Here is a 125,612-nt window from a genome sequence, read left to right on the forward strand (position 1 = left end):
GCCTCTAACCTATGGGGGTGTGTCGGGGGCATGTGAGGGTTGTAGTTTGATGATGCCTTTAGCCGGGGGGGGGGGGAAATGTGTGGCAGGGGTGTGTCTTTTGACAATGCCTCTAACCTATGGGGGGGGGTGGCGGGAGGCGTGTCAGGGTTGTGGTTTGATGATGCCTTTAGCCTGGGGGGTGTGGTGGGGGAGTGCCAGGGGTGTGTCTTTTGACAATGCCGCTAACCTATGGGGGGGGTGGCGGGAGGCGTGTCAGGGTTGTGGTTTGATGATGCCTTTAGCCTGGGGGGTGTGGTGGGGGAGTGCCAGGGGTGTGTCTTTTGACAATGCCGCTAACCTATGGGGGTGTGGCAGGGGAATGTCAGAGGCATGTGAGGGTTGTAGTTCAACGATGCTTTTGGCCTGGGGGAGCTGTCAGGGGTGTGTCTTTTGACGATGCCTCTAACCTATGGGGGTGTGGCAGGGGCGTATGAGGGTTGTAGTTTGATGGCCTTAGCCTGGAGGATGTGTCAGGGGTGTGTCTTTTGACGATGCCTCTAACCTATGGGGGGGTGTGGTGGGGGGGCGTGTGAGGGTTTTAGTTTGATGATGCCTTTAGCCTGGGGGGCTGTCAGGGGGTGTCTTTTGACAATGCCTCTAACCTATGGGGGGGTGTGGCGGGGGCATCTTTTGACGATGCGTTTAACATATTGGGGTGTAGTGGGGCCATGTCAGGGTTGTGGTTCAACAATGTCTTTAGCCTGGGGGGGGGGCGCATGACAGGGGTGTGTCTTTTGATGATGCCTCTACCCTATGGGGGTGTGGCAGAGGTATGTCAGGGTTGTGGTTCGATGATGCTTCTAGTCTATGGGGTGTGTCAAGGACATGTCCTGAGGCTGTCTCAAGCCTATGGGGGCAGGAGTGTGTTTGGGGCATTGGTGGGGACATCATGTGTGTGTCCCCCAGCATTTCCAGGCTGCTTCAAGCTTGCAGGTTGCCTCGAGCCTATTGGCACATTGCAGGGTGTGTTTTGAGGCCGCATCAAGGCTATGGTGGTGTGGTAGGGGCATGCTTAGAGGCTGCATTGAGCAAAGGCTCATTCGGAGGCTGAGGTGTGGTCAATGCTGGCCTTTCATGAGCAGTAGCCAGTTCCTTTTGCCTACAGTCCAGTATCACGCCTCTTTGCGCATTGTCTGGGCCAAGCCTAGACACCTCTGTGGTATAGAAAGCTGACCTAGCTACCAGACCATGCCGCCACCAAGTCCTCTACCCACCTTGAGCATAAAACAAAAGCAAGGTCAGCACTCGGAAATCAAATGACTTCTTTAAATCCTTCTGTCTATCCCTCCTGTCTTTTTCCCCATACAGTTATTTTTAAAGAAAATTTAAACTTGGTTCCCATTAAACAAAATTAACACACCGTAAGTTTTTTGTCTTTTTTTGCAGTGTTCCAGTTGGTAAGATTTTTCTTTTAATTATTTTTAAACTGCCCCAATAAATTGTGCACGCTTAAGAGGAACTTCTCATTAACTTGAAATATTTTGATCTCTCAGGATCATCTCTTTTTAAAGAGGTAATGATATATTTGAAATTGGGTCAGCTGGAAATTTTTCATTTCTCCCCCCCCCATCCAAATGCTAGAGAGGCACATGTCTTTTTAAAACGGATTCATCCCTCACACCTGACAGTGGGAGCAAGGAATCAGGAGCAGCGTTCTGGTGTGGGGGAGCGGCAGATCGTCTAGGAGAAGGGAAGGCAAATAAGAAACATACAGATGGTGTGAATAAAAGCTGCAGGCAAACTGATACCGATGCACTATATATAGCTGCCCAGCTGTTTCTTTCAGGTGTTGTAATACAAACATAGGATGATTAATTTTGAAAGTTGAAATGTATAGAGGATTTTGATTACATCTGAGTGTCTATAATTTAGCTACTTAGTAAAATTAACTCAATGTTTTTAAAGAGATGTGAGCACAATGAGAGTGAAGTGCAAGTTTGACTATATGCTGTTTTTCCTTTTGATTTGCAAAAAGTTTATTTTTAACTTTGTTTTTCCCATGTATTCCTATCAACTCAGCCCAATGAGTTTACTTCCCCCTGGTGTCAGCTAAAGACAGCAGCACTCTGTTTTTGTGCTTTCGCTTCCCTTTCTGGGCTAGATTTCCAAGTACTCTTGAAAATCTGGCCCCAATTTTAGGTGGAAAGAGCTTAGGTCCTATTGAGACACTTACAGAAAGGTCAAAGGTTTAGTTTTCCAAAACACCCAGGTGCCTTAAGAGCAAAACTCCCACTGAAAGTCACTGGTAAAAGAGAAACACCAATAGCTGCTGGGGTATAAGGGCTTTTACTATGAAATTATTTTGCTGCGGTTTCGTACATGAAATGTTGAGGAAATAAGGTGGCTCCAAAAGGCTCTCCAGGACAGGACAATCTGCAGATTTCCCTGGGGCCAAAGCATGTCTCATGACCTGCTCCAGAAGGTGCTGCTTAAGGCACAAGTCTCTGGGCACCTCTGTTCTCTTCTTGCACAATTTACAGATGGAGCATCTTCCTTTCACATGCCCCTTCAGCAGGCCCAATAAACACTAAGTGGGTAGTGGAGGGGAGTCATTATTGAGGACAGCTACCCCACATGATGGATAGTGTTTAAAACCTGGTGAGGCCATCCCACCAGGCTAAACTGTACATAATTACTACCTAACAAAAACCTAAGGATACTACAATAAATGAACTATAAACTACTATATAACAAAATCACAAACACAGACAGAAAAAGCATGAGGTCCAGTATCACAGGGAGTGCTCAGACTCAAGGAGCAGGTGTGAAGAAGGCACTGAGGGGGGTTGGGACAGTGCTGCCCTTAAATACCTGCAGGGAGGGGCTGCTGTACTAGAAGTGCTGCTCCTGCAGCTACTCCTAAGCAAAGTTCGCTGGGCACCCCCACGAACCCATGTATTCCACTCGGGTTTACGCTTGAAGAACTGTACTTCTAAGAGGCTTGTGTTATGTAATGCAGAGGTGGTTGGAACTGAATCTCTATCAACCACCTTCTCTGAGTGATTACTGAACACCAGAGGGGCAGGAACACTTCCATATTTCTTCAGAGAAAACAAGTGACCCAGCCAAAAATTGGGAAGACTTTGATCACAGGTGGTTTATGGTTAGATAGTCCTCCAAAAGCTCTGGAGTTGCAAACAAAATAAGGAACATGAACAGGTTTAACAAATGTCTGATTTTAATTCACATTTTCAGACCTACCATCAGATTCTAATTGCTACTTTAGAATGTTAGCTCAACATCAGGTAACTCTCAGCAAAATCCTTCATGCACATATTGACAATGCTTTAAAATACTGAAAGCTTCCCATAGTCCTAAATTCCAGTGATGCAAGGCAGACCTAAAGAAAAACTGTTAACCTGCTGCAAGTATTCACTGTAAAAGAAGTTTGGAGAAGGCTAACTACCTGGACTAAGTCTTTTAGGCACTAGGAAATATCGTACCACAGGAAGAAACAGAATGCATCTACTTTAAAAAAAAAAAAAAAATTATAGCATAAGAAAAACGTAGAAAAGTTCAGATGAGCCCATTTTAAACACTTTCTGCACTTTTCTCCAGTACCTGTTCATATAATAAATATTCAAAACCAATTTTACCCTATGTTAAATAAGTTATTTCCCAATAGTTTTGTCAAAGGGTGTCAGCTACTGAAGTGCCAAGCGAACCTTTTAAACCAACCAATATTAAGGCTTAAACTGTAAAGAAGCCTACACAATGATCACATGAAGGAACAGGCTTTATTAGTGGAACTTTCTCCTTCACAGAATCCTTTTCTTGTTGGTGTGTGAAGCTGCTTTTTGATTTTCAGCTGGCTGAACCTGGTAAGAAAAGCACTTATTAATAAATTTTATAGCACTTTAAACTCCCATAGGACTTTCCAAGTTCTAGAATAGCCCCCAAATTGACATATCTTACGCTCTAGGACCCTGATCTTGCAAAAGGACCATCTGCTAGCATGGGCTATTACTTCTGCATGAAGACCTGCTGAGTGTAATACAATTCCTTGTAGGAATAAGGATCCTTTTGCATGATCAGGTTCTCACCCAGGCAAGGTAGGGACAGCAACATAGTATCTAGATAAGAAAAAGCTTTGAGAAATCATTGGTGAGGGGGCTAACGGAGGAACGATTCATAAAAGATGAGAGTTGTAAAAGGATGGAGGGGAGTTGGTGGAGAAAGTGGAAAATGGTTTACAAGCAGGGGTGTCATTAAAGGGGTGTATGAATAAAAGAGTAGGACAGAGAGGGAAGTTAATATGCTATGGTCTCTAGGGTGTAAAGTCTAAATGTGCTTGAGGAAAATCAAATATGAAAGGATTGTTTGCAGTGTTTGTTGTAGCCAGGTCGGTCCCAGGATATTAGAGACACCAGGCAGCTGAGGTAATATTTTTTTATTGGACCAACTGCTGTTGGTAAGAGAGACAAGCTCTCAAGCTAGACAGAGCTCTTCTTCAGCTCTGGAAATACAAAAGGTGACCGTTTAGAACTCAAACTAATTTAAAAGATTGCATTAGCAAATGTCTGTTTGCAGAAGCTTTCCCCACTGGGTCTAGATTTTAAAAAACAAAGCCAACTATTAAGACATGTCGAAGGCAGCACAGAATAAGATTTTCTTCATGAGCTTGGGCAGAAGATACGATAGGGCATTGGAAGTGAGGTTACTGGACTGAAGCCTTGTGCTGACCGTGAACAACTGGATGAGGTGGGAAAGGATAGGACTACTAAGCTACGAAAGGCATAAGCAAGAAGACAGGGTTGAGCAAGTTATCTGGTAAACACCATAAGTAGGATTGGCAGAATTTGACTTTGGTTTTTTATTATTTTGACAAATGTTTGATAAATTATTTTAAAGCATTTTTTAAATTTTTAACTTGGGAATTCTTAGGGGGGGTTCATCAGTTATTTAATGACAGTAGATACTGAGACTCACAACATTAAAGCTTTATAACTATTAAACATACCATGTCAACATTTGCAAGGTAAATATCCTTAAAACAAATGCTAGTAAGTTCTCAAAGCAGCATTTTTCTTACCTTGCCTATCTGTAAATTTAGATTGATGGAAATAGTTTTCATCTGTTTGTATGTGTAAGACAAATTGACATTTACTGACAAAATCTAATCCTTTCAAGCCTATCATGTGCAATTTAAATTTTAACATTTAAACATTAAATATTAAGGAAAATTTATTAAATGAATGTAACCAACCTCTCGTGTTTACACCAGGCCAGTAGGAAATACAAACCAAACAACTGATAGTAATGCTGCAAAGTATATTACTAACATGGCAATTTATATTAAATGTACTTACAATAGGATAGTACTATGTACCACAGGGCACTTAATGGAAACAGATTTTACTTACTTCTAGGTTTCCTCTAGCCTTCTTTAAAACATCATGGGTTAAAGCCACTGCAAAGAGAGAATATAGATTAGAGACAATACTACTTAGCACTTACACTTCCTTCTTTGCATTTATTAGATGTGGTGTTAAAAAATAGTAAAAACACACACCAAAATCTACAAATTGGGCAAATGACCCCCCACCCATCCCATCCACCTTTTTTCCCCTAGCCATTTCAACCTAGTTATCAAAACCTAGGAGAACTGATACCCCTTGATGATATAAAGTGTTGTACAAACACTGAGTAAGCCTACAACAATCCTGGGATGTAGGTATAATTTCATGAACAGCTAAGTGACTTGCCCAAGACCAGATGGGCAGTCAGTAGCAATGCCAGATCTAGAATTCATGATTGCCTATTTCCCAGGCCTGTGCTCAGTCCACCTGACTATTCTGCCTGTCAGATATACAGAACAAAAGGGTGAGAGCTTTTAAAATACTCCTCCCGTAACTAGGACTAACCAAGTAATAACATGTATATTGTAACACTGTATTTAAAAGAGTTGTTGTTTTGCGCCATGGATGTGCATAGCCCTCTACAATACTGATCAAATGGATTCCCTGCCTCAAGAAGCTTATGTTGTAAGGGCTCAATGCAGCCCCCATGGAAGTCAAAGTCTATGGAAAGGGGAGATGAAGCATGACCCAATTAAAATCAGTTCTCTGAGACTGAGAGGGAAGATATTGGGGAGGGGGCGGGGGAGGAAAGACAGATGGTGAAATATGTACGCCAGCTTCTCCAGCATGAAGGAACTGGCAGTTCAAGGACACGACAGCCTATATACCCCCTGGAGAAATCATGCAAGAGTGACTTGTTCTGAAGGGTTCCAAGTTTTTATCTATTAATCTGGTTGGTTAGCTCCTGAGAGAGAAAAAGACCTAAGAATAGAGTGGGGGTTGTTTGTATAAAGAACTGATCTTTGAAATGCCAGGTTAAAAATGTGATTCTCTAAGCTCTCGGCTCAACTGCTCAAAAATACTGTTGAAGTAGAAATTTAATATTCCAGTCTTAAAAAACAAACAAACAATTTAGGCACAATAAAGATTTTTCATTACAATAATAAGAACCCACAAACTCCAAGGATATAGCTGACATGAGATAATTATAGCTCTGGCAGATTACAGCAATTTGGCTCTGCATTGTTACATGTTCAGATGAGGTTTATAAGCAGAGTTCTCTCATCCTAAGAATGTGCAAGAGAGACTCATAGCCATGAGAATGTGCCTCTAAACATATTTAGGAACACTCAAGCTAATAGTGCTAGGGGACTTGAAGGCGGACTGTAGACTTTTAAGGGTGCTACCCAGCTAGCAGGAATTTGGATTGTGGAGAATAAGATGGAAGGGAAGGTCACCCACTTTGATCCCTGTGATTTCTTGCTACTTGAAATAGGAACTTTAAGCATAAAGATACAATTTAGCAGCTTCCTTTGATTCACCTAGCTTCCTTTATGCATGGTCAGGAGTTTGTGGAGAGATGCACTTTAGAAACATTTCTGAAATTGCTCTAAAAGGCAACAGTAACCTGACATCCATAATTCCCCTAATCAATGAAACTTACAGAAAATTGTATCAAAGTCCCTTTGTGTAACACAGTGCTCTCCGCTCATAAAGAACTGTTAGTAAATTCATTTTACCTGACAAAACTAGATTTTTCCAAATCAAAAATATTAAGTTCCATACATGGACAGAATTTAGAGTATATGAAACTAATAGTTAGCTGCTACTAGCCAGGCATCATTTTGCATCAGGAGATTTTAGAACATGATGGCTTCATTTTATCAAGATCTAATTCAGAACAGGTTGTGAACTGTTTGGATGTGTTTGGGGTGGGGGGGCCTTGTGTGTGGTTGGGTTAGCCCCAAATCTACACTATTTTACACCCTGTGTAACTGCACTGAACTACCCTAGAGGTCTACACCGGGTGTAAGTCATTAGAACACAGGAACTGCCATCCCAGATAAGAAAGACTCCATCCCAAGGATATTTTTTAAACAGACAAAATAATATAACTCTAGAATTCTTTTTGAAATCATAAACTGAGCTATTTAACTTCCAAAAAATTGAACAAACCAGAAATTTGGATTGAATAAAACCAATTTTAATGTCATTTGTTACAATGACACTTCTGAAAAGACTGGGCTAAACACAGCCTATAAATACTAAGCTGCAGAAAAAAGATGCAGGTAATATTTTTTTTTAAACATTTGCAGTTTTGGAGCAGAACAACACTGAAATGAAATGTGGTTGCCAATGATTTGAGTAACTCATGGCATTGATGTAAGGCCATTTCAAACACATTTAGCGGATATTAGAGAACATTTTAAATTCTAGATTAATTACTCAAAAGAGCATATATGTCATGCTGGAAGAGACCTGTGAGCCATCGAGGCCATGATGCACCAAAATGTGCCATAATATAGCATGGGGAGAGGGGAGAAGTGGCTCCTTCCAGATCCCTGCTGGCGAATAGATGAGGTCCTGAAGCAGAAGGGTTGTATCCCATTGAATGTTCACCTTGCATTGTGCAGCTAGCAGATGCAATCTGACTATGCCAATGAAAGTGTGTCTTGGGACTAGACAGGTGTCTCACCAATCAGTTCATTGGTAGGTAACATCTACATTTCTTTGCTTTAACTTTCACAATTAAAAAAAAAATCCCATAAAATTGTTGTAAAGCCATAAGTGTGTGCACATGGGACTACAATTTCCTTAAGCCAAAAGTCTCCTTCCCCGCTTCCTTCCCTATTGCCTATTTGCTAATCAATGAGAGTTGTTAAATGAGAATCATTTAGTGGCTTGGGGATAGTGGGGCTTAAAGAACAAGTGGCAGAATGTAGGAGCCCCCCTACTGTCCAAGGAATGAGCAGAGTGAGACTGCCATCTTCTCTTGAAGGCTTGTTACTGCCAATACACTGAGAAAAGTGGGGAGGGAGCAGGTGGGAAGTGGCAGGCATAAAACAAAACACTGAAGACTGTAAGCCAGTAACCACTGGTGTAGTAGACGTTAGTTTGGGTGTTGAATGGCACACATGAGTTAAATAGGGCTGATTAAAGATTGTGCTTGATATAAATTGTTTAGTTGTTTTGTAGTGCATCTGCCATACCTATACATGTCCTGGTTTTGAATGTTTGAGTTGGCGTCTGTACTTGTGTAATAGTTAAGGTTCCTGAACGTTGTGATTTTGTGTTGGAACTGGACTGTTTGGTGTTTGATACAACTACAGAATATGCAGTTCTGACAAATTTTTGGAAGCTACATTAAAAGCAGGTGATTTAATTCATGTTTCTTAAGTCTCTGGACATGGCTGTTAAGAACGAAATTTCATTTTACAGCCTATCAGGACTGCCATGCTTAATAGTAAGCTCCCCATCCTCATGCTACCACGTCCTCTTCAATTCTTCTGCAATCCTCTAATACAGTCTAGAGAGTTGACATATCTTCCCAGGATGTTTCACATGGTCAGTTCTGCTGCTATGGCATCTCTCTTTGACTATCAACTCTATTCCCAGTTACTGTGATAGAGGTGCAACACAAAAACACACCAGAAAACTCTCAATAATTCTAGGTTTACTAGGACTCTGGTAGCATCACTATTTTGAGAGGGAAAGTGCCACAGAGATATAATGAACTAGAGAAAACATTGCTTCCCCTTAATAGACAGTCCTTGCAAGATAGGAAATTGGTACATTAAATGAAGTAACTCAACAGATTTGTTTTGACAATGAGGATCATACAACAATGGGTTATGGGTGAAATTTCACCCCATTACATCAGGCCTGCACAAGTCCCTACATGACACTTAAGTTAGCTCTATGTCCCATGTCACTCCCCTATGTGCCGACCTGCCTTATGCACTGGGATGAATTTCTTCCTCATGGAACAAAGCCTCAAGCTTTATATAGCATATACTTTGAAGTCCAGGAAGCATTTAACACTGGCTATTAAATATATTCAGCAGCACTTCAACAGGAGTGGTTTCACACTAAAAACAGTTTCTTCGTTCATTTCATTTCAGTTAGTTCACCATCTACAGAAATAAAATAGAAGAAACTGAGGAACTAATAATAGATCATTCACTAACACTGATCAATGATGACTTTCTCCATGTTTTCCTTCAGCTGGTTTGTAGAGTGCAAGCGTTTGACAGTAATATGTAGCTTCTTCTCCTGCTCAGACAATTTCTTATGGAGTCTAAGTATTTCTGTTTTCATTCCTTCATCCTAAATTGAAAGAAGAAAATAATGACTTCAGAATTCTTATATAAACTACAGCATATAGTTAACTGCTAAACAATTTAGTGAGAGAGCCTTGAAATGTCTTCATAGTATGGACTTAATGGAGTGTCTCATAGCCACCTCCCCTCCCAATCTCAACTGTACCATCTGTAATCACAAGACATCTAAGAGGCAACTAGCGCAACTCCTTACACAGAAAACTAATTTGAGGAAAGTATATGTGCATTTTTAGGTTTTTTTTTAATGCAATTAATGTTTTAACCTTTTGGGAAAAGGTTAACACCATTGTCTACTTCTTCTCTTTAATCTTCCATTCCCATCAGTTCTTTTGCTCTCCACTGGAAACTATACAGCAAGCCACTACCATGTGACCAGCAAGTGCTCAAAAGTCTACAAGTAGACCGTGGACCATTGTTTGGGAATCTGGTCTACTGTGTATTTCTACTTTCCATATATATAAATAAATAAATAAAATGGCTTTTAATCAGAGGATCTGAATGCATCATAACAGTGACAGGAGCAGTGTGATTGCAAGATTAGTTTACAATCTGTCCTGTTTATTTAAAGGCTTTACTTCCATCATCTTGGTGTGATTACTATCCTTTGGGACAGGGCTACTAAACAGAACACCAAGGTCACTTGCCAAGGTCACTGATCTGGATCCTTGCACAAACTCCAGCTCTAAGTACAAGCAATAATTGCTCTGTGTGTCACTTGTTGAACTTTGTTTTATGTTTTTTGGAATTCTCATCCAGCATTTTGCTCCTGAGTGGCACTGATCACTCACCACAGCTCCTACAGGATCACGTGAGGTATTGGGTGCTCCATGCCTTTTAGGATCAAACACAAAGGGTCAAACTTTCCAAAAGAGCTCATCTCCCATTTAGGCACCAAAGTAAGTGGCCAGATTTCCAAGAGAACTCGGCATGTTGCGTCTCTTGAAAATCTGGCCTCTATTCAGGTGCCCACCTGGAAGCTGAGCTCTCTTGAACTTATGGGGCCAGATTTTGAGCAGGCCTTGATCCTTATTGTCATGGTTTGGATGTGCATGCAAATGAAGTTTTTTCTGTATTTGGTGTATTTTGAGAGACAGTGGTGTATGTAGATAGTATGTGAATTTGTCTACACATGTGCAGAAATATACATGTATATTCAGATAAGTATGCGCATGTGTTGCAGTACAGGCTCATATGCTCATACACACACACACACACACACACACACAAAGAGAACGAACACATTTAAATACACATGGTACTAGCTGAATTACACACCCCTTCAAGGCTTTCTGATAGCGTCACCAACTACAGGATCACAACTCAAGTGATATACTGGAGAGCACAGTTTACTTTAGTTTATAATTTTTTTTAAAGATAGTGCAACCTTTTAACAAAAGAATGTTGTTAAAATAACCTTTGCCTTCCAACACATTTATTTTTAGTAATGTTCTGTCTCTCTCTCACGCACAAAACATCTCACGAGAAAAAAAATTAGATTTTAAAGCCAGTTTGATTTTTAGCTTGTAACAGTTCAACGTTGAGTGGTGATATTGTGACACCTATCTATGCATTCCGTTTACGTTAGTTCATTTCCATAGTGTAATCCTTTTCAGTTAAAAAAGTTATAAAAGTTGTTTTGGAGTTTTGTTGCACTTTAAAAAATTTTCTATTTTACAGATCAGATGTGACAGTGATGAAGGTGAAACATAGCACTCTGATTACATCAAAGCCATGAGATAGGATGCTTATCATTAACTGGAAAGGAGATTCTTACTGTGTTGCTGTAATATACAAGGACAGATTTCAGAGTAGCAGCCATGTTAGTCTGTATCCACAAAAAGAAGAACAGGAGGACTTGTGGCACTTTAGAGACTAACAAATTTATTAGAGCATAAGCTTTTGTGGGCTACAGCCCCAATAGTCTCTAAGGTGCCACAACTACTCCTAAAAAGAAAAGGAGTACTTGTGGCACCTTAGAGACTAACAAATTTATTAGAGCATAAGCTTTCGTGAGCTACAGCTCACTTCATCGGATGCATCCGATGAAGTGAGCTGTAGCTCACGAAAGCTTATGCTCTAATAAATTTGTTAGTCTCTAAGGTGCCACAAGTACTCCTTTTCTTTTTGCGAATACAGACTAACACGGCTGCTACTCTGAAACAACTACTCCTGTTCTTTTTGTAACATATAAATCAGACTGAGTATGGGCCGATAATGGGGTGGCCAAATTTTTTCCAGCTGCAAGTCCATTTGCCTAGAACCCAAGGATAACATGTGATTTGCATAAAATAGAGCAGATAGCCTCATGATCTGAGCCACCTCTGCTTAGATCAAAATGAAGTATTACACACTGTGGACTGTAGTCACCCCAAGGTGGAGATCCATAGTAAAGATGAAAGCTATCACACATTTGTTCTTAAAGTCTTCATAGGCTGCAGCTGCATATTAAAGGAGAATGTGACCACAGGCTGCAGGTTGGCCAGACCTGGTTTATAACCTTCAAAAGAACTTCATGATTCATATATGCCATCTTATGCAACTTTCAGAACAACCTCTGAATGGTTCTTGCTTTTGCCTTCACACTGAAACAACATCGTACCTGACTGCAGTGAGCAGTACTGTGTACAACTTTCATAGGAAGTGAAACTCTCCAGAGAAGTTTCAATAAACGTGCAGCCTCTTCTAAAATCTGCTGTACTGTGTGAATATTTGCAGAAAAGTTATTCAGTGATTCCTGGTCGGGAACCTGTATAGTAGGATTAGAAACATGATATATTTATCTTTAAAGGATTATGAAAATGTAGGTTTTAATTAAAGGTATAAATCCAGTAGCTATGAATTTCATGTCTAAGATGAGGAACAAAGCTAGTGTGTGCCAGGATAAACTAATTTAATAGTTGAGAGAGAGAGAGAGAGTGCTGAATTATACATTTTTCAAAAATGGGGGGGGGTTAATCCTAATCAATAATAGTGATTAATAATGGGTTACATTTAGTGTATTTGCTATAATGTGGAAAATACTTGGCATCTCTTTTCCTTCCCTATTTGCATTTCATGGCATGCTATTTGAAAGTCAAATGACTCCAGACATCAATTTAAGCAATAGAGATGTTTCTTCCTTAGCAGACCCTTTAAACTGTTCCATTTAATGCTAAAATAACTAACAGGGCACATTTAAAATGTTTTCCTCTGCTGACAGATGAGAAAACCAAATTGACGAAAACGCATAAACGTGAAATAAAGGGAAGAGAGGAGGGAAAGACTGCATGGGGAGCAAATGAATTACCAAAGTGATGGCAATGGGGGGGAAAGTAGGAGAAAACCATTTGTTCTGCCTTCCCACATCCAACATGCCATGTGAATGCTTATTTAGCATTATTATCTAACAACAAGCCTCCTGTCATGTAAAATATCCCATTTGCTAAGTAGTTTGAAACTTCAGAGATGTAAAGCTTGGTGGTAGACGGCAAATTGTGAAACTTATTGCTTTTATCTTTTCACCAACAAAACAAGTTACAATCATACTGGGAGAATACATCTTAACTAGGTCATCTGAAAATGTGAGATTCTTCAGAGAGTCTTAAGTGTCATGCAGACATGACATCGCTATAGTATATAAGCATACATACAATGCCTGAAAAAATGTTCAGAATTGTTATGGGCTCTACATTCAATGTCTTTGGTAATATGAAACTGGTAAAGAGAAGCACTGCAATTTTAACACGATATAATTATCCCCCCATTTTTTAAAGACCAGCAGGGATTTTTCTACAACCTTAACATAAGTAGTCTATTAACTGAATCTAGTAATGGATGTGCACAGGGTACAAGATTCTACATAGTCAATCAAGCACACTTTCTTCTTTTGAATAAAAGGGGAAGTGGTGAAAAACTCAATACAACATACTCCTCCTACAATACATCAAACCAAGCATTTTGCTTATTTAAGGAAAAAGCAGAATAGATTATTACATCTAGGAGTATAGCCCGTCCATGATAACTCTATATCAGTATGCTACAACTGGAAGCCTGATGAGTATCCAGTACAATGTGTCTTGAAAGCTGAAACTTGACCAGTTGGGAAATTCCCATGTTGTTAGACTAGCTGCTGATTTCCCACATAGACTCAACTGACACCAAAAAAAAAGGGGGGGGGAGGGGAATGAAAGATACTGTTTATTCAAAAAACAATTTAACTTAGTATGTGACAACCATCATTAATATGCATCAATCACAATTGCATGGTTATTTCGTGGAGGAGTCATTACAGGGCAGAGTTAAGGCACCCAATCAACTTTAATTTTGCATTTCTGTACTTTGACAAGTTTGGATTTCTTTTAAATTAACCTTAAATCTGAATTACCTGAGTTTTTAAACACTGTTTTGGAATAATTACAAAATCCCAGTGGGGAACCTAAACTTCCAAGGAGTCATGGTTGAGCCTGGTGTTTGAATTTCCACATTTGCCTTTTTTTTTTTTTTAATTTTCAAAACTAAACATTTCAGCTATTTCAAAACAAAACGTTCAGATTTTCCTCTCCCCGGGGATTTTGAAAATTCTACTTTTTGTTCTGAAATTTCCTGCGTAATGGAAAGTCTGACTTTCAACCAGTTCTACTTTCCACCTTAACTCCATTTTAACATAGTTTGTCTTCATGTTTTCATTATCTGATTATATTTCCCATGTAAGAAATCCTAACTTCTATTTTGAAGCAGTAGTTTCACCTGTGAGACACACAGGTAAAGCCACAGATAAAAATGTTCACTCAGGACTAGGAGGAGGTCACTTGTCCACATCATCATGCAGCTGATGGTCTGTGTTCAAAAGGGACCTAGGAGTAGAAGAGCCGGAGTAGTACAGGTCAAGGCTGAGGTGCTTTGGCAGAGTTGTTCAGGGAAGCTAATTTATCTGATCTACACGTTTTACACTAGGCAAATTCATTTCCCCCATTCATTCTCAATGTGTACCTTTACTCCAGGTTCCAGGTGTTTCATCCCAGTGCTTTCTCTAAGAGGAGCCTCCATTTCAGATACCAGCTTTTGCCCTTCTGAGATCTGCTTCCGTAGAGCATTATAATCCTCAATCAAGCCAAGGATATGGCGTCCATTTTTGTCTGCCCACATACGATGACCAGGAACAAGACGAGGGGTGCATGATGTGCCAGTGGAGGAGCTGCTACTGCACCGCGAAGAGCTGTCTAAATCTTCTTTAGATGCTAGTTGCATCTCTAAAGTGGGAAGAGGGAAGGGAATAAGTTTAACTTAATTTTTAAAGCCTGATCCTTTCAAAATGTGAAAGCAATTTATACCGTACTAAATCTCAAAAGGCAAATCTGGGATACAGAACATTTGCTTATTTATGATGTTCTTGTCCTTGGGTGTACCTGCTTTTGCTGGTAATGTGCCATGTCCACAGTTTTGTAATTCACATACATTACTGCCTGGAGCAGAGAATTTGTGACCAACATCTATACATCCAGAACAGAAAGAGAGTGCATCAGTAAGCAGTTAACATATTTTCAGTAGAAAGTTCTCATTGGTTCTCTCTCTACTCCCTAAATCTGAGTATTTCAGCAGCAGGAGTCCCCTTAAAGCAAAGCTCTCCAGTACTCAGGGCATGCATATATTTATTTCTCTAGCACATAATCTCTGGGTACCTCTCAAATCTAATCACTGGAAATGCATCAGTAAAATATTCTCATCCAATCAACAATTACAAACCTCTCATTGACACGCCACAAAAAATAAAGCACCCTGCCCAGTCATCATAAGATCTTACTGACATCATCCCCCGCAAACGCCTATGAGAAAAGACAGCCACTGGAGCATGGCCAGAAGAAATCCAGGCCTTCTCACAGAACCTTCAAAGACTACCCTGTCTGCACTCAAATAACCCACACCTGGATCCTTCCCTCCCAACCCTCCAGTCTCAGCTGCAGCAGTATGGCAGAAAGTAATGGTGTCTCAGATAAGCAGGTCTCTAATCATTCAGGCTGATGTGGGGAGGGATAGCTCGGTGGCTTGAGCTAAATCCAGGGTTCTGAGCTCAATCCTTGAGGGGGCCATTTAGGGATCTGGGGCAAATATTGGGGATTAGCCCTGCTTTGAGCAGGGGGTTGGACTAGATGACTTCCTGATATTCTATGATAAGACCAGCATCTAGGACTACACCTAGAAATGTATCTAGGACCAGTGCACTTATTGGCGTTATGGTCTCCCTGCACGACCTACAGTATTGGTCAGCAAGTGATCAGCAACATTTTGCACCCACTTAAGCTTCTGAGTGGCCACAAGTGGGCATGCCCATGTAGAAAATGTTACAATAGTCTAGGTGCTGATGGCACGGAAAACCCTGCACAGAATTAACATACTGGTTCTTCTGCATTCAGGGTCTTCCTCACCTGGGGGGGAATAAAATTTGCCATTGTCTTTTCTCATAGGTGTTTGAGGAAGTTGGGGGGATGATGTCCATAAGATCTTATTATGACTAGGCAGGGTGCTTTACCTTTTGTGGAGAGCCAATGAGAGGTTTTTGATTGTTGATTGGTTGAGAATCTGTGTATCTTATACAGATTACAAGAAAGATTGGGCTAGATAGGCACACATGGGTGCATGTGTGTGAAACTCTCCCAATCCCCTTGGGGCTGGTGAAACCTGCTCTCTGTAGTGCAGCAGGGTGTTTAGGCAGGCTAGTGTGAGGGAAGAGAGGTGGGTTCATTCCTCACCCCTTTATTGGGTGACTTGTGTCTGCAGGGCACTAGGAGGAAACAGTCTGTACTCTCCTGAGTGCAGGGTCCATGAGGGACACAGAGGAGACAGGATCCTTGTGCCTTCTGTACTCTCAGTGTAAAACACTTCACTATATTTTCCCCTGAATTCTGATTTGTTACAATGCTATCACTGAATACCAGTGCAAATAAAGATAAAATACTTCTCAAGGTATAAAGGGAACAGCGGATTTACCCAAAGACCAGCCAGTGCACTTACTGATCATTCTTGAGTAATGCACAGTCACCTCTAGCAAATGCTGTAGCGCTCTGCATTAAATAAAGAACCCCCAGGTAAGCAAAATTTATGGAAACAACCTCATCATCCTTCCATTCCAGAGACCATCCGCAAACCTTTTTCTGAATGAAAAGGAGCTGACAGTTAGAGGCGAACAAACAGTGTTGGTTTCACCTCTGAGTGCACTAATAACTCTAAAAGGAAAGAGATCTGGAAAGCTGAGGACAGCGCCCAAATAACATAGCTGATGTCATATGGGGCCTTAGGAGAGAGAGGCATCTTTGAAGAACAAGGCGCAGGTTTCTATACAGTGTTACAACAGCAAGTACTGAACAGTACCATTCATTCCCGTATAATGCTGTGAATCTCGTTTGAAAAGGTAGTTGATATTCACAGCTGACACTGAGGCCGCTTCTTCTCTCTTTTCTTTTGAAAGCTGCTCCCCCAATTTTTCATGCAACGTCTTGTTTGTCTCTATGCTTTTTTCAAGCTGCACTCGCAAACTCTGTATTTCAGTCAACAGTTCATGTAAATCAAGTGGATTATTTTGATCTTTTCGGAATTCTTCGTATCCAGGATCCAAGAGGTCTTTAAAAGAAACACTTAACATCATTAACAATTAAAATAATGTTGGACATTATCAAAATGCTTAGCAAGTAAATTATAGCCAGCTTTATTCTCAATCTTAAGAATTATCTACAAACAGTATTAAGATAATGGTTTGACCAAAAAAAGGAAATCTTAATTGCTTCTACCCTCAAACAATTTAATAAAAGCTGAAAATTATTTTTCACTTTGTCCATAAAAGCTAATATGTCGCACGCCAAAAGCAAGATGATGACTAATAAGAGACTAGAATGGAAAGGATTTATAAAATCTGAAGTGCATTAATACACAGTCAGGGGGAAGAAAAAAAAGGAACGGGTAATCTTGGCATGAGGAGAAGGGATAGAGTACCACTGACAAAGGGAATTGTGATCACCTGGCAACCAGAGGAACCAATCTGAAACTGACAAACTCTCAGGGCACTGTTCTTCCCTTTCATAGCAGGGGCAAAGCACAAAAAGGGCTTCCTGAGGTCCTGCACTCTAAGATCCAGAAAGGTTCTCCACTCATCAGGAAGGAGTTTGCAGCTGCATGAGGAGGAAGTTTGCTGAGATCCTCTAATTATGTGGATGTTGCAAGTTCTGCAGAAAAATTTAGTTCTATCCTTGAGATTTCTCCCTTTGTCCCTTTGCAACTGGGTTCTTCTGCTGCAGCTGGGCACTAAACCAAACTATAAAGGGGATTCAAGTTAACATAGCAAGGAACAGCATTAATTTCTGCAAAGATTTCTGTTGGATTTTGCAGAAAGCGTGCCATGAAAATGGGGGCTGTTCCACACCTCCACCAATGTGATGTTCATTCAGAAGGGTTTCTGCCCTCTTGCTCCTGGAAGGTGGAAGAAGCAGTCAGGTAGGTTTCATTTCCTTCCCCTACAGCTTTAATAACCACAAGTGGGCAGGGGTTCAATTTTACATACCATTCAAACAATAGTATCTCCAGCAGCACACTGTCCCAGACACAATGTAGGAGATGTTCTCTTAATACTAACTCTGAGGGAAGAGGGCCACTCGCTACTAAGGCTTTGTCTACACTGTCAATTGAATGACAAAACAACAAAACTTTTGCCGTTCACAGGTGCTTAAAAAAGCTCCCCCAACCCCAAAAGACAGAAGTTTTGCATGAGAAGTGGCAATGTAAATAGCTCGGTGTCAGCAGAGGCATTCTCCTGTCGACATCGCAAGCCCCGCTCATAGAGGGTGGAAGTATTGTCAGAAAAAGTGCCAACAAACAGCGTTTACCCTTCCTGACTTTTAGCCACACGGCCGTGTAGCTAAAAGCTGTGTAGTATAGACAAAGCCTAAACTACCAACAGGAGCTGACTGAGGAGATATCTGAGCCATTAGCGATTATCTTTGAGAAGTCATGGAAGACAGGAGAGATTCCAGAAGACTGGAAAAGGGCAAATATAGTGCTCATCTATAAAGAGGGAAATAAAGACAACCCAGGAAATTACAGACCAGTCATCTTAACTTCTGTACCCGGAAAGATAATGGAGCAAATAATTAAGCAATCAATTTGCAAACATCTAGAAGATAATAAGGTGATAAGTAAAAGTCCGCATGGATTTGTCAAAAACAATTGTGTCAAACCAACCTGATAGCTTTCTGACAGGGTTACAAGCCTTGTGGATAGGGAGAAAGCAGTAGATGTGGTATATCTTGACTTTAGTAAAGCTTTTGATACTGTCTCGCATGACCTTCTCATAAACAAACTAGGGAATATAACCTAGATGGAGCTACTATAAGGTGGGTGCAAAACTGGTTGGAAAATCGTTCCCAGAGAGTACTTATGAGTGGTTCGCAGTCATGCTGGAAGAGCATAACCAGTGGGGTCCTGCAGGAATCAGTTCTGGGTCCAGTTCTGCTCAATATCTTCAACAATGATTTAGATAATGGCATACAGAGTATACTTATAAAGTCTGTGGATGATACCAAGCTGGGAGGGGTTGCAAGTGCTTTGGAGGATAGGATTAAAATGATCTGGACAAACTGGAGAAATGGTCTGAAGTAAATAGGATGAAATTCAGTAAGGACAAATGCAAAGTACTCCACTTAGAAAGGAACAATCAGTTGCACACATACAAAATGGGAAATGACTGCCTAGGAAGGAGTACTGCAGAAAGGGAAATGGGGGTCATAGCAGACACAAGCTAAATATGAGTCAACAGTGTAACGCTGTTGCAAAAAAAGCGAACATAATTGTGGGATGTATTAGCAGGAGAGTTGTAAGAAAGACACAAAAAGTAATTCTTCCGCTCTACTCCACTCTGATTAGGCCTCAGCTGGCGTATTGTGTCCAGTTCTGGGTGCCACATTTCAAGAAGGATGTAGACAAATTGGAGAGAGTCCAGAGAAGAGCAACAAAAATGATTAAAGGTCTAGAAAACATGACCCATGAGGGAAGATAGAAAAAAATGGGTTTGTTTAGTCTGGAAAAGAGAAGACCGAGAGGGGACATGATAACAGTTTTCACGTATGTAAAAGGTTGAAAAATTGTTCTTCTTAACCTCTGAGGATAGCACAAGAAGAAATGGGCTTAAATTGCAGCAAGGGCGGTTTAGGTTGGATATTAGGAAAAACTTGCTAACTGTCAGGGTGGTTCATAAATAATTTGCCTAGGGAGGTTGAGGAATCTCCATCATTGGAGATTTTTAAGAGCAGATTAGATAAACACCTGTCAGGAATGGTCAAGATAATTAGTCTGCCACAAGTGCAGGGGACTGGACTAGATGACCTCTCGAGGGCCCTTCCAGTTCTATGATTCTATAATCACTTTCTGTAGCAGTAATGGAAATTTAACTAAAACCAAAGAAATACTGAATCGGCACAACTCCTGTCTTGTGTAATCTGACAAGATCACAGCCAGAGCTGGTATGGTTGCAATAACAAAGCAGAGACATGACAGTGCATTTTATACCTGTTCTCCTTGCTTCGTCCAACTTTTCATACACCTTTAGCTCAACTCGGAGTGACTGCAGTAATTTGTCATTCTCAGACAGCTGATGTTGCTTTACATTCATTTCTGTTTGCCACCTGTTAAGTTCCAATGTACTCATAAGTTAGAGGTGAATTTTGCTTATTCATTCCTTTAAAATCTAAAATTCCCCACCCCTCTAATTTTCTCCCCGCTCCTTGAATGTAATTATGCAGCTCTCATTAATGTTAATGGCCACTGCTAAACACATGCATGACACACTGTGTTCATTTGGAGGAGAAAATAGTCAAATAGAGACAGGATCAATACCTGTTTAATTCATTACGACTGCTGTAAATCTCGTGAGTCAAACATCTATTTTCATCCTCCTTTTTGCCAATTTGTTTTTGCAACTTTTCATTTTCTTTCTTGAAGCATTCATAATCCTTGTGAAGATGTTCAATGATTGCATTCTTCTTAGAGAGGGATTCTCTTAACTTTTCATTTTCCTTTTGTTTATCTGCAATAAGAAAAAATACAAGTTGGTTGCAATTCCCACAATGTACCCAAACAACACTATTCCACAAATTCAATTTGTTAAGCATTGGCAGAGTAATAATAGAAATAAGATGCTCTTGTGAGTTTTATGATTTTAGTACTCCAGTTTTCTAATGCATTTTTGGTAGACAAATGTGCCTTAATGGAGTGTAGCGTTTAACCCCTAGAACACTCATGGCCCAATTTTATGAGAGGCTGAGCACTACCTTACACATGTCGAACACCCTCCATCTGACAAAATCAGCAGGAAAAGGGCTGCTCAGTTACTTGCAGGATTAGGCTCCAACGGGGAGCGTATTCATCTTGAGTGCTCTTATTGAGTAGTAAACTTATCTTCTGTTGAAGGGGAGCAGGTATGAGTAAGGCCACTCCTACCTTTCTCGCTGTCCCACAATGAACCCTCCATCCCCTCCACTGAATGCTGAAATGCTCTTTCCCAACACTATCCACATGCATGCCATCAGAACCTTGCCAGTTTTCCCCTGCCTCTGACATGACCTGCCTCTCCCACATTGGCTTCTTAACTGAGAACTGTCAGTAGGGGCAGCTGGTCATGTTAGGAAGCCAGTGCTGGTAAGGAGAGAGGAAGTTCCCAGCAGGAGGTCAAGCAGGGAGAAATCGTTCCACGTCCCAGCCATTAGAAATCCTTCCTCCTCAACAGAGCAACCTAGCTGAGAGTTTATGAAAATGGAAGTTCCCAAGGGCTTTTAAATGCATGGGTTCCAATCCTCTTACCCCAGGATTTAAATACCTTCCATTGACTTCATTGAAAGTTACATTCTGCAGCAGGATACTAAGACCTCGGGGTAGTAGCTAGGGTCCAAAGGGTTAATATCACTGGAATCTACTATTCTAGTTTTATATTAAAATACTGGTATAATTCTAGCTCCCATACCTTTGCACAGAGCTATAAGCCAACTATGAATATATGCTAGCAAAACAACAGGGTGAAATAAAATACTGGAATTAGAAAAGGGGTCATTTTCAGCTGGCATGTGGGGATTCAGCCACATGATCCCCATTCATATTCACATGTATTGTGACTAAATCCTTTTACTTCACATTGAAAATAGAGTGCCTTGGTTCAGAAAAATCAGCAGGAGGTGCCCATATGACTTCATCTAATACCACAGGAGTAGACGTAAGGCTGAAACTGAACAGATATTAGGGACCAAAAAACTCTGCAGCAGGAGGTATTTATTCTCAAGATAAAAAGGGGAAGATGCCCACAAACCCGGGGGAAACTGACTCAGTACTAAAAATAAAAGGCAACATGGTGTGATGGTCATTACTTAGGGCCTATCTACACTTACAGCACTGCAGGGATGCAACTGCCCTGGTTCAGATGCGTCACTGTAGCACTTAGTGAAGATGCTACCTATGCTGACGGGAGAACTTCTCCCATCAACATACCGCTGTCTACACCAGAGTTCAGTCAGTATAACTGCGTCGCTCAGGGGTCTGGATTTTCCACACATAGTTAAGCGACATAGTTAAATCAGCATAAACGTTTGTAGTGTAGACCAGGACTTAGACATAATTCTTACAAAACTTAAGCCCTGACTTTAGAAACATATTGTCAAACAAAGCAACACTAGCTTATGCAGTATGAAAGATAAACCCTGAATAAACTGCTAAAGACTAAATGATTCTAGATCAGAAAACATGAAACTGGGGGAGAGTTCATGTGCTTCTTTTATGCAAAGGGTCCATACACCACTCTGCACACACAGAAAGGCATCTGACCCAAGGATTAGCTTTACATGCTTTAAAGAGTTTCTTGTTAAGGGGGCTGAATTAATTTTACTTTGTTGCTTAGAGCATATGTGGAGCTGAGGAGAGTTGAGAGCCAAGCTAAGAAGGTGCAAAGGGAAACTGATTATCAAAAATAATGGAATTGAGGTAAAGTGCTTGCAGAGGGAAACTGACTAGAACTATCCAGTTTTCCCTCTGCATCAGGCTCTAGAACCTGAAGGGAAATTAGTTTATTTCCCTTTGCAGCCATCTCTGCCTGAAAGGAGCTCCCTTCAGAATGAAACTGAATAATTTTAGCCAATTCCCTTTGGCAAGATCTTTAAACACAGAGCTTGGGAAAATGGGCAACAACAAAAAGGGGTGGAAGGAGAGAAAACAGCAGAAAGGGAAAGAGAAATGTACACACATGCAAAAAAGAGGGAGAGAGGAAATGAAAGAGGACACAAAAAGGGATAATGCTATGGGCAGAGAGAGAAGCAGCACAACTCCTCCACGCCTATTATCCAGCGTTGGAATACAAAGGCTGGTCATGCAATTTCACGAGTGGGGAGAGCTGTGGAGGCAATTTAATGAAAGAAATGTAAATGCTTTATTGTTTTCTGATTGGAATAAAAAATTCCAAATTGCAAGCTGCTCCTTTAAAGCAGAGTTTCATATTTTACCTCTAGATCCTTTTGCAAGCATTACATTCAGAACTTGATTTTGCTTCCTCAGGAAATGAATTTCAGAAGTCAGGGAATTATGTTGCTCTGAGCCATGGATAAAAATGTTTGCAGAACCTATAAATATATACATAAAAATGATTTATGAGTCATCTCTAGGTCAGTAAAGATTAAACTTTCCAGACAAGAACAATTTAAACAAAGCAGAAAACCATGTTATGAAAGATATTTATCCCCTATATATTTTGAAGGTTATCATTGCTGCAGACTGAAAGGCAATTCAAGTAAACTCTAAGTAAACCAAAGCTCTGCATCCTAAGTACCTTCAATCATTGTGCTAACATTACCAAAATTGCTAAATTATCTCGGGAAGATTTGATACTCAACCATCTTCGGGCACCAGCCAAAAAATGTAGCGCAACAAATTGCAAGAAGTCCTGTGAGACCATCACACACTTTTAAATTGAAGTATATTGTACTGAAATTTAACATGTGATAAATTCCAGTACATCTCCTGTGTTCAAACTGTATTACATTTAGCCATACCACCTCGGCTGAGAGCCATTCAGCTTTCACAAGCTAAGCAGAGTATGAGTGGGTTACAGTTGGCATAGGAGACCTTCAAGGAAAACCTAGGGTGGTGCAGGGAAGTAGTGGTATTGATGACCCTTCTGCTTCCAAGTTAATGCTGAATCATTGACCCAACACAGTGCTAAGTGAATGTGCTGCTGGAGTTGCTGTCCTTTGTCTATGATTAAAAACTGAGATTCTTCCTGGCCACTTGTAGTCACTAAAAATCCAATGGCATTTGAACGAGCAGAGGAGTTAACGTTGGTGTCCTGGACAAGCCTGGGGAATCATTCTACCTCCCTAAATGCCATGTGCAGTTTGAACTGGATATAACATTATTCATGTGCCCTGCATTGCTGTGCCATGTTCCACTCCTGGGGTGGCTACATTTCAATGAGGAATGAAGCAATAGTCCTGTGTAAAACGCATACATCTGTTTAGACTTGCAAAGCTCTTCAAGATCCACTGGGATTAATAGTGCTATTTAAAATATATTTTTATTGAATGGTTGACCCAAACGCTACTGCTTTAGCAAAGATCAAGACAACTAAATGGGTGCTAACTGCTCAGTTGGTAAATAGAGAAATAACCGTGTGGCAAAGAAATAGCTGAATGCAGGCAGTGGATGCCTTTCAGCTATAGCAATCCAATTTGACGTGCTGTAGTTTCTCTGACTAACCTCATTTTACTGCAATCCCAATTGAAGCTCTTAGCCACTACCTAACTGGGATGTAGTGTGCCATGAGACACACTTCTTGTCGTTACTGAAAGATTCAAAGGCTATAGGAGCCTGGCACTAATGGCATTTTACTATCTATATATTAGAATTAAGGTAGCTATGTGAACTCAAAAGATTTTTGCCTTTCAGATTTTAACAAAGCAATTCAACTTGAAGTGTCTGAACTTGATGATCTCATCTTGATCTCAATTTAATTTATTGCCTGTCACCTAGCTCTCATGTTAATTGACAAGTTACAGTGAAAGGCTCTAGAATCTATTAGTTCTCTTACGAAATAAAGGGGAAATGTAGCCCCAATGGTAATAAGGCCACGATCCTGCAATTAGACCCACTAGCACAGAATTCTGCACCTGTGCAGAGCCCCTAACTTCAGTGGGGCTCTGCACAGGTCAGGTGTCTGGGTCCAGCTAGTAGATGTGAGCATAAGATCAGGGCCTATGACTGCAGTTATGCTGAGGAGTTTTGGTTAAGTCATGTATCGCAACAGTGAACACAAAAAGATTTGTAGACCTTATAGATTTCCAAGGGAAGACTGACAGAGAGATGGGCACCATAGAAAACAGCAACAAAGATAAATAAATATTCCCTTCCCCCAGACAAAAAGTACTCTGAAGTTGCAATTGAAGCATGAGTGTACATATCAGTAACTTGAGGATAAAAAGCCTTACTGTTTTTACTATATTTAAAAATGCCGAAACAAGCATTAGAAACCTAGAAAATTCAGAATTAACCGTTAAACTTTTTTAAAGTCTAGCATTTGAAATGATGGAAATATTTTAGTCCTGATTTTAGTGAAAATTTCAGCTCAACTCTGGTTGACTATGGAGTCATTCCACCAGCTCCATGATTTATAAGGTGCTACTAACCCAGAGGTTTCCGAGTAATTAAGACAAAGTAAATATTACAAATAAAATGGCAACATGGCAAAACATGGCATACATATGTACATATATAAAATATTTATCAGAGAGACTAAAGTAATTCTTGGTATTAGAGTCTAGTGAATAAACAACTCGATATAAAATGAAATTAATAGGTTGCCTATCATTTAAGTATATCTTATAACTTGTTTGTTTTTTAAGGAAAACAAAATAAAGATATTAAATAAAAACATGTTTTAAACCATCTGTTTTAAAAAATATATATCACCAAGGCCTAAAACTAGTTCATGTTCAGCCATGAGTTTATTTTAATAGTCAAATTCAAAATTAAAACACAAAACAGTGTAAAAATCTTGAGCAAAGTGGCAATCATTATTATCTGAAGAGAGAACACACATCTCTATACCCAAAACACATCTTTAAAGCAAAAGAAAATGCTGAGAGAATAATGTAGAAAAGAGGGGCTTGTGGTAATAAATAGCTACTTTTCCCATTCCTCTCCAAATTTTCCCCCTATGTATTGGTAAATCTACTAAAGTAGCAAGAAGACAGATGGAAGGCATAAGACAGACAGTTTATAAAGAAAATATACTTTCACTGAATGAATGGATGCCCTTTCCAGCATCTTTATGAAGCTGTAAAACAGTTGGAACTGTTTCAGTGTGGTTATTTCATGAGAACAGTATGGCTTTCCAGCAGCATAAATACTTCATGAATGAAATGGATGCCTTTTATACACCTTTCCATCAGTGTAAATTATTCTTGAAAGCAAACTGCCATTTGTAGGTAGTATCCATTTAAATAACAACAGAAATGGATTATGGGGATGATGTAAACATAATGAATCTAATACTAGTATTAGTGAAACTGAGTACGAGGAAAGCATGCATGTACTTGTTGCCTGCTTCTGATATAAGTAATATTGCAGATTAATACATTGCTCTTGGGGGAAAGTGTGGGGAAGGAGAATCAGAACAAAGCTATGTGTAGAAAAATATGCCTTGTACTTACTATAAAAGCCTGCTTGGTTAAAGACTGGCTGATTCCTTGTGAAAAAACTTTAAAAATGAACAGTATGGTTTGCAAAGGTGCTGAGTACTCTCAGCATCTGTTGACTTACATATTTTCATACACTAACATTAGAGAAATCTGAATAAAAACTGACTTTTTAAAAAGTCCATCTGTTTCTGCTGCGTATTTCTCAGTTAAAGTCATAATGCTGTTTTGTTAGGAAAGTACTTCTCATTGCAAGCAATTCTAACGACAAGCTGCAGATAGTAGACCACGTTCTCCATTCCATGAAGGCCAGTTTGTGCTGCTATGCAGCACACAGTGGCCTTAAAACATCCAGAGATTTCTGTGGAGAATGCCCTCATCATGTAGGGGACTCTCCACTGACAGAGAACTAGTAGTGGTAGTGCAGCCACACCCTACGCTAACCACGCCCAGCACCCCTAGTATAAAAGGGAGGAGAGGGAGTAAAATGAGCTCTACGATACTCAAACCTCAAGGAGAGTAAGAGACCCTTACGCCATCAGTGGAAGCAACCAGGACTCCTCTTGCTCTAATTTACACCAGAGCTGGCCAGCCCTAAAATTAGGTAGCTGCAACTAACTCCCTGCCTCTGCCCCTCTCTGTGCTTGGATGCAATGAAGACTCAGAGCCAGTAACTCCAGAACTCCAGAAGGATTTATAAGGAGAAGGCACGTGAAACACAAAGAAGTCTGGTTTTATTCACATGTCAGCAATAAAAAACAGAAGACAAATCTAGAAAATCTAGGTTTTTACCTGACAACAGTGCTGTCTAAAAGGGCTTTTCAGCTCCCAGGATGAAATTCACCCAAGGTCTAGAGAGCTAGCACAAAGCCTTCCACAGCATTTAAACCCTGTTCTGGGAGAGTGTGTGAAGCTGTGGGTGGAATAGCCATACGGGACGCTTGTACACTATAGAAGGGATTTTTGCATCAGGATTGGATACCTCGTGCAATGGAGGAAGTCAAAGACAAGGGTCATGGGATCCATATTTATGCAAATAAACAAGCAGCGTGGTAGGGCTGCAGCTGCTAATCCAGTTCACTATGGAGTAGTGCCAATGGGGTGGTTGCATTGCACGCATATTGTACCCTAACTTTGGGTTTTACCCCTCAATCCACCCACATTCCTCCAGCAGAGTTCAATCACTCGGGCTTTAAGCAAAAGTGTATTTCACTCATGATAAAATAAGGTCTTACCTTGATTTAGTTCCATATCTGTTACTTGTCGTTCCAGCTGCAGCCTCAATCTCTCATTAGTTTTAATGGAGTCTTCTAAACGTTGCCTCAGAGATCGAATTTCTTGAAGATGCTCCATTAATAACTCTAAATAAATCAAGAGTTCTCTTTTCATTTTGATTAAATGATATTATTTTACAATGGGTACAGTACATAGAGCAGTGTGTGTGATGAGGTAAAAGAGCTAGTAAATCTTTTACAAAAATCAGTGAGAGAGGCTAAATGAATGGTATTCACAATGGGCTTTTTCGATAACTTACATGGTCTTACTGAATACGGTATTTTGTGATTTAGATTTCAACATTCCTTTCATGAACTCTTTATTCTATGTTCTCAAATAATCATAGGCACTAGTTTTAATCTTTTCTAAATGTCTATTTAAAAATAGTATGTGATTACACAATTTTCTAGTTAAACTGTTCTATTTATTTGGTAATGAATCTAAAGTTTACAATACAACTTCATTTCTAGACTTAGTATACCAATTGTATATGATTTCCCGTAACAGGATGATCACTAGAGTAACTCATGTATAAAATAAGTCATTGACATACACTATGTTTTATAGACTCCATGCTTTAACAAATAAGTCTATTCTATCTAGTTTCAGTACAGTACCTTTTCCTTTTTGCTTTGCCATTCGACAATTTCTCTTCCTCTGCTGTACGTTTCAGCAATAATCAGGAACGTATTGTTCTAATTGTGACTATCTTGTTTGTCAGTTTATCCATGTCATTTACTGCTGGTTTATTTTAAAAAAAAGTTTCCTGAACACCGCACTCTATTTCAGCTGTTAAACTTTCATCTCTGTCTACAGCAAACTACTTTAACCATCAGTTGCACTTACAGAAACTATCCAGGTCAAACATGACACCACTTATTAATTATGCAGCACTTACAATTCTCAAGGAAACACAAGACTGGGTTTTATAAAATTAGAAAATATGTCTTTTTTTTTTAATTTAATAATCTTTTGACAATGTCTGTTTTCCCTCATGACTTGTCTATTTAAGGACCGTCTAGAGTACTGTACAAGATGACAGTCCAAAACAACAAAGGCACGAAATATCATAGCTAATTTCGTTTCAAAGAGAAGATAGCTTCCATCGTTGTCATCTTGGTACGCATGATTACTGAAATTACAATGATTATGCAAGATACTGGAAAGATGAAACAGATATACATTCCACGTTATTTCTTAATTAGTTCCCTTTTGAATTTTTTAATTTATTTAATTTCCCCCAATATATAGTAAAACTTCAGTGGGGAAAAAATTACCTGGGGGAAACTTGTTTGACACAAGTGCCAGTTTGTCATGTTCTCCCTCCATTAGGTCTTGTTTATGTTCAGGTGATCCAATAGATGACTTTTCTGACATTTCAAAGTCAGACAAGGTACGAAAAGCAGATGGTATATGTGACTCATCCTTAAGTTGCTGGTACATTGTGGTGGTCTTCTCATTATCCCTTGTGTGTCAAGCAAAATATTTTTAAATGTATAATGATAATTATTGCTTTAGAAGCACAACGAATAGAGACTGGTGTCAAATTCACAGGATACATGTATAGTAGCAGATTTTTAAAGATACATAGTGATATACCTCTACATATCAGAGATAAGAATCTAGGGTGAAATCCAGGCCCTACTGAAGTCAATGGGAGTTTTGTCCCCAGTGGACTTCAGTGGAGCCAGGATCTCACCCTTAAAGTTCATTTTCAACAACTGATCTATTTTAAGTGCCTTTGGTGGCAAGGGGACTTGCAGCTAACTTAAAAAGGCAGCTGAGGATTGCTCCAGAACAAAATAATCCTGGGCTGGCATAAAACCAATTTAGGTAACGTCACAGCACCTGCTCTCCGCACCTCTAGTGTAAGATGTTTTGAGAATGAAGTCGAAGAGCAATGCATTTTGGGAATAAGAACTTAAGAACGGCCATACTGAGTCAGACCAATGATCCATCTAGCCCAGTATCCTGTATTCTGACAGTGGCAGGCACCAGAAGTTTCAGAGAAAATTAACAGAACTGGGCAATTAATCGAATGATCCATCCCCAGTCGTCCACTTCCAGCTTCTGGCAGTCAAAGGTTTAGGGCAGGGGTCGGCAACCTTCGGCACGCGGCCCATCAGGGTAATCCGCTGGCGGGTGGCAAGACGTTTTGTTTACGTTGACCGTCCACAGTCACGGCCCCCCACAGCTCCCAGTGGCCGCGGTTCACAGTTCTCAGCTAATGGAAGCTGCGGGAAGCAGTGGCCAGCATGCCCCCTGTGGCCCGCGCTGCACAGGGTTGCGTCTCTGACCATCTTGCCTAATAGCCACTGATGGGCCTATCCTTCATGAACTTATCTAATTCTCTTTTGAACACAGTTATACTTTTAGCCTTCACAATGTCCCAAGGCAACAAGTTCCTTAGCTAGTCCCTACAGTTCAATCCCAGCGTGAAGGGAAGCAGAAAGATAGCTTAAAGACACCCTTGCCAACCCTCTTCTCTCAGTTGTGCTGAGCATCCAACCTAAATATTTATGTTAATATGTCCTAGTATGTTATCCTAATTTTATTTATATTAGTAAAAGTAACAGAGTCTTAGTAACCTGACATCTCACTTTAGTGGCTCTGCTGTTAAACCTTTGCTGAAAAGCGGGGAGAGACGGCTTGTTTTCTATGAATATTTTATTAACAAAATGGATATTAATGGAACACGTGATATATAATCAACAGCCATCTCAAAGAGAAATAGAGCTGAAGTTGGGCTATAAAACATGTAGGCTCTTTATCATTTAAATACACAACAAGAAGTTTAATGCCAGTCTTCAATGATACTTTTACCTTTGTGCTAATTCATAAAGTTGGGCAACTTCTGCATCCAATGATTCTCCTGCACAATAAAAATATGTTTTTTAAAAGAAAGAAAAGTGTACTCAAAATAATACTAGTTATCTAATCTTTTTCTCTGCATTAACGTATTTGAATAACTTAAGTGCTAATTGAACAGTGACATGGAAAGCACAAATAGATACCAGCCTATATAAGAAACACACACTTGTTCACAATGCTAAGTCTCCATGTTATTAAGCACAACTGGCAGTTCTGGGTCAAGAAAGGCGCAGAACTTGAATGTCAGAGGTCTGTAGTGAAGGTCAGGATTGAAATGCACAGGCAGAAGGCTATTTATGCTATTGCTTTACAGTCAATTCTTAGTAAGCCGAATGTTCTTTATAATCCTATAGACCAGCGGTTCTCAAACTGTGGGCCAGGATCCCAAAGTGGGTCAGGACCCCATTTTAATGGGGTTGCTAGGACTGGCTTAGACTTGCTGGGGTTTGGGGTTGAAGCCCGAGCCCCACTGCCCCAGGCTGAAGCTGAAGCCTGAAGGATGGGGCTGACGCCTTTGGGCTTTGGCTTTAACCCCTTCCCCACCTAGGGCACTGGGGCTCAGACTTTGGCTTTGGCTCCCCCACCCGGGGCAGTGGGAATCAGGCGGACTTAGGCTTCAGTCCCCCGCTCCTGGGGTCGTGTAATAATTTTTGTTGTCAGAAGGGGGTCATGGTGCAATGAAGTTTGAGAACCCCTGGTATAGACATTTTATTTTAATGTGTGGTTCAGTACAATACCATTGTGTTAGATATATTGAACTGTCTTAGTTGTCAGTGACTTTTCATAGTATATAGGATACCATCTGCTGGTTGGGCGGGGGTTTAAAACATTTTAATGCTTATGCACTACAAAATCTTCTGATTTGTAATGCAAATATCCACTGAAATTACTGAATACACTCAATCTTTTGTTATGTTGGTATGACACACTAGTTATAGCATCTTTAGTATGAGTAATCAAAGTTACAACATGCTGCAGCTATTTTAAAGAAGGACAAGACAGGGAACATTGTTTGATTGCCTGCTGAATGTTTCAGAAGAAAGTCTTCTACAGGCAATTACATGAAGATGTTGGGGTCAGTGTCCCCATTTTAAAAGACTACCTCAAGTGTTTGCTTGAAGATAACTTTGCAGCTGACACCTGCAAAAATGTTGTCAGTTGACTGAGATATGTTGGGAAAGGCCTTCCTTGAGGAGCTAGGAAAAAGAGCTTTCTTGGTGGACTTTGCTCTCTTAGTATTCCTTTTTCTCTTTGCCATCACTTTGTCACTCAAACTTCCTCAGTAACAAAGAATGAAGATTATGATAATGGCTATGGCACACTTTTCCTTTGAGTGACAAATATCAATTCCAATGACTATTTTAGGGAACAGTATTGCATTTTAAATAGCTATGATTTAAGGTGTAAATCTGTCTTTTCTTCAGCATGCTGTTGCCATGCTTATGTCCCCAGGGACCCTTCTACAATAAGATTCTGGATCTCAACACACCTTCATGATTAAAATAGCTTACAAACATAAGGAACAATACACAAATGGCTGACAGCTTCTGAGAGCTCTACTGCTTGGATGTTCCAGGCACCTGCTCTGCAGCCTGCGTGCATGGAGACTGAGACTAGACTGAGAGAGATCTCAGAGCACCCAAAAAATATCTTCCCCCAAAAGACAGACACTTTTCAGAAGGTGTATAAACGCTCATTCTTCAGAGTGTAATCCAACCTTCTAACTGATGACGGTTAGGGAAGGACTTCCTCTACTGTCAGATCATTCCACAATTGTCCACTACAGGATTTCTTGCACCTTCTCAAAGCATCTGTACTGGCCACAGTCAAAGACTAGATGGCCCAGAGGTATGGCAATTCCTGTATTGCAATGGAAAAGCTCTATCTTATGTAATGCATTTTCCACATTTATAAATGACAGTCTGTGTTTATGATTTAATGTATGTATAACATTAAACAAAAAAGGCACCTTTTTCCATTATATTCTAAAACCTCTGAACTTTCTATGGGCCCAATCCAACTCCCACTGAAGTCAATGGAAAGATTCCTATGAATACTTCAATGGGAGCTGATCAGACACATAAGCATGATTCAAAAGGCCTATAAGTCAAAAGTATTGCATTGACTTATACTTGCATTAACCTTAATGGAAGCTGGACTGGGTCCTAGATTAAAAGATTCTGGAGTCCATTTATTGTTGAAACTGTCATTGGTTTTGCAGTACCCTGTGGCTTTAGTCCAAGTAGTTTTGATTGCTTGGTGTGTTTGTCTTGTGACACAGGAACAACTTGAGATGGAAGGACCCAATTGCAATAACAATTACAAAGTTAAAAATCAACCACTGCATGAGCACTAGAATTAAATCTGCCATGCAGTGGCAGGGACAGCAGCTGTCTGCATGCCATTCTGATTGAAAGAACTGTAGCAGGAAGGTCCCACTGTGAGTGACATGAGAACAAACATAAGAAAAATACATAGAAGTAGATATGCAAGGCAAAAATATTAAAATAAAAATTCTTCAGATTTCAATAAAATATTTATGTACCCTAGACAACAGGCTGGGAAATATAGCTACATACCATACAGAAACTTCTTTTCCAGCTTCTCAAAAAGTTGCACGCTTTGATTCAGCTGTTCACGGAAACCCTCAGCAACATAATAATCAACATCACTGGCTTGAAGCAGCTCCTCAAAAGCTTTAATAAGGCTGGTCAGATGTTGATGATAGGTAACACAGATGCTGTGGATCTCTTTAATTTGCTGGCGTTGAAAGGAGAGCTCTCGAGCTTGGGAATGAACTAATGAATCATATCTGTGAAAATGAAATTATCTTAGACCATAACTACCATTTAAAAAAAAACTAAAATGAATTACAATTCTAGAACAGAATATCATGTAAATCCAATTTCTCTAAAAATGCCCTACAGCAACAGTGACAAAGATGTCTTGCCCTTACTACTAGGCAGACAACTATTCATGCAGACAACTTGCAGGTTATTATGCATTATGTAACTGCTTAATTTATAAGATAGGCAGGAACTGAAATGATGAATTCGCTTGTAGGCCACCAAAATACCCAGTATTAACCTGATTCTTAGAATCTGACAAACAAGCGAGTCAGATGGCACCTGAAGGAGTTATAATGAAATAAATGGGAAAGAATGAGTAAAGAGGCTACAAATACACATTTCTACAATGGTTGTCTGTGACGGGCCAAGGGAATCAGATGGGGTCTACCTTCCTCTGAAACATTAAGTACTGTCGACTGCCAGATGCAGGATTCTGGACTTTGTGGACTAATGGTTTCATCCAGTATGACAAATTCTAGGTTACTATCTCCTATGTTTATTACTACAGATGTGATCATGACAACCAACTTACTGCCTAAATTCTTGTACGTCAATAGGTAGGATATAAATTTCAACTCAGAATAACTGAGTTTATACTGCATTTGTGGATATAGATGTCCACTTTATATTGCAATTGTCCCTGTCACTGATATGCTTCTTTCTACAGAAGCATGTACTTCGGGGGAGGAAAGGACTGAAAAAGGAAAAAAAACATGAACAAAATATGGGGCATAAACAAATCTATGACAGTGTGAGTTGCTATAACATTTTTATTTCTACTTGTTTAGGGAGAGATGTATAACTCATGAATGGCACTGCCACTTGTGAGTCATGCAGTCATACCAAATCCATGGCAATAAAAACTTTATAGCAGCCCATCCCATCCCATCCCATCCCATCCCTTAGATTATATTGTTAGATTCATATGTGTGAAGTGTATTTTCTAGGCATGCAAGTTCATATATTTTATGGAGCAGGTGGGTATTTTTCTAAGCTAACATTAAAGTGCCACATCAAGGGCTTGCAGGCATCATCAATCATGAATTATGGAGAAACCTAAAGGGTTGAAGACATTTTTGTGTTCCACCTGCTGCCATCAGGTATTCCCTAGGGGGAAAGAGTGTCTTGTTGCTAAACCACAGGATTGAGTATAAGGAGATCCAGATTCTAGGATGGAGAATGTCAGTCTGATTTGTGGATAAACTACTTAACTTTCTTTGCCTCAGTTTCTACATATATAAAATGATGATACTTCCAAGCCTTAAAAGGAGGATCCACTGGTTTAAGAATTTCTGCTGTAAGGCTTCATTCATTAATTTCAATGTATAGTGCTTTTAGATACTTGAATGGAAGGCACTACTGTATATAAGTGCAACATATTGTCATTGTAAGTGCTAGCATTACTATTGCGTACATAAATGTAGAGACACAGCTAAGAAGGTTCCCAGGAATTTGGCAGCCAATTGCCCATAGACGTGTTTCAGACTATTTCAGATCTGATGTAGAATTTCTTTACTCTTGCCACAAAAATTAGAACTTGAGTGCTTCAAAATTCCAGGAGCATTGATTGTGGCTTATAATCATAGACTTTAAGGTCAGAAGGGACCATCATGATCATCTAGTCTGACCTCCTGCACACTGCAGGCCACAGAATTTCACACACACCCTCCTCTAATAGACCAATAACCTCTGGCTGAGTTACTGAAGTCCTCAAATCATAAGAGCATATGAAAAACATATGAAAATAAGAATGGTCAAACTGGGTTAGACCAAAGGTCCAACTAGCTCACTATCCTGTCTTCCGACAATGACCAATGCCAGGTGCCCCAGAGGGAATGAACAGAACTGAACAGAACAGGTAAACATCAAGTGATCCATCCCCTGTTGCCCATTCCCAGCTTCTGGCAAACAGAGGCTAGGAACACCATCCCTACCCATCCTGGCTAATAGCCATTGATGGACCTATTCTCCATGAATTTATCTAGTTCTTTTTTGAATCCTGTTATAGTCTTGGCCTTCACAACATCCTCTGGCAAAGAGTTCCACAGGTTGACACTGCATTGCGTGAAAAAATACTTCCTTTTGTTTGTTTTAAACCTGCTGCCTATTAATTTCATTTGGTGATCCCTAGCTCTTGTGTTATGAGAAGGAGTAAATAACACTTCCTTATTTAGTTTTTCCACACCAGTCATGATTTTACAGACTTCAATCATATCCCTCATTAGTCGTCTCTTTTCCAAGCTGAAAAGTCCCAGTCTTATTAATCGCTCCTCATATGGAAGCTGTTCCATACCCCTGATCATTTTTGTTGCCCTTTTCTGAACCTTTTCCAATTCCAATGTATCTTTTTTGAGATGGGCTGCACTCATGATTTGAAGACTTCAAGTTACAGAGAATCCACCATTTACTCTAGTTTAAACCAGCAAGCAATTAGTGCCCCATGCTGCAGAGGAAGATGAAAAACACCCAGGGTCTCTGCCAATCTGACTTAAGTCATCCCCTGCCACAGAGAAACCTACAAAAGGGAGAACCTCACTTGAGAAATCACATAGGAGACAACATCCTGCAGGGAGCATTTGTATATGCCTCTGGAGAGAGAAGGGCATGTGGTATAAAAACCATCATGGGAGGATGATATGGATTTATTAGAAGCAGTTCTTTAATAGTAGAAATAATTTTTTTTTACTTATAAGGTAATTTCTAAGTAAAAATCTTTGACACTTTACATTAATGTTAACAAATTTTAGACTTTACCATTGCACTGTGGAGGTATGTATATATGAATATCTCTGGAATTACCTCTTACAGTACTGGTGCTTGCACTTACTCATAGGGGCTGAAAATGTGTTAGCATTACTCACTTGGATGGTGATATTTCTCTAAGTTTGTTTTGCAGACGATATACTTCATCGAGAAGATGCATATTTGCAATTTGCTCTCTTTCAAGTTCAGCCTCATTTTCTAATAATTGCTGCTTAAGATTTTGTGATGTTTGTTCATCAGGTGTTTCTGTAGACTGTGAATTCAGGTTTTCAATGTGGATTTCATAATCCACTTTCTGATGTACCGCAGAAAATGTTTTGGTCTCTTGTCCATCAGTATCTTGCATTTGTATAACATGTCTTTCCATGGGCAATTCAGCATCATTCAAAACTATATTAAAAATATCACTGGACAAAGAAGGGTTAGTAGGTTGCAAATGAAATATGAACATTTTGTACTTTTCAAGCTCAGACTTCATATCCTTAATTCTTTGTCTCAATTCTTCTAAGTCGTCTATGACTTCATAATCATCAAATGCATCTGTACTTGCTACACTAAGTTTGAGAGAAAGCAGACTCTTGGAACCTGAATATGTTGTAGCTGAGTCAATGTCCTGGTTATCCATGGAATAAAACTCTTTATTGGGCTCTTTCAATGAATGTAGAATATTCATGTCGCTAATGTTATGAGGAGTTTCTGTTTCTGAAAATAAAAGGATTGTATGTGAGCATTAATATTTATTTGACATTCAGCTCATAACAGCACTTGAACAAATCTCTTCACTTCCACAACAAGGGAATAAAATAAACTGCACTTAGTTTGCATCTTTGACCTCATTATCTGCACCCACTAATCCATCTTACACTTCTAACATTCAAACCTCCCATCAGTTTCCAAATACCAATTTCCAATACATAAAACCAGCTTTCTCCCCAAGTAGGGATTTAAAATTATACTTGTTATATTCCGTTCTAGACAAGTGACTATTGCTAAGTCCAATATCTTTCAACCCACCAAGGTGAGTCCCTAAACACAAGGCATTATAACACTGATTTACAAGCCAACCAAAATACTTTTTAGAAAAAACTTCTAAAAATTAATTTTATTTTCTCTCCAGCCCCAATATCCATATGCAGCCACGTGGAATTTAAAGTCCGAGGATTTTAAAAGATTGCTAATAAAAATAGTAAGTTGGAAAAAGAAGTTCTAATAAGTTCTTTTTAAAATATGGCCTAAATAAAATCCATAATACCATGTACTGTTAAAGGTTTTATTGATACTCATTTGGGATGCCCTAAACAATTCACATTTGGCTAAGCCACTCATGAGTAATGCCATTACCAGAGATTCAGGCCAGTAAAAACTGTATACTTCTATACATCATATATTCTACATTTAACGGGGGGGGGGGGGGAGTAAATATAAGTAGCCAGGGGACTGGAGTTTTCCTGTTACCAGGAAGCAGAGTTCTACTATCAGGCTAGCTCTGCAAAAAATCACCAATATTTGAGATTGTTTACCTCCCTCTTTCTGGAGCATCTTGAAGCAAGACCAGGGCCCCTTACATGTATAGTCTGGACAAGCATAGCATTCTGGTAAAGCCAAATTGTTCTAGAAGCAGGGCACCCAAAGCATAAATCCTATGATTTCAGTGGCAAACTGTCAGATGGAAAAGAAGAAAAAACTAAGCCTGGAAATTGCTGATAAAATAATGAAGGATTCTGAAGGACTAGTGACAGATCAGTTTTGTTTTCCTTAGATATGTGTATCTGGCCCTTTGGCTATAGAAGCCAACTACAGACAACATACTGTGAAGACCCTATAGTAATTCCATTTAGTGTGAGGAAGGCTGTCAACTGGCTATCAGAGTTTGTCTACTATCTTGAGGTGAGAACAAGGAGATTCAACAGGCTCCTTCACAGGGACTGGAAATAGGCAATACTGACAGGAGGAACAGCACTGTAAAATCCCAACATAAAATCCCACCAGTGGATACATTCAAAAATGATCCTTCATTCTAATTTGTTAATCCTGCAATGTGCTTAACACCATCAACCACACTGGCTTCACTGGGAGTTGAAGATGCTCAGCATCTCACAGGATTGAGCCTTAAGTCAATCCAAAGTCTCAATGGACTCCTAAAAAAAATGGAGTGGAATGGATATGGATGCCTGAGCCAAGAATGAGCACAAGGAAATAAAAATAACTCTGCAAGCTGAATCCAAGGTTGGGAAAGAAATTAGATGGTTACACTGCGTTATCTATCCCATGTGCACTGAAGGGCAGGATGATGTTACTTATGTTGTTCAACGTTCTAAATGCTATTCGCAAAAAGAAAAGCAGTACTTGTGGCACCTTAGAGACTAACAAATTTATTAGAGCATAAGCTTTCGTGAGCTACAGCTCACTTCATCGGATGCATGAAGTGAGCTGTAGCTCACAAAAGCTTATGCTCTAATAAATTTGTTAGTCTCTAAGGTGCCACAAGTACTGCTTTTCTTTTTGCGAATACAGACTAACACGGCTGCTACTCTGAAACCTGTCTAAATGCTATTGAGTCACAAGACAGCAATATGCTTGAGAAAACTTCATTGCACCAGAATTCATGGGCAGATCCCGAGCAGAAGAAAAAGATATGTTTCTTAAGAGTTCACTGGCTACTCCTACTTATTCTCCACCAGAAAGACCATCCTTTGTGACTTTGCAGTTGTTTGCTGTAATGATTAAGATGTCCCAAAAGATTGTGAATTCAGGTGAGGAACAAAGAGCGAAATCAGATGAATTCTTAAGATCAATAATCCTGCCTTCACATAAATGTCCTACATACTAAAGAATATGGGGGGTGGGGGGGGGACAGAAAAATTGGAAGTCATATTGTTTTTAATTAGAATGCTTGTTATGGTTTTTCATAAGGCATTATCTAAAGCAGAAACTGCTAGCACACTTTAATGTACCACACACAGGTAATAAATGTATATCTTGCAATCCCTTACTGACTGGCTTCAGGGAGACTACACCTGTGAGTAAAGTTAATGTGAGTAAGAGTTCCAGAAATAGTCTCCTACTCAGTACACTGTATGCAACTAGATAAAGAGGTGATTCAAGCCCTCTCAAAAAGACAAATGGTTTATGGAGAAGCACATGGTACATGGAATTAACCCCATTTACATTTTCATTCAATGATTCAGTTAGGTTTCAACTAAGCCAAATGCCTTCAAATCATTCAGATAAGCAGAATGCTATCATTCTATTGCTTCCTCCTTGCATTTCATAATAGTTTGGCAAGTGCACAGTAATGAACATATTTAATTCACCGAATGGATCAGAGGAACTGAGGAGGTTTGCAGTACAGTGTTAGGCACACAACTCATTATTTTTTATTGGAAACTGTGCTCATAAATCCGTATGACCCTTCTGAAAACATAACCCTTAAGACACTAACTTGGGGACCATTATTCTATACTAATTAAGTAAATAATATTTAAAACTGACAAGTAATGGTAAAAAGGGGCAATTATCTACAGTAGAGTCAGTTATCTATAATTATTTATAGAAAACAATAAGACAATATATTTTAAGATTAATAGCTTTCATAGTGCTGCTTTCTCATTATCACTTTGTGTTCATGCTCTACCTTGACTGTTTCTCTGATCCATGATCATCTTATTTTCATTCTTGTCACAAGTATCAAATCCAACAGCCTGTGAATCCACCTGGATCTCTTTGCAATCCAATCTGACCAATGATTCAGCTAGAGAAATATAAGGAAAAAAGTAAAGAAAAAACTTAGCTAAGTGACTTTAAAAATAAAGAAGTAGGATAGTAAAACAACTGATACTGCAACAATTCAGAATGGAAGTCATATAAAGAATTGCAGTAGTAAACATAAACACACAAATATGCAGATCATGTGAAATAGTCTAAGCACATATTTTTCTAATACATAAATTAACTATCAAGATAATTACTATAAATTTGAATGTCCAACGCTTTCTACCCCAGATGAAGATCTTACCACAAAATTCTGCATCACATGATGAACACATGCAAGCAGTCAGTACACTTATTATATACTCAATTGATTTTTAGTGTTTTATTTTTCTTTTTTGTGTACATTTACAATGAAGATAAATAATTTCACCAATTTAAGCAATGATTCTAACTTCATTCTCCACAACCTCTGAGAGCACCAGGTCTTGGGATTCCAGCAAGTGCAGAATGCTGCTACCCATACTGGCATACATGCAAAAATAATTGAGTATAGGGGACAAAAGGACTGCAGCCTTCCATTTCATTTCAGAATCCAATATTACGCTACTTTTATTCTTACAATTCCCCATGGAACTTTACTCCTGCCTACTTCACAGACCAGGGGCTAGATCCTGCTCCCTCTGAAGTTAATGAACAAACTCTCGTCAGTTTTAATGAAAATAAATAAATAATAAAGGAAAGCACTGTGTACATGGTATTACTGTGGCTTAGCTGACAGAGCACCGGACAGGGAATCAGGAGACCTGGGTTCTGCTCCTGGCCTACTGGTGACCTGGGGTAAGTAATTTCACTATCTATGCCTCAGTTTTCCCATCTGTAAAATGGGCATAATGATGCTTACCTCCTTTGTAAAGTGATTTGAGATCTATTGATGAAAAACACTAGATAAGAGCATAGTATTAGTATTATTAATAAGAGTGGGATAGGGTCCCTTGTTCTAATTCTACTCCCCAATATATTCACTTAAGCACTTGGGTCATCACTGTCCTTTTCCACAACATTATTACTGTTGGGGAGAGAGCCTTCTACTCCACAGCTGTTGCCTTGTAGAAAACACCGTACTTCATAACTGATTCTCTCTCATTTCACATCCTTAAAACTTCTCTCTTCCCCTCTAGCCATGCCTTTCCACCCTCCCAAGTTATTGATTTTACAGCTAAATGTACTTTTTCTGCATCTTTATATAACATATATTGTCAACTGTCTTATAATTTGTAATATTTTGCAAATATAGGTACTTTATTTATGATTAGATTTAAATTAATCTCACTAAACTGGAAAAAATCATTTGACACCTTGACAGACCAATGGTAAAATCAGGTATATTCACATATGCGACATGAACAAGTACAGCACATCTATACTTTCATCTCTCCATGTTTTCCATTAGGTTTGGAATCCTATAAAAGAATATTTAAGGTAACCCATATTTATATAAATGTGCTATGAGACTATCATGTATTATGTATTTTATGCCATATATATACCATGCACTTTCATAGCATACCAAGCTATATTATGTTTTGGCTGCAAAGACAAATCTAACTAAAAAAAAAACCAAAACACTAAATATTTTTAGGATATATATTTGTCCCCAAGCAAATTGTAAGATTAAGCAGTATTGTATATATGTAAAAGTGATTTTTTTTTCCTCTATAAGAAAAGAAGAAAATATTTCAAGCAGTACTAGATGTTATTTTATCTGCTCTTTAAATGCAAATGTTTATTTACCTCTCACCAATACTCTTTCTTGTTTGGGCTTCTCTTGCAGATTTTCAATTACAGATCCACTCAAAGATAACTCTTTGTGAAGTTGTCTGTTTTGTATTTTACATTCCTTCAGACCTTCATCAAGTGCCATGAGCCGGTGCTGCAGATGCATGTCTGGCTTCTGTGTACAGGAGGTTAAAGGAATGTTTCCTAATGATCTAGATGATTTTAATGGAATGGGTATACGGGATTTCTTGAATGGATAAATGAAATCGCTCTGAAAGATAGATGCAATAAAACATGGGGTTTGGCAATGGGTATGAGACACTTGGTAAGGGGGAATAAACAAGATCACCAGGAAAAAAATACTAGGAAAACTTTGTGCATACCAATTAAGAGCTATATTATGTAATTTTGGAAACAAGACAGCAATATCCTTGCAAAGAATTTGAGCAGTCCCAGGGAAATAAGATATCCTCCTGGCCCAGGCCCTTATAATTTTCTAAAGGTAAGTGCTGTTTATGAATCCAAAGCTGTGCCATGTGTCTTCTAGGGCATGGAACCAAGACGGCAGATTAACTGTCTACTGGTAAAGGCCTTTAATCTAAAAGTATATCTGTTAAGTCTACGCTGTGTGTGCCTGTGAGGAATATATTCTCATCTCATTTGTCTTCTCTAACCACTAGTCCCTTTTGGATCTCTGTGCCTTTCCCCTAACTCTGTTTCTTTCCACAGAGAATCCTCTCAACCCTCTACAACAGAGGTGGGCAAACTGCAGGCCGGAGGCCACATCCGGTCCTCCAGCGTGTTTAATCTGCTGGGGAGCGGGGTCTGGGGCTTGCTCTGCTCCCACACTCCAGCCGGGGAGCAGGGTCAAAGACCGCTCCGTGCGCGTGTGCCAAGGCTCACGGAAGCTGCAGCATGTTCCCCCTCCGCTGGCTCCTCCATTTAGGGGTAGCCAGGGCTCCACGCGCTGCCCTCATCCCAAGTGCCACCCCCCCACAGCTCCCATTGGCCGGGAACTGCGGCTAATGAGAACTCCAGGGGCAGCACCTGAGGACAGGGCAGCACGCAGAACTGCCTGGCCGCACCTCCACATAGGAGCCGGAGGAGGGATATGCCACTACTTCCAAGAGCAGCTTGAGGTAAGCACCACCCGGAGCCTGCACCCCGACCCCCTCCTGTGCCCCAACCCCCTGCCCCAGCCCAGAGCCCCCTCCTGTACCCTGAACTCCTCATTTCTGGCCCAACCCCAGAGCCCCAGCCAGAGTCCTCACCCCCTCCTGCACCCCAACCCCAATTTTGTGAGCATTCATGGCCCACCATACAATTTCCATACCCAGATGTGACCCTCAGGCCAAAAAGTTTGCCCACACCTGCTGTACAAAGTCCAGAAGGTATTTTCTTCATTTCCTCTTCTCTTCACCCCAACACTGGTGTGGTAGTGTCATTGGATGTTTTTTTAAGTCTTATAATAAATAATAATCTATTGTCACATTTTCATCCTGGCACCGTTTGTTTTTTCCCCTAAATGTGTCCTAGTTGTCCCAATTGGAGAAACGAAACAGTGAGATCTCAGAATTGAGAACTCTCACACTATGCTGATGAATGCTACAGAATTGTATGCAATAATAATAAAAATCAATAATAATATTTTCAAATACATCTGATTTACTCCTTTTGTTATGTAACTGCTCCACCCGCATCATGAGTGCTGTAATTTCTTTTATTATTTGGTATTCTGCAATATTTTTCCACATTCATTTCCTAGCAATTATAGTCTTTACACAATTTAAAATAATAAAAAGCAAGTTCTGTTTTCCTAATGATATACTCAATGCGTTTGATACATATGAACACAGTATCATTTGGAGGTTGGAAAATAAATCCAATGCTGATCGCTTCCTCATTTTTTTTATTAAATTGTGTTAATGACCCTGAATTTCTTTCAGATCCATGTTAGGGCTTGATCCAGAAAAAAACAACAAGCTGCTCATACTGTTACCCCACAGAAACCTCTTAATCAATACAAACACACAGGCTACTCCCTATTCAGAATTACAAACTCTCTATTAGTAGCCCACAATACCAAAAGCTGTTCTTGTCTGTTGCCCAGGAGCTAAATCTTCAAAGTGGCCTCAGCACAGCTTCCAAAGTTGCTAATGCCCCTATACATGTATACATTTTTGTAGACACAGTTTTTCACACCACTATATACACAATTTTTGTAGCCATAAGCTATATGCATGTGCAGATCAGGCAGTTAGGTGTTCAACACCTGACTTACACATGCAAACGTAGTCTGCACTCGAAAATTAGAGTATTCACTGTTTTAGAGGCCAGTTTTGAAAATTTGACTGTACATGTCTAAGAATAAGAGGCAATGTAAAAAGTTCAATTAAACCAGAGGACTGGGACTCGGGACTGCTTGTTGTGAGATATTAGGCAAGTCTCTTTAATTCTCCAGGCCTAATTCTCTGCTTAGACTTAAAACAGTACCAACTCAGAACGGTATACTTTCACAAACACTTTACACATCGGGATGGCCAACCTGTGGCTCTGGAACCACATGCGGCTCTTCAGAAGTTAATATGCGGTTCCTTGTATAGGCACCAACTCCGGGGCTAGAGCTATAGGCGCCAACTTTCCAATGTGCCGGGAGGTGCTCACTGCTCAACCCCTGGCTCTGCCACATGCCCTGCCCCCACGCCACCCCTTCCTGCCTGAGCCTGCCGTTCCCTCGCTCCTCCCCCTCCCCCTCCGAGCCTCCTGCGTGCCATGATCGGGAGGGAGGGGGAGGCGCTGATCAGCGGGGCTGCCAGTGGATAGGAGGTGCTGGGAGCAGGTGGGGAGCCAATGGGGAGGGCTGCTGACGTATTACTGTGGCTCTTTGGCAGTGTACGCTGGTAAATTCAGGCTCCTTCTCAGGCTCAGGTTGGCCATCCCTGCTTTACAGTCTCATGAACAACTATACCAAGTAAAAAGGCAGTAGAAAATCAAGACCCACATGCCATAATTTATTCACCTGTAAAATTGATACAATATTTACTGGTATCCAGTCCTGGGAGATTTGAGGCTTAATTAATTAATACTTCTAAAGCACACTGAAGTATAGGATGAAAGGCACTGTACAGCAAGTACAATTATCTAAAATATATTTGCCCTTAACTGTTATAAAGGAAATCTCAAATAAACTTACTTTATTTGTTCTACTTGCAACAGAAAGTCTCTCATGCTGCTCATCCTTCTTATATACATTTTCTTGTTGAGGTTCTGCATTTAATCTTGAGTATTTTGTTTTTTCTTCTGAGGCACCTCTTTTGCCTTCATGTTTGAGTCTCATGACGTTACCCTCCATAGTCATTGTTTGTGTAGCTGTATCTTTCAATTCCACTTTTAACAATTCAATATCCTTATTAACCTGTGGAGCTGTATCTGGATAAAGCCTCTCTTTTCCATCAAAAGTTGATTTCAATTCTACTTGCTGCTTTAAGAACGTATTGACCTGCTTGAAATGTCTCAGTTCAACTCTTAGTTGAATAACCATTTGCCTAAGATCGTTTTCATCCTTATTCTCTATATCTTCACTGTAACATTCTTGCTCAGTTGTGCTCAGATGATCTAACAGTGCAATTACAATTTTCATTTGTTCTTGTCTGCTTTATCCAGGAAGAGAGAGAGAGAAAAAACCATGTGTTTTGCTTTTTTGTTTAAGGAAACAAGAACACCTCCTAAGGAACACTTTTGTAGAGCCATGATATACTGTATACTCCTAGGAGATTTCATTTTACTTTCCAGTAGATTTAGGGAAGAGCTTCTCAAACTTTTTCATAGAGAGATTCTCCTGTGGACATTTCCCCCTCCCATTTATAATCATGCAGATCACATCCCATCCTCCTATTTGTGATCACATAACAAACCTGTGGAAACCACAGCAATTGCTTACATAAAATAAAATCAGGAAGGTATGTAGGGCCAGATTTTCAAGATCTTACCCTCCCTTATAGGCATCTTAATGATGTGCCTACTGGAAACAAGGGAGCTGCTGGGTGCTGAGTTCTTTTCGAAAATCTGGGCCTTCATATATAGTCAGCTGTCTTTTAATAAAATGCAGAAGCTGGAAAAAAGCAGGAGCAGCCAGTAGAATGTGACAGCCTTGCCCTCCACAGACCATCAGCAAGTGTTCCACAGATAACCAGTGGACCAGGGGCCAAAGTTTGGAAAGCTAGATTTTAAGATGAAAGAGAAGCTACACAAGGGACATTAGATTATAAACAACCCTCAAATTCTACAGCTGATTTCATGTGTTCAATCAAGAACTGTTTGTGCCGCTAAACATATAAACAGGCATTTAAAAACAACTGCATTTATACAGCTGGCATTTGAAATGGAGGATGCTAACTATGCTTATGTCTTTTTTTCTGGTATCTAATATCATTAATGAGAATTAAGTTACCCAACAGCACAGGCTCATCATAGTCAATCTGGTAATTTATACTAGGACACAGAAAAGATTACACACAAGAGTGCTAAAGATGATTGTGAAAGAATTGCTCATTACCAGACTTTTAAGTAAGGTTAAGAAATAAAACAACATTATATATTCATCTTTTAAGACAGGAATATTGTCTCATCTGCCACTCAGTATTTTCTTGATGACTACAATCATTTATGTTTCTTGGCTGGCTTGAATAGTAATGTAGAAACATAGGACTGGTTGAGTAGACTCAACTGTAGAACTGATTTCAAATGCAGATTTCCAAAGACAGATTTGGGGCTTGTGTAGCTGCTTATAGGCAGTTTAATGCCTTGCCACATGATGGATCAGTGTTTGGGCTTTGAGCTCCTGGAGGTGGGACCACTGAGAACATTGCATGAAGAAGGTAGTTCACATCACTCTGCACAAACATTTCCTGGTTTCCTAAAGGAATGATGTTGATGACCTCTGAAAGAAATAATTGTTGTACAGCGTGTTTCACCCATGGGGGCTGGTTTTACTATACCTGTACAAAGCACAGCTTTGCCAGTATAGTTCCAACAGCAGGAGTGCTTTGTCCCATAAAGTGTTCCTAGTGCAGACATGGCCTTAGTTCCAACTCAGCTACTCACTGTGAATGAGTCATTTTCACCTCTTTCTGCCACAGTTTCTCCATCTGTAAAGTGGGGATAATAATCCTTACCTACTTCACAAGGATGCTGTGAACCTTTATCAATCAGTTGTATTGGTAAAGTGCTTTGAAATCTTTAGATGAAGTGAACATTATTATTAACATTGTATCTTTACTGCTCTTTTGGGGGTGCATGCTGAGGAACAGGCAATTATTTCTAGCAGTCTTTTCTCGGTAGATTTTCCTGTGTGACCAACTACAGTAAAAGGACAGCATGGAGAGTTCTATACACAACATTGTAAGATTGTGGAATGAATTCAAAGCTGTAACTCACTTGAGGGTCTCTATTTGAAGTGAACTGCACAAGGGCAGACTGAGTGACTCATGAAGTTCACCTCAGCTCTGAGAGTGAATGTAGCCAGAGAACCATTGGAGGACCATCTGCTCTTATTTAACGTTAAATTACATATATTTGAAAAAAATTCTATTTAAAAATACCCTCTTCTAAAACTCTTGCTTTTGGTGGCAGTTTTTTAAAAGAGATTTAATGTGTTGTTGAAAAAGCTAAAGGAATGATGCTGCTGTAAAACAGTCAGAGCCGTAAACTTCCTTTTCAGTGATGTCAGTAAAAACAAGTATTCTCACAAGCAAGCAAAACAAGCTCACCGATCAGTCGGCTATAGTGAAAGGTACTTGCAGTTAAAGGCATTATTTTATTTCCCACCAGACTCTAGGGCCACAGCTTCCAGCTTAAGGCCACAGGGGTTAAAGAAATTCCTATTGAAGGATGCAATGTTGTCTAGTGGCATATTTAAAAGCAGGGGACTAAGAATCAGAACTAAGGGATTATATAGGCTGCTCTATCATCCTTGAATAATCTTGGGCAAGTCACTTCTCCCCAGTTTCTCACACACAACTTTCTTACACCATTGCAGGGTTTGGGGTTTTTTTTTCCATTTAATTCACTGTGTGTAGAATGCTTTGAGATACTTGGATAAAAAAAAAAAAAGCACAAAGTATTATTATTTTAGCCCTTTAACACTACCAGTCCCATCAGTTCCCATACTAAGGCTCTATGAAGCAATACCTTTAGAGAAAATTTTCTTGTAATGGATTTTTCATAAGGATGTCTTCCTACTGATAGCATGTTTCGTAATTACTTAATTGTATGATAGACTGAAATGGCTCTGAAGGAGCCTTGCCAATCTCTCAGGTAAATTAGACAGTGCCATTATCTAAATTCACTTTAGCAAAATTACTTTATTCTCTCCTCAAATAGAAATACTGTCAAAAGCAGTGTCTATCCCTCAGGCTTACCTAGATTCAAGTACAGATGTTCCATTTTCATTTAAAAGAGATGTGAGCAGGCTCAACTCTTCTGCTTCATGTTCACTCATCTCTATTCTGCCGAAGTGTTTGCCAGCTATATCATGTTCAAACCGAGGCTTATTTGGATTCCTATAATGTCTATCTTTGCAGACACCATCTGAATAGTCTGAAGGAGTTATCTGCTGGGAAAAAAATTGCAAATGTTTTCTTATTAGGCAGGTATGCAGTTCTATTATGTTCAGGGCTGCAATCTTTTCATAATCAGGGTTTGTAATCTTTGATGGTCTTAATCTACATTATAAAGCAGTCACAGACATTCAACTTACTGTTTATTAATACAGGAACTAATGAACATCAATTTGATATGGTTAATTCATAGAGATCAGTTGTTTAGCGGTAAGTAGATTTCCCTGATGGTGTTTATCTATGAATGCTCTCCTGGCTAATGAAGCTGTTGGTATGTGGCCCCCACGTTGTAATTCATTCCAAGATTAGTTCACATTTGAATCACGTGTCTTTAAATATAAAATTCTGCCCTCAGATTCCCATGTGCAGGCCAGTTAGTATGAATGTCCAAGGGCAAAATGTCATCTGAAGTGTTTAGAATTACCATTCTTGTGTGTGTAAAATTGGGTTAGTTGCCTCTAAAACTCTCCATACATATTGCCATAGCATGAATCAGCTGTACAACTTATCTCAGAAGCCACAGAACTACCAAAAGCAGTAGAAACCATTAGAGGGTACAACAGTTAGCAACCCACACATTCCAAACTGCAGTAATAAAAGACTTCCCTGATCAACTTCCTTCAATACCTCTCCACCTTGATGAAATCTAAGTATAAGATTGTGAAGAAGTGGGAAATACAGAGGCCAGTGCAAATCTGCAGAGGCAATCTGGTTAAAGAACTCAGCAAAAAGGGAATGACTAAGGATCAGAGCTGGTTCTGTAACTACTCAGACCATGACAGTTAAGAAAGGCCATTTCATAACTATGGTTTGGAACATTCTGATGCACGCTCAAAAAAACTAAGCTTTTAGTGTTTTTAATAAAAAGAAAAGGAGTACTTGTTGCACCTTAGAGACTAACAAATTTATTAGAGCATAAGCTTTCGTGAGCTACAGTTCACTTCATCGGATGCATTTTCATGTAAAAATGCATCCGATGAAGTGAGCTGTAGCTCACGAAAGCTTATGCTCTAATAAATTTGTTAGTCTCTAAGGTGCCACAAGTACTCCTTTTCTTTTTGCGAATACAGACTAACACGGCTGCTACTCTGAAACCAGTGTTTTTAATGGTTCCAAAGGTTACAAAGCATGGCACATTTAATATCTGTAAAGACTATTTCATGAAGCAGAGCTATTTTTCTCCGAATTAGTAAGCTCCACAGATCCACACATGGAGCATGATGCAACTCTCATTTTCATCAGTGGGAGTCTTTCCATTTATTTCAATACAATTTAGATTGGGCCCATTCATGATGAACCCTGTTGACTTTGGAGCCATTAGCAATGAGAGATTTAATTATGTACCTACTACAAGGTTCTCCACACATAATGAGAGGCTATTTATATTGTATCATTTACCTGCATATCCAGATCAAGATGATGATCCAAAGGCAACTGAGGACATGCCTAGATAAGTAGGGATATGTAGAAGTTATAAATTTTGAGGCACATCACATTGTCTTTTTTTTTTTAAATATTACCATTTTGAACTGAACAGAAAACAGAGTATTTATCTTAGTTATGTGTTTTTCACGATATACGATATCTCGTTTGAATGCCAGTAAAAAAGGATGTCAGATTCTAGGACCCTGCACAGGAATGGAGGCTTTCTGTTGAGTCACCCTGACATCAGGTGTTTGAAACCTATACAAAGATGTACAGTAATTTTTGCTCAGTCATAACAGCAGGAAGATCTTACTAACTCCAGCCAAGCTCTGGGCCTGATTACACAGACCACTAAAGACAATCAAAAAACTTCCACTTACTTTAAGGGGCTTGGGATCAGGCCCTTTAAGAGAGGCCGAGTATCAGTCTGGATCAAAGGGAACTAGGGACTGGGACAGAGGAGATCCTGCAGGGAAAAACCTAGGAATAGACAAACTTTAGGCTGATGTTTATAATTTATTTATGCTAAGAAAAAAATCAAACAGGAAAAGGTGTTTGCATTATAACCAATGAGAGTATCCTCTGTTCAGAGCATGGAGGGGACTCTACCCGCTTACAGGGAATTGCAGAGACTAGACTTGTATACTCTAAACATACAGCAAAAAGAAATCCAGCTGTAATATATCAAGTTAAACAGCTGTAACTGTGCACCCAGAACATGTAACTCTCTGGTAAAACTATTATACAATGATATTGACACAATCCTACCTCACTGGTCCTCTCAGAACGTTGACAGCTCTCTGCATTCTTATTGTCAAAATCTCCAGCTTGAGTCATGGTTTCCTCTGTTCTTTCAAGAAACTATACAAAGTATGGAACGATGTGAAAATGTAGCACAAAAATAATGTGGTATGAAACATGCATAAATAAGTCAGTGACATGTCTTAAAAGAAAAATAAAAAATGCCTGTAATACAAAGTAACAATCATTAGATTAGATTTATCCAGTAAGATCAAAAGGGAGTTAATACAAAAAACAGAAATAATTCATACATAGTACACTGAAATCTGAATGTTTACATTCCCTCACTGCTGCACATCTTTCTGAACTGTACAAAAATGCTAACTTAGCCCCTTTCTGCAAACACCTTTCCCCCTCCCCAAGCCATATTTCCATTGTGCCTGCTGTATTTTTCAATTAAATGATTATTTTTATTTCCTACTATTTTATGATCTTTTCCTGCATTCATGAAAAAAAAAACAAAAAAACAAAAAAAATAACCCTCTTGCTAAGCAGGGCAGAACAATAAAAAGATTTACTATTACACTGTAGGCTAAAAGAAAAGGAGTACTTGTGGCACCTTAGAGACTAACAAATTTATTAGAGCATAAGCTTTCGTGAGCTACAGCTCACTTCATCGGATGCATTTGGTGGAAAAAACAGAGGAGAGATTTATATACACACACACAGAGAACATAAAACAATGGGTTTATCATACACACTGTAAGGAGAGTGATCACTTAAGATAAGCCATCACCAACAGCAGGGGGGGGAAGGAGGAAAACCTTTCATGGTGACAAGCAGGTAGGCTAATTCCAGCAGTTAACAAGAATATCAGAGGAACAGTGGGGGGGGGGGTGGGAGGGAGAAATACCATGGGGAAATAGTTTTACTTTGTGTTAAACTATTTCCCCATGGTATTTCTCCCTCCCACCCCACCCCCCACTGTTCCTCTGATATTCTTGTTAACTGCTGGAATTAGCCTACCTGCTTGTCACCATGAAAGGTTTTCCTCCTTCCCCCCCTGCTGTTGGTGATGGCTTATCTTAAGTGATCACTCTCCTTACAGTGTGTATGATAAACCCATTGTTTCATGTTCTCTGTGTGTGTGTATATAAATCTCTCCTCTGTTTTTTCCACCAAATGCATCCGATGAAGTGAGCTGTAGCTCACGAAAGCTTATGCTCTAATAAATTTGTTAGTCTCTAAGGTGCCACAAGTACTCCTTTTCTTTTTGCGAATACAGACTAACACGGCTGCTACTCTGAAAACTGTAGGCTAAATACTGCTTTGTCCTTCACTGATGTACCACGGGGAAGGAGTAGGGAAAATGAGGGTGCCAAGAACATCTTCTTTCCCCATGTCCTACCCCCATCAGCACCCAGTCAAAATGCTGCTACTAGCAGTCCATGAGTAGAGAGAACGGAGGAAAGCTACTGTCTAGCGTTACCCAGTAGCACTCCAAACCTCCAAGAGGGCTGGCCAGCCAACCTGGGAGCAAGGCCAGGAACCCCTTGCATTGTGCCTGTTAGAATTCAACAGCAGGAGTGACAGAGGCATGCAGGCAGAATGCTCCCCCTCCACAGCTCAGCTCCCCCAGCCAGTTTGCCTCAGGCAACAGACGTCAGAATTTAATCTTTTGTCGAAAGGCATCTAAAAAGGTTCCAATGACAACAATACTAATTTAAATATGATTAATCTGATTACATCAAAGGGCAATATTCTGGCAAGTCCCTGCAGGAAACCCTTACACAGCAACTGGAAAGCGAGGACGGAGTTTTCCACCGAAAACTTGGCTCCCCAGAAACTAAGCTGCAGTGAAGCCGTTCCACTATTCTGTGACCAGTGCCTCAGAGTAGAAGTCCAGGAGAGGCTTTGGCCCACGTTTTTGTTCATATACATCTAAGTTCAACAATGGTTTCAACGCACAAATCCTCATATTGTTAATTTACGTTCCTGATTAGAATGGCTTTCAGGCCAGGGAAGAGAGAGAGAACATTGGGCAGATTATAAATACCCAGTAATGCTGCTTTTGCAACATACACACCAAATGTTTAGGGCCTTTCAGCAGAATTAGCCCATACTGTGGTATTGATATAGTCTTATTCTACAGCAACACCTCTCAGTAATTTGATTAAGAGATTTTTGTAAAGGAACTTTGGTGCTGGAAGCTCATTAAGAAATGGAAATGAGACACAGGAGAATCTATTACCTGTAAGTAGCATTTTCTGAAGGTAGTATTGTCTGTCTAATCTACAGACAATACATAGTATTGGGAGAGTGGATTCATAGCTCTATTACACAAGGATTTTAGTCTCGGAGCAAGGCTATAACGTACATGCCTTAAAGGCAGTAATATCACACTAGCGTGTCTAACAGTCAGTTCCTTTCTGACCTAGACTAAAGAAAAATTACCCTAAGTTCAATAAAGACAAAAAGGCAGATTCTTAAGCATAGCCAGGGGAGCAGTTGTTCATTGAGCCCTTGGGCACACAGCATTTTAGAGGTACATTGGGAGGAAAGGAGCTGATGACCAAAAGTAGTGCATGTTGAATTTATAGCCTCGATGCATACACAGGGCAGTGCTAATGGTTATGATGTGAAGAGATAAACCTGCTTCCCTGACGTCACACACTGAAGACACAAGGCTCAAGGCACACGGATCCAGTCTCAGACTAAGAGAATTCTGCAGATGTAGTGGGGATGTGTGCACATCTTTTCTCTATGAGCAGTGGGGAGCATATAAGTGGGTTTCTTACTGTGACTTGCTTACCATGTATATATTTAGCAGTGAATGAGAAAAGCACTTTTGCCTTCTACCTCCCAGCAAAATAAGCCACACTACTTTTGTTTACGGATGAATTGTAAGTATTAATTTAAGAAACAAAATAATAGTGGGAGCTGGATGGTGCAGTATATTAGTAGTTCTCCCTTTATCTCTAGAGCCCTATATTCAACTCTTGCTTTGGGTCTCAGGTTTGAATTAATTTGGTATTTTCATCCAAATTCCCATTTTCAGCAGTCTCAGAACTGGAGTAGCAGGGATGCTACATATCAGGACTGTGATGTAGAGTCAAAGTTGTGCTTTGGAAAAGCTTGTAATTTGTCTGACTGTAGCCACTAACTTCAATGGACACTAAGCTTACTCACAGATTATTAAAAAATTGGAAAATATTAGCTAATTATAGCATCCAAAAATTTATAGCCAGGGTCTGATTTTCAAAATGAGGCTTTAGGACCAAGCTTATTTTTAAAGCTAGTTAATTCATTTATGCTCATACTTACCTGATTTATACAGCTTCCAACACAGAACAACTATCTTTTAGTAATCAGCATCATTTTCAGGGGTATATCCCCCTTGCCAGGCCAATATGCGAATCCATAAGTCATGCTGCTCACAATTAAACTATTAACATTTACACTAAACAGACTGTAGTATAGCATTACAGCAACTGGCTGCAATTTGAGTCTTTTGCTGCTAAAGTCTCAGTGATTGAAAAGAAACTTTCTGTACTCCAAGGAATACAATCTAATGTTCAACAAAATATTAAAAGAAAATAAGTGGCTTAACGCCAGAAGGAAATCTATTGAGAATAAGCTGCCTATTTAAAATATTTCCTTAGAGACTGAAAACCTTGAATGTTTTTCGTAAATGAACCATTGATATGCTTGGATTGCAAAGATCCCTGGAGCCCTGAAGGCTGGAGAAGCTGCTTCTCTCACAGAAAGCAGATGTTCAGAGGGCAGTGCAAAAACAGTCCTTTTATCTTTACATCACCACCACTTGGAACCAAGAAACAGACTACTCAGGGCTGACAGTCTTTTGAAAGACGCCTTGCAGAGGATCTAAGGTGCAGATTTATCTGGTCTGAACTCCAGTTTTGTTAAAGAAAAGAAAGGTTTGTACATTTTAAGAAGCACCCAAGAGGGCTATATCTTGTTACATCCTGCCAAATTTCATACGTAGGACAGACACTGACGTCTTCTTAGCAGTGCATGCTAACAGATACCAGTGCAGAATCCAGTATTTTTCTCATTTATTTTTAGTTTGTAAAAATGCACCAATCATGGCCCATAGCCCAGAATCATGAAGCTGGTCTTTTACTAACAGGACTGATTATATGGCCCATAAAAACCTTTAAAATGAAACACACTGGATTGCTGAGCCTTTAACTTTGGGATTCAATAGTACCTTAGTCACTCTGGCACTGGCTTGAATAGTATTTTTTACTTGCCTCCTGGCCTTTACCAGCATTTTATACACAGGTTATTTTACAAATTTCTCTCTTGTTTATTCTAAAGCTAGGTCCATGTATACAATTCTTTAGTGAATGGCCTTTCATGTTCCAATTGCACCAAGACAAGCACAGGAGGAACAATATTCTTGGCTCTGATATTCTCAGCGCATACCAGTGCTGCTACTGGCATCAAATGTAGAATCAGTGCGGGGGCAGTGCCCTCTACAGGACTGCTAAGCAAATTGCTGGAAATATGAATATATATGTACTAACCCCCATTTTTAAAATTTATATTTTACCCACTAGACTTTCAGTGCTAACCTAGTTAGTCTATAAATCTGCAAGTTAACTGTTTTTTTAAAATGGATGTTATCCCAAGAGTACCTAAAGCAGTACCTTTAATCTATAATTAAAAATACATTTAAATTAAAAGTAACCTGAGAGGCCTGACTTAAATGATAAAAAGAAAGGAAATTTAGTCTGAATTTTGATAATTGTCTTTACAATTCATCTGCAGCATACATGATAAACTCATCCTGTGTTGCCCAGGGATCTATGCAGCACCTAGGCAATACATGCCACACTGCCCTCAAATGAGTTCAATACCTAAATACAACTGAAACATATTATTTAAACATTGTATTTTCTGTTCTTTGGTTTAAACAGATTTAGAAATTCAAGATAGAACATGCTGGTCACACTCATTGTTCCTTTTGCTCTTGATCTCATTATCATTCAGCACGTAGTGCAAAGGAAAGAGAAATTAAAGAAGCAAAAGAAAGGTATTAGCAATAGCATTTAAAGCAAGAATAATCTATGACAAGCCATGGAAGTGAACTGGACATGTACACTATTTCCCTTATCTTCTTGTATAACACAACAAATATAGGGACCCAATATCCAGAATCTTTTCCATCGGACTGTGAAGCTGCTATGCATAGAGTACTTCAGCCCCGTTGCTGAAGCAGTCCTAATTAGTGAGCAAATAATTGATTTTTCAGTTTGATGGCAGAATAAAAAAAAATAAAATCTAGTTTTGAATGGAAACTAGATTGTGTATTTTCTTTACTCACAAACAAAAAACAGAACATTTTTGTTTGGGTTGAAATGACATTTCATTTAGAAAATGTCAGTTTGAAATTCCATCGTTTCAAAAATGTCAATTTGAAACAAAATAGCAAAATGAACCACTTCAACATTTCCAAAAAGTTTGTTTTCAGGGTTTTTTTCCAGCAGAAACTACTTGCTAAATTTGACACAAATTCACAAATAGTTTTGGCACCTTAAGAAATGCATTTTTTGGTAAATTTGCTATTTGCCGAATGTTCTCCTCCCCCCTGCCCCCAGTCCTACTCCTAATACACCCCAGCCACAGGCAAAAGAACAGAGGACCCAATGGTCATTCTCCTGCACATCTACCAGCCCAATCTTCTACAACTCTTCCTCCTTCTTTGTACACTGCTCTATGTTGCACCAGTCCCTGAAACACAAGTTCCTCTCCTCTGTGCATAGTGGAACCACCCCAATTTTGTTGCCAGAGAGACCTATGTGGCCTCAGAGATGGAGCAGATATGGTCTACACCCTAATAGGACTACACATTGAAGTGAGAACAGTTCTCAGATAGCTGAGGAATGCATAAAGCAACCACTGACTGATACCTAAATGTTATGGAGGTTGCAACTTTCTTCGAAAAATAAGATCAACCATTCCTACCTGCAAATTTATAAAATAAACAGACCATAGAGCCAATTAATATTTTAAAATATATGTTGTTTTTTGAAAAATCAATTGCAAATATTGCTGAACACTAAAAACACTTTGGGCCTGATACTCAGCTGCCCTGCACCTTGTACAATTATTTATATCATTTTAAAGTGGAGTATAAAATATTAGCAGTCTGATCTAGCAGTGTTTTACACCAGCTTTGCACTGATATAAGTGACCAAGCAAGGTGCAGCGCAACTGAAAATTAGGCATAATATTTTAATATAGAGATCCTACCTCATTCTGGTTTAATATTTTCAGTGTCTCTTTCTCCTGAGTCTCTGATCTGGAGAGTCCAAGTTGTTTTTTCTTCAGCTCTTGGTTAATTGAATGCAGGTCCTTAACCATCAAGATGAGTTCAGCAACCTAAATACACACAGGGAAACAATCAGAAACTATAAAGCTCTTCCTAATACATAAAAAAACAGAGAGATTTAAATTTCTTTAAACAACACTATACAATATGTTAAACTTCAGAATTAAAATGTTAGTTACTTCCAGTAAAGCGTAATGCTTCCATCTCTGCCCAAGGGACTGCATGCATTTGAACCAGGAACATTATACAAATATATTAGAAGCTAGTGTTCAAGGAATGCTAATTTGGAAGACTTCAATCGTGAAGCTCAGGTTTCAAAATTCACTAGCAAGAAAAAAGTTCAGATTCTATCATGCCTGCAGGTTGACTGGGGAAAAGGTTATTTTGATGCAAGTGAAAGTTGTGTTATAGGAACAAAGCAGCAGCATTCAGTGAAAAGCATTAAAAAATAAGGAGTCTGATTCTCCAATCTATTACCATTTCTATGCCAATATAACTTCATGGAGTTGCACTTATGTAAAAGTAGCAAACCAGAGTGGAGAATCAGGTCCCAAAACACTTTAGCAGACATTAACAACCTATATTCACCTAGTGTATCAAAGTCTTTTGTTAATAAGTACGCCCAAATTTAGAGCCATATATATACTTCAGAGATACAGGGGGCATGGTCTAATGGTCTGAGCATAGGACTGAGAGTCAATCTGGATTCTGCCACTGACTCTCTGTATGATCTTGGACAAATCACTTAATCTTTCTGTGTTTCAATTAAACAATCTTAATGGTAGATCTATTAATACTCAGCTATCTTTTCACTGGCCATGACTGATGTGAGATTTCATTAATATATATTTGCCAAGGACTTTGATATTAAGAACATAAGAATGGCCATAATAGGTCAGACCAAAGGTCCATCCAGCCCAGTATCCTGTCTGCTGACAGCGGCTTACACCAGGTGCCCCAGAGGAAGTGAACCTAACAGGCAATGATTAAGTGATCTCTCTCCTGCCATTCATCTCCACCCTCTGACAAAGAGAGGCTAGGGACCCCATTCCTTACCCATCCTGGCTAATAGCCATTAATGGACTTAACCTCCATGAATTTATCTAGTTCTCTTTTAAACCCTGTAATAGTCCTAGTCTTCACAACCTCCACAGGCAAGAAGTTCCACAGGTTGACTGTGCACTGTGTGAAGAAGAACTTCTTTTTATTTGTTTTAAACCTGCTACACATTAATTTCATTTGGTGGCCCTCAGTTCTTATATTATGGGAACGAATAAATAACTTTTCCTTATTCACTTTCTCAACACCACTCATGATTTTATATACCTCTATCATATCCCCCCTTAGTCTCCTCTTTTCCAAGCTGAAAAGTCCTAGCCTCTTTAATCTCTCCTCATATGGGACCCAATCCAAACCCCTAATCATTTTAGTTGCTCTTCTCTGAACCTTTTCTAATGCCAAAAGAAAAGGAGTACTTGTGGCATCTTAGAGACTAACAAATTTATTTGAGGATAAGCTTTTGTGAGCTACAGCTCACTTCATCGGATGCATTTGGTGGAAAATACAGTGGGGAGATTTATATACATACACAGAGAACATGAAACAATAGGTTTTATCATACACACTGTAAGGAGAGTGATCACTTAAGATGAGCCATCACCAGCAGCAGGGGGGGAAAGGACGAAAACCTTTCATGGTGACAAGCAAGGTAGGCTATTTCCAGCCGTTAACAAGAACGTCTGAGGAACACTGGGGGGTGGGGAGCAGGAGAATAAACATGGGGAAATAGTTTTACTTTGTGTAATGACTCATCCATTCCCAGTCTCTATTCAAACCTAAGTTAATTGTATCGTTTACAAATTAATTCCAATTCAGCAGTGTCTCGTTGGAGTCTGTTTTTGAAGTTTTTTTGTTGAAGGATAGCCACTCTCAGGTCTGTAATCGAGTGACCGGAGAGATTGAAGTGTTCTCCAACTGGTTTTTGAATGTTATAATTCTTGACGTCTGATTTGTGTCCATTTATTCTTTTACGTAGAGACTGTCCAGTTTGACTAATGTACATGGCAGAGAGGCATTGCTGGCACACGATGGCATATATCACATTAGTAGATGAGCAGGTGAATGAGCCTCTGATAGCGTGGCTGATGTGATTAGGCCCTATGATGGTGTCCCCTGAATAGGTATGTGGACAAAGTTGGCAACGGGCTTTGTTGCGAGGATAGGTTCCTGGGTTAGTGGTTCTGTTGTGTGGTGTGTGGTTGCTGGTGAGTATTTGCTTCAGGTTGGGGGGCAGCATTACACAAAGTAAAATTATTTCCCCATGTTATTTCTCCCCCCGCCATCCCCCACTGTTCCTCAGATGTTCTTGTTAACTGCTGGAAATAGCCTACCTTGCTTGTCACCATGAAAGGTTTTCGTCCTTCCCCCCCCCGCTGCTGGTGATGGCTCATCTCAAGTTATCACTCTCCTTACAGTGTGTATGATAAAACCCATTGTTTCATGTTCTCTATGTGTGTATATAAATCTCCCCACTGTATTTTCCACCAAATGCATCCGATGAAGTGAGCTGTAGCTCACAAAAGCTTATGCTCAAATAAATTTGTTAGTCTCTAAGGTGCCACAAGTACTCTTTTTCTTTTTGCGAATACAGACCAACACGGCTGCTACTCTGAAACCTTTTCTAATGCCAGTATATCTTTTTTGAGATGAGGAGACAACATCTGTAAGCAGTATTCAAGATGTGGGCGTACCATGGATTTATATAAGGGCAATAAGATACTCTCTGTCTTATTCTCTATCCCTTTTTTAATGATTCCTAACTTCCTGTTCGCTTTTTTGACTGCCTCTGGACACTGTGTGAATGTCTTCAGAGAACTATCCACAATGACTCCAAGATCTCTTTCCTGATTAGTTGTAGCTAAATTAGCCCCCATCATATTGTATGTATAGTTGGTTTTTTTTTTTCCAATGTGTGTTACTTTACATTTATCCACATTAAATTTCATTTGCCATTTTGTTGCCCAATCACTTAGTTTTGTAAGATCTTTTTGAAGTTCTTCACAGTCTGCTTAACAATCTTGAGCAGTTTAGTATCATCTGCAAATTTTGCCACTCCACTGTTTACCCCTTTCTCCAGATCTTTTATGAATAAGTTGAATAGGATTGGTCCTAGGACTGACCCTGGGGGAACACCACTAGTTACCCTCTCCATTCTGAAAATTTATCATTGATTCCTAACTTTGTTTCCTGACTTTTAACCAGTTCTCAATCCATCAAAGGATCTTCCCTCTTATCCCATGACAAGTTAATTTATGTAAGAGCCTTTGGTGAAGGACCTTGTCAAAGGCTTTCTTGAAATCTAAGTACACTATGCCCACTGGATCCCCCTTGTCCACATGTTTGTGCATTCTTTAGGATGAACCCGTGCATGGTTTAATGGTTAAAGCACAGGATGAGGAGAGAGGAAGGTATGGGTTCTGTACCCTGTCACAGCCTTGATGTGTCACCTTGCGCAAGTCACTTAATCTCTCTGTGTCTCACTTTCTCCTTCTACAGAATGCAGATAATAATTCTAGTCTACCTCACACGGATATTGGAAATCTTAATACATCAAATTTGTCAAAGCACTTTGAGATCCTTGAATGGAATGAGCTATAGAAGTGCAAATCATAACAATCATCACCATCACCTTTTATTATTATTAAGGAGGAATTTGTGAAACGTTCTGCTCTTGGAAGGCTTACAGATAAGAAAATGTATTTGAGGTTTATATAGAGCCATACAGTTTAAGGCCAGAAAGCACCACCAAATCATCTAGTCTGACCTCCTGTCACAGATGAGAATTTTTAAATACTTTCAGAATACCCCAACTGTACCTAAATGATCAAAATGGTTTTGTGTGTGAGAGAGACAGAAACAAACTATAAATGTAGGAGAGTTACGCCATTAAAAACAGTAAATAATAAAACAGATCTATACCTTTTTTTTAAGTTCTTCAAGAGACAGATGGTCTACCTGTAGGTTTAAATGATCGTGCTCTCCTAGGCAAATACTCATATAAGATGTTTGATCGCCACAAAAAGAAAAGGTTTCATCTGTCAAAATAACCAAGAGTGGGTATCATTTCAGATACATTACTCCTTTACATGAGGATACAACAAAGAAATGCAAAATAAGGACTTTTTAAAATAAGTGCATACTACTAAAACTGTAGGAACTATAGAGTTAAATGTTTCATTTCTAACACTAAGCTTTCTGTTTAATTGAAAGAACTTTCCCCTTACATTCCTTTGTGCCTCTGACATCTAGACATGCTGTATTTTCTATGGTTATCAGCATACACTGTGAATCCAATTCTGAATTATAATTTGCATATTTAGCATTACATTTAGAAGTAATTTTCAGTGAGGAAAAGTAAGGCATGAATAGTTATTCTGTTTTAGCCACAATTTTGTGAAAATGAACTGTAAATCCCAATAGTAAAAGCCAGCTTAAATAAAGTTAGTGAATTTTATATTGCCATTGGCTCAACAGACTGAATAGAAGATAGCTGCTTATTCCTTTCCTATACAATTGCGTTAAGTGATTTGTTTATGCAAACAATGAAACACCGGTTCATATCCAATACAGCTCAGAGTACACAGTAAAACTTTATTTATTTATTTATTTATGGAGGCTGTAGTCCAGTGGTTAGAGTAGGAAAGAGACAACTAAGTTCTGTTCCATTGGTTGACTGGTCAGTTTGCAACTCTGGTGTTCATAACTCTGAGGGTCTACTGTATTAAAAAGTACTATTATGCTTCAAGGAAATTCCAACATAATAGAACTGGCTATTTTTTTTTCTGCTTCTGAAAATGCACATCATGTTAGGAAGAATCATAGAATCATAGAATATCAAGGTTGGAAGGGACCTCAGGAGGTCATCTAGTCCAACCCCCTGCTCAAAGCAGGGCCAATCCCCAATTTTTGCCCCAGATCCCTAAATGGCCCCCTCAAGGATTGAACTCACAACCCTGGGTTTAGCAGGCTAATGCTCAAACCACTGAGCTATATCTCCCCTCTAATCTATCCATTTCTCTAAACAGAGGCTGTTTATCAAATATGGTGAAATAATTAGATTCCATCACCAGGAAATGATCCCATGCCCATGAAATTATCCAAAGCCAGGGATCCTTGACTTCCGCAGAGAACAGTAAATTCTGTGGATATGAAATTGTAGGCAGCTTGAAATGATCACTGCAGCAGAATTGCCACAGAATTACTAACACTGGCTGCAGGAGAAGATAAAAGCTGTCCCTATACCCTGAATGCTCAAGCCAGTCAGTTACAAATTTCCAAAATGATCATCAGTGTAAGAAAACGGACAAAAGATCTTTTTAAACCTTTATCTACTTTCAATGTTTTTACATAATCGCAACAAACTGAGTGTAATAAAAATGGTTCTCTTGTGTGCAAAAGATAAAGGACCGGGCCATGTTACCACACATAGACAAACCTCCTCTGTTTTTTGTGTCCTTAATTTGATCCTCCAGCACCTTCCGTAGATTCCGATTAGCTAAAATATCTTCCTCCAGTTGTTTTCGCAACAAAAAAATGTTGTTCAACTCTGTTTGCAAGCTGTTTATACTAAACAGAAGGAAGAAATGAGAAAGTTTTAAATATTTCTTTTAGGTTTCAATTCAAAACTTTTAAAATGTTTTGCTGTGTTACCTACCACAGCATCTTTTATACATCAGGCTTCCATAAAGACTCTATTCCACAGTAGCAATAATTGTTTTTCAACATACACTTATCTTAATGCATAAAATAAACAAATCCCTACATAGCAAGATGAAAATAAACCTTTATGTCTATGCCACCTCTCTAGCAGTTTTGAGAACTATTATTTGTAAGTCACTCTGAACAGGGTAGATATATTTTACAGGCCAACTTCTAAATAATTCTTTTTCAGGAAAATCAAAATCACTAGCTTATGAAAAGTATATCAAAAGGTATCACTAATGTGCTCTATTGATGGCTCTGTGTATTCCATCATACTTCAGTCATGGAAATTGTGGCAAAATCCACTCCTTGCCATAGAATTGTTCTATAGAATCTAAGATTTTGTTTTAAAAAACAAAACAAAACAGGTATCTAGCCTTTATGGTTATAAAGATTGAGACACCCTGGCACTCCCTTATTCACCACTGTTATATAATTAGGATACGTTTTGCACAAAGTATGCCTTGTGAGGTATCTTTCTAAAAGTCTTGCCCTGCTAGACATTCATATCTCATTGGATTGTATGTGCTATCATCATATGTGAAGTTATGAAGTTTGGCTAGGTATGTGTTACTGAACACATGTTGTGAGGTTGAAAACACCCATAAGGAGTCTTTCAGGTACAACAGTAAAAAGGCCAAACAATGTTAATGGCACACAAGCACAAGGATTACCCCAGGAACTGTGTACAATAGAAACCTCTCTGAGATAGCACTACACCATGGGAACTGTTTGACCCAGGTCATAGCAAAAGAGCTTTCCAGCAAGTGGGGAGAAGATATAAAGCGGGGGAAATGACATCATGATGGTACCTCACTCTCCCTACAACAACACACCTGGAAGCAGTTGAGGAATGAAGACTGAACTGGTGGAAGTGATGGTCCCAGGCTAAAGGGATTTCTAGCTTGTGTATGTAAACCTGGGAAACCCAAGCTGCAAAGCAAAGGCAGCTTGTGCCTTAAGAATCTGCCAGCCTGTTTATCACTCAGGGTGAGAATTTGCTAATTCATATCCTACCTATCTAGTATGTTAAACTCAGTTTGTAGTTTTGTTTATTTACTAGGTGATCTGATTTGATCTGTTTGCTATCACTTATAATCACTTAAAATCTATCCTTTTGTAGTTAATAAACTTATTTTATGTTTTAATCCAAACCAGTGTGCATTTGACTAAGGTGTCTGGGGAAAATCTCAGCTTGGTTATCACAAGTGTGCATGTTCCTCTTTACATTGAGGGAGAGGCGGACTGGGTGTTAAACCATATACTGGCCAGATTTGACCAGGGCAGGACGGTACTGCTCTGGGGTCCTAGGCTGGTGGCTAGAGCACCTGCAAGTAACTTCAACTGGATGTGTCCATACCTGTGTGAATGCTGGTGAAAGCGAAAGCTTGGAGAGCTTTGCAACTTGTCACAGCAGCACAGTGTGAGAGGGAGCTCAGGCTACTGGGTCAGAGGGCTCAGTGGTACCCCAGTTCCAGGTGGCACTCTGGGGAGAACCAGTCACAAAGATAATCTTGAAAATGTGAGCCAAATGTAGATTGAAGTGTTGTTTTTCCTCAGAAAAAATAGCTCTGAGAAGTATAAATTGTCTCATTTATCTCAATGGGGTGTTAACACCAAAACCTAAAGATGACAATTTAAGTGTCAACATTAACTAAATTAATTACAGAGCATTTTAGCAGGAACATCCCCCTAATGTGCTTATCCTAGACTCCCAAACTGCCTCCTGGATGTCAACAGACGCAGCTGTCCCCTATCTAGGTGACAAAAGCTTCAGTTTACTCCACCACACACCTCAACAATTTCAATAATACATTATGAACAGTCAATTAAAAAAACCTCACAGTATATTGAAAACGAAACCGCTTAAAATAATTTGAATTCGATATTAAAACAACAAGGTGCTACTGCACTGATTATATATTTATTTTCATATTTAATTCATGCAGAACCTCAATATTTTAATATAAATGAAGCTTTTGCAGAATTTCCAACCTACTGCACCAAAGCAGCTCAGAATCCAGGGACATTTCAACAGAATTTAGGTCCAGCTTGCTGAGGATTACACTGGGGCACATTACACTTGCGTGAGTGCAGTAGCATTGCATATAAATGCATAGTAAATAAAATTGTTTCAGCACAACTCATGCTATTAAGAACTTGTGTACAAAAAGATTTTCATTCCATCTTCCAACAAAATGACAAGCATGCTGCTGTCAGTATTTTTTCCACAATGATTGCTTTAACCGACTCTCCCTCACTCAAGAATATATTCTAAGAGAAAGGTCTCAATACTATTAAATGCTCAGCAAAAATAAAACACACTTCTAAAAGCTAAGTAAGCACACATCACCTCTTCACAGCTTAATGCTTTTACTGGAAAAAGCAACGATTCCCTACTGTGGGGAGACAAAAGAGATATAGTGGTCCTGTCTCTGTGAAAGGGAGTCTTCCAAAATGTAACCATTAAAGTGGTTTGGAATAAATAAAGCCTAAAAAAAGGACACATGTCAACCAAAACCAGGATATATTCTTTGTCTAAAACCCATTTTGTTAATGAAGGTTAGCACATGACTGTGGAAATTATCTGCAGGGCTTATCTAATAGCACACTGGACCTTCAGGTTCTGGCTTCAAACCCTACCTGAGGATTTAAGCGGCAAGATCCAATGTACACAGCATTGGATTGGGGTCAGAAGACCTGGCTATTATTCCCTGCCCTTCCACAGGCTCCCAGTGTGACCGTGAGCCAGTCACTTCCTCTCTCTGTGCTATACTTTCCCTATCTATATAACGGGCATGTTCCTGCTCCCATTGAAGTCAATAGCAAAACTCCCTTTGTCCTGAACAGTGCAGGATCGAGCCCAGTGATACTTCCTCAACTTTGTAAAGGGATTTGAGATCTATAGATGAAAAGTGCCACATCAAACCTAAGTACTGATTACTAGTATTACACCTAATCCCTGCAGTTTTTATACTAAAAAAGGGAGTTTCAGTGTTAGAAGTCATAATACAAGAACTAGGGGTCACCAAATGAAATTAATAGGCAGCAGGCGTAAAACAAATAAAAGGAAGTATTTCTTCACACAATGCACAGTCAACCTGTGGAAATCCTTGCCAGAGGATGTTGTGAAGGCCAAGACCATAACAGGGTTAAAAAAAAAGAACTAGATAAATTCATGGAGGATAGGTCCATCAATGGCTATTAGCCTGGACGGGCAGAAATGGTGTCCATAGCCTCTGTTTGCCAGAAGCTGGGAATGAGAGGCAGGGGATGGATCACTTGATGGTGACCTGTTCTTTTCATTCCCTCTGGGGCATCTGGCACTGGCCACTGTCAGAAGACAGGATACTTGGCTAGATGGACCCTTGGTCTGACCCAGTAGGGCCAGTCTGACATTCTTATGTTCTTCAAATGAGATATTAAACCAAACTCTCTTCTATATGTGTCAGCTGACTATTCAAAAAGAAAATCAATAATCCCATTACGTAGGGAATAATCCCTATTTTCTGACAACCAACTCCTCTCTCAACAAAACAGATGCTACTATCTAAGGGCATGTCTACACTAGCAAGCATACAGCAGTTCAGCGCTCATGTAGCCACTCTATGCTGATGGGAAAGAGCTCTCCCGTCAACATAATAAAACCACCTAAATAAGCGGCAGTAGCTGTGTCCAGCAGGAGAGTGTCTCCCACCAGACATAGCGCTGTGCACAGGAGCGCTTATGCTGGCAAAATCTATGTCGCTCACAGGCGGATGTTTTTCCCAGCTCAGAGTGACATACGTTTTGTTGACATAAAAGACATATAGACATGGCCTAAAGATGTATGAGACCTACTGTGAAATACATAAAGGCTATCATGCTTTGCTACACACTCATTCCACCGCCAAAATCTTATCTAACTCATGCTTTGTAACACACTTTGGAATACCTTAAAGAAAACACACACTATAAAAATACAATCATCTTGTTCTTTTTTAAACTTCCACAAAAATCTGCTTACCTCCTTTGCTATAAATTTAAAGTTAATGAAGTAATTTTCACACCCCAAATTGAGATAGGTAAGTATTAACTGTATTTTAAAGAAGGAGAAACTAAGGCACATTGGGCCAGATTTTCAAGAGGGCTCAGCACCCAGCAACTCACACTGTGATGGTTTTGGTCAGATTTTCAAAAGACCTGGCCCTTCAATAGGCTAGGTTCTTTTGAAAATCTAACCATTGATTTTGGTGCCCAAAGAGATTTTGGATACAATTTTCAAAAGTCTCTAAGTGATTGATTTCATGGAAGTTAAAAAGTGCTTGTGGGTTTAAAATCCCAGCAGTGCATCTTTAGGCATCTAAATACTTTTGACCATCTGGCCCTAAGGACTAAATAATTTTTGAAAATGTTACCCTAACAGACTTGCCCAGAGTCACACAGAAAATCTGTGGCAGAGCCAAGGATAGAACCCAGATCTCATGTCGCCCATGCCTAGGCTTTTGCCACTAAACAATGTGTCCTCTTATGATTTATTTATTTCATTTTATAGAAGTATTAAAAAGGCACATCAACATAATTTAGATGCCCTTCACATAAGTTGCAGGAATTGTATTTTTAATTTTACATAATGCACCACAAATCCCCCGGCCCCTTAAGCAATTCACAATCCCAATTGTTATAATTCTCCAAGTTTCAAACATTTGGGGGGAGAAAATGAGCCTTCAGACAAATCCTGAAAATCATCAGAGTTAAGCTATTTTGAACCATACAAACTATTCCATGCATCCCCCTCTTTTAAAGGAAACATTTGGAGCCAATTCCGGCCCAGTATAAATCCATGAAACTCCACTGATTTGACAGTGGAATTGCACCATCTTACCCAGCTGGTAGCACAGATGATGTTCAAGCAAAGAAGAAATAATATTTACCTGTCTGAGTCTTTCAGAGTCTTCACTAGAGTAGAATAAATGTGCTGTTCTTTTCTTAAAGCAAGAATCAACTCTTCATATTCAGATTCTTTTTTTTCCTGAGTTAAAAATAAATTCATCTTAATGCAAGAAAGTGATTTTAAGTGTGTGTGCATGCGTAAGAATATATAATATATATATAGATTCTTACGCATGCACACACACTAATATATACACACTCTCTAAAGATGACAATTATGTCAGTCTCTGCTTTTAAGAGAAGGCAAAAGAACAACTAGTGCTGGAGTAGCAGAATAGAATCAGAGTTGAATCTGAAAGCTATTCATGCTACTTAAAAACAATTGTTATTAAAGAAGGCTAATAGTGCTCTGTTACTTACTTACCATGAAACAGTCACATATCTAAGCAGTGGTTCATCATTTTTATCACAGTATACAAAATAAGCTTCCTACCCCCCTCCTATTTCCAGTCTCCTCACATCCAAGTTTATACACTAACAAACCAGGGAATGATCTGGCAGGCAGGTAATTTGAGGGTTTCATGCTCCACTTTAGCACAGGCACCAACTTTCTGATTTCCCCAGGGGCGCTCAACCCCCACTCTACCCCCATTCCACAGCACCCCTTCCCTCAAGGCCCACCCTCGCTCCATTTCTTCCCGCCGCATCTCTTCCCCCCTCCCCCCCTCGGTGCTTCCCGAACAGGGGGAGGAGCTGATTGGCGGGGCCCGATGGCAGGTGTTGAGCACCCACTAGATTTTTCCATGGGTGCTCAGCCCCGAAGCACCCACAAGGTCGGCATCTATGGCTCTAAGAGTACTTGCTATATTTTGGATAAAATTAACTTTCTATTGGCAGGGGATTCTGGCAAAAAACTTTGATCTATTATTTAAGAAAAGGGATTGTAAATGGCCAACAAAGGCTGAATATGTCGGATACACGCATCCATTGAGTCAACTTCCTGAACAATCAGCCTGATTACTACGAGTCAGATACTTTAATATATGTTCGAGAAAAACAAATGATTTACCTTTTGAGAGCAAGAATTGCAGGTATGCTGTTGTAAAACCACACCACTTAAAGGTCTATGTTTCCACTATGTGCCTCAGATAGATTTCTATGACTTTCGAGTTCTCAGCTGTCCCTTTCAGCAGGTGGCATAGCTGCTGGCAGCAACATTTACTTGCAGTTACCACATAAAAATATCTGAAATATCAGAGATTTCCCCATGCACAGAACAGGAAGTAACTGGAGTAGCTGTGCGATATCAGTTGGCAAATTTTGATTTTCTAATGGTAACCACTGTATTTTCTGCTCTTGTTGAGGGAGAACAACAACTCCTAGTGCCTGTAATCCTAAATTTTATTTTTTAACCAAAGATACAGAAAGCAAAAATCAAATCCTCCAGCTTTGTGGAGAAAATTAAGAGTTGATTTATTATAGCAACATACGTCTAGAGAACAAGAATTAAAGGTAATTCTGTTTTCTCCATATTACATCCACCTTGAAAACTTGAAAACTACATTCTCCAGAGACACTTTATCATTAGTGAACAGATCATTAACAGAAGAGAAACCTACACTGTGGATTTCAACCAGCTGTTAGTACTCCAATTACAATCCCAAAGCAAAGCATTGCAACAAGGACCCAGTTACAGTAGAACCTCGTTAATTCATACTAATGATGCAAAGAGCCATTGCAAATTACTGAATTTTTCAAATTCACAAAGTAACCAATACAAAAATCAGGGACATTTGCAGTTTACTTTTCATTATTTATGCTAAAACTTCACACTTTGTAAATATTCAATATTCAATTCATTCTATATTTTGAAAAAGTAATAATGTTTTGTTCAACTTAGACCTCATAATAGGAACCTGGGTAACATTGCTTACTAAGAAAAGAGGATAGGACATCATTTTAAAACTATAAGATCTTTTGGGAAGGGACCATATCTTAATATAGGTTTGTACTATGTCGTACCACAGTAGTGGTCCTCTCCTGACTGGGGTCTCTGGCCACTACTGCAAGATACATATTAAAGGGTAATTTATATCCACAAACAACAAAGTATTTAGATTAGCAAGATCTACTGTATTTAATGAGACATCCTATAATCAATAAAGTAAATATAATAGGAGGTAGCAGAGATGCTGACTCTCAACCAAAATTGAGTGCTGAAGACTAAAAGGGCAAATCTAGACTTCCAGTGGATGGTTAAGAGTCTCCAAAAAGTATCTTGTGAAAGTATATAGGAAAATTAATTCAGGTTGCCAGACATAGAGCATCACACCAAAACTTTGGAATTATAGTGTGTCAAGAATAATCACTAAGCATGGAGGTCAGACAGTATTTAGACCATGATTCACAAGGAAAAGTTTGATCAGTGAACCAGTGGCAGAAGAAAACAACTTAAACTGACATTCCTGAAGCTCTAGTCTGCTCTAGAGAAATACCTAAGGACTTTTATACATCAATCTTGGTTGAAGCAAAAAGTACGATCTTGGTGGAAAGGGTGTAGAGGTGAGGGAATATCCTTCTCTGAACAAGCAATATCCATCTTTGACAGCACAATTAGAAAAGGAGGATTCCATATCTGTGCTGGAAGCTTCTTCACCGCATTGGCTGTGGTCATTATCACCACAAACAAAATCCACGGACACAGCCAGGCCGAACAAGTATGTGAGGAGTTCAAGGGAACGTTTCATTAGCTTAGTACTGACTATCCTGTATCTCCTAGTACTGGGAGATTTCAGCAGAATAAATCCCTCATGAATACCAAGACCAGGGCTTTTAGAGAACTGAAACCTAAACACCATGTATATTATTACTAAAATGGGGCACGTAGTTCAGACTAGAATAGTTTTAGGAGATATGAATACCACAAGCCTCATGGCACCAGTCAGGACTCTGGCCAGTTTGTTGTGACCTGTAAATTCAACTAGCTAGCCAGAAGTCAGATAAAAATGTAAAAAAAGTGAAGAAATGTTGTTACTTTTACATTTCTGAAAATCAAGAAGGATGAAGAGACATAGCATGATCCACCCTCTCCTTTTCTGTGTACTATTACTGTCACTCCTATACAAGGTATAGGAGTAAATTATTCCAAGCAAATCCCTAAAGGTTCATAAAGAGTAAGGCACATATGTAACCCACATCCTAGCCTAGACTGCTATGTTATGGGAGTTAATGAAACAATAAACCTCTTGACATACAGTGTTAGGGCAAATACGTTAGTGCAGATAGCTGTAAGACATGTAGGATAGAAATATTAAACATTCACTACAAGACTATGTAATGAGGCAACCTAATCCATGCAAGTCTGAACCTAAGTCTAAAAATCCATTGCTAAGTGGAGATGCTAGAGGACTTGGAAGGCTATTTCCATCTTAAGATTTCTTAAATGGCAAGTGATGGAAGGAAAGGATATAAATTTCCACAGTAGGTAACACAACAGCATCGTCACAAGAGTATCCCTTTTCTTCATGTAAACAAGAGAGTTTTCTAACAAAATCTAGGTCATTTGGAAACGTCTGCAGGTTGAAGTCTGAACGATTGAGAGGAGGCTAGAACCTACACTTCCCCACTGACTAACCCCTATGTGACTAGGCACCCCAGAGGTTGGCAGCTTCCTCCAAGACTGCACTGAAATGAGCTCAGACAAACAGTGTAAAGGCCTTAGGAAGAGCGGCGCTGCCAGATATCACTGAGCCCTCTGTCTAGAGAGGAAGAATGGCAGAACAACTGTTCCTATTGGTGACTCTTCTTGGTACATGTTATATTCCCAACAGTTGGAAATGCCATAAGGCTGAGAGTTTGACGCACCAGTCTCCTGTTCCTGCTTTGTAAGGCAGGAGAAGTGGGCTATATGTGCATTAGAGGTGTTACTCCATTGGCAGAAATTCCTCTATAGGAGAGTTAGTCAATGTGTAAATGCACTAGCTATGCCCATTTCAATCATCAGGCCACATGCACGGTAGTGAACAAACAGCACATTTAAGTGTGATAATGCATGGACATCAACCTCAAAAAGATGGGTTTTTTCAGCAATAAGCTCATTTCACCAAAATCAGGAACTGAATCACTTCCCCGGTAATGCGTTTACAACTTCAGCGTCAACAGGCTGAATGCAACGATTGCAACGTGCTGATCACAATTTAATAGACAAGACACATGCTTAAAAAAAAACATGTCAACTGCATCACTTTCCATAGTCATGATGACTCAGCAACAAAGTGCACACTGCACCAATTTCAATAGTTGAGACACATCTGCAGTACTGCAACAACTGCCTCAATTCCAATTCTCAGGGCACACATCAATGGCTATCCTCCAGCCATATCAATAATTTTGATACATTGACTATAATTCTCTGACTACAGCAAATTAAACACCACAGTTGTGTGCACACAGGATTCTTCAATTCCCTGATCACACAGTATTAACTCCCTAAATACTTAAGTAATTATAACAAAAGACAAACAATGAGCTGCTGACAGGATTTGCAATGTGCTTTGTGTCGGCAGAGAAGTCAGTTTTACTATGGGGGTATCAGTTAACGAGATTTCCTATTTCAGCATCAAGTGTTGTATAAAGTAGCTAACTTTCTTGGAAAGGTGCATTAGCACAGAAAAGCTACATTACAATAATTATACGGATTTTATTTACACCTACAAAATCAATTTAGAGTTAAAAATGGATACCTCTGTGCCCAGTTACTGAAGCACATGCTTTACAAAATGGGCACCCTGTTTTAACACTAGAGCCCAAAAACATAACTAAAGGATTGAGCAAGAGACTCATCTCATAAATTCTGTTGCTTTTGTTGGTACTAAAGTGAACTGCAAAGTTGGAACAACTGAATTAAAATACATTTGTGTGACAAATGGCCCTACTAACAAGGCTGTGTGGAGAGAATGGGGAAAAGGGCATTAAGTACAGAAATAAATATTTTCAAAATTACATAGGAGTCCATTGCATTTCTGCATTCTCTAGTGGTAAACCCCACAATGCATCATTCTGAGACTTCACAGATATCAGAGGAGTCAGCAGTTGCATGACTAACCTAATTACCAGTGCACACATTCTCTCTCTCTCCACTAGCTCACTACTGTGGCTCATGAATCCAAACTTCAATTAGAAACTGCCTTTTATCTCCCCACATCCTGGCCAAGGCACCAAGCAGTGCTTCAGATGAGTTGCTTTAAAATTTATCTTTACTTTAAAAAAGTAAAAGATATTAAGAGCTAAGTTGCAGCACCTCCCAAATTAGTTTCTTAAACTTCAAAGCAGCAGCTAGGCTAAAATATGAGATTTAGTGTCTTGAATTTATTGGTGATGAGATTCCAACTGCGCACTTGGCTGAGAGATGGTGCAGCTCTGTAACTTCATCAAAGAGGCCAAATCAGCCAATGAGAACACAGCTTTGGATAATCAGTGTCCAAGGACGTACTATTAACATGCCATTATGGGCTCTTCCAGGGTGTGATCTTAGACCCTGGTAGAGCTGAGAGGAGAATGGGTTTTGATTAGGTATTGTTCTCAGTCAAGGAGTGAACTAGCACAAGAGAATGGACTGTGATTAGAAGTTGGCATTGGGTCATTACTATGCATAGCTCCATTTGCCATTGTTCTCGTTTCTGGCTGTACACCTGTATGGGACGGTAGTGTTGAAGAGGGGGCAGTTAGTTTTCATTTTCATTAATTCTATATGAGTCCATCATTGTAGCATCTTAGCTGCCCCCATGAGGAAAAAGTATGTGAATGAAGTGTAGTCGGTTTTATTCGATGTGTTTCTCTTGCAGATAACTATCGAGGCAAAATCTCTGACTTTTCACAGGTTTTATTTTTTCTGTTTATGGGTTTGCCGCATATTATGGCTAACACTGATATGTTTCCTCAATTGTGAGTTTACCACCCATCCACTAAGTCCCAGTCAGTGCTTACGAGTCCCCTGTTAATTAATTTTGGGTTTTCCCAGGGCAAATGGTGTTGTTATCCTCATAGGGAATTAATTCAACAGTCTACATAGCACAGCAGGTGTATGTCCTTCAGCAGGTTTCACTAAAGAATGGCACATTGTGAAACAAGTGAAGTGACTACTGCTTCATTATTTGGAAATGGCTGTGCATTTCTTGTTGATCTATTTAACTGCCCTTTTGGAAATCTGAATTTAAACAGTTCTCGGAAATAATAGGAAAAAGACAAGAAACTTAATGTGTGCCTTCAGATGAAGCCTATTTGTTCTCTATCTGCACACGATAATAGCACTAAAAGAACAAAAACATACATTGACAGAGACAGTAGGTAATGTCTCACAATAGGATTAAAAACTTCACATCTGTATGTGATTGTTTTGCTGGTACCAGAGTACTATATACAGTAACCAAAACGTATATACTGTGATTTTGTATTATGATCCCAGGTTTCTGGTGACGCGTATAAGCCACCCTAACTCTTCTTTATTTATATTGTGAAGTGAAAAGGACAGCCATGTTATCTATCCATCCTCCAGTTCTCACGACATGTCCCCACTTCTGAAGTCTCTGTACTAGTTTATGCTTTTAACTTAGTACAGTATTCTTTCCTTAAATCTACCTTCATTTCCACCTACATCTTCTGCCCCCAACTGTCAACAAAATTCTACTTGACTTCTCCTTTTGTCTCCTTTGCTCACTCAACTTTGTACATTCTTTTCTCTTCCCTGTTAGAAGCAGACCAAGCTCCCTTCTTCTCCTCCTTCAGTAACATGTCCAAATATTCCAGCCATAGTGTCCATACAACTATGTGTTCTGCGTTATACAGAATTTTGCCTTCAGATTTTAAACTGTGTGGGGCACAGACTGGTATTTTCACATAATTCACTAGTGTTCAGTGCAGAGTATGCTTATGGTAGTACGTAAACAATAATAGTAATATACAATTTTATAAACTTGACATCAACTACTAGAGAAAATATATGATAAAATGATTAATCAAGTGCTGGTTTCTTTCCTCCTGCCAAACAAAAGTTTCATCAATTGCACAAATTATAATAATCCTGATCTGAGTTAATCCTGGTTTACACTGGCTAATTCCATTACCCTAAATTATCATGGGTTGATTCTATTACCCTATGTCAGTGTTTCTCAATGTGTGGCTCACAACCCATAAGATGTCAAAAAAGGTAATTGGGAGGTCACAAGGTATTGAAATTGGAAGGTGTTTTCAAAGCAAATAAAATCTCGCTCCCCCATTCCCTTATCCTTCAAGGTCATGTATTCTCTCTCTCAACCGTGTCTTTCTAAAAAACTGGGACCAACGTGGCTACAACAACACTGCAAACAGCCTCTTGAAACTCACACAAAGTAGAGCCATTGTTATCAAAGATACACTTTTTACTCTTACATATACTATAAAAGGGGTCTTTTATTTTGTTTCTACCCTCCAAAATAAGTGATGTCATCCTGAAAAGACTGAGAAACACTGCCCTATGCTTTATAGGTTCATTACAATTTACCTGATCCCACCTCTTTGAAATCAATGGGAAAATCCCCAGTGATTTCAACAGGAGGCAGATTAGGCCCAATGTTTCTATTTATCTGTAGAGGTGAAGGTTGAGTGAAACTTACCTCCAACTCTTTGACAATCTTGATGATTGACTGGTGAGACTCTGAAGCACATTTTTCCTTTATTAGGCCTTCATTCTTCAACTCAAGATCTTCTTTAGCTTTTAAAAGGTTTTTACACTTATTAAAAAGTTCTTGAAGTTCTACATCCTTTTCTTTAATTGCTGCATCGAGTTTCTAGCGAAACAAAATAATGGATGTAATTAAAATCCTACAAAGCTTAGTATTACTACTGCAAAAAAGGTATAACCATTAATATAAACTTCAAAAGCAACTTATTTCAGGTATGTTCTTTGTTGTCTGGTGAAAAAAAGTCCAATGTAAGACCACAATAGAAGAAAAAGATAACATATTGACCTCTCTTGATTGCCCATTAATGTCCAAAATATTCTTTTATATTTAAATAGTTAAATTAGAGAGCATAGAAAATGCCAAATTAGCAGCATTGATACACTAAAATATGGTACTCAGTTTGGGCTCAATCCTGTAGGTGCAAACACCCTCAATTCCTACTGACTTCAGTAGTAGTTAAGGGCACTCGGAACATTGCTAGAGACCATCTTTTATCCACAGAACAGGTTTAAGCAGGAGCACTTTCGGTATCCCCAGACCTGCCCATCAATGTACCTTAATCCCGTTTTGAAGGAACTTCCTTATAAGGATGAGAGAGCAGTTCAGTATCAATACCCATTCCTTAACTTCTAGTTTCTGGGGAGCAAATTGAAACAGGTTACCAAGGGAGGATGTGGAATCCCCATCATTGGTGGTTTTAAAGATGAGGTTAGAAAAAAAAACCTGTTCTGCCTTAATGTGAGAGGATGAACTTGGTGACTTCCAGCCCTACATTTCTGTGAATACCCTGGACGCTTTGTGAGCTTTTAAAGCATCTCGTTACAGCAGCAGAATCTCTTCATGAACACGGGAAAAGCTTCCTTCTTCCCCCACCCTAAATTTCATAAACCCTAATAAGAACTCTTGTTGAAAGCCACACAGCTATGTATCTATTCTGCAAATACAATATTATAAAACTTAGAGGATTATCATGAAAATCAACAGTAATTCCAAACAAAAATGGGATTTTGTAATCATTCCTCATACAAAATCAAGTGATAAGTTTTCATTTCAGCTTAAGTCTACCTACCTGAAGCAATAGATCCTTTTGATTGACACTGTCTGTTAGTTGCTTGATAACTAGTTCTTGACTCTGCAACTTCTGATTGCTTTCACTCAAAAGAATATTGTAATGATGTTCCACTGCTTTTTCTCTCTCAATCATTTCCCCATGTAATTTTTCTAGCTGATTTCTAAGGTCCTACAAAAAGATGAAACTGAATATTTAGAAAATCAGCTTCATAAAAAACTTGAGTGACAACCCATGCTATTAGTTTAACTTTCCACTGCTTTAAATTACTCCTATCACTGAATGTTCTAAAGAATTTATCCAAGTCAGTGTCTTTCTTTTAGTATCTTAAGAATAAAGGTTAGGCAATAAAATTTTAAGAGTGAGGCGTCAATACTGTCTTACATTAATCTATGGTATTATTGTCTTAATGCCTTTCCTTCAGAATGACTGGACTCAAAGGCAGTAGAAAATCTTTCTCTCTCTCACATACATACACACACACTTTGTCACTGTCAGTCTGCATGAATACTCATTTCTTAAATCAAAGCAATTTTACGCCTTTGCCAGAAATAGGAGAAAATGGCTCAGTAGTAATTCAGTTTGTCATCTTTTCCTTCTTCCATTCACACCATGGAAATCCTTGCACTAAGGCTGTTTTACTAGTTGCTCTTGCATTAACCAGAAGGCAGAAGTGTTAAAACATTTCCCTTCCCTTATAGCATGAGCTTTAGACACCAACCAGGGAAGAAAAGTTAGTCTTGTGATGAAAGCACTGGAGTGGGCTCCACAAATGCTTCCTGTGTTACCCTCACCCTTACCTAAATGCTACCCTCATTTACTCTCTTTGTGCCTCAGTTCCCCATCCATCAAATTCATGTCTTGTCTATTTAAACTGTAAGATCTTCAGCACAGGGACTGCCTCTAACTGGATCCATGTACAATAGCAAGTATAATGAAACCAGGATCTTGGCTGCTGCTTCTAGGCACTACAGTAATACAAACCCCTTATTTTGTCAGAGACACAGTCACAAACTTCCATATGTTCTACCTATTTACATTCCTAATTCTCGTAGTAATCATTTCTCTTGTCTGTTTGAAGTCTTTCATCTACAGGTGAGGCTACATGTGGGGGTCAAGAGGGAGCAACCCCATCAGAAGTCTTTGGGCAAAGTGCGTTTCAAACAATGATACAAGTCCACTTCCTAACATTTGACTGCTAAAGGGATCAATCCCAAAGAAAATGGAACTATGTGTGGGAGCGTTTGCAGGATCAAACACCAGCACAGTATATCTTATTACTAGACAGATTCCAATCACAGGATGGAGGAAAGAGGCAGCATAGGACAAGGGAACAAAACAGAACGGTAATTTGGTTTCTCATAGTCTTCTTCTTCCCCCCATCCTACTTCCAGCATCAGTCATTAGTTGCTTCCATGTAAAATGATCTGTTTATTGTGATTTTGCTAGAAGTTTCAAGACTAAGAAGGGAAGGAGGGGCAGCTTGTTCCCTATAGTGGTCTTGTTTCTATATTGGTCTTCTTTGACAACTCCTATTTCACAGTAAAGAGAAAAAATGCTCAGTGCAAGGATTGTATAATAGAATGGAGGAAGATACCAGTTGTGAAAAATTGCTTTGATGTCATTTAAAATATACACTAGTATGCATTACTTTAACCGTTTTTAAAACCCCATAGTGCCAGATGAGCTTTAAGGAACACTAGTTTGACTTTCATTACCAAAGAAGTGTATGTGTTAAATATTGTATGCTCTAAATATTTTGCATATTGCACACACAGTAGTCACCCATAAAGAACATTTACCCAGACTGGTATTTAACACATCACAGTTACTTCCTATTCTAAGTATAGAGAAATAACAATGGTTATACTTTATTGGCAATCTGTTTATTAAATTTTGTGTGATTTTCTTGACTTAATTACTTGCTTTATGCAAGTTCACATCAGACCCTTATTATTTTGTTTTGTGCATTAAATACCAATTATTTACCCTGCCTTTTGCTTTACTTTATTGAGCTGAATATTGGCACTCATTTTAAGAAATCATTAATAGACACTTCAGACCACAAATCTGCAAACTAACTAATGCAAGTAGTCCAGGTGAGTTCAGTGGGATTACGAGGTTGGAATAGAGACTATTTAAGTAAGAACTGCAGGATCAGTCCCAAACTTTGTGTTTGCTGAAGGCACTACCGCCATTGCTCTCATACATACACTAGCCCTCAAATGCATTTCCATTTCCACCAAGTTAGTGACCAAATTAATACAGCTTCCAGTGTAGGGACAGAATGACCTTTGTGAAGGTAGTATGAAATCGCATGACTATAGCTGCCTTTGGCTCCAAGATATGGAATTCCCTATTTGGGTCACATCAATCATATTCATTTGCAACATGTAAACTGGCATTCAAGGCCTGACTGAAGAGCTATGATTTTAGTGACGCATTCTATGGCTCACACCTTGACTTTTATTTTTCCCCACTACATTTGAAGTCTATATTTCGTTTTAGGCAGCTAAGACTTTAAAGTTAAACACTTGTGATCTAACCCTCTCCTAGAACTCCAGTAGAGCCCAGAAACTTATTAGCTTTGATAAAAAGAAGTCAGAGAGAGCTTTATAGAGAGAAGTTGTAAGCAGACATGGATAGAAAAGAGGTTGCTTTTTCCTCCTTCTTACATGATGTAAAAAGCCGTACTTGTCAAGAAAGGCATAGAGACTGCTTCCTCCCTGGAATAACAGATATTAACAGCTAAGGGGCAAAAAATTTTGAATGGACACAATGTAGTGGTTCCTCAACAGAGAATGTAAAGGATTCTGTGTGTCCATCTGTAGAAATAGTAGTTCAGCCCATGAGATTTCCAAATCCCTGCTACACTAAGCCATGACCGGAACTGAAAATTATTTTCTTTGCATGGGCTAGGCTTCTATAACACACAAAACTAACCATCACTACAGCAGATTGGTTGAAGAGAAGAAAGTCTATTGGCTTCTATACATTGAATTACTCGGATAATATGGTAGCTACAGCCCTTTACAATGCTTTCGGACAACCTCTGTCTCAAGGGATTTTTCCTGTGATTAATTATAGTTAGTTGAACTTAGAAAAAATGAATTTGAAACATTATAACTAATGTTGGTTGAACACAGGAGCGAGTGCCTCCCCTGCCTTGGCAGATGGAAAACAGGTTGGTGAATAATTAAGGCTTGAAGCCTTGAAACCTCTCTTTCAGTTTCATTTCAAGAAGGAAGAGCGGGTGGTAAATTCTGGCTAATGAGTTATTGTGCACTTCCCAACCAACTGATCAAATATGACTATAACTGAGAAATAGACCTTAATTGCCTGTATTTAGAACAGGGTAGAATAGCTACTTAAGATATTTCACCATCAGAGCTTAAACAAACTTGTGAATTTTACCTAATATTGAGACCATGTTATGTGTGTATATACATACACACAGTAGATGCACATGATATTTAAGATGTGTCTATCTTTATTCCTGGTCATTCTATATGAAGCACTTTGTTAAACAAGGTGCATCTCAGTAGTTGATTGTTTTAGCAACCAAACTATCCGGAGCTGATAATGTTGAGATACTGTCTAAAGACAGGTCCCTCTTAAAGACAAAAAATAGTAGATGATTAAGTGCCAGTTAATACATAAGGCTGGGGTGGTGTGTTCTTTTGTTGCTGATGTTCCTCTTTTTTTTTTTAAATTAGTTGAAGCTAGCTAAAAATCCACTGAATAAAGAGAATGTGAAAGTAGGACAGGGTAGCCATTTTGAAGAAGTCCCTATACCTATTCAACATGAGGAAGATCTTAATGGTTTATGTTGATGGTTTGGGTGAACAGATCTCAACAGTCTTTCACATACTGAACTTAACTGATCTTTTTCACTTTTTCCAATGCACAAGCATACCCCACACTCTACCAAAATATTTCCTTGACCATTCTATACTGGCCAGGTCAGAAGTTGGGTGGAAGCACCCCTCATGGGCCTTTCTCCTGGACACAGACTCCCACTTGCTGGTTTTGATATTATTTACAAAAATAGATTATGATTATTCTGTGTGAAAGGTCATTAAAAATATCCTAAACAAGTAAAAACAAGGAAAGAGATGAAATGGCATCTAACTATGAATTTGGATAGGGGTTCCTATATAGTTCAGGTCCATTTTGTTAGTTTTATGTCTATTTAATTGTATACCAGTCCATGTGAAAATAATAATAGAACAGCTTTTTTAAGGCTGCTCCCATAAAATGTTTGCATCAGATCACTAAAATGGTCTTCAGTTTTTCAAAGAGCAAGATATTATAGCACACATTTTTACTCCCACGTACCAGTGAGCCACAATTCATAGGCAATATTATATCCAAATGTACTTGCAGCTCCAAAACTGAAGCAGAGGTAGTGAAACTACGTAAGAATAGGAGTAGATCAGGGATGTAATTTTTAAGACTGCTCATCTTTTGGCAGGGACACTTTTCCCCAAGGAACTTAATCACTTACATGAAGAACTTGGCCATAATTGAGTCAAACAGACTTCTCCAATGGATGTAACTATGTGAATCCCCCCTCAAACCTGTCTTTTCTGTACACATTTATATTCTAGCTCCCTTAAGAGAAGATGAAGGTTCTGGGTAGAGAAGACGGTTGAAGATAAAATACTTTAAATCAATAAAATGTGCTTTTTATGGCTGTTGTAATGACAGGAATCATCCATTCTATTCCCCCACACACACCTCAATACACAGAAGAAATTTTAAGGAACAGCAGGGACAGAGATTCTGTGATGGCAAATGAACCGCACTTGAGATCAAACTAAAGCTACAATTAAAATAAACTGATATTGTAGAGAAAAATATATAATGTTTACAGGGAAAGAGACCCCTCTACTGGATTTAGACAATATTGCAAGAGGTCTACTGCAAATTTTGTATATAATTAGTACAGTGAGAGGCCTTTAATAATTGGAGTACAGTGCCCCCAGCAGAGAACATTTAACAGTGGCAGAAGCTGCTCTAATACAGAACATAACCTCACTGACACCTTCATATGACTAGCCTGCAACTATGCACCCTTTAATAATAAACAGAGTTCAGTCTGTCTATGCAATCTTTTTTCTCTACAGATGCAAGCTCAGTAATTCAACATGGCTCAAGGTCAGTCCTTGCTTAAAGGCAGCAATAGGGATTTTCGGATTTGACTATCCCCAATGGAGAAAGCTCATCCCCTTTGTTTATGCTGTTGCCAGAACAGAAGAACCAGCCCTCAGTGAAGCAGCAGGTAAGAAGTTTAAAATAAAATCCACATGAGAAGCCACGCAAGTGGACAAAGTTGTGCTTTAAGCTAGGCACTCAGCATGAGGCACAGCTTTTACTCAAAACAAAGAACGAAGGAAACCTGCTCTCGCTTTGTTGCTGGAGCCTTGCTTGCTGAAACAGAATGTGCTAGTCTAGACAAGAAAGCAAGGTGAAAGGTCCTAAAGTAGAGAACTGCAGAGAAAATAAATAAATAAATAAATAGACACAGCACTTAAGGCTTGTTTTGGATTGTGAGCAGCCAATCCTTTGTTAATGAGATTTTTACAAATAGAAATGGAAATTAAAAATTACAGAATTTATAGAGAACAAGATGTGATGATAAAAACAAGCAAGAATTCAGCTCAAGGTTGTAACCCTTAAATACTTTGCTATCATACTATTACAGGGCTGAAAAGAAAAAAAGTTTAAGTTAGAGTAGTGTAATTTAAGATAATTTACAAAATATGTAGTCTGCCAGATACAATAGAATCATCCTAAATGTACACTACTAGATAAGTTAGAGATTCTACCTTCAGGAAGACTGAGACTTTCTAAAAATTATTTTTTCATTTACCACTTATTTACTGATTTTATATAGGACTCAGCCAGAGGGCTTTAATTAAAAATAAATAAAAATAAGATCTGAAGAACATTCCCCAGTCAGTTAGAACAACTTAAAGATACACCCCAAAACTTGTCTTAATCCTCTCAGCCATGTCCTTCTGAAGACTGACTTTGGTCACTTGCATTTAACTTTCAAAACAATTCAAATGAAATTTAGAGTGCAGAAGTGAATACGTTAGAAAAGACAGACATGCTAGATTAAACTTCATCCACTATTTTAAAAAACAGAGAAAAAATGTGATAACAACATTAATGGTTTTGTCGCCTCTACTCTTCTGTAGTTGTGCTTCATCCAGTTCCCGCTCCATTTTCTCTCTCTCTAGATTCAAATCATTTAGCTCTTGATCAGTCCTTTTAATCCTCCTTTGTAGTTTACGGTTCTCTGCATCTTTCGTAAGGTTTTCGGAACGCAGCTCTGCTAGGAGGGTTTCTTTTTCCATCAAGAGAGCTTGATAATCCTCAGCACCCTAGAAGAGAAAGCAGCTTTCATAGTCTGTACATGTACTTTATGAAGCTTGGAAATCTACACTCCTGCCTATATTTCTTCCCCTTTCTCCCTTCAACAATTTCATTTAACTTGCAAAATTCAGTGTAATATCAATTATCCAAATAGCATAGGAACATTTTGGGTAATTAAGATAATTTTCAGTGTAATAAAGACCTTCAATGAGATCCAGGTTGGCATAACAAGTAGTTCGGTAACTAAGGTTTAGACCAGTGCTTCTCAAACTTTTGTACTGGTGACCCCCTGAGGGGTCCTTACCCCCAGTTTAAGAACCCCTGGTTTAGACAATAAAAGTTAAATTCCAAAGGAGTCTAGAGTGAAAATGAGAAGAATTTGGGGGTTTTGGAAGTGATAATAGCACATAAAGTTTTTCACATCCAGGTCATTAGTTTCAATCCAGGCTATCAGTGGTGACCAAGTCATAAGCATGTTGTGCATATGAACTGGAAGGCAGTCACTGTTCACTTCAGATCATATACATCACTGTAGTTGGCCTCCTTGTTGATGACCACAGCAGAAATGATGAAGGAATGGGTCATGCAGCTTGATTTACTGACTGACCCAGAGCAGGGGTCCCTTCAACGCAGTGTTGAAATTAACTGGCAAGGTAACGAGGGGAAAGGTTTGCTTTGCCACCCACCATGCTCCATTTGGTTCTGCAGACAGGAGAATTTAGTTTTCAACTTTATAAAACTAACACCCTTCACAAGACCAAAGCGGCCCGACTGTATTTCACTAAATGGGATTTTAGTAGTGTAAAACTGCAAGGGTTCCAACATGTAAGCGATATATACATTCAGGGGCCAAAAGCTACTTGAAACAGAACTGGAGATAACAGTTTATATTTACACCAATTTTAGTGTTTTGCTTTTTTATTTTAAATTTTATCTTTTTTGAGATCAATTTATAAAGCAATACTAATTTTTGAGCTAAAAAATCCTGTTTCATTAGATTGTGACTGCTTCAATTCAACTCAAAGCAAAAATGCCAACAGTCACTAACATTCAGGGTATATCTACACAGGAAAGAAAAACCCATGGCTGGCCCATGCCTGTTGACTCGGGCACATGGGACTTAGGCTGCGGAACTGTTTCACTGCTGTGTAGACTTCTGGGCTTGGGATGGCGGTCTAGGACCCTGTGGAGTGGGAGAGTCCCACAGCCCAAGCAAGTTCCAGTCCAAGGCCAGAAGTCTGCACAGCAATGAAACAGCTGAGTCCTGTGTGCCCAAATCAACTGGCATGGACCAGTCGCAGGTTTTTCTTTGCTGTGTAGACATACCTCAGTAGCTTTGGTGCACACACATTAGCACACATAACACTCCTGGGACTCTCTCCACAGAGATCAGGAAGAGAAGGAACCTCATGACGGAACATCGTTTTCTGTTTTTAATGAGTGTTATTTTAGTTACTCACTTTGAGAATCTGAATTTTATTAGTTTTTGGATTTAAGACAAATGCACAAACATAAAAGATAAAGATGTTATTTTTGGTTCTGTGATCTATTTTGAAGTCCAATACTCATTTTACCAAAGGCTTCCTGTTCCATAAAATGAGCCCTTTATTTTGCACAAACTACCATAAAGTCCTTTTCTCCTCTGCACACATGGAAGTTATTAAATTCCACTGTTTTATTACAAACATTCCACTGTTCTAAAATAAACATTTCACACCTATTACAAAAAAAAAAATAAAACAAAAACGCCAAGTCTCACACACCCACTCCTAGTCTGCTTATGAAAAGGAGACAGCTATGTGCCATCACCACACTTATGGCAATGCAGCCCAAAATCTTTCACTATCTTCCCAAGTGGTCTCATCATATATGTGAATAGAAGAAACAAAAGAACTCTGCAAAAACCCTCAAGAAAGACTTCTGTGGTGAATGAGAAGTTACTCAGCGCCACCAGTTGAGGGGAAAAAAAGAAGCCACTTGAATTCTATCTTCCCTGGCATGGTCCAGACTAGTGTCGATGTGTGCAGTAAATTTTCATTCAACACTTGTGAGATCATCAACAAATTTAAACTGATCACTGGAGTTTACCGAAGCTAGTGATTTTTTTTTTCTTTCTACACTAAATAAGAAAGCTCTACACCACCTAAAATATGGAGTTTCTACCCATGTCTCCAGAATATTGGAAATTTATGAAAATCTATTCTTATTTTACATTTAAAGATTACTCTTTTTAATTTAATTATTCATTCTAACAGTTGCTATTAAGAAAAAGAATTGAGGAACAAGATAGTAGTGAGATATCTGTACTTTTAGTGTTCCATAATTTAAAAAAATGAATTACTTTAGACAATTTGCTTAACAATTAGAACAATTAAACATTTTAAATTAGTTTTCGTTTCTTCACCCACTGCACCTTCTGCATGAAAATATTAAAAAGCAATTGAAATTGATTGTATCTTACCTTAAATTTCTGGATCTGAGCTTTGTGGGTGGCCTCTCTTGCCTTAGTCAATGAAACATTTAGATCTTCAATTTCAGAATTAAGTTCTTCATTCTTTAGACAAAAGAAATACTCATGGATGCATGAATACAAGTATCAAAAAAGTGACAGTGTCAAAACAAAGGTCTTTCTAAATGGGCAAAGTTGAATAATAAATTTATTCACCCAAAAGGTAAACAAACAAAAAAAAACTTTATAAAATACTGAAAATGCCCAAGTGAGCTTCAAATGTAAAAAAGCAGTACAACAACTATACATAAAAGTTCAATAACTTGTGCTATATGTCCACACTGTTCCACAAATATCTGACCTTCATTTGAAGGTGGCACCCCACTACCCTGGCTTTTGTTAAAATTAAGTTAATTCTCACCACACATAAGGTATAATAGATTGTGCCTTTCTGCCAGATCTACAATTGCTTCTGAGGATTCAGTAAGAAACTCTCTCTTCCCATCTCTCAAGAGCAAGTGTATCAGCTCAAAGAAAAGGTTAATATGTTGGTCAGAGGTGTGTTGGAAATATTCCTTGAGTCGGAGACGTCGAAAATAGGATTCTAGGTCACCACAGAACTGTATCATGTTTGTGGGGGTGGAGGGGCAAAAGGAGAGGCTCCGAGATAGGACAGATTCTTCTGCTGGGCTAAGAGTATAGTTGGATAGATTAACAGTATTGCTGGGTGATCAACATCCTCTACAGCAAACAGGGAAAGATTAAGAATGAGCTCTCAAAACTGGATACTCTCATAACCTTCCACACAAACTTCCTGTGGCTGGATTTTACAAAAACTAGACAAGCCATCTACAACACATACTTTGCTTCTCTACAAACGAAAAAGGACACTAAACTCTCGAAACTACTACAGGCCACAAGGGGCCACAACAGTGGTTCCCTTAACCCACCCTTCTTCCTTCCCCCCTCCCTTCTGCTGCTGATGGCTCATCTTAAGTGATCACTCTCCTTATAGTGTGTATGATAAAACCCATTGTTTCATATTCTCTGTGTGTGTATATAAATCTCCCCACTGTATTTTCCACCGAATGCATCCGATGAAGTGAGCTGTAGCTCACGAAAGCTTATGCTCAAATAAATTTGTTAGTCTCTAAGGTGCCACAAATACTCCTTTTCTTTTTGCGAATACAGACTAACATGGCTGCTACTCTGAAACCTGTCATTATGTATCAGCTCAGTCATGTATCTTTTTTCCATGGTCCAAATATCAAAACTCCAGCCATCATTCACCAATTTCAAGTAGCAAATATGACATACAGAACTGTTTGGATGTGCACTACTGGCCTGCTCCAAGGCCTACTCAAATCAACTGAAAGACAGCAGCTTCAGATGGATTAGTTCCTCAATTACCTGGATTTCTAACCAGAAACATACAATCAACATACCTCTTTTTCCTTCGTTTTTAATGCAAGAGTTAGACCTTGAATGGTTTTATCCCTTTTCAAACCATTTTTCTTTTCAACACTAAGCTCATTCTCCCTCTCTCGTAGTTCTTCTTGAAGACACTAAATAGATTACATTAGATTGCACTAAATTAAAAAGGTTATACCAAAATACACCATAAATGCACAGTATGTATTAAATGCACTAGCTCATGCAGTTCTTACATCTCATTAGTCAAACCATTAAAGCAGAATATAGACCAACTCTAAGATGTCTCCTTACAGATCTGTGACAGGAATATGATGAAGAAAAGCTGATCTACCAGGATGGGCATGAGTATCAAGCATACTGTCTCAATATTTGATAAGTTCTTTGCTGTTTGGAAATAGGCTGAGCCTTTGCTTTTTCTCCTAATACAACAAAAGAAATTTGCCAAAGGTTCTGCATTAATCCAATTTGAATTACTAACTCTTCACATCTAAGACGACATAAGAGAAAAGACTCCCCAACATACAGGTTATAAATGTTCAAAGAGAAACAAGTTTTAAACATACCTGGATTTTTTTTTCAAAGCAATTTCTCTCATTTTTAAGTTCCATTTTAACAGCCTATAAGAACAGAATAATTGTCACCCTGAAGTAAAAAAATACTCTAAGCTTATGGGTACCATCATTAATCATTAAAAATCAGACAGTTAGTACTTCATATACAAACTTTCTTTTGGACCTTGTTAAGAGAAGTATTCCTCCAAACCAAGTTAGTTAATAAAATGTATAGTTATAGGACTCCAACACTATGACAAGACTATATTGTAGACTTCTAGAAAACAACTCTCTCAAATGAGATCTTTCTACAGAACTGCCCTATGGAAAGCTAAAGAAAGCCATGTTCCTTGATGACAAATGACAACTCTGCTTGACAAGTTAACAAAAATGCATTTTTAAAGGGGCAGTTATCTATGACAGCAGGGCAGACTTATAAAGTCAATTTACTAAAAACTGCTCTATTTTAATTAAGATTTTTTGAGGGGTAATTTCCCCAGAAAAGAGAGAGACATAAGCAACAGCAACTTATACTTTTGCATATCTTTAAGAGGACAGTGGAGTAAAGGTTATTTATTGTACCAGTAATATGAGTCAAATCTCTCTCATCACTATTACACCCCGAGAAAAGAATACTGTTTCTAAGGTAGATATAGCCACGGTCATTTAATAATAAAGCAACTGATTTTCGCCCACGTGCCATAAACTGATTTTTAAAGAACTATGTTAAGCCTGATAAACCTAAAAAAATTATATTCCTGATCAAATCAACCCAGGGTAGATTTTCTGAAGGTTTCAATCCTTTCAATGAGTTTCTATAAAGAGCTAGAGCTCTTCTGAGCTTTTAAGTGCATTGCTCAGACCAAGTCTGGGAAGTGCTCTCCTTTCTATTATTTGATTTAGGGCAGAAAGGAGGGAAAGGTACTGTTTTAAATTGATTGGAACATAAGACACTATAATGAGCAGAAAAACCCAAAACCTACCAAGGATAAAATTTTTTAGACGCTTAACAGCTTCCATTATTTATCATCTGGATTCTACCATCAATCCTCATTTATGGTTTGAAGACAGCCCTGAAGACATCAAACTAGCCTTAAGACTCACTTCCGTTTTCCAATCTTCAAGATAATATTTGACTTTCTCCACAAGGCAAGTAAAATAAACAGGTGACTGGTAGATAGTTCCCTCTGTAGAATTTGGGGATTGGCCTTATCTATTTTCATGAGACCCGGTTATGCCTATCAAAGCCTCTCATCCAGACCACAGCAGTGAAGAGATCATTTTAACTTTCACATGATATTCTGTATTACATGAGGAGAGTTCTCTATTAAGGGGGAAAGCCTTAATAAGAATTACATGCCTATTGGCTTCAGATCAAAACATCTAGCGGATTATTTTTGGATTTCTATTATGAGACAATGACATATTATGTGTTACAGAATTGTGTAGAAAACGTAAAATTACTAAAAAAAACAAAACAAAAACAAAACAAACCACCTCTGATGTGACAGCTAAACAATGAAAAGCATGAAGTGTAGTACTGATCAATACTGGCTGCCAAAACTACAAGGTGACCAATGAAAGGAATTTGGGATGGAGAACTTGAGGGATGGAGGCGGCCACTAAAAAGTTAGCTCAAGTCACTTATTTACAGTTATCCTTAAAATCCTAAATCATGTGAGATTCGTAACGTTCAAGTTTTCAGTCAGTTTCCTCACCTCTATCTCACTATCTTTTTCATGACTCAAAGCAACAGTAAGTTCTCTGATTTTTTCTGCTGATAAGTTCCCATCACAAGATTCACTTTGAGACTTCTCCTCTTCAAGGTGCTGAATTATAGCTTCTTTACTTTTCAGAGACAGAGTCAGCTGCTCTATAAGTCTAAAATTACAAGATGTGGATATTCATTTTGCATAGTTATCACAAACCAAATCCCAAACCATTGTGACAGATTTTATGGGCAGCCTCCCATAGGACAAAGAACACAGGTAACATTTTGGAAAGCACTCTCAAAATGCCAACCCCTCTCTTTCCCTCCATAGTAAACAGAAAATTTAAAGCAAGCAAGGAATAGAATCAAGTTAACTAAAAAGAGTTTATCTTTTAGGAACAATAATCTCTAAGTACTGGTGAGAAAGCAAAATGCTTAACCCTGTCATCCTAACATTTTCCACATGAAGAGTGCTGCATCTAAATGCTCTCTAATTTTAAGAGCCATCAGTATAGACCACTTCCTACCAATTTCCATATTGCACACACACACAAAGTAATAAATGGCAGAACAAGTATATATTAAAAATATAACTGGAAGGAAATATTTAAGCTAGAACACATATTAGAGTCCTAATGTATATCCTTTACACAGGATGGGACGACAAATGTCAGTTACAGTCCCTTCCTTAGTCAAGTGCTTGTATTGCACCTAAATTGCTTCTATTAATTTAATTAAAAAATAAAAATAAAAATAAAATCACAGTTAATTTTCAGCCCCAAGTGACAGCAGTTCCCAAATCACTGTCCCTGGACCACCAGGAGTCCACAAAGTTCTTCCTGATAATCTACAAAATAAAATCTTTTGATCAAATAATAAAGGGATTGGGAGTACAGGTTGATCCAACAGATGCAGTCTCCAATGAAGTGGTCTGCAGACTTTAAGAGCTGTAGATCCACTGCTATGTAGCAAAAGCGGTGGACCACCACTGGTGTTTGGTGGAATAATACTTTGAAATGTATCCTCATATAGTTGTGGTTGTAATTCAAGACTGACGCTCCTAGACTCTTATATCGTCAAACCCATGCATAGTGAATATTTCAGTCCTTACAATAAACTTTCTCCATTAGTTCAAATGTTCTACTCCCGAAAGTATTTGTGCATCTATCCCAGGTAGATCAATGCAATACTGGACCATAAAAATTGAGACATTCTGATCACCATCCTGTTCTCCCACACTTTAGCAGTTGCTCTCACACAAGCTACTAGAGTTAGAAATGAGTGCTTTACCCCATTTGAAAACAGCAGTTTAAACATCTCAGGAATTATCAAGCATTTGTTTCCAGGTCAAGGGATTCAGGACAGTAGCTGATAAAAATCATGATGGAATTTAAGTGGTAGGGGGAGGAGCGCAAGCAGAAGCAAGATACTATTCAGTATGGCAGGATTTAAGGTAAAGTATCTTATTAGAGCAAGTGAGTGATTTATGCCACTAGAGAGTTCAGATTCACAATTTTCCAACTGTACAAAACATTTGTATCTGACAATTTATGAAATATCGCACCTAAACCTGTCATTAGTGTTTTAGGCCCTACTCCAAGAACACACATAGGAAGTTAAAGGACTTCTATCTGTTAGTAGTGTGGACCAACTGTGCAATTTACCATCCAAGAATCAGAAGAGACATTCTTTACAGTTAAGCCCGTGATGACAGAGTTTAAGAGCTCCACTAGACTTTCACTGACAATTGAAAACTTTTGCAGGGACCTCTGCTGACTAGATATACATTTTTATCACAGATATTCACAGAACCTCTGAAGTTTTAATTCTAAAAGGGGAAAAATGCTTAGAATCAGATATTCCTCTCCCCCTGCTTGTGCCCACGTTCACATTGCCTCATGGTCACCAACTCTTAATTCAGGAACTTTTCATCTTCCACCAACTCAAAGACCTCCAAAAACTAACCAAAACATTTACAGTCCAAACTGCTGCACAATATTTTGTATTCCTGCTAGAATGACTAACCTCAATGGACGTGTCAATGGGATTGAACACCATGAAAGCAGGAAATGGATACAAACATACAAATCATAGCACACACACTCCTTCAGCGACACCTCAATAAGCATATTATTCTTGCACACAGATAAAAAGCAATGTGGCCATGAACATGCTTTAAAGCAGTACACGCATTTCTAGGTTACATGCCCTTGCCCACTCTTCATTTTCAGACCACATTTAAGGCTTAATTTTCCTATCAAACATGTAGCTTGCAACACTGGCTGCTGTGTTTGTTCAACAGCTGATTTTACAAGTCATGTGTTAACACTCCTGGATCTCAGATGCATATGAGGGTAGGATCAAGCCCTTAAAATCTATTTCCTATTGACTGGTTTGTTTTTATCACCTTTTAACAATTAACATTTTCCATTAGTTAGAGAGATTACCAACAGAAGTCTGACCTGTCTTTTTCTGGCAGTTCTGTAATAGTATCCAGCTCCTTCGGATGTGTATTTGTAACTGCAGAGAGTTTTTGTTCGACAGCCAGTCTTAGAACTTTCTCCCTCTCTGTCATGGCAAAGGCTTTTTCCACTTCTTCTTGGGCAGCTTTAAGATTCTGCACTCAAAATAAACAAGCATGATGCATTGGAACATAAACATTTTCTTTTAAGCAAGTTCTTCCATGCTACATTTCCCTTCCCAACATTGTATATGGTCAACCATTAAGTAAGTTTAACATCCTTAACATACTTTGCACCTCTAGCTCACCCGTCACTAAGATCTGCAAGTGCTCTATAAACATTAATGAATGAACCCTCAACATTCACCCGTGTGTAATGAGTATACAATCTGCATTTTACAAAATAAAGAAAATTAGGTATAAAGAGGTGAAGAGACTTGCAGCAAGTATGTAGCGGACCTGGAAACAGAACGGAGCTCTCCCAACTGCAGTGCTTTGCTTTTTCCACCAGACAGTGCAGGCTTATACTACAACTCTTGAACTTGAGAAATAAATATTTACAATCAAAATCAAGGAGATGTTAAAGGGCCTTTTACTCTGTAAAAGATCAAATTGATATTCATAGCTATGATGGAAGCAAGAAGTACCCTTTCCAATATACATTGTCCACAGTATTCATCAAGAACTGCTATCAACACACACTGTCCACAGATACATTTTTCTCCCCACCACCAACCAAAACATAGGCAAGATCACTAAATTCTCGCCAAATTCTTCAGGAATTTTCTGATGACATTGGCTGTGATAAAGAGAATACATACTCTACCAAAGTACATGAAGTAACTGATCTGAGTGGTTATGTTGAAAACAACAAAATGGCTGGACTACTTTCTAGCATAACCTGTAGCCATTTCCCCGACACTATCTTTGTCTCCCTGTGCACTTCTCAATCTTCCTTACTCCTCCCATTCTCACTTTTGTGCCTTCTAGGAGTATTGCTCCCTATGCCCAGAACAGTCTCGCTGTTATCTGCCAAGTAAACTCGCCTACAAATTGCTTCTATTTAATAAATATAAATACATAAAGCCTCTTCAGGAAATCCTTCATCGTTAGTAATGCCCAGACCTGTCCACTCCTGAAAAGTTGTTTTATGTCGTGTGTGTTTACCTTTAAATCAAAACCTCTTCAGGACGGAGAACATGTCTTGGCTATGTCCTTTGGAGCTGTGTAAACTTAGGGTGTTATATAAACGTATGACGAATAATATTCCTATGTTCATCTGATTTGTCCGATTCAGAAGCATAAAGTAAATTAGCCTCAGAGGCCCACACCATTCTTTCCAAGTTGCATGAAAACACTAAAATAATCTTGATATTAGAATATTTGCCCATCTTCTGTTTGATGACATTCTAGGCAAACAATGGTCTGATGGATCCCTTTGGCACAGAGAGGATTCTCTCCACCCATTGACATTAAGTTACTAACACGAGCGAAATGCAAAAGAACACTCTGAGAATACAAATGTTAAGATTCCACAAACTAAAGGGAAGATTAGAGTGACTGCTATCCCTCTGAAGGAGCTCTCCCCCTCTAGGGATACTGCTAAGTCATCCCAACAGAGAATGCAATCCTGAAGCTCATAACAATACCTCTTAAAGTATCTCTTTTTTCCTGAGTGGGAGAGCACACCTTTGGAATATGTCAGACTGCATCAAGTACACATCTTTTGGGAAATCTTTTCCCAGAGAAGGAACCCATACTTACCGACAAAATCTCACACCCCTGGACAAATTGTACAAGTTCCAGGTTGTGATAGATTATCAATCTATGCTGAATATATATTTCTGGAACTAGGTACATGCATTTCCAGCAAAGGATACTTAATATAAATTTGTTTGCTGAGTGGTTCTGCCTCCCTTCTTGATGATGAGAAAGCATTTTTGTTCGAGGGGGGGAGGAGGGGAGACGGTCTATCTGAGAGCTCCCAATGTCGGGCCACTCAACTGTGAGCACATATTCCAGAACAGCAGGTTTTATCACAAGTTAGTTGTGAACACTTGGAGAATCCCCTTGTTAATCCTTCAGAACCATATCAATGATCAGTATTTGGCAGAAGTAACTGACATAGAGGAGTTCAAGAAAGTTTTGCTAAGATACGTTCTCGGAGACACACAAATTAATGTGCTACCAGACTCCTGCTGCAGTCAACACCTGGCAGATGGGATGTCATAATCCAATTCCCACCAGCACCAAAGCAGATACTGGAGTGGAAGGTGAGTGAGCAGAATACAGGAAAGTAACTCTCAATCCATCTTCCCAGGAATAGGTATTGCAGGTGACCTCTCACAACTCAGTCACATATACTGAGCACAGACTTTACAAGTCACCATGTCACAGACTCATGCCAGTATATAAAGGTCTCTAACCCCAAAGTTAGGGGGTCTGTGGAATGACACCGCCTCTTGCAGCATGGTTTTCACTTCCCTGGCAAGACCTTTCAAATCCCTCATTACCCCAGGTATCACGGATAACCTTTCACCTCTCCTGCAAAGGCCTATCTTGTAAGAGATGGACTCCCCAACCCCAATTAGGAGACAATATGCCTTGTTCTAAAACATACTCAAAATCCACTAGAGAAGTACGTACTTTATGGGGTTCTGTACATCTTCCACATTCCGAGATTTAATAATATTTGACAAAGCTTCCCCATTCATGGCATTTATTCTTTTTTGATTCTGGCTATTTTTCCAGTGAAGCTGAAACAGCAGCTCTGAAAGCAGCATTTAAGCAGGTCACAATGCTAAATATCTCAGCGGAGAGCACAAAGGCACCAGGGAGCTCTGCACAGTACAGTCAATAACTAATTCAATTACTCTTAAATATTGGAGACTTGCCTCTTCCAAAAGGTTTATTCTGCTGGTGAGAATTTCTTCCACTTCTTGTACTTTCTTGTGAGCCTCTTCTTTCACGCGCTGTGTTTCAGCATCACCACCTTGAGCCAAGCTTTCAACCGCTTTACTGCAAGAACAAGATGTAGAAATCTCAGCATTTAAAAAAAAAAAAAAAAGCGCGGATCATGCTCATAATTAGTGCTTGTACTTTTGAGAAACAACAAGGTAATTGGGCATCTTTCTATTCTTGCATAGGTGAAAGACACTGTACTAGCACGATCAGATTATGGCTGTACAGTATGACACACTTAAAGCATGGGGCACGTAGATTATATAGGCAAAGGGATTCCAGTGTACCTGCATGGTCTGTATTTTATTTTATGGATTAAATAGAAATGTCTACATTTATATAACAACGATTGGGGTATTGTCTCTGCTTGATATAAAGCAATGAGAGTTCTCTACACAAGTCTTGTCACAGTTGATAAGAAAGCCTTTTATCATTTCTTTGGTAATATGATATTACATATAAATTTGATACTATCTTGTTTTTAAGCTTCAAAAAATTCTCTCAAGCCTCTGGCAAGGTTAAATTTCCACAGAAAGCAGCATTACAACAGAAAATGAACTAGTTGAAGGGTACACATATATATATAAAGCCCTGCCCAATTCTTTTTTCCCTAGTTTTCCAGGATTTTGTTTGTGTCTCTTATATAATGAAGTGGCAACTCTACCTTAATTGTGCTTTACCTATTATTTTTCCTCAATTCTGCTTCCTATCATAAGCTTCAGTAGTGCATGCTTCCCTACCCTGACCAGCAATATGCCTTAAACATGATCTGGAGGGATCATATTTAAGGGTAATTGGGCAATTCAGTCTTTGGGACCCCATTCGAAACTTGGCCTCTCTCAGGATGCCAGCAAGAGGACTCATTAGTGACAATTTGATACTTTGTGAGGTGAACTACACGGAGACCTAAATTCGTTGAACAGATGCCACTTAGCAACTGTTAGATACTAACAGCTTTCCGTCACTACCAACCTAGATTGGTTTTCAACCAGGCACCTGGCGGTGAAGAGTTTTCTATCCAATTACCAATCCTCCCAAGCCATCCAATTTTTCTACAATACACATCTCTTCCAGTTATACATAGATCTGAACAACATACTGATAAAGTCAGAATCGGGTTAAATATTCACTGGATAATACCAATTGGAAGAGCTTATTCTAATCAAATCTAATTAAACCCAGATTGAAAATAAAATAAAATAAAATAAAATAAAATAAATAAAATAAATGTGCACACTTTTTAGATTTTTGAAGAACGGGAAGTGGCATGTTTCACTTTGAATCAGTATTGAACCAATGTCCTGCCATTAATGACAGTGACACTTCAGGTACCATCTTTTGGATGAGATATCAAAACAGATGCCCTGATGGCAAATGACCAATAAGCTCTGAGGACATACTTCATCTTTTACAAGTGTTGGGATGTTAACCCAGTCCCAAATTTTGGCAATTACGTTCTATCTACCTGAAAACACTCCGGGAGGTTCAATTTTTATATGATATTCTTCACTGCCTATTCAAACTATGTGCTTTGTGCTTTTAAACTGCCTATTCTAAATATGTCCTTTGTGCTTTTAAACAATTACTATATTTCACTTCAGAGATAGGTGAAGCAATTTCTACACGAGTTTGCAAAATCCTCAGGGATCCTCATTTACAAAGGGTACCAAGACGACTCATTATATACATGGCAAGTTCTTGGCAGTCCTAAGTTCTAGAAAGGTTGCAGACCCTTAGAGACAGCATACTTACGAGGCTTTGATGAGCAGTTTTTCCCTCTCCTGCAGATCACGTTTCAGACTTTCTACCTCAACCTTCAGCTCAATATTCTACAAGACAAAGTTAGATGATAAGATGCCACACAAGCCAGTGCAATGCAGAAAGTTAACCCTGCATGTTGATTACATTTTCCTCTAATAGGCAATAACAAATTAGGTCCAGAGTATGATGGAAATAGGAAATTACTTCTGATTCTTAGCCTTTAAAAGAGTCTTTATTTTACAAGGCTTGAAAATAGTCTCAAAAGTCTCTAAAGCTTCTTAAAAATCATAACATTAAAACACCACAGTATATATGTCACACATTAAAGACTATTTGCTCTTTTATGATATTTACAAGAAAATTTGCTATTTTTTTTTTTTAAACAGATCAAACCAGTTACCTTGAGTTGTTCACAGCCATACAAGTGGTTTTGCGTACACAAGGCATTTAGGGTATGTCTATACTACAAACCTAAGTCAACCTATATTATGTTAACTTACAGCCACTGCGGTAATTACTGCGGTAGTGCATGTCCACACTACTCTCCTTGGGTCTCTGGTGTTTCTCCTCACCAAGAGCACTTCCACCAACCTAAGAGGGGCCGTGTGGGGACCTGAGAGCCCGGTCTCTCAGCTCTGCTGGCAGCTCCCTGCCAGGAGCCTGACTGCCCCACAGGCTCCCAGTGGGCTGCCCCCTCTTACCTGCCCGTTCCCCACAGGGAGCGGGGGGGAAGGGTAGGAGGGAAACTGCCCAGGGCTTCCCGCCCCCTCTCTCCCCCGCCCCGGCTCCCAGCTGGGAGCAAGGTCCCAAGCCACCCAGCTCTCCAGGGAAGCAGGGGCTTTCTTGTCAATTTCACATCTCCTGTAAGTAGCATAGCAGAAAAAAATAACTTAACATTCAGACGGTGTAATTATGACATTCAGGTGGTGTAGGAGCTGACTTGAACTTTCATTTTCTTCCTGCTATGATTGGTCTGGGAGATTACATTGTGAACACTAACCATCAGTGATGTTACTGAATGAGAAGACTCCAATAATCACAGGAACATTTAAATTAAGAGTTCAGAGGAGAAGGAAGCTCTGATTTATTGTTCTAATAATTTAATTGTTCATTGGCTAGTACTAAAAAATTGAAGTTAATCTTTCATTTTGTATAAAGATCATTTTAATCCCTTTATTATTGCATACAATTAGACTGAAGTGAAAAGAACTGGCAATACTAAAATTTCCAACAAAGGATGTACATCAATTTTTCAGACAGTAGAAACTGTTTGGAAAGATACACAATTACTTGTAACTATTTTAAATACCTACAATTTTGTAGATATCCTCAGTTGGACCATCAAATTTCTGCTGCATTCGCTCCTCCAGAAAATATATACGAAGCTTTAGGTTGAAGTTTTCTTTTTTCAGGTCAGTTATTTGCTGTTAAAGAAGAAAAATAAACAAACCATGTCACATTTCACAAGTAAAATTGATATTGTATTTGCTTTAGTTCCTCACAGTGCAAAAGTCAAATAAAAAGTAATAAAGATCATGGTCTGTTAATTTGTGAAGAGATGAGATCTTTGGAAAAAAAAAGAAAAAGCCCTACTTAAAAAGTTATCCAACAATGGAAATGGATACCGTCATCTTGACATCATCCTAGTCAAAAGTAATAAATTAAATTCTGCGAGTACACTAAAATTGTGGGACCATCTCACATGCACACGGCTCCCTAAATCATCCTCCCTTAGGCTACTTCTAACCTTCTAAACCTCTGAACAGCTTTCAAATCAGCAGCTTCATCCCTTACATCAATCCAAAGAAAGAAAGAGAGAAAACCACCTTTTCCCTCTTCTCCATTATGTGGAATTCCTCCTGCCTATCACCGCCCCACGCAAAACCGACCCTTTCTAAGATAGAAACACACCACTTCTAATGATACAGCTCCCTGCAAGGCCATGAGACAGTGGCCCTTAGGGGGAAAAATAGTTATAAAATAGGTGTTTGTTTTTGTTTTGTTTTTAAAACAACACATTTTAGCATGACATTTTGCAGACCAGAAGGGAATGCCCCTGCGCCAAAGGGCTTATAAATCAAGTATTAAAGCAGCCTGGCTTTACAGAGAAAAGGATTTTTTTTAAAAATAGGTTTAAAATACTTTTGTAGTAGTTATTTTCCTATAAAAAGGAAACTTGAACAAAGTACATGGAAGTGTGGAATATAAAGGTTTTATTGGTAAAAGCTTGGGATGTCTCTACATCAATCTTGAGGCAAAGCCACGAGTAAGGCTTGTCATCCCAATCAAATGCCAATAAAAGCTTTATCCTACAGAGTCACATACTTTATAGCACAACTGTTAGCGTATAAATACACGCAGGATATTAAAACAAGTCTTCTTGTACATATGTCCTTTAACAATTGTGACTTTTAACTTTCCCAATAGGTATAAGGCATATTAGTTAACGATTTAATTAAAGAGAAAGTCTCCTTTTAAATTTTTTAAGCGATCCAAGCATGAAACATTTATTCAGATAAAACAAGTGTCTCCTGACAGCTGCTTTCTGGAGAAAGAAACCGAATATGTAACTGAGCTACTAATAAAATATTTATATAGGCTTCTCTAGAATGACAGTGTTGTGCAGCTTGTAAAAATTATTAACAATACAATTTTTTAAAAGATGATTGGCCTGTAAAAGTGAATTATTTTTGTGGGAAAACCTCTAACTCAGAGCCCCAAAATGCAATCTCTTCCTCTAGACTAAGTCGTTCTTGCTCAGTGAATAGCCTCAGTTACTTCCAAAAGTAAGGACCACCCAAATGAGCCTGAGTTTTCAGGATTGGGCCAAAAAAGTCTGCACATACTGCTGCAATAGGAGGAACTTAATTAGACTTTGGAAGTCTTCACTCCACAGTACTAAAAAGCAAAATGAATGATCAGAAAGAGTGATAGAGCCAAAGCTTGTCTATACACACACACACACACACACACACACACACACACACACACACACACACACACACACTGATTTAACTAAGGTGTGTTATTGCACCAATTTAGTTAGACCAATGCAAATCTGTGGAAATACACAAAGCAATTTAAGTGTTCACACACAAAGTGGCACTGATTCAATTAAACTGGTGCAACATCACACCTTAGGCCTGGTCTACACTGGCGGGGGGAGGTGGGGGAAGGAAATCAATCTAAATTATGCAATGCTGTTAGGATATAGATATTCAAGCCTGTCTGTAAAGACCTATACTTTAAGAATTTAGGTATATGTTTATAATTTAGCTAATTACAGAGGTATAAAAGAAAGAATCTGTGTAAGGGCCTTCTCTCACTCTGACAGTCTGAGGCCCTCTTCCTAGGCTAAGACCTTTGGCAAAGCAGCAGAGACAGCCATAAGCTGGGAAACATCCAAACAAGTCATATTAAAATAAGGCAATCTGGGGCTGTTGGAAAGGTGATCTGATCTATCACCTCCAGAGAAAGGGAAGAGCCTAGAAGATGTAAAAGGAAATTTAGGTTGATAGTTTTCTGTCTGGTAAGAACTCACTTATCAATAGACACAGCTGGGAAACCCTTATGTCTTTATAGATGTAGTTGTGAAATCCTCACTTCCATATTGTTTTGTCATTATAGTTCCCACTTTACTATTGTTTATTTGCATGGTCTCCATCTGGTTCTGTGATTGTTTCGGTCTCCTGTATAATTAATTTTGCTGGGTGTAAACTAATTAAGGTGGTGGGATATAATTGGTTAGCTAATCATGTTACAATATGTTAGGATTGGTTAGGTAAATTTCAGTAAAATGATTGGTTAAGCTATAGCTAAGAATATTACTATATACATTAGGGGCAAACCGGAAGTAAATTGGGATTCGAAAATAAGGAAAAAGGAACTTGGATTAAGCTTGCTGGAAGGTCACCCCAAAAAACATCGAATTGTTTGCACCTTTGGACTTCCGGTATTGTTGCTCTCTGTTCATGCGAGAAGGACCAGGGAAGCGAGAGGGTGAAGGAATAAGCCCCCTAACAAACGTTACATGAATAACGTAGCTGAAGTCGACGTACTTGATCTACTTAGCATGGTGTCTTCACTGTGGTAAGTCGACGGCTGACGCTCTCCCGTCAACTCCTCCTGCGCCTCTCGCCCTGGTGAGTACCGGAGTCGACGGGAGAGCACTTGGCGGTCAATTTATCACATTTAGACTAGACACAATAAATCAAACCCCGCTGGATCAATCGCTACCCGTCGATCCAGCGGATAATGTAGATAAGCCCTTAGTTAAACCAACGTGACTTTGTGTGAAGACCAAGCCCTAGAGCAGTGGTCTAAAAGCTTTTTACTTCGTCCCCCCATACTGCTGTCTACACCCCTCCGAGCCAGAATTGGGAAACGGGCAGGGGTAAAGGGATCAAGGCCGGGGCCACAGCTGGGGGTGGGGGCAGGGCCAGAAGCGGAGCCTCAACCAGGAGTCAAGCCCAGCAGCCAACATCAGGAGTGGAGCTGGTGCTCCCTTCCCAGCCCTGTGGGGGCTGGACTGGGCCCCAGCCGTGCCCCCCTGAACTTTCTTTTGTGCCCCCCTAGGAGGCGTGCCCCACAGTTTGGGGACTTCCGGCCTTAGAGCATACGAAGATACTGAAACCCTGTTTTACAGTAGTCCCGGAAGTCAAGAACTTCTCATATAAGTGAAGGCTGTAGAATTGGGCCCTGAGGGACCAAATCTACTCACTTTACTCAAGCAAGTAGTCCCACTGACTATATGTATGAATCATACAAACAATATTTATCGCTTAATTGTTTAAATTGCCAACGGATTATTCCAGGTTGCCATTATTTTAAATAGCTCAGCCTATAAAGACACTGAAGTTAAAAACATATGAACATAAGTTATGTTAGTGAAACTTTTTTCTAGTCCGACATTCATCACACCTGCAGCACAGAGCAGAGCTAGGACAATATTGAGTGTTTTGGAAAATCCCATCCGACATGCAAAAATAAACCAAGAACTTAAAAACACAAATGACAAACAAACTCAGAGCAAAGTTAATTCAGTCATACCTGCAGAGTTTTTAGATTACATAATGCAGTTAAAAAGACAGCTCAATAAAGCTACAATGTAAAATGTGAGCAAGTTAACACAGTTGTAGGAATTTTAACTGAGTCTCCAATTTTAACTTATTTTTCTTTAAACTTTCTTATTTCTAAATATAAACAAAAAGAAATAAACCCAACAGATTTCTTGAGAGAAACTGACTCAGTGATTCAAGTACCATCTATATAGCAAGGTTCCATACGACAGCATCAGCAAGGAAAATAGCACTTGTCCTTTTCAATTTAACTGCAGTTCCATTTTTGCATAAAGCCACTTTTATACAAAATGACATCTGTCACCACAGGCTGTGGTTTCACTGCACAGTAACAGTTCCTGCCAGCAGAGGCCATTTTACAACAACAAAGCTGTAGTTAAATGGTTCAGAAGGGAAAAAAAAAAAAAAAAAAAAAAAAAAAAAGTCCTTAGCCATGTAACCAGACATTCCTCCTTTCCGCTTACCAGCACAAAGTAAATGGGGAAAGAGCGCAGTTAAAAAGGTTTTCTCTTTTCACTCATTTACCTCCATTTCCAGTTGCACACAAGTAAACTTGGTGCAAAAATTCCTTCTACTGAAAAGAAACCGGACCATATGAGCACTTAAATTCCTATTTCTATGCATGTTCAAACTTCAAACTCTACCCTCTAATTCCTTAGGGCTCAGAACATCCTGAGGGCCTGCACAAAAAGGGAAACTTCTGTGCATGAATCTCCCCACTGCCCACGAAGGGGTCAACTGCCTCCTCTATTCTGTTCTCCCTCTCTCACACAGGTCAGGGACATCATGCACAGGGAGAGCAGCACACTGTACCATTCCCCTCACATGTCCTGCAGAGAATCCACTGAAAGGTTAATGCAGCCTCAGGATGCATGCACTGCAGGCAGTAACTTTTCTTCACAGCTGCTCTACATGGGAAGCAGCAACAGCAAGTGTTATCTGTAGTTTTGCCTAAACTAGGATTTAAAGGTGTGATGAGATCACACTTCCAAATCGTAGTCTAGACAAGGTCTGCAGCTGCCAGGGAACTGGGAGTGGAGAAAAGACCCTAGGAAGGGGATATCTGGAGCCAGCATGGAGGCCCATGCAGAGATTGCTCTAGCCTCTAACATAGGGGATGGCAACCTGCAGCACGCATGGTGGGCAACCTGCGGCTCAGCGTGCTGCCAGTCCGGGGTCCTGGCCGCCGGCCCTGCTCAGCCCGCTGCCGGCCCGGGGTTCCATCCATTCAGGCCGGCAAAGGGATGAGCATACCTGGCAGCCGGAACCCCAGACCGGCAGTGGGCTGAGCCGCTCTGGGGTTCTGTCTGCCACCCACGCTGCCGGTCTGGGGTTCCAGCCGCCAGCCCCGGGTTCTAGCTGCGGTCCCGGCACCGCTCAGCCCGCAGCCAGTCTGGGGTTCCATCGGGGGGCTCCTGTAAACGTAAAATTTATTACTGGCAAGCAAAACCTTAAATTAATGAAGACTTGGCACGCCACTTCTCAAAGGTTGCTGACCCCTGCTCTAGCAGAACGCAACATCCATGAGGACTACCTTGAGAATTTGAGGGTTCCAAACCATGGGGAGGAAAGAAGGATGGAAATCTTGTGCTTGTTCTGCAGGGAGGAAAACACAACCCATCCCTCTTTTCCTCACATGGAACAGTCTGGGAGAGACTCCACAATGGGAATCTCATGGACTTTCCCCAACTTTCCAACAGCACTTTCCCTTGGAAATGGACAATCTGAATCTTTAAAGTTACCAAGCCAGCCCAAAGCAACTATTCCTCCCTGGGTAGTCACCTACTATGTTTAAAATGTTGAGCTGATCTGAATGCAAAAAACAGTAACAGCTATTTTAAGCAGGCTATTCCTACCCCATCTAATATTTGACGGCTCTAAAAAAAAAAAAAAGAGTCAGACAGACAAGGAGTTTGTAAGCTTTCCAGAACAATTCATGTTTGGACTGACATCAAGCTTGTGAACTGTCCAGAAGAATTTGAGAAGGTATAAGAAGCTGAAAGAAGGATTTAGAATGGAGATAAACACTCAGCCATAACAATGCTACAAAATGCAAACAAACAATGCTAAATTTTTAAATCATGTGCCCTAAAAAGTAATTAAGTCTTATCTTTTGAATACCAGAAAGATCCTTCAACATATATGATGGTTTCGTTATGTTACAACCATTCAGAGATCAGAAATTGCAAACTTTATTAAAAACTGCTAAATAAACTTATTCAGTTGAAACCCCTCGCATCTGGGAAAGTGGCAACCCCTCACCACCACATTTTCACAAAAATGTTCATGATATTCCAATGAGCTCCAGTGACAAGTTTTCCAAACCAAATCTGACAACAGTACGATTCTGTTCCACATAGTCGATCGGTTAAAATGACATTGCCTATTGAGTCAAAAATGCATTTCCTTATTTTTGTTACACAGACATTTGGCTAGTAAATCTGATAGCAGAAGGTATTGATATAGCACTCAACCATTAAAAAAATTATCCTGTCCCTAAATCAATGTACATTCAGTAATTCTTTGAAATATGAGGCTGCCATTGATTCCTTTTAAGTAAAATGATGAAGTCAGACAAATGCCATATATTGCATTTGATGCGAATTATACCCGATAGGTCACGCACAAAAACTGCTATGAATTATACCTAATAGGTCACGCACAGTTCGAGTCTAGGCTGAGGCACACAAACAAAGTCCACAACTGCAGAGTTCCCAAAGATACTAAGTTTATTACGCTCAAGCGTGGTGCCCCCCTGCTAGTCAGGAGGGGACCCCGAATGCAAATTATACAAAGGTTATATACCTTTTAGCAAAGCATGTTGCCCTCGGAAACCTTAGCCAATAGACAAACCCCTTTCTTATCTTCCACCTATCCCTGCTAGGTACATTCCCCATGCTAAACCATTACTTTAACTACGCACCATGGCCCTGAAGCAATGCACCAGTAACTTCTCTTATCAGGATGGGAGGCCCACATCAAAAGGTCAGGATGCAGGGAGTTAAAAACAGACAAGTTTCAGAGTAGCAGCCATGTTAGTCTGTATTCGCAAAAAGAAAAGGACTACTTGTGGCACCTTAGAGACTAACAAATTTATTAGAGCATAGCTCACGAAAGCTTATGCTCTAATAAATTTGTTAGTCTCTAAGGTGCCACAAGTACTCCTTTTCTTTTTGCAAAAACAGACAAGAAACAGACAGGCTGGGAATGAGGGGGAGAGTTTTCACAGGAATGCAGTAAATGCGGGAGATTTCAGATTATGTATTCCTTATGCCACCTGCTCCTAAACTGAATTTCGCACCCCTTGATAATCTGTACCTTATTCCCTGATAACCAGAAACTTCTATGTCTAAACTCTGTACCGTTTTCTTTTTACTTCAACATTATCTTAATAAAATTATTAAATCTAAGGAACACTCCTCCTGGTGCATGATGTGCTTGCTTTTAGACAACAGTGGGCCCCAAATCAAAACGGAATCACATATGCTAATTTTTCCTTAACAGATTGTAAAGATATGCACTAATACTATTCTTTAGGGGTTTTGAACACAGAGCTGTGCCCACTGTTATTCGGCAACTAAGATGGGAAACTTGCTAGCCCTAACAACAGGATTGTGCTTCAATCTTGAAAGTTACAGTTCAAAAATGGGCACTAAACACAGATGACCAGATTCTCGGACGGTGTTAATCATGGTTAATCAACAGAGCTATGCTAATTGACACCAACTGAGGTCTTAGCCCAGAGTCAGCATGCATTTATTTATGGGTCCCCATGAAGTTATTGTACATCTCTGTCCTGTCAGTAGTCCGTTCCGCAGCACATTGCATAGGATTTAGTAACCAACTTGGTCACTAAATTTTACATTACAAATTTACTTACATTTTCATAATCCTTCATGGTCCGAGCTCTGGTTGGTGAAACTGCATCTTCCGCCACATCCAGTAACACTAGACATTTGAGAAGACAATTAAAATAGATCCAAATACCAAAGGATGCAAAGGTACGATTTTATCTGGAAGCAGTAAAAGCTTATTTTAATAATCAGAATGTATTAGAAGCATTAAAGACATTTGTCATTTCATGTCCCTTTTTTACATTATGGACTAAACAAGTTATCGTGACAAAAACAAGAAAATCCAGACAAAATATACCATAAGCATCACTGTATAAGGTGTTGAGCACCTGCATCATCCATTTAAATCAATGGGAGGTGAGGGTGCTCATGACTGCACAGTATTGTCCCACACAAGACCAAGGCTTCCATACATGGAAGATGCAGCAATTAGAAATAGTAACAACTTCTCTATGTATATGGATTATAAGTAATCAAAATGTTTCTCCCATGTACTCATTCTGCAAGAGCCAAAATTTATCAAAGGATGTAAATGCGGCACTAAGGTTGCTGTTAACATATGCAAACTTTAAAAAGAAGGGGAAAAGAGGTTCTATACAAGAGATTTCAAGAAGCCAAATAATACACATATTCAATGACTCTCTGTCATTGAGGTAACAAGGTCAGAGTTGTCACAATTTAGAGAAAATACTGAAATACGTACTTCCAAAGTTATCAAGTAATTCTATATACACTAAATAGCCTTTCAATATTCCCAGGAATGCCAATCAGAAGTCTTCAAATGGGGAAGATTTGATTAACCTGATGAGATGCATAGTTCGTAGAGCACCTACAGTAACAGGATCACAGCCATACTGCAATGTAGGTATATTTCTTATAATTGCTTGCTTCATATTCAATATTCTTCCAGAGAAGGTATATGTAAATTGCTTTCATTATTGCATGGCAGAAGTTAGTTGAAATTAAGTTACAATAGTTTTGGCTAAATACACTAAAGAATAGTGGGCAGAATAACATTCAAAATACAAGGCCACAAAACTGACTACCAGAACACAAAAAATTGCTATAATTGTGCTTTATTAGTTTTCACAGAATCATAGAACTGGAAGGGACCTCGAGAGGTCATCTAGTCCAGTCCCCTGCACTTGTGGCAGGACTAATTATCTAGACCATTCCTGACAGGTGTTTGTCTAACCTGCTCTTAAAAGTTTCCAATGATGGGAGATTCCCCAACTTGCCTAGGCAATTTATTCCAGTGCTTAACCACCTTGAAAGTTAGGAAGTTTTTCCTAATGTCCAACCTAAACCTCCCTTGCTGCAATTTAAGGCCATTGCTTCTTGTCCTATCCTAAGAGGTTAAGAAAAACAATTTTTCTTCCTCCTCCTTGTAACAACCTTATATACTGGAAAACTGTTATGTCCCCTCTCAGTCTTCTCTTTTCCAGATTAAACAAACCCAATTTTTTCAATCTTCCCTCATAGGTCACGTTTTCTAGACCTTTAATCATTTTTGCTGCTCTTCTCTGGACTCTCTCCAATTTGTCCACATCCTTCCTGAAATGTGGCACCGAGAACTGGCCAAAAATATTCCAGTTGAGGCCTAATCAGAGCAGAAGAATTACTTCTCATTTGTCCTTATTGAATTTCATCCTATTTACTTCAGACCATTTCTCCAGTTTGTCCAGATCATTTTGAATTTTAATTCTATCCTCCAAAGTACTTGCAACCCCTCTCAGCTTGGTATCCTCCGCAAACTTTATAAGCGTACTCTGTATACCATTATCTAAATCACTGATGAAGATATTGAACAGAACCGGACCCAGAACTGATCCCTGGGGGACCCCACTAGTTATGTCCTTCCAGCATGACTGTGAACCAGTGATAACTACTCTCTGGAATGGTTTTCCAACCAGTTTTGCACCCACCTTATAGTAGCTCCATCTAGGTTGTATTTCCCTAGTTTATTTATGATAAGGTCATGTGAGACAGTATCAAAAATGTTACTAAAGTCAAGATATACCATGTCTACTGCTTCCCCCCATCCACAAGGCTTGTTACCTTGTCAAAGAAAGCTATCAGATTGGTTTGACATGATGTGTTTTTGACAAATCCATGCAGGCTGTTACTTATCAACTTATTATCTTCTAGATGTTTGCAAATTGATTGATTAACTATTTGCTCCATTATCTTTCCGGGTTCAGAAGTTAAGATGACTGGTCTGTAATTCCCTGGGTTGTCCTTATTTCCCCTTCTATAGTTGGGTATTATATTTGCCCTTTTCCAGCCTCTGGAATTTCTCCTGTCTTCCATGACTTCTCAAAGATAATTATCTTAACTAATTAGCCTCTCACAGTTTGTATGGCAATTTCCAACTTATCTGTATATATATCTTCTTACTATATGTTCCATTCTATGCATCCGGTGAAGTGGGCTGTAGATCTATGAAAGCTTATACTCTAATAAATTTGTTAGTCTCTAAGGTGCCATAAGTACTTCTATAATTATCTATGTTACTTCAAAATAAATATTTCGTGCTGTATTTTCTCCCAAACCTGAAGTAAGATGAACACACAGCCACCACACCATAAAGCAAAACATGCTGAATTACTATCCCTGCTCAATACAATTCAGTAATACCTGATGGTAATGCTTTTTTAAAAACATATATGTATAAAGAATCTGCAGTTGGTAACTGGACTACAGCTGGAAAGTCTGGTGAGAGACTTTCATGTGATATCCCTAAAACAAAGCACTAAGTGAACCACCATCATCTTCTCTGATGCTTAGTACAAGAAGTTCAGGACCAGATTCTGAAGGCTGCTAAGTGTCTTGCAGGATCAGGACCTTAACAACAACAGAAACTTAATATGTTGGTATCTTGAACTAATACCAGTTTCTGCAGCAATAGCTTGAATTTAATAAAGTTTGTTGGTTTTTTTAAAGGGACATTCAAAAATCATATGTTGCAAATATAAAGATTTATTTGCCTCTGTTACTAACATCTATTAAAAGTGAATAGGACTTTCATGTTTACTTTTCACTATTTATGCTCTGTTAACTTTTGACATTTCTATCAGCTGGGTAATTAATTCAGTTTCTCTTTGTGATCAGTTTCACTTTCAGCTTCTCAGTGCTGCAATATCTGGATTGCAAATGCTGTGGGAATGATTAATGGTTTGGAAAAATGAGCGCTTAACACAGGAACGTTACAGAAATGTTTGTATTGGTCTTCAGTGCTGAAAGAACAAGTTAAGTCCCTGCAAATAAGATCTTTAAAACCTAATTTTGCAGTCTCCTAAAATTAACATTTGAAGTGTTCCTGACCCCTTTCTTTTCACCATCACATGGCAGCTGCCCTTACCTCCACTAACTCCCAGGCCAATGCGAGGTTCATCTCTGGAGACATCTGGCAGTCTGGAAATACTGAGGCTAAGAGTGAGACAGGAGGCAAATGCAAGCGATGGAAAGTTTAGAAACCGCACAAAAAGTCCCTCCTCCCTCAATATTTCTAGCATCTCTCCCCCCACGGAGTACATGACAGATACGGAAAGGGAGGGGAGGGATCCAGGTAGCAGCCTAGCACCCCTTCCCCAATCTCAGACCCGACAAGATAGGAAGAGCCACGCAGCCTCCCGCCCCGTCGAGCCCATGGGAGGGAGGGATATAAACAGCACCCCCGCCCCAGTGTGAGACCCAAGCAACAGCAACCCCCACCAACCTCACACTCAGGGGATGAGGGGCTTCAGGCGCGAGCAGCCCTGCCCCCCATATTGGATCCAGCCCAGAGAAGGGGGAATCCCGAGCGCCCCTGCCCCCCCCCATGCCAGACCCGGGGAGGGGGGGGGGTTAATCCCGAGCGCGCCCGTCTCCCCCGGGTGATGGGGGCGTTAATCCCGGGCGGCCCTGCCCCCGCCAGACGGTCCCAGGCGGCCTGTCCCGCCGCGCTCTTACCTGCCGCTGAACGCCACGGGCAGGGTGAGATCGTCCGCCGGCAGCGAGTCCATGGCGGCTCCGAGCCCTGCAGGGACCCGGCGGCGACTCCGGTTGTTATTGTCCGAGTTTGGCGGCTTCGTTGGAATTCAAACGGCCGCAGCCGCTTCCGCCATCTTGTATAGCCGACTGTGAAGCCGCTGAGGCCGCTCTGAAAGGGCACGGGAGGCGGGCACGATAGGAAGCTATGGGGGCGCCGCCATCTTTGCTCAGGGCACAGGCGGGGTTTGTGTGGGCAAGCGCCATCTTGACTGAGGGCAAACCTTGCCGTGACTACGGGCAGCCGCGTTCAGGACTAAGAACAAAGGAGGTAGTGAAGGTGGGCAGTCGCCATCTTGAGTAAGGGCAAAAAAAAAGGGGGGCGGGCCGTATGAGCAGCCGCCACATTTAACAGAAGAGCGGGGGAGGGTGTGACCCGGCGCCATCTTTAGACAGGGCAGGAAGGTGCGCATGGGAGTCGCCATCTTTAGCCAGGGCACAGTTGAAGTAGGCGGTATAGGGTGGAAATGGTTAGGATCCGACAGTGTGTCACAGGCTGTATAGCCCTCCAGACTCACTAAGATACTGCAGCCGCCTCTGGGGTGGAGAGCACCCCGCAAGGGGCAAAGGGGGCTTTGCCCCACAGTGGGGCAAGCAGGGCTACCTCCTCCCTTGCATAGCAGGCCCTGGCCGTGAAGCACAGGACCTGGGGTCTGCTTTTCAGAGCTGTTCAGCCCCCTCAACTCTTGACCAAAGGGGGAGAGGAGCAGCTCTGAAAGTGAGGCCCTCACTGTCTCATCCAGCCCCCCAGAGGGGGTTGCCAACTTTCTGATCCCAGAAAACTGAACACCCTTGCCCCGCCCCCTGCCCCGCCCCTGCCCCGAGGCCCCGCCCCCCTTGCTCACTCACTCATTTTCACCAGGCTGGGGCAGGGGGTTCCTGTTGGGTACGTGGGCTCTGGAGTGGGGCCAGGGATGAGGGGCTCGGGGTGCCGGAGGGGGCTCAGGGCTGGGGCAGAGGGTTGGAGTGCAGGGGGTGCGAGGGCTCTGGCTGGGGGTGCAGGCTCTGGGGTGGGGCCAGGGATGAGGGGTTTGAGGTGCTGGAGGGGGCTCAGAGCTGGGGCAGAGGGTTGGAGTGTCGGAGGGATTTGGGGCACGGGCTCTCAGCAGCGCTTACCTTGGGCAGCTCTGTCAGGAGGCTCCACGTGCTGCTCCGTTCACAGGTGCCGACTTTCGAAAGTGTCAGGGGGTGCTCGACCCCAGGTCCTGCCCCCATTCCACCCCTTCCCCTAAGATCCCACCCCACCCAGCCTTTTCCCGCCCCCACGCCACCGCTTCATCAAAGGCCCCGCCCCTGCTCCACCACTGCCCCTGTGCACGCCCTGTCCTCGCTCCTCCCCCTTCCCTCCCAGCTTCCTGCCTCCACACTGTGAAACGGCTGTTCACGGCAGGCAGGAGGCACAGGGAGGCGCTGATCCGTGGGGCCCACCAGTGGGCGGGAGGCGTTGGTGGGGTAGGAGGGAAGCTGATGGGGGGCTGCCAGTGGGTGCTCAGCACCCACCATTTTTCCCTATGCACAGGCACCACCACCGCAACTCCCATTGGGCACGGTTCCCAGCCAATGGGAGCTGCGGAGCCAGTGCTCGGGACGGGGGCAGCACACAGGGGCTCACTCTCTGCCTAGGGGCCAATGGGACATGCCAGCTGCTTCCGGGAGCTGGGCGGAGACAGGGCAGGGAGGGAGCCTGACAGCCCTGCTGCACCGCCGATCGGATTTTTAACTTTCCAGTCAGAGGTGCTAACCAGAGCCACTGGGGTCCCTTTTTGACAAGTCGTTCTGGTCAAAAACCGGATGCCTGGCAGGCCTACCCCCAGATGCACTGGATTCAATGGGATCCATTTTATTTTTGCAGAACAAAAGATGGCCACTCATGTCCCACTGTGCAATAGCCTCTTCATATTTAATATGTAATAAGTTAGTAACACCCAACCTTTGTGGAAGAATTAGGATATATCCCTTAAGTCCACTGAAATTTGGTACATTGGATTAAGAGAGAACAGAAACAGTAGAATACCATAGTACCATGTCTAAATTTTAGTGCCATTTCATCTCTGGGAACTGATTTAGAAAAACTTGAAACTATTATACCCAGCTAAAATAAAAACATGTAGTACCAGACACTCAAGTACTGCAATGCAAGGTATACATTTACCCAGGTACTATAGATAGATGGATTCAGAAGTTTATCAGAACTAAATCGACCAGTGTGATCTAGTCTGATCTTCTATATAGCATAGGCCATAGGACTTCCCTGAATTAAATCCTGTTTGAAGTAGTGCATATCTTTTAGAAAAACAATCAATCAATCTTGATTTTAAAATAGCCGGTGACGGAGAATCCACCACACCCCCAGGTAAATTGTTACGATGGTTAATAACCCTCAATGTTTTCAGCCACATGTTATACCTTTGTCTGCTAGGTTGAAGAACATGTTATCAAAATTTTGTTTGCCATATAGGTATTTATAAACTGTGATCAAGCTACCCCTTAACCTTCTGTTTGTTAAACTGTATAGATTAAGCTCCTTAAGTCTATCACTATAAGATGTTTCCCAAACCTTTAATCATTCTCATGGCTCTTCTCTGATGGAGACAGATTCTTTGTGTAACATACCTAATAAACAAGTATAAATCATAGAGCTATAGTTCCATCTAAAAGATCTGGTGCTGTCATATACAGGATATGGTGGGCTAATTATCAGTATGGCAAAAATCATGTGACTGTATGTAGTTACTAAAATCCCAGGATAAAATAATTTCAAAGCTTTTTGTTATATTAATAGCTGTATATAGTATAATACATGGATCTAAAACCAAGAGTTCTACTTCCATAATAATTCATCCTGAACACACAGTACTGTAAAATAATTTTTCTAAAATTGATTTTCTTGCCCAGTGAAGAGATAAAAGTCAGAAAGTAGTGTAGAAGAACTGGTATTTTGCCAAAATGATTTCTTAACTATACATTGCATCATTAGCCTGTGGTTTGTAGTCATAGGGGTGTTCCCTTTTCTCATTGGGTGTGTGCAATTTCTGTTACTTGAATACAACTGAAAGGCATAAGAGCCAATTTTTAAGATTATCTATTCCAGAAACATGCATGGTATATTTTTTCAAATGGATTATTTTACCTTTAAAAAAATAAAATGAAGGTGACCACCGCGTATGGAATTCTGTATTTCAACATTATTTTTACCTGTCATCATAGATGCAAATTTATATTTATTTAAATTTATGTATGAGAGATTATCTCAAATTTGTTTTTATTGTAACTAAGTATAATATTTCCATTTAGTTAGTGCGACATACACCTGTGCAAACTTGATCAATTTCTTCCTTTGGCGAGCACAGCAGCATGCTGACTTTGCATTAAAATGTTAAACTGTCACACATACACACAAATTGTACAGTAACAGAAATGAACTCGCACCCCAACGTCACTTATATGGTCCCCATTGCCATCGTATGCAAGTGCCTCACAATCATTAATTAAATAAATATATTTATCCTCTCTCGAGGTTCCTTCCCCACTCTGAACTCTAGGGTACAGATGTGGGGACCTGCATGAAAGACCCCCTAAACTTATTCTTACCAGCTTAGGTTAAAAACTTCCCCAAGGTACAAACTTTGCCTTGTCCTTGAACCATATGCTGCCACCACCAAGCGTGTTAAACAAAGAACAGGGAAAGAGCCCACTTGGAGACATCTTTCCCCAAAATATCCCCCCAAACCCTACACCCCCTTTCCAGGGGAAGGCTTGATAAAAATCCTCACCAATTTGTACAGGTGAACACAGACCCAAACCCTTGGATCTTCAGAACAATGAAAAATCAATCAGGTTCTTAAAAGAAGAATTTTAATTAAAGAAAAAGTAAAAGAATCACCTCTGTAAAATCAGGATGGTAAATACCTTATAGGGTAATCAGATTCAAAACATAGAGAATCCCTCTAGGCAAAACCTTAAGTTACAAAAAGACACAAAAACAGGAATATACATTCCATTCAGCACAGCTTATTTGACCATCAATTAAACAAAAGGAAATCTAACACATTTCTAGCTAGATTGCTTACTAACAGAAGTTCTAAGACTGCTTTCCTGATCTGTTCCCAGCAAAAGCATCAAACAGGCAGACAGATCCTCCCCCCGCCCTCCAGATTTGAAAGCATTTTGTCTCCTCATTGGTCATTTTGGTCAGGTGCCAGCCAGGTTATTTTAGCTTCTTAACCCTTTACAGGTGAAAGGGTTTTGCCTCTGGCCAGGAGGGATTTTATAGCACTGTATACTGAAAGGTGGTTACCCTTTCCTTTATTTTTATGACATCCTCACAACACCTATGTGGTAGGGAGGTGCTATTATCCTAGAGATGTTTAATGTTACATAGGAAGCCAAAGGCAGAGCTGGAAATTGAATATAGATCTCCCAAGTCCCAGACTAGCATTTTTACCCCTGGACCATCCTTTCTGTCTTCTTCGTCCTATCTTTATTCTAAGCAGCATATATATTAGTTGCTTTTTATATTTTGTTACCGAAGCTGGAGCTTTTCAACAATCACAGGGCTGTATTCCCTGTTATAGTTCTGGTCTTGCATACATTTGTGTGTGTTTAACTTTCCTCCCATAAGTATACCCCCTGAAGTCAGTAGAATTATAGACATGTGTAACTTTAAGTACACATGTAAGCATTCCCATAATGGGGGCTATAATAAAGAGACCTGATCCTGAAAACATATACCAATATGAGAAAATTCATTTATGCAAGTAGCTCCATTCACGTCAACAGGATTACCTGGGTGAGTAAAAGTTATTCATGTGTGTAAGTGTTAGCAGGATCAGGTCCTAAGATTGCTATGTTATGCTCTACTGTTACAGACAAAGCATTTCAATTGAAAGATGCTAGATTATTATTTTTTAAAAGCTGAGGCTTTATTAGAGTCTTAAGAGATGCCAACAAATGAATGCAAGAAATATGAGACATTAAAAAAAAAATCAATGGTCACTGAAGTTACATTTTTAAAAAATGAAAAATAAATGACAAACAAATGGTGACACACAGGAAAGACCAAAAAAGTGAAGAGATTAACAGCTCAAATCAAAAGAGGGCACTGATCAGTAAAATAAACACTGTAAAGTTAATCACACAGTTTATAGTAATTTTAAAGGGGGAAAAATACATAAGCATGTGCAAAGTTCCATTAGATAGCATTTGTATCTGATACAAATGAAATTCAGGGTAATGAATTAGTGCTGTAATTTGTGTAGGTTATTTTTTTTTTTTAATGTTGATGAAATTTTGAATTTTAAAGTTTAAAAAAGAAAAAATTGATAAAAGTTTTGCTATTTTCTCTTGTTTGTCACTGTACTATTGAAAATGCTCAAATTTGGAAACATCAACATTTTGAAATTTTGAAAAAAAATGCTGGGTTTTGTAACATTTTTCCCAATTTCTCCCACTGTTTTTTTTCAGTCAACCCTCGTGTTTGTGTGCCTCCGGGTCTTCTATTATCGTACAAATAGTACTGTATGTCTGTTGCTTTCATGTGTTACCTGCTTCCCGCAGCTCCCATTGGCCGGGAACGGCGAACCATGGCCACTGAGAGCTGCGGGCGGCTGTGCGAATGTAAACAAACTGTCTTGCGGCCTGCCAGCAAATTATCCTGATGGGCTGCGTGCAGCCCATGGGCCCCAAGTTGTCCACAACTGCTCTAACACGTGTGCCCTGCTATGAGCAACTAGGTGCGTTTGGGATTATTGTGTATGGTAGTTGTATTGTGGTCTGGGTTGTTGTATTGATTTGTGAGTGGGTGGGGTTGTGCTGGGAGATTTGTGTTGATTTGTGCGGGTGGCAAATGAGGGCTATGTGGTGCAGGAAGGGCCTGTGTGTGTTTGGGGTTATTCTGTCTGGGTTGTGTGGATTTGTATGGGTGGCAATTGGGCCCATGGGTGAGCAGCTGGTCCAAGTAATCTACCATCTGTGCAGTCTCCCTCATACAACCAATGAAACTATTGCATGTAAATAAGCTGTAGAGTAAGGGTGGTGATTGGTTGAGTTATCTCTGATATCACAAGGGCCTTGGGCTCTTGGCCGGGCATAGATACATCTTACTGTATGTGCATGCCATGTGGACATAATTCATAAAATCAAAATGTCTGAGAATTTAAAAATTGGATGGAAACAGATTGCAAAACTCAGTGATGATTCAACCCAGAGGCTCGTTCACCTGCGCATCTACCAATGTGATATACGCCATCATGTGCCAGCAATGCCCCTCTGCCATGTACATTGGCCAAACTGGACAGTCTCTACGTAAAAGAATGAATGGACACAAATCAGACGTCAAGAATTATAACATTCAAAAACCAGTTGGAGAACACTTCAATCTCTCTGGTCACTCGATCACAGACCTAAGAGTGGCTATACTTCAACAAAAAAGCTTCAAAAACAGACTCCAGGGAGAGACTGCTGAATTGGAATTAATTTGCAAACTGGATACAATTAACTTAGGCTTGAATAGAGACTGGGAATGGATGAGTCATTACACAAAGTAAAACTATTTCCCCATGGTATTTCTCCCTCCCACCCCACCCCCCACTGTTCCTCTGATATTCTTGTTAACTGCTGGAATTAGCCTACCTTGCTTGTCACCATGAAAGGTTTTCCTCCTTTCCCCCCCCTGCTGCTGGTGATGGCTTATCTTAAGTGATCACTCTCCTTACAGTGTGTATGATAAACCCATTGTTTCATGTTCTCTGTGTGTGTGTGTATATAAATCTCTCCTCTGTTTTTTCCACCAAATGAATCCGATGAAGTGAGCTGTAGCTCACGAAAGCTTATGCTCTAATAAATTTGTTAGTCTCTAAGGTGCCACCAGTACTCCTTTTCTTTTTGTGAATACAGACTAACACGGCTGCTACTCTGAAATCTGAATTAAAAGAATCCTCAGCCATGCCTGTAGCTGCTTCCATCGCTTCTTACTGACTCAGACATTTTAGGCTTGAGAGTGACACACTGAGTGACATTCCTGGATTATGTAGATATGTTTGTATATTTTAAAAGATATTTAAAACTTTCTGGTGGGATTTAAGCATTCACCTGCCACATTTGTAACATACCAATTGTAGTACTAGGCTAGTGCATGAGAGTCAGACTGTGAAACTGTTAAACATGAAACTGACTATTCTGCTTCTCTTGTCCAAATTTTTTTGGGCGGGAGGGAAGACCCCAGCGTCAATAATGAAAAGGTAAATACTTTGTTTAATGCTCTGCGGTATTACCTGTAATACAAGGAAGAACACCCTAGTGAGAGGTGCTTGCCTAATTCAAGTCTGCTGGATCAGACCCATGTTTATTTATTATATTTTTTTTTTTATTTGGACTGTTGGTTTTCACTTACTCACCCTAACCAGCTGGGCTACAGCAATGGTATTCTTAGCTCCCCAAATAAGCTTGGAAAATAAGCTTGGAACTGGGGCAAGCAAGTGAGCATGGACTACAGCACTTTCACCATCATCATCATTCTGGATTGCCATTCTTCTCCATGTCCATACAACTACTTTCTCTTCCAAGACAAACTGAAAGCCACGTACAAGCCTGTAAAAAAAAAAAAAAAAAATCACCCAACTTGCTAACAGGTGTGGTGCTGCGGTTCCCAACCACAGGTACACAGACCTCCACTGCTGCTGTACGCTTCCCCTCCCTACCTGTCCTAACCTTAGTGCAGTGGTGTTGCCCGCTTTTCATTTAGTTGTACATGTGCAGACACAAAACAGAGCTGGGGTTACAGTGCACAAAACTGATTGGGAAATGTCAGGCAATGGCTGGCAGAGCTGAGGACTTTCTCTCAACTGAGAGAAACAGAAAATCTTTGGTGCTATGCAGTTGGGGTCTGATCCTGTGAAGTACTGAGGGCTTTGAACTCCTGTTGACTTCGATGCGAGTTCAGTGTGCTCCTTACCTTGTAGCAGTGGGTCCTATGCTGTGATGCTTTCAATCGCTGCTGGTCTGAAGTCAGTTGCAAAAGCAAGGCTGCCATATGGCAGCAGAATCTAATCAGGTCAGGGTGGTTCAAAATTTCTTATGGAACATTAGGATGGATATTAGAGAGATCTTAAAATGTGTGAGTCTGTTTACTTGGTACAAAAAATGAGCCAATTACTGATGTTAAATGAAGAACTATATATATTATAAAAAGAAAAGAAAGAAGGACCTGTGGCACCTTAGAGACTAACACATTTATTTGAGCATAAGCTTTTATGAGCTACAGCTCACTTCATCAGATGCATTCAGTGGAAAATACAGTGAGGAGATTTATATACACAGAGAACATGAAACAATGGGTGTTACCATACACACTGTAACAAGAGTGATCAGGTAAGGTGAGCTATTACCAGCAGGAGAGCGGGGGGAGGGGGGAACCTTTTGTAGTGATAATCAAGGTGGTATTCTATCTGCTACCCTAGATCCATAAACCTGGAAATCCTGGATGCCCCATCATCTCAGACATTGGCACCCTGACAGCAGGATTGTCTGGCTATGTAGACTCCCTCCTCAGGCCCTACGCTACCAGCACTCCCAGCTATCTTCGAGACACCACTGACTTCCTGAGGAAACTATGATCCATCGGTGATCTTCCTGAAAACACCATCCTGGCCACTATGGATGTAGAAGCCTCTACACCAACATTCCACACAAAGATGGGCTACAAGCCGTCAGGAACAGTATCCCCGATAATGTCACGGCTAACCTGGTGGCTGAGCTTTGTGACTTTGTCCTCACCCATAACTATTTCACATTTGGGGACAATGTACACCTTCAAATCAGCGGCACTGCGATGGGTACCCGCATGGCCCCACAGTATGCCAACATTTTTATGGCTGACTTAGAACAATGCTTCCTCAGCTCTTGTCTCCTAATGCCCCTACTCTACTTGCGCTACATTGATGACATCTTCATCATCTGGACCCATGGAAAAGAAGCCCTTGAGGAATTCCACCATGATTTCAACAATTTCCATCCCACCATCAACCTCAGCCTGGACCAGTCCACACAAGAGATCCACTTCCTGGACACTAGGGTGCTAATAAGCGATGGTCACATAAACACCACCCTATATCGGAAACCTACTGACCGCTATTCCTACCTACGTGCCTCTAGCTTTCATCCAGATAATACCCCACGATCCATTGTCTACAGCCAAGCTCTACGATATAACCGCATTTGCTCCAACCCCTCAGACAGAGACAAACACCTACAAGATCTCTATCATGCATTCTTACAACTACAATATCCACCTGCTGAAGTGAAGAAACAGATGGACAGAGCCAGAAGAGTACCCAGAAGTCACCTACTACAGGAAAGGCCCAACAAAGAAAATAACGCAACGCCACTAGCCATCACCTTCAGCCCCCAACTAAAACCTCTCCAACGCATCATCAAGGATCTACAACCTATCCTGAAGGACGACCCATCACTTTCACAGATCTTGGGAGACAGGCTAGTCCTTGCTTATAGACAGCTCCCCAACCTGAAGCAAATACTCACCAGCAACCACACACCACACAAGAGAACCACTAACCCAGGAACCTATCCTTGCAACAAAGCCCGTTGCCAACTCTGTCCACATATCTATTCAGGGGACACCATCATAGTGCCTAATCACATCAGCCACACTATCAGAGGCTCGTTCACCTGCGCATCTACCAATGTGATATATGCCATCATGTGCCAGCAATGCCCCTCTGCCATGTACATTGGCCAAACTGGACAGTCTCTAAGAAAAAGAATAAATGGACCCAAATCAGACGTCAAAAATTATAACATTCAAAAACCAGTTGGAGAACACTTCAATCTCTCTGGTCACTCGATTACAGACCTAAAAGTGGCAATTCAACAAAAAAAACTTCAAAAACAGACTCCAACAAGAGACTGCTGAATTGGAATTAATTTGCAAAGTGGATACAATTAACTTAGGCTTGAATAAAGACTGGGAGCAATTGGGTCATTACACAAAGAAAAACTATTTCTTGTCAACTGCTGGAAATGGCCCACCTTGATTATCACTACAAAAGGTTTCTCCCTGCCCCCTCCAACTCTCCTGCTGGTAATAGCTCACCTTACCAGATCGCTCTAGTTACAGTGCATATGGTAACACCCATTGTTTCATGTTCTCTGTGTATATAAATCTCCCCACTGTATTTTCCACTGAGTGCATCCGACGAAGTGAGGTGTAGCTCACGCAAGCTTATGCTCAAATAAATTTGTTAGTCTCTAAGGTGCCACAAGTCCTCCTTTTCTTTTTGCGGATACAGACTAACACGGCTGCTACTCTGAAACCTGTCTATATATATATATATATATATATATATATATATATATATTATAGTTCTTCATTGATCAATAAATTGGCTAATAATTGACTAAGATAAAGGCTAAACAATGTTAATCTGATTAGCAGAAGGCAAGTCGTTAACTGCTTATATATGAATGAATGACATATGGCATTAAATCAGTGACAATCAACAACTCTCTAGGCAACTCAATTACCTTTCAAGTGATATAGGCCAGTGCAGCATATGTACTGCAAAAGAGACACCCATATGTTTCTGCAGACACATGCTGTGTAGTCATCCTGATGAACCACAAATGAAATCAGCTGGCCCACCTTTGAGAAGGTAAATGTACATTTGGCTTGCAAAGGGATAACTCTTTCTGATCAAACAAAAAGATAAAAACAATCAAATGGACCATTAACTGGAGTTATGGGCAATTTCCATGGGGTTACTACAATGTCTATTTTACAAAATCTGCAGCAGCACCATAAAAGTTGTGAAGGAAAAATATGTATTGTTTTGAAGCAGTTAATGACTTGCCTTCTGCTAATCAGATTAACATTGCTTAGCCTTATCTTAATTAGCTGTATGTTTTAGGAGATTATAGTAAATTCTCATACCAACAAGTTGTATGGGAGAAGCCTATCATCCATCCTACTCTGACTGAGCTCTTTGCCATTTCAGAAATGAAGTACAAAATGAAGGGGATTAATGGAGACCTCGTCACTGCATATGTGATTATGTGGATCCACAGGCCAAAGTCTCAGAAGGAAAAGTGCAACAGGTGTACACCTCACTACAGCCCAAGGGTTGTAATATCAGTGGCAGAATAATTGTGTTCATGCTTAGCCTATTTACCTGGGCTTTCCTCAGAGGAACAGGATTTGCTGCAATGTTCTCAAGTCATTCCATAATGAGCCTGATCCTCTCACTAATAGCCTGATCCTTTTCCCATTCAAGTCAAGAGCAAAATTCCCATTGATTTACAAGATCAAGCCCTTTCACTGGTGTAATCAGGAGTATATTAAACCATATAACTATAAAAGTGTAGAGAATAAGAAACTCAAGTCCTTCATTTTTAAAACCCCAGTTCAGTAAAGCACTTAACACATGCACACATTCTTAATTCCCATTAATTTATCCCAATTACTTAAGTGCTTTGCTGAATCAGGGACAAAGAGCTTCACAAATAACACTCAGTGGCAATAGCAGTCTTGCCATTTGGTATTTACCTCTCCATTGTGAGTGGGACTTAACTTCTTAACAGTGACAAGTGAGAAAGAACTGTAAAGGTTCCAGAAGCAAAGATATAAAAATCTTTTTTGTGGGTATAAACAGCCTTTCTAAATCATCAACTCCTCAGCAGCAGATTCCAGAGATACCTGGTCCACACAGAGTTCCTTTGAAGATCCCAATGTAGATCTGGATAACACCCATGATACTATGGTCTTCTCTAATTTCATTTTTACATGGTTGTATACTTTTATGCCAAAAATAAATCTGTACCAGTATTACAGCCCTACAGTGAGTAGAGACTCATTGACTGACAAGCTACTGAGCGGAAAAATTGGTATGTGTTAACAAGAATATAAAGAAAAAATAAATAATCATTTCATAGGGCTTTTTTAAAAAAAACAACACATAATATGGCAGGATATGAATTGTGTTGGTAAATGTTTGGTGTTAAAAAACACTTCAGGCATAATTTTGATCTCACTTATATAGAGCAGGAATAACATCATTGTCATGAATGGAGTTATTGATACCCGGTCACATTCAAGCCCTTAGGACTCAATCCAACTGTAACTTAGGTCAATGGAAAAACTCCCCATTGACTTCATATGGGGCTTGGAAGCAGCCCTTAGACTATATTTAAAAACAAAACAAAAACAAACTCCCAGGTGGTTTAGATACAAATTATATACATTTTTATTCATTTTAAATAACATTCTTCTGTATAAATTCTGACATATTCAAATCAAACACAGCTTTTTTAGAAATAATTTGTAAGCTTAGTATATGCTTAGGAGACACCTTATTTGGATGTGTTGCAAGACTGCTGGATTTTAATTGGGAGCGAGTGTAATTTTAATGTTTTAGGCCCATGTTTTATTTTAATTGGAGACATAAATAGCGGAGTTTCTTGGAAGCTAACTGCTTTATATCAGAGGTCAACTGCCCCAGAATGCCATTACAATGGTAAAGACGCTCCATCCTGCCTCAAATGACCTCTGAGGGTCTAAGTTTATTTTGCCTGGACCAGGGGAGTGACTATTTCAATATAGGACACCTCAAGATAACTCCCCAGGCCTAGAACTTCATGCAGTTATTTCTAGCTATGATGGTTCATGAGATTTAAGACTTTAAATTCACATTAGCCCCATTATATTTTTATATGTTTGCCACATCCTGTGCTCATAGAATAGCATCCTACCTTGTGATCCAGCCAGGGTGGCCTTATGCATATTATAAAATTACAGTTTTTACCCTTCACCCACTCCATTAGAGGAGTCTTTTTGTTCTCAGGTACTTGACTATGGAATTTCAGTTGCCTCACCCAGACCAGCGGGAACATGTGCCATAATGGCGCTCACTTCTCAGGATATGGGCATAAGATCATTACCATTAGGAACAGCAGCCACTGATCTTTCAGTATCATATTTCTCTGGACTGCCATGTCCCCCTATTACTCCATCTGCACCATGCACACATCGCTAGTGCATCATACCACCCACTGTCTCACCCAAAATGAATGATGATGTCCTGCAGGACTGCATACTAGTCAGTTAGCTGCTAGCAGGTGGAACAGAAGTAACCACCAGCAGTGTGGGTATCTGTACTAGGAAGGTCTGATGACCAGCTGGCCTAGTGGTCAGCTCATGGCCTTACGGTTTCTGCTAGTCTAGTCATCCCAGAGGGGTCCGAGCTGCAGCCTCAATCACCTCCTCATGCTCTAACTGCTCTGTCACCATTCAGTCATTACAAAGGAGCCAGGGGACAAAGGTAGAGGGACCCAGATTCACCCAATCCAGCAGGTCCCGAACCAGGGCCATTGGAGTTTATCAAACTGTCCTGCCAAGTTACTGAGCTACCCCAAATTACATTTCCCCCAGGTCATTTCCTACCAGTCTTAAGCTCCTCAATTTGGGGCATCATCACTGGCTTAGTAGACTCTCCTCAGTCTCTCAGGGCTTTCAACTCCCAAAGATCAAGTAGGGGGCTCTCCAAGTCCCTACTGCTAGAGCAGCCTTCACAAAGCTGTTACCACTCCTGGCACAACATCAGCCTCACTTCCTGGTTACTACATGCAGCTCATGTCCCCCTGGACAACCTGTCTCCTTTTAAACTCTTCCTCCACTGGGAACATGCCTTGCACCTGTTGAGGGGTGGGGCCTCCCAAGTCCAGTATCGCTCTCTTGCCTGCTCTGGTTGAGCGTGAGGCCTGTAAATGCCATCACAGTATCAATATTGATACTTCAGCCATCTGTGCCCAGGACCCTAGATGCCTCACCCCTAACTTGATGATTCGCCTCTCCACTGGCTCTACTGCACCGGCGCTGTCCTCTTCCTACTTATCTGTGCAAGTTCCAAGCTGCTATGGCACAGACACTGCATCACAGGAAGCTCTGTGGCAAGTTATAAAATGCACGAAACGCCCGGAGGACTTTGGTAGGCTGAGGCAGTTGCCAGTGGACATTTCAGGCCGGGCGCTATGTCAGGGTGCACACTAAGCTGCTCAAGATATACAACTAGCTCGTTTTCGTCCTCCCTTTGTAAAGATGCTCAGGTATGTGGTTAACAGAGGGGATACAAGCAGACTCCATACCCAGCGATCACAGAATTAGGCTGAACCTCAAGGAGGGGAGTTTCTCTTTACTCTTTCTTTAGTTGTGTTTTGATTTCTTATCTGGTTATTCATATCAGTAAAAGGATGTGACTGACCAACTATTTTTGTTTCTTCTGCTGAGTCATTTCACCCTCCTATAGGCATCCTTCCTAGTGCCTCACCTTTGGGAGGTTTCCAGTCTCTGCTAGGCTGAGGTTAGTTCCACATCAAAGCCTGTTATATAACAGATAGAGTATCCCTCCCACAGTCCCAGTAAGGTCAGTCTGGTTTTGAAAAGTTTTATGCAAGTAGGGTCCAAAGGAAAGACTCAATTGACTTCTGGAGGCTTTGGATCAGACTCCCAGGATGTCTATGAGATGTTTTCTCAAAATTTGTGAGATAATTTGCCATCAGCAACGTATCCCAAATACTATTGCCCTCCCACCATTACAAAGTGGAAGATGAACTGACCTCCTCACTCTATCAAACATGGGCTCGGAGATGGTGCCTTCATATTCATTTATCTTGTTTTGCTTATAAGGCAGAAAAGGGCCAGAACCAAAACCCCAGATCCAGATACCACCATTTTTAATAGTGGGATAGGAGGGGTTAGTATCTGAACTCAGAAGCAAACTCTGCAGCTGGCCACTCGCTCTATAATGGGAGAGAACCAAAAACCAGGATCTGAAATCCAAATAAGAAGCGTCCCATCCCTGTTATAAACTAGCCTGCAGGCTTTCCAAGGTTTCAGGAAGGAACATTTGGTAGCAGTTCTTCTCTTCTTTGCAAACTCTCCTCAAGCTTCCCCAAAAGACTTCTGACACACCATAGCGCTCACTCTTTCTTTGCATGTCAGCATTATTGCTCTATGAACTATTTCCAGAATCTAAAACGGGGGGTCATTAAAATCTCCTATGAAAAGTTATTTTTTTCACAGTGTAAAGATCAGGCAAGTAGATATTACAAAAGGACACTGCCAAGTAATTATATACCGTTTTTAGTCATTTCTCTCCATTGTCATTAATCCGCACTTCAAAAGCTTCATGTGCAATCTATGATTTTCCTTTGTCTTTTTTCCCCTTCTATTTTATCACTTAAAACATCTCTGAATGATTTGAATCCAACTTCTTATAAATTTAGGACCTGATCCCAAGCCCACAGCAGGGACTGGGAGACTTTCCATTGACTTCAGCGGGCTTTGGATATGGCTTATACATGGTCTATCACACCCTCCTATCACTATTTTCCTTGCCCTCCATCTCAAATTCCCTTTGTTACGTTCACGTGTGCCACATCTTAAATTAGACTGTAATATCTTTTGGGGGCAGGGATTGTAATTTATTGTGTGTACCTACAGTACCTAGCACAATGCATCCCCAACCCTGACTGAGGTCCTTAGGCACCAGTGGAATACAAACAGAATAAATAAATTAAATAAATAAATAAATAAATAGTATTCTCCTTTTCCACTCTCTTTCTGATGATGCATAAGCCAGCGATAGCTCAACTTGGTTAACTACCTTGTTTATCAGCAGCATGGTTTTTAAACATTTGCAAAACGCCACCACCCATGCATCACAGCTGTATTCGTGATGTGAGGGCAGGTTAGGAAAAGGATTTGATTCGTGACTGTTAAACATTAATTGTATTAATTTTCATAGGACAGTAACCGTTTGCCAAACTCAGAAAAAAAATCAAATGATCTCATTCAAACTCCATTAAAGTGAATGGGAGGCTTTCCATTGTCTTTAATGGAAGCTGGATTGGGCCTAAAGACAGCCTGTGAGTACAGTGAAAAGAATAAGGGAGAGAGATTGGATGTGGCTCTTGAAAAGGACCACGTGCCAAGCTGGTGCGTGTGAGGCACACTGAAGAAAGGTAGGGTGGAGCTGAGGTGCCCCATGGCATTATTTTTACACTGCAGTGATACAGACAGAATGTGTAAGGGGTCACTGAAAGGAGCAAACTATCCAGTGCCCCTTACACCTGCTAGGGAAAGGTTCTCCCCCCATTGCCTGCTGCCAGCGGTTAACAGGACAGGAGAGAGGGTCTATGCAGGGATCATGGCGTGCTGTTAGGAGTTCTAACCAGTTGCTCACAGGCCATGATTGTCAGCATTCTTCCTCGGTGGTGCATGGATGTATGTTCATCATCTACATTACACCTACGCATAGGAGCCTGTATTCAGGCCTACATCTTAAAGTCACCTGGGGGAACAAGAAGGCAACCTGCTTCCATGTGGCTATCTCCATTCTGCTGAGTCAGAAAAGGACTGTCAGCTGTTAACTGTGTTCCCTCTGTTAACAGCTGGTCTGTCTCTGTACCAGAACAGTAGGACTTTGCATCACCAATGGACCTTTGTGTGTTTCTTGGCAACTGAGCCTCCTGCCTCTCCCCAGCAAACAACAGCTTAAAGCTATAAGAACTTCTAGGCATAAATTGCCTGACAGCGTCTATACAATTAATTTTTTTAACTCAAATTTTGCAATAAAGAACCAGATCTGGTAAACTCTTAGGTGATGTCCTCGTTCCATTGAAGTCAATGGGAGTGTTGCCATTATCTTCAACCGGGGCAGGGCAAAGCTCAGCACCTCTGACAAGCCTTGCTCACACCCA

At 39.8% G+C, this 125,612-nt stretch overlaps 1 protein-coding gene across 20 annotated transcripts; it reads right to left on the bottom strand.

Annotated features, from left to right (window-relative positions):
* Positions 1–3,202: 3,202 nt before the first annotated feature.
* Positions 3,203–109,147, bottom strand: CDK5RAP2 (CDK5 regulatory subunit associated protein 2). Of its 20 annotated transcripts, none has more exons than XM_038374380.2 (39): positions 108,768–109,147; positions 108,178–108,245; positions 104,843–104,910; positions 97,198–97,308; positions 95,876–95,952; positions 94,057–94,180; positions 91,164–91,318; positions 88,709–88,871; positions 87,003–87,056; positions 86,451–86,570; positions 85,018–85,110; positions 82,346–82,564; positions 76,173–76,343; positions 75,035–75,208; positions 67,427–67,524; positions 62,248–62,378; positions 60,732–60,847; positions 56,675–56,803; positions 50,423–50,515; positions 49,628–49,675; positions 48,032–48,222; positions 44,806–45,262; positions 41,628–41,883; positions 39,760–39,876; positions 36,224–36,827; positions 33,093–33,325; positions 30,466–30,514; positions 28,920–29,107; positions 27,603–27,728; positions 23,182–23,298; positions 20,537–20,726; positions 20,210–20,325; positions 17,027–17,275; positions 15,067–15,150; positions 14,651–14,910; positions 12,282–12,428; positions 9,530–9,668; positions 5,406–5,452; positions 3,203–3,860 (listed from the first exon to the last, which is right to left on the bottom strand). In XM_038374380.2, exons 1-39 carry the CDS (start codon positions 108,818–108,820, stop codon positions 3,801–3,803), a joined length of 5,895 nt encoding a protein of 1,964 aa, XP_038230308.1. In that variant the 5' UTR covers positions 108,821–109,147; the 3' UTR covers positions 3,203–3,800. The 20 variants fall into 20 exon arrangements, with proteins under 20 accessions (XP_038230308.1, XP_043354441.1, XP_038230307.1 ...); XM_043498506.1 differs by having other exon boundaries at positions 15,016–15,150; positions 108,768–109,050; XM_038374379.2 differs by having other exon boundaries at positions 44,806–45,265; positions 108,768–109,050.
* Positions 109,148–125,612: the final 16,465 nt, after the last annotated feature.

Source organism: Dermochelys coriacea, chromosome 16 (assembly GCF_009764565.3).
Source record: "Dermochelys coriacea isolate rDerCor1 chromosome 16, rDerCor1.pri.v4, whole genome shotgun sequence".
In the NCBI taxonomy this organism is placed as follows: Eukaryota; Metazoa; Chordata; order Testudines; family Dermochelyidae; genus Dermochelys; species Dermochelys coriacea.

Coding starts and splice junctions, on each gene's coding strand:
- CDK5RAP2 (XM_043498498.1), bottom strand. CDS start 108,638: ATGGGGGGGGGCAGGGGCGCTCGGGATTCCCCCTTCTCTGGGCTGGAT. Junction 62,379..67,426: donor ACTCTGAAAGACTCAGACAG/GTAAATATTATT, acceptor CCTTCTGTTTAG/TATAAACAGCTTGCAAACAG. Junction 48,226..49,627: donor ATCTTGATCTGGATATGCAG/GTAAATGATACA, acceptor TTTTTTTCCCAG/CAGATAACTCCTTCAGACTA.